Source organism: Triturus cristatus, chromosome 2_2, assembly GCF_964204655.1.
Source record: "Triturus cristatus chromosome 2_2, aTriCri1.1, whole genome shotgun sequence".
Lineage (NCBI taxonomy): Eukaryota > Metazoa > Chordata > Amphibia > Caudata > Salamandridae > Triturus > Triturus cristatus.
The window spans coordinates 214,483,301-214,627,479 of NC_140582.1; the positions used below are offsets into that span (position 1 = coordinate 214,483,301).

Genomic DNA, 144,179 nt, shown 5'->3' on the forward strand with positions numbered 1-144,179 from the left:
ACGTGCTATTTAACCATATCAGTTACACTTTGAATAATTCAATAGGGAGTCCTTGTGACTATCTCTTCACATTTATCGTTCACAGAATTTATAACCAATTTATATATCGGCTGACTTCCCCTTTAATGTAACACCAGGAATCCATGCTCCATTAAATCGCAATTTTGATCCCAGGTGAGCCACTTCGCCGCGAAGTAAAATCGCTATATTGTTTCCTCTGTTACTTGACACACACATGGCCCTGACGTAAAATCCTTTACGTTTACAGGCCGCCAGCCCTCCGTTTGTCCTGATGAAGACCCACATTTGATGCACGTAATTCGGCACTACCGTATAGGGTCGAAACGTCGACGTTGTTTGTCCAATTTTCCATGCAATTCCACAAACAGAACTAGGAAATCATACCCTGCTGTGGTCTATGCTCTCAAACGTTGGATCTGTTTGTTTATTATTGTGTATTGTTTATTGTACATACTTGTCACATGTGAATTTTGTGGTCAGTTAACCAGTACGTGAATCACCATTTGTTTCATGTTGTCTTTGGTTGGTCAATCCTGTAAATGTTTTGGTGTATACACTTTTGATACACACCGTTGAGTAAAATTAATTCAACTTTTGAATTTCAGGACCCATGTGTGTGTTTTGTTGTTTCTCATTGAATGTGTACCTGCTTATTAGTTCATTGTATTAAGTACATATTGAAATAAGTCTGTGCACTCCCCAACAGAACCATTGTTTTTTGCTTTGACTATAACGCCCAGGTTCTGAGGGTTACTGGGTTACCCCATTATTTTTAATGGACACACTGACACGAGACACTGAAGTCCCTGCACGCAGACACTACACCACGCAGTGGTCTGACATCCCTCGCGTAGTGTCCAATTCGAGACTAAGATGGGGTCTTTCGTTCTCTCACATCAGGTAATGGGGTTTGTTCTTTTCTAGGGGAATTCTTGGCTATACACCTACATACATGCTAGGTACACTTAGGTACATCTAGTTAGGGTTTGTATCGTAGGAGTACTCATTATTACTGCCATGTATCTATATGCCTGCATATATTCACTGTTTTAGCACCATGGTAGAATTCTACCTTTTATTAACCCTTTTGGTACTTGTAATCATATATATCTGTTTCTGTCTCATGGTTATTGCAGCACAAGTATTTTATACTAGAATGACACTGGTTCAATAAATACTTATTTAAAATGTCCCCACCGTTTATTCTGTATATCTCTCTGAGACAAAGTGAGCACGAGTGGCTGAGAGAAATGTATTGTACTGTTTCCACGATCCCTGAGGGGTTAGGGTTGTCATGTTCGATAGTTGCCAGAAACTATTTGCTCCTTGGTAAGGTTGTGGGGCTTGTAGTGGCACTGTGAGCTAGCAAGTCTACAGACTAAAATGTCCTTTTGGGGTGTCTGGAATCAGTCTAAACACCAATCCCTTACTTTATGTTGTCTAAACACGCAGATCCTATATAGATTTGTAGGATCTACACAACAGGTGCACATAAGGGACAGGTAACAATGCAGTAAACCAAAAGCCAGAGAGTAATTCTGTAGTGCAAGAGAATATAACCTGACAACTAACAACAGTAGACAGTACAGCTGGGGCAGTGATGGTGAAACATACACAATCTTTCAGCTAACATAGCAAAATGGTCGCATCTGATATATGTATCTATATGTTTAGTGCAATGCTGACATTGTAACGATGAAACACATAGTCTGAAATCAATTGCAATGCAGCTAATTAAAGGCACTCTAATAAGAAACTAACAAGTCAGGATAAAGCGATAGAGTTAGGCCTTTCATCTTCCCCTGGAACTTAACTTTCCACAGTGCCGGGAAGCCCACACCAAACTCTCCAACACCCTCTCTGGGAACGGCACAACTGGAGGGGCAGCAGCTTTGGGCTGACAGCAGCTCTACATGAATCCGTCTGTGTGCTTCAATCAGAGTTTCCCGCTCTTCTAATTTATACTCTGTTGCTCCCTTCTCGCAAGTTCTAGCCCTGTTATCAGTATTTACAATGTTGCTCTCTCTGGCACTCATCAATCATCCTTTCGGGGCCTCTCTGGGTCAGTACATTCTCAATGGTATGTTTCTCCCACTAGCCTCCTGGTTGCCCCCAGTGTACCATAACAGAGCATCTTCGCAGATAGCTGAGTCTATGGAATAGAGAAAATAAGCATTGCAAGCTCAACACAGCCTGGAACCATAAGCAAAGCACCCTGGCAGCACATCTAATTATGTCTAGTAGAAACAAAAAACATGTATCATGAGATTCCCTGCTAGCACTGCGTGGTACAAGGGTTTTCTGCATGCATTTTCTATCATCAACACTGTCTAAGCTAAATTAACCCCTTTGCATCACAATGTCTTCTACGCACTATCCCCTATATACTACACTCCACCCCTTTTTGATGAGTGCAAATTAGTGTGAAAACTAATTACTTAATGGTATTCACAGATAGCTTGCTATGAAGTCCAGTAAACATTGCATTATGCGTCCGCATTTTAACATACATCTGTTTAGTGCCAACATCTAGCTTGTAGCTCTTGGTGCTTTGGTAATTACTGAATCTAAGAGGTAGTGTGCATGGGTTGCTTGGCATCATTTGCCATGTGAATGGCTATGTCTTGTGTATACTTAGCAGCTGTGTCAAGTTTAGTCTAGCAATCAGTGCATACTGTCTTCTAGCTTCTAATTATGCTGGCCACATTATGACTTGCTCTCCTCTAGTTTGTATGAATGTGGCAAGGGCCATAACTTTTGAGCGGACCATAAAATACAACATTCCCTTTGCTGATTTCAATTTTTAATAGGACCTGATTAATGCTACTTGCATACCGAGCTTGTTTGCATCCTCTCCAATATATAAATACAGAATAGTTGCTTAAGTTGCTATCCACATCTCCACCACATAATAAATGGTAGAATAATCAGCTACTTTGAGCACTAATACTGTCTACAGTGAGACTTTAAAGATGGGAAAAAATTACAGTCTTTACATGTCATATTTGCGATACATTTCTGGGCCGTAACCCACACAGGCGTCCATTGTAGTCAATTAGCCCACAGGTATGTCAAGTTTGTTGCCCCAACACCTTCCAGGTTATCACTTTGCCAACCATCCATTTGCATTCACACACTGGCACATTGCAGAGTGGAACTACCCCTTCATTAGCTGTGATGTTGGGTGCTCGCAGTGCACAACAGGCATGTGGATCAGAGGTGCTGTTCTCGTATACGTTCAGCTGTGCTCATATGGCTCCTACTATTGCAATCATTAAGGCGACTTGGAACCACATCATTGGCATGGATCCCCCCATTCACAATCGAGGAGTGGGTGTCACTGCAGATATAAATACAGGCACATTGAAGTATTTTTTCAAAAGCATAACATCTGTACTTCCTACTCCCTGACTTAAGCTTCTTTTTCAGTTTCTGCTTTCTGCCCTGGATAAAATTAGGCCCTCACACCTTCTTTCCAGTGCTTCCAAATCCCCCTTCGCCTCTGTGAGTAGTATCTGTGGGCCTTGATCTCTCCTCTATTTGTGGGATTTGCGCAATCCTGTCATGTGTTTGATATGATACAGCAGTATCTCCCTGATTCAGTAGTACCACTTTGACTTCCCCTCTGTAATCTGGATGACTCTTCCCAACATCAATTTTACTTTGATGTCTAGACTGGATGGTGGGGCAATCCCATCATATGTTACCACTGACATTTTTGCTCCTGTTCCCAGGAGAATAACTTTTGTCTGTCCTGTCTGCTGCCCTACTGCCCGAATGGCCTATAGTCTAGCTCAAACAATGCTCTGATTTGGTTGTTATTCCATCCTTTCAACTTCTGACGTGCTGATGATTTCCTTAACTGTCCCTTCAGCAAATTCCTATATCTCTCAATAATTCCTGCCTCTTGTGGGTGGTAACTATTGTGTGACACCCACCAAACATCTTGTGTCCGAGCCCAATCCTGTACAGCTTTCCCTGAAAAATGTGTACTCCTGTCTGTCTGGATTTCCTCTGGTACCCCACAGCATCTAATGAGGTAACCTAGCCTTCGCAGAGTGGATTTTTGATCCCCAGACTTACAACGCAAGCCCTGCATGAGTCCAGAATAAGTGTCCACCATAGTCAGTATATAGCTTTTGCCACCTTCCTTAGGTAAGGGCCCAATATAGTCAGCTTGCCACACAGTGGCAGCTGTAGCTCCTCTTTTGATAAGTCTGCTTGATCTCTGGTGCAAGGGCATCTGTCTGATCTGGTTACAATTAGGGCACCCCTTCACTGACTAGAACTTTCCGCTTTTGGTCCCAAGCATAAGTGCCATTCTCTCCCAGATGCCCTGAAGTCTTGCGAGCCTCGTTTGCAAAGGCCTCTTCAGTCTCTTCATCAATGATCACTGATTGTGCTGTGGCCATTTGGTCTGCCTCATTGTTGAAAAGAGATGCAAGGGAGGTATCTTATGGATAGTGGGCATCCATATGACCACACAGATTTGATATTCCTGCCCTTTCTTCCACATCTCTTTCCACAACTGGTCACTAGGGGTGCTGTCGATTTTCCATCCATCTCTGTGCCAAGTCGGTGTCCATCTCACGAGTCCTTGACAAGTGGCCCAACTGCCAGTGTACACCAAGTTCTATCTTCAGCAGGGGCTTGATCAATCACTATTGCTACCCCTTGCAATTCAGCAACCTGACTCAAACCATTGTTGTGAGAAGTTGGCCTGGTATATGCTGACCACTAATTAAAGTGGGCACCTTGCACCAGTCCAAACGACCCTTATTGATGATTAGATTAAAGACAACCTTTATTGAAAGCTATCCTAGTGGTAGCTATGGAGAGCAGCCTTCAGGCTAAGTCTCGAAGGAATGTAAAGCAGCTTGTTTTACCAGATCAGAACCTCCTGAATGACCAAATAAAAGGAGAACCACACAAGAGATATGTAAAATATATGTATTTATTACTAAACACTCTCTTATCTCTTTATGCGATTAGAGCACACAGTACACAATATTAAACCAATAGAATGACAGTAAATAGCACAATACACAGCAGGCTCCAGGGGGAGACCGAACCATATACTAAGAAAGTGGTATAACAACCACATCTTCACTAGACACAGTGCCTAGAGCCCGTAGAATCGCTGAGACCCCAAAGAACCACCCAAAGTAGTGACACAGAGTACCAAAGGATGGGTGCAGTGTGTGAACACAGACGCGAGCTCCGTACAACTCTATGGGAAAGTCACGGTTGGAAAATTACTGTTTAAAGACACTTTGGAGAGGACTTCAAGCAAACCCTTTGAAACATATAAGGTTCTAAGACCAGCACCCTTGTGAGTACCAAGGTACCTGTGTTACCTATCCCAGAGGAGCCAGGTGCATAGGGGTCAAGTGGTGTCGGAAACCCTTGTCGTTTTCAATGGCGTGATATGACGAAGTGCTGCTGCCGGGAAGATGAAATGTGTCCGGAGGAATCCAAGCCTGGATCCGAGGTGAGAAGAACCTGAAAGCAGAGGGGACAGAGTCTGGGTCACTTCAGGGTGACCAGGGGCGCGATAGACGAATGCCCACCGTTAGGGTACCATGTTACTTTTGCAAGAGTCATAGAGGGTTGCTCCCCACTCAGAGCACTCTTCTCCTTCTGTCTATGCTGTAGTTCCCTCATTTGTCTCTGTCTTGGTATGCCAAGGTCTCCTATGTTCTTCAACATCTATGATAGCTGGGTACAACTGCTTCAATCACTGTTAAGCAATTTATCCAGGAAAATGCCTACCGCCTATGGGTACCTCGCAATTGCGGTCCCAACATAGCAAGAGTCATGGCTAATCCCTTTTTCAAACGTTAATCAAAAGATAAGAATATTCCATCTGCCCCTGTATCCCATATCCTAACTAGCCATTTGAACAGGGGCTCTTCAGGCGTCTCACCACACATGCGTGTTATTTTCAATAATCTGCTGTGTGGACAATGCTTCACCAGGTGGGTCTTCTGCATCTGTCCCCTAATGATCCTTTTTAACTTGCTCTGCATGAGGGGGTGAACATCTAGAGCCTCCCTCTTCACTTACAGCCTCCACTGAATCCACCACAAGCATTTCTACCTCATCATCCCAGTCCCACTCATCACAGTCAGAGGTGTTGGGATTCCGATCCTCTTGGCACACCAGTGCCCTCAACTAACCTCACCTGCTCTTCTGCTGAGCTACCTGCACAGCTAATGTGGTGCACCTTGCCTCCATCTGATCACCTCTGGCCACTGCACTCTCCACAGTCTCTCTCATAATAAGCTGTCTCTCCTGCAACGCTGCGACCTCGCCCCGCAGTTTTCTCATCTCAGCATCCTGGAATAATATCTGCATGTCTTCCACACGGAGTGCAAACAGGCAAAGCCATCCCACTTTTCCTGTTGCCTTCAGCCCTCTTAGCTTTACAATCTCCTCAGCATTTTCCACTAAGAGAGGAGTCACCTTTTCATCTAACACTTCCCCTACAACCAGCGCTGCCCACCGGTTTAGGATTCTTTTAACATCAGAAAACAGGTCCATCAACAACCACCTGGGAATGAATCTAATCTCTGCCCCGTTCTGCCCTGCTCCGATTGCTCTATCTCTTTTGCGTCTCTATAGAGGCATTATTGATTTGTACCCCACTCTTGGTAACAATTGTATTGGACTGGCTGCTGGCAAGCAACCCAAGCAATGTCAATCAAGTACAAATCAATAGGGACACTCAGTATGGAGCAACAAACACAAATAGTGGGTACAATTTATCTGTAATAAAGCATTAACGTGAAGACATGCAAAAGCAATAATAGTTGTACATTGGCAGAATGGTCATATTTATTTATAATGCAACATCGGCACAATAACAGAACAAGAAAGAAACAAGCTGAGATCGCTACAGTGAGTCAAAACACAAAAGTAATTTTGTAACTGTGAGCAGCACAGGAAAGTCCAGCCTTTCACGCCTGGTGCTCAACTTAATAGCTTAACGATGGCAAAACAATCAAAGAACTATATATGGGCATAATACATAATGCTACCACACTAATGGCGACAAACCTCAGCAAAATAGTTGCATGTGTATTTATAATGTAATGATGCACATAAGGGACAGGTAACAATGCAGTAAACCATAAGCACCAGAGTAATTCTGTAGTGCAAGAGAATATAACCTATCGACTAACAATAGTAGTACAATGCTGGCACAGTGATGGTGAAACATATACAATCTTCCAGCTAACATTAACAGAATGGTCACATCTGATATATGTATCTATGTGTACAGTGCAATGCTGACATGGTAATGATGAAACACACAATAATGCAATAGAGTTAGGCCTTTCATTTTCCCCTGGAACTTAACTTTCCACAGTGCTGGGAAGCCCGCTCCAACCTCTCCAACACCCTCTCTGGGGACGGCACAACTGAGGGGCAGCGGCTTTGGGCTGACGGCAGCTCTGCATGACTCCATCTGTGAGCTTCAATCAGAGTTTTCCGCTCCCCTGCTTTAAACACTAAAACTGGCTTGGGCAATATTCTGTTGCTCCCTTCTCGCACCATCTAGCCCTGTTATCAGTATTTACAATGTTGCTCTCTGTGATACTCATCAATCATCCTCTCTGGTCCTCTCTGGGTCAGTACATTCTCAATGGTATGTTTCTCCCACGATCCACCTGGCTGCCCCAGTGTACCATAACAGAGCTTCTTCGCAGATAGCTGCATCTATGGAATGGAGAAAATAAGCATTGCAAGCATAATGCAGCCTAGTGCTGTAAGCAAAGCACCTTGGCAGCACATCTAATTATGTCTAGTAGAAACAAAAAACAAGCATCATGAGATTCCCTGCTAGCGCTGCATGGTACATGTGTTTTCTGCATGCATTTCCACTTATCAACACTGCCTAAGCTAGGTTAACCCCTTCGCGTCACAATGTCTTCGGCACACTATTACCTATGTACTACAGGCATACAGCAAGACGCCCTCAAGTGGATCGCCTCCTGCCTTACAGGATGCACACAGAGCATCTGACTGTCTCCCTTCACCTATGCACCCAAACACATCATATGTTGTGTACCCCAAGTATCATCCATCAGCCCCACCCTAAACAACATCTACATGACCACCCTGCGCAGACTTCGTCAGATCCCATGGACTCAATATAATCTCCTACGTGGCCGACACTCAACTGATCCTCTCACACACTGAGGACACCTCCAACGCCAAAACCAACTTCTGCAACGCCATGACTAACATAGCCAAATGGATGAGAGACAACTGCTTCCAGCTCAACTCCGACAAAACTGAAGTAGTGATCTTCGGGGAGAACAATTCTGCATGGGACCACAGCAGGTGGCCCGCAGAACTTGGACCTACGCCCACATCAATTGACCATGCATGCAACCTCGCCATCATCCTCGACAGCCAACTGACCATGAATCGACAATCAACGCAATTGCCTCCTCCTTCTTCCACACTCTTTGCATAATCTTCAGATGGATCCCAACCAACACCAGAAAGACTGTCACTCAGGCCATTGTCACCAGCCGCCTCGACTATGGCAATGCCTTCTAATCGGCAGCGCCATCCAGTTCCTCGGAAGACTCCAGACCATACAGAATGCTGCAGCTAGACTCACTCTTAACCTCCCCAAATGAACCCACGTCGACCCCCACCTGAGAGACCTCCACTGGCTCTTCATCCAGAAGGGATGCCAATTCAAGATCCTCACGAAGCCCTCCATCACCTAGGACCCAGGGGCGATGCGTCCATTAGGGTGCTTGGGCGTTGCCCCACCAATTTATTTGAGGCACTCGAGAGTTGAGTAACAACTAACAAGGGTTGCCGTCACTTTCAGTCTCTCACGCACATCATTTATTTAAATCCCAGCAGCCGCCGGAGGCAGTCAGCGCAGAAGGGGGCGGGGCAGCAGGAGTTCCGTCCATCTGTCATGAGTCATCATCATGACATTGATACGATCAGCGGAGCGCACAGCAAGAGTGCGCATGTTCTGTTTAGGGCTTAAAGAATTTTGTGACCAGCCCGAACATGCGCACTAGGCTTCTCATTAGAAGAGCGAGGGCTGTTCCATGCCGCTCTTCTAATGAGCAGCCTAGTGCGCATGTTCAGGCTGGTCGCAAAATTGTTTAAGCCCTAAACAGAACATGAGCACTACCTGAGGTGCAGGCGGTACTTGCCAGCCAGCCAGCCAGGAGCGAGCGTGACTTCAGAGCCTCTTCGTCGAGGCAGACACACCTCGTGTTCAGTCTGGCTGCGGCTGCCATGCACAAAAATGCAGGAATGTTACGGTAATGAGAGCAGAGAGCTCTCAGCGCCTGGATCCGAGCACGCTTCTGCAGGTTCATTGGACTTGACTTCATGAGCCGTGTAGAGGTGCCAGGTAGGTTAAAAGTTCTTATTACAGTTTAGAATGATATATCAGGAGAGGCGAAAAGTCAACGGTTTCCAAACATTCGAAGGCGCGAGAGTTATCACCACTACATGAAAAACGCCTTGAATATAAGGCAAGCACAAAGTACACGTACCTTAAAAATCTACGTAACGAAAAATATATGAACTCCACACATATTTAATTTACTTTCTGCACAGCGGCAGAAGCAAAGGTGGGTGGTGGCGGGCGGAGTACTTCAGAGAGCTGGTGGGAAACATTCACTTAATAAATTGCACCCAACACCTTCCACCATCAATGCCCTGTATTTTGGAACTGCTTCCGTCTGCCCCTCCAACCGAAGGCTTGAAGAAGATTTCCTGATATAACTAAAATGATCAAAAATATATTTCTTCCTTAAAATGTCTGGTCCAAGCACACTCCGACGCGCTGTACCCCCATGGGTCACCCCTCGCTTCCCTCGCATGGTTACAGGTGAGGGGAGCGTGCGTACCCTGAATCTTAGTTCATCCCACCCACCCCCGTGCTCAGAGCTGCGAAGGGGTATTTGGAGCGCACCATACAAAACTGAAGAAATGCATACAATGTAAAGTATGAAAACCGTGAAAGCAGGGGGTATGTAAGTGTCGTGGAATGTGTGCTGCAAAATTGAGCACTTTAAAGGAATAAACATCGATTTTCGATCCTTTCTGTAGTTGTATAAGACAAATAAATAAAGAGACGCTGGGAGACTATTCGGCTAAATGTCTGGCATCTCCAGATATATAGCGAGAGCTGCCTCCTTGGAATATCCTCACAGTGTTCCATGCTGAGAGGCATCCTTGGAGTAGTGACGGCCATGCTGAGAGACAAGTTGCTCCTACTTAGGGAGTCATTCGTTATTGTTTGTCTTCGGTGTAACCTACTCAACCGTTTGTGATGCACCAGAGCTCACTATGTTTCACTGCAACTTTGGAGATCGTAGGGTTTCTGGAAGGTCGCAGACTGCCACCAGTTTAAGCAATCAGCCAATGAGGGCTTTACTGATGACACCACAGCTGTGGGAAATGGTGAATCCTGCCAGACCAAGGATACTGCATGTTCCAGTGACAATCTACTCCCCTTGGTGGTATTTACAGGACTCATCATGCCATCACGGATTCTCACACTACAAAGGTTTTGACTTGAGTGTGTGGTGTCTACTTAACCACTGAATGAGATTTGCAAACGTTTTGACACAACATTTCGCGCTCCTCCCAGTACAAGGGATAGCAGCCACCCTCCGTCAAGTGAAGTCCACCTCATACAGGCCGGCTCTCATGGGCACCGGCTCCACTGTCCGGCAATGCGTCTGGGCCCAACAGCAGGCGCGTGTTCGAGAGGCGCCTGAAGGTAAGCTCGATGCGCAGGGAGTCTTGTTTTCTTGGTAGAACCACTGTACCTCTTCGGGTCCCAGGTCAGTCACTATGTGGTAAAGAAGCGAGGAGTTTTCCCCTTCCGAAAGGCTGCTGCCACTGCTTTCCGCCCCTGTTAGAGGCACAGGGGGGCCTCCATGCTACACCCATTGTCACGTACACAACCCTCCCTGAAGGAAACAGCATAGGCTAAAAAACGCTGTCAACTGAGATAAATGCATATATCGCAGTGTACTGTCCGAAGCCACCTCATAGCAATACCACCTGTTTCAAAACTGTGAGACAGTTTACGATAGATTTTTTCAAACAATTCAGAGTGCTCGTTGTTATTAACACGAAAATGGTCCAAAGGCTCATGGTTGGGCTTTCTGCCCTTCTCTGAGCTAAGTTTGTTAGCACTAAGGTCACTAGCTTTTTGGCCTGGTATTGTTTCCACTGGCATTAGGTGAAATATGACATCCAAGCTACATAGGTGTATGGGTATTAAGAATTGAACGCTGTTTCTTCAAGATTAAGAGCCCGTCATTCAAAATGGGCGTGTCCCCTTGGGACATGTTGAGCACAGGGCTGATTGTCGATTCCGTATAACAGCGTTACCAAGAGGCTACCAGGCAGAGCTTAATTTGCGCCGGTGCTTGCCGGTGCTTAGCACCGGCACTTAATTATCAGGGCCGGGTCTACAGTCACGCATTTAGTGCACGTCAGTAATTGACAATTAGTGGCACTGGCACAGAGAGCGTGTGCTGCTATACATCCGTAAGTGCTGTTGTCACTTTACCGTGTACTGGTTGTGTTGTTCATGACAGGACTGATGATCATGGTGAAGAACTTAACTGAATGGTGACGTGACTCCGATTCTCATTCTCACTCGTCTCTTTCACAACTCACAAGACTAGACTTCTGCTCAATTCGCCGGCCGCGGATCAGTGTTGCCGGCCCAGTGGGCGGGACACTGAGTTGGGCAGGGCTTTGCCTGGGCTGGGCTGGTCTTCTTCTGCGGGGGTTGGGGCAGTGCGCGGCAGAGGCAGCGAAGCGTGCGCAGATTTTGCAATTGAATGCGCGCGCATTCGCTGCTTTAATTTTGCTACGGCATGCCCCAGCATACCTGCATGGCCGCATCTCACCACCGTGACCGGCACCGCATCTCCAGCACCACCGAGTATCCACACTGGTGGTTGAACTCCAACGGCACCACACTGGTGGTTGAACTCCAACTGCGCCGGCGGACCAGGTGAGGGCGAGGCATGGCCTGGGGTAGGGCGGCGGCCTAATCATGATTAATGATATAAAAAATAAAGCTGTGCAGGTGAGGCAGGGCAGGGCCTGGCAGGTGCCGTGATTACTGTTTTTTTTAATGCTGATTGGTCTGACGATGAGTGGCCATGGCCCTTAGTTTGATTAGATGTTGCCAGTAGTGGATGTTGCACAGTTGCGGACCGGCCCGGCAGTGCTGCCTGGATGGGTCAGTACTACAGTACTACTGGGATGGATTCAGTTTCGGTTCAGGGCCAGGCTCAGCAAATCTGTGGGGGCTGGGCGCGGCAAGCATTGTGCGTATACTTTTTCACATTGCAATGCGCGCGCATTAGATGCTTTGCCACACCCCAGCATACCCGCACTGCCTCAGGCTCATCACCACACCGTCCGAGTCATCGTGGCCAGCCAGCCGCCGTTCAAAGTAACGGGACCTGGACGACGTTGGCTGCATTGAGGTCAGTGGACTCGGCGGTGGAGTAGACTACTGCTCTGGACTGTGCAGTATATAGAGTTAAGCGCCACGAGTTGAGGCATGGCCTGGGGTAGTCCGGCGGCGGCGGGCGGCCTAATCATCATGAGTTTAAAATAAAGCTGCGCAGGTGAGGCAGGGCAGGGTCTGGCAGGCGCCGTGATTATAGGTTTTATATTGATTGATGCAGTGTGTGATGATGAGTGGCCGCGGGTCCGCTGCACTTAGTTTGATGATGTCATGTTGCACAGTTGCGGGCCGGCCCAGGCTGCCTGGATCATGGATTCAGTTTCGGTTCAGCAAATCTGCGGGGGTTAGGGCTGTGCACGGCAAGCAGCGTGCGCAGATTTTTTTCACATTGCAATTGCGCGCACATTGGGTGCTTTGCCACACACACCCCAGCATACCTGCACTGCCTCAGGCTCACCACCACCACCGTCCGATTCGGAATCGTGGCCATTCACGTCCAGGCCTTCAGGGGTGAAGTGGCAGACAGGACCTGGCAGCAGGGCCCAGTTCTGAGCATATTCAGGCATAAATTAAAATGTCAAGATAACTCTTGTGATTATTCGTCTTCCTGGACCTGGAGAGAGACAGGAGTTTTGTCTAGGGGAAGTTGTGACTGCTTGAAAGGTAGTAAAGGGTTATATACCTGCTGCAAAGAACGTTTACCATGCAGATCAAAAATTGCATATAATGTCAAATAGGTCAGTATGTGTTACTGCTTCCTTTTGTTACTTGCAGTTTGTAAGTTAAAATCCTATCATAGAACAGCAAGCTATTAACAAATCTGTCATCAAAGAGCTGCATGCAAACGGCAAGTTATATATTAGAGCTATGTGTTTTTTTGCCCAATCTTTCATTATCCTAATCTTGCAAAAAGGGTTAATTTGGGTAAAAATCAATTCTTATTGAAGAGAACCCCTAACAATGCTGTTATGTTTTAAATTCTGAATTTGCGCTTTTCCAGACTTCGAACTCTTAAACTATATTGCCTGCAATGACAATCATGAGTGACATGTGACTCCTATACCTTGTAGTCCTGCCTGGTGTAACATTTCCTATATACTGATTTACACACGTAGGATTGTATCTATGTAATGTGTGAATGATGCAAAGTGCTCTTACACCTTACACTGTTCACAGGGCAGGGGAACCTCCTATCAAAACCTTACTATGAGGAAGGCTCCCTTGCTGAAATTCGGATCAGGTATATATTACATCTGACTTTTAGCAGTGCCAGTTGAAGATGTGGGTGGAGCTAATATAGTAAGTGGGTGGAGCCCGTGGAGGAAGTGGGTGGAGCCAGAGAAAAGTAGGTGTGGCCTCCGACAAACATTTGAGCACCTGCACTTCATATTTTACAAATGAGCCTAAGATCATTAATCTAACTGCAGAAAAGCAACTGCTGTGCCCTTGATGTGAAATACACCAATCCCAGATATTTGCAAATCCGTAGTTTTGAGTAATAGGTGTAAGACTGCCAAGTATTACCGTACTGACTGACACTCGCAAACTGATACTCTGATGGGTTAGGCTTCCTTGCGCAACGTACTGGCCTAGAAAATATTTTCACCTCCGCCTTCTACTTTGGAACTGTCCTCCGCCGGGTTGTGTGTAATGAAGCCTGCTAATCAATTCTACTGTTTATGAATGTCAGCGAGAATCCCATGACTTGTAATCCTAGTACTCGATTATTTTCTGTGAATTCACAAACAACCTGCCCCCATACGTTGGCGAAGAGGCTGCAAAAGTACTCATTGTTCTACTGCATTTCCTCATGAGCGAACTGCCTCGCTTACCCTGCGCTACGTGATGAGAGGGCTTGCAGCACTAGACAGGTGTTGTGTCAAATTATCACTATGTGTGTTAAGCCTGTGAAAAGTTACATTTTCCCTCTACTTCTGAGAGTTTTTTAAAAGGGTTGATAAAGTGGTGTTTCAGCCAAATATACAATGCTATTATTTGGGTAATTGCATTTTAAAAACATAAAAAGAAAAGATTACAGCGTATAGGATACAGGCATGTTTATCCCCTGTAAAAGTAGCCAGTAGAAATACCTTAGATTTCCTACTATAATTGATAGAAAGCAGACTTTATCAACTTGACTGCGTACCTGAAAAATATATTCTATTTTCCAGTTTGAAAATAATCGTTTTTTTGTGTGTGGCATATCAGACACTGTGTATTTTTTCAGTTTCATTATTACGAGGTCAGTCCTTTAGTAGAAAAGACAGGTTCTATGTTTGATTGCCTCTGTCATGTCTATCATTCCATCTGAGTTTGCTTTTCCCCCCCCGAAGGATTTAAGTATACATGATGACATACCTTTTACAGATAACAGTCTGTGTTTTTTCTCTGCCAATTGTAAGATTACTGAGTCTGGATGCAGACCTTGCACTTCTGTAGAAAACAGGCTTTTGTATAGTTCTCACAGAGACACACGCTAAAGCACTTTTACGTATGACAGTTTGGATTTCCTTTAAATCTTTTAATCATTTGACAGCTCCTATTTGCTAATAATAACAAACCCCCTATAAAATGGTTTATGTCGTTCAAAAAACATATGTTGCGGAATGCTGCAGCTTTATTTTGTATTCTTCTACAGCACTTCCTACACATTGCACAGCAGTCTAAATTTCTTAGTAGTTTTGGGCCTTTAAGAATACTGATAATTGCAGCAGCTTTCTGCTCCTCGACTTCATGAGCTTTGCACTGCTGCAATGGTTTTAAAAGTGGGTACATCGGGCCTTTGAGCATCCCAATGTTGGTGGCACCTATATTATCGTTTTCTGTCCATTACATGGCGGGGGAGATTGAATGAACATGATCACTTGCGGAGTAGGAACAGGGTCTCTAGCATAGGCCACATATGTGGCTAGGGGCTCATGGGTAAGATAGGTTCTGTCATTTCCAGGTAAGAGCTTCTGGGTCAGGCCACATGGATAATGTTACTTGCGGGTTAGTACTTCGAGATTAAGATTCATGCATGGCATCACTTTGTGGGCACCCTTTCATATGTGTGCACATTAGACTTCTAATACTATAAGGGAAAGGCCCCCCCTAAGGATACTTTAAGGTCTAAGAGAAGGGGGGAAAACAAAAAGAATACAATAGAAACCTCTATCAAGACCTAAATTACTTTTGAAAAGACCTCTTCAGGTTCTATTCTGCCAACAAATAGTCTATAACTAGAAACAAATTAAAGTAAATACAGTATAATTTTTTTAACTAATTTTTTTTTTTCAAGAATTATTTGATTTGAAGGATTAATTAGAAAAATATTTTTGGATTTATCTTCAATGATAACATCTGATAATTTGTACACAAAAAACATATATTACATATAATCCATAATTACAAATATTATATTCATAAATATAAACAACCCCACAGCTCCTAACACAGATACGTTCTCATCCTACTCACTACTCCATACGTACATCAATCATCCTCATACTCATAAGATTCAATACTGTACAAGGTCCAACAAAATTGGGTGGAGAAAAAACAACAATTAAGATTGTTTCTGGTGACACTATATCTCCAGGGACCACTCCTCTAAAATGATTGTAGTTAAGGTCTTGCCCTACGCGCGTTTCGGTGGAAAACCACCTTCCTCAGGACCAAAAATAGAGGGAAAGGGATTTCAAACCCTTAAAATGATGGGGGTCGTCTGTAGGGAATTAAATAGATTGATTTAGTAATGGCAGGAAATATAAAATTTTAAATACAATTTTGACTTCATATTACTCAAGTGGATCCCAAGTTCACGAGACTATTAGTAATCTCATCATTAAGATTATACACACCCAACGTGATTTAAAGAAAAAGAATACAAGAATGTTTAAAATCTAAAAGAAACCTTCACCTTAAGTGCAAACTAGACCTTAGTCGTAATAGATCTCAAAATTGGTGAGACAGAAACTCATATTCTGTAGTTCAATGTATGTTCTACCTGAGATTTAACCAACAGGTAACCTCGAGTGTAGATTCTAATCGTCTTCACTTTGATTATGCCAGGAACACACGTATCTATCAAAGTCCCCAATTTTGCCAGTCGGTCTCTAATGATAAAGGCAGACGCGTAAATTAAGGAGACCTAATTAAAGTCATTGTATGCTTAGATTAAGTCTCTGAAGGACATGCTTACCCTATTTATATGAGTTGTAATTTTGATTCCAAGTCGACAAATGACAGATTGGGCAGCTTTTATCAATTTCCAATTAAATACCCTGAGAGACAAGATGGGCCTTATTTGTAGAATATTTCATTTGTATTCACAACTAAACAAGAGAAGGAGAAAAACAACTTGTAAATTAAGTTGCACTCTATTAATGTTTATGGTGCGAGCTCTACAAACGACTAAGTATTGAAAAAATTATTGAAGAATATAATGTGAAAAAAGAACTGTATAAGAAATATATACCCAGCATTTCCTCTATATGAGAATTTACTAAACAATATTTGATATTGTCAGGGCGAATAATGTCTACATGCATCATAGACAGAAAGCCAATATATAGCTCTCTATTTAGCCTTCTAATGCATAGTCAGTCACAACATCAATTTCAAATATAAGATATTTTGGAGAAGTCTAAACAAAAAACAGAACCAAAAACAATCCTGTTCTGCTAAAAGCCGTCACCAGCATCGTCGATGCAGACAACAGGTTCTGCGCTGGTTCCGTATAAAGTTATTTAACCTAGTTACGATGAGATAAGAGCACATTGTCGGCAAAATATCGCCTATATAAGAAGCTTCTTCTTGACGCACACAGTAGTTGTTGAAAAAGCCCAAGGGCAAGCTACTCTGCTTAAGGAAATTTACGGCTAAGACTCCTGTTCAGCAACCCGTTTACATAGATTTAGCAAGCCGAAAATGGCCGGTCAACATGTAGGGCGCTATATTGGAGTGTTTAAAAGCATCAGTGCAAACGCTTTGCTGTATTCAGACTAGAAGTAACCAACAAAAAAACAAGCATCTACCAAGAGTGTTTTGAAAATGTAACGTATGGACTGATAGTACTATGTTTGTATTATTGGAATAAAGCAACTGTAAGACTTACAATCTACAATATCGTGTGAAAAGACAGTGCTAAATTAGTATAGCAGACACTAATAAAACTAAAAGCTAGATAGATAACTATTTCTTTATACAGGTCTCTAACTTAATAAAAGTTAGGAAAAGGATTGGTACAAAGCTACTGCAAAAGATCTTACCTACGTCCGGTTAGTTGTGAATACGAATGAAATATTCTACAAATAAGACCCATCTTGTCTCTCAGGGTAATTAATTGGAAATTGATAAAAGCTGCCCAATCTGTCATTTGTCAACTTGGAATCAAAATTACAACTCATATAAATAGGGTAAGCATGTCCTTCAGAGACTTAATCTAAGCCTACAATGACTTTAATTAGGTCTCCTTAATTTAAACGTCTGCCTTTATCATTAGAGACCGACTGGCAAAATTGGGGACTGTGATAGATACGTGTGTTCCTGGCATAATCATAGTGAAGACGATTAGAATCTACACTCGAGGTTACCTGTTGGTTAAATCTCAGGTAGAACATACATTTAACTACAGAATATGAGTTTCTGTCTCACCAATTTTGAGATCTATTATGACTAAGGTCTAGTTTGCACTTAAGGTGAAGGTTTCTTTTATATTTTAAACATTCTTGTATTCTTTTTCTTTAAATCACGTTGGGTGTGTATAATCTTAATGGTGAGATTACAAATAGTCTCGTGAACTTGGGATCCACTTGAGTAATATGAAGTCAAAATTGTATTTAACATTTTCTATTTCCTGCCATTACTAAATCAATCTATTTAATTCCCTACAGACGACCCCCGTCATTTTAAGGGTTTGAAATCCCTTACCCTCTATATTTGGTCCTGAGGAAGGTGGTTTTCCACCGAAAAACGCGGAGGCCAAGACCTTAACTACAATCATTTTAGAGGAGTGGTCCCTGGAGATACAGTGTCACCAGAAACAATCTTAATTGTTGTTTTTTCTCCACCCAATTTTGTTGGACCTTGTACAGTATTGAATCTTATGTTATTTTAATGAGTATGAGAATGATTGATGTACGTATGGAGTAGTGAGTATGATGAGAACGTATCTGTGTTAGGAGCTGTGGGGTTGTTTATATTTATGAATATAATATTTGTTATTATGGGCTCGCACGCAAGACTGGTTGCACGTCCTGGCGCAGTGGTTGGGGGTTCTGTTGCGGGGCGCTCCCCTGCCTATGCTCTCAACTCTTTGCTTACCTGTTGTGTCACATGCCAAAGAATGTTTTTGTTTACTTTAAAACAATAAAAACAGATTTCAAAAAAAAAAATAATATTTGTTATTATGGATTATATGTAATATATGTTTTTTGTGTACAAATTATCAGATGTTATCATTGAAGATGAATCCAAAAATATTTTCTAATTAATCCTTCAAATCAAATAATTCTTGAAAAAAAAAAATGAGTTAAAAAAATTATTCTGTATTTACTTTAATTTGTTTCTAGTTATAGACTATTTGATTGCAGGCTAGAACCTGAAGAGGTCTTTTCAAAAGTAATTTAGGTCTTGATAGAGGTTTCTATTGTATTCATTAGACTTCTAATGCCTGCTTGTGTGCCTTAGAACGTCCTTTCTGTGTGTACAATCCTTTCATATGTGTGCACATTAGGCTTCTAATGACTGCTGGGGTGGAGAGGAGCAGACGGAAGGGAAGCTTGCACCTGATCGATGGTTTTCCACGTTCCCAATTACAGGCACATGGAGGGAATTTTTTTTTGCTTCATCTGGAGGTTGCTTAAGAAGAAACCCCTCAAAGACCCGCGTCAATTCTTGCACAAATCTGGTCAGTTTGAATAGGAAGCAGCGGCGACACCATCTCCCATAGCAGCGAGGCTGGACACAGACTAGGGGACTATGCAGGCGGAGTAAATAATTGTTGAAGGGTACTTTGATGGAATAAACATAGAGTACTGAGGTGCAGTTTTTGGGAGCAACCAGGTCCCTTCCAGTGATTACATTTTCCTATTCAACGTACAGGTAAGAAACAACACCAGACTTTGAGCATTTTATTACTGCTTGAGTTATGAGAGTAACTCCTGGGGTTTCGGAGTGTTGCAATGCACAGCCTGAGATCTCCTGGTTATGTACAGTCGTCGTGGGAGTATAAAATGTGTTTTTCAGCCTCTGCAGATCCTGTCTACTAAATGCCTTTAACAAGTCAGCACTGCCTGTGAGTGCTTAACTTCTAGTAGAGCTCGACATTCGCGCTACAACCGCTGCTAACGGCGTTTGCTCTCACTTCACCATAAAATGTAGCGCCCACTACAAAGTTATTGTGTTTTTGTGCAGACAGATGTATTGGTTACTCAACTCTAGTGCCATCCCAACCCCCCATCCGAGTTTGATAAAAGTCCCAGTACTGTGCAGCAGATGCCTTAACCTTTTGGGCTAGGTTGAACGTCATGCTCCACCCCGTGCTATGACTGACCAGAGCACATCCATGGAGACCCTTCATTTGTTTCTTGCATGCTCCTTTTGTCCTAATGTCCGTCTATGTGTGTTTTTTTTCAACTCCCTAGTTCATTTTGTTTCGTCTTTTATCACACACTCTGACTGCCTGGGGATCGCAGGATTTATTCTTAAATGATCTTAGGAAGTTAAAAAGGAAAACAGTTAGTTCAGGGCCAACTGTCCAGCATTAAATTTAGTATTTGCCTTTGATGTGTTAAAAATGGTATCGGTGTATTAGAATTGTCAAATGGAAATAAATTTTAGGAAAAAGAGTTACAGATTTGTTTGGGGTATGTTTGCAAGAGAAACACAGTTTTGCCTTCAATCTACCACTTCTACCACTTCAGTATACTCCCTCCCCCAAACATGCCAGTGCAGCTGCATTATCCAGCGTTTGTCGATGATTGTAGGCAGGAGGCAATTGTTTATATAGCGCCTAATAGTGTGGTTAGACCTGCTTCTAGGTGGCACGAGTTCGGCAAATGGTTAACTGAAGCACAGGGCAGTGGCGCAGCCAGCATCATAACTTGAGTCTGTTGGCTCCACAGTGGAACACTGTTGCACTGAGCATGTTTACACCTCTAGTTAGCTGCCTCAATAGTGATGCACTTGTCATGGCTTCCATCTTGTAATGGCAGTGTTTTACAGTGGTGTGTGTGGGACACATCTGTGTTTCACCATGCATGGTGCACTCAACCTGTGTTGAATGCCCTGTCTGCATGTATGGTCAGCGCTGTCAGGACTACCATTTAGCCCGTCCCGATCAGCTTGTCAGCAAAGAACTAACAAAATGGCGGCTGACGTAGAGCGCCTGCGCGGAGGTAGGGCGTATGTTTAAACCCGACCTCCCGTAGCGGCAAGACGCTTCATGCTCTTCCTGTTCCAGCGCTACAGCGTCTTCAACAATAACATCCGTAGACTACTTACCTGTGAACTTTGACTCCTGAAGGTCCCCATCGGCGTCGCAGTTTCGGCTCTCGGTGGCCTTTCATTTCGGCGGGTGCCTCGTGTTTTTGCCGTCTTCACTGGCGGTTTCTTCATTGTGGGGATTCCCTCGGCTACAGTTGTTTCTCCTCGCGGTGTCTCTGTTGGTGGACTTCCTGGACCGTGGAGCGACCATTGGAAGGGGACATGTTGTGACCAGCAGGGGGATCTGCCAAGAAAGACACAAAAAAGAAAGATATTACGATACCAGCGCTTTGGCGTTGTTCTTACTTACATTACTTATTTTTTATTTAATATTTACTTACCGGTGTTGTTTTGCGATTGCGGAATCCGTCCTCCTTTTCTTTTGTTTCTTACAACATTTCTGGAAGACAAGAAAAAGAAGCACAAACCTGAAGTTAAGGTTTCGCCTTTTAGTTTACATTAGAAAAACTACAGACATCAGCAAAACATTCCTTAAGGTGGGTCCCAGTATCTATATATATTTCTTTTCCTAGGTATTTTCCTTCACAGTTGACTAGAGATTTAGTTTTGCCGTTATGCTTGTGTTTCAGAGTACTATTAGAACCCTGAGACTGAACCCTAGAAGAAGGGAAAGCAAGCCTCTCTAATTTTTAGCGTGAGGTAAGAAGGTAGCCCATAAGGAAAGAGTCACATTAGGAAGATATAGGGTACTTGGTGCACTGTTATGTATCTGACCTGTTTTCTGTTTATTTTTTCCTAGCCTATGTTTTTTATCCTGACGGGTCCTGAGCTATCGAATATTCCAGGGAAGAAACATCCTCTATCCCTTGTTGTGTTTCCCTTTTTCCCCGAACCACCTTTGGCACTTTGACTGTTGTTGGGTGCGATGGATGGTTAAGGGAGGTAGTGGATATTGCTTCATGTCCTTGACGTTCCTGCAGGAAAATAAAACGAATCTTGACAGAGCGCGAAGCCATACAAAAAGTTATTCTCTTGCCTGAATGTCATGGATTTGAACCAGGTGACCCTTCAGGATTTAGCACACATGATAGGCAATTTACAGAAGGAAACGCAAGCCCTCTCAGCCAGAGTAGACACAATACAACAAGGATTAAGAGTAGAAGCATCAATGAGTAATCTGGGTGGGAACTCTTTTCACTCCGACTCAAATGTCAAGTGCAGGTCCTCCGGTAATTCAAGTCACCACCCCACAATCTATTCCATTAGCTTCACCTGAAAGGTTTTTAGGGGATGCAGAGTAGTTTGCAACTTTCATCAGCCAGTGCCAGTTACATTTTATGTGTAAGGCTTCCTGTTTTCTGTCGGATTAAGCTAAGGTGGCTTTTATTGTTTCCTATTTAGGAGGGCCTGCTGCTAACTGGGCCATGCCTTTAACTGAGAGAAATGATCCTTTGTTGTAGAATTATTCTGCCTTTATAACTGAGTTTAGAAAATTATTTGATAAACATTCATTTGTCCATTCTGTTGACACTGATCTCCTGAATTCAAAACAGGGAAATACAGACTTAGCTACCTATATTTCGAATTTTAATAGGTTAGTGGCAGAAGCGGGTTTGCCTTTGGAGAAACGTAGTACGTTGTTTTACCGTGGGTTGAAAGATGAGTTGAAGGACATGTTAGCCCAGGTGGTAGATCCACCTGGGTCCTGCTCCGCTCTCATAGATCTTGTAGTTAGATTAGATCACCGACTCTCAGAAAGAAAAAGGGAACGAAGTAGGCCTGAGGGGCGAAGTATCTCCTTTAGGGAAAAGAAAGGAGAACCTGAAAAGAGTTTAGAAGACCCAGAACCTATGCAAATAGGGAGTTTGAGAGGGCCTCTTAGTGAGGAAGTGAAAAGGCGACGAAGAGAAAAGAAGTTATGTTTGTATTGTGGGAAGCAGGGACATTTCCTCAAGGAATGTCCTACAAAACCAAAGCAGCCAAGGCAGTCGGAAAACTAAACGGCCCGGGGTCTTGCGAGACAAAGGCTTCGGGTACCTCAGGCATGATTGTCTCGTTAATACCTTGTAAACCTAGTCATTTCTTTCTTTCCTCATGTATTATCTGGGGACAACAAGCCACTGATGTGCAAATAATGATTGATTCCGGTGCTTCAGGCAACTTTATGGACTCAGGGTGGGCTCAAGAGAGGAACAATCTGAGAATTTCTAAGGAGTCCTGGGAAGACGTTACCACCATAGATAGGAGTAAGTTAAAATCCGGTCCTATTACTCATGCCACCATACAATTAACATTAGTCATTCAGGAAGAACATAGAGAATTGATTTATTTTGATATCATACGCTCCCCTCAGTTTCCAGTCATTCTAGGGCTGCCTTGGTTATGTCAACATAACCCGCATATTAATTGGAAGGCTCTAACATTGACCTTCAACCCAGACATCTGTACGGCACATCTTCTTTCTGAATGCATTGGTACCCAGTCTGCTAATGCCCTTAGTCATAGTACGGAATCAGAATTACCTTCGGTTTATCAGGATTTAAAGGAAGTATTTGATAGTGAAAAGGCTACTAGTCTTCCACCTCATAGATCCTTTGATTGCAGAATAGACCTTTTACCTGGAGCCCGCATACCCTGTAGTAGGGTGTATACTTTAACAGAAAAAGAAAACGTATATCTGCGGGATTATTTGGATGAGATGCTAAGAGTAGGTTTTATCCCTCCTTCCAGATCTCCAGCTTCATCGTCTCTTTTTTTTATACCCAAGAGAGAGGGAGGCCTGAGATGCTGTATTGACTATAGAGCTTTAAATGCTGTCACTATTAAAAACAGGTATCCTTTGCCATTAATCTCCTCCCTTCTTGATCAGATAAAAAGGGCTCAAATATTCACCAAATTGGATTTAAGAGGGGCATACCATCTTGTGAGAATTGAGGAAGGAGACGAGTGGAAAACAGCCTTTTGTACCAAATATGGATTGTACGAATATTTGGTAATGCCTTTTGGGTTGTGTAATGCCCCTTCTGCTTTTCAGTTCTTCATAAATGAAGTCCTGGAGGACATGTTGGACTTATTTGTCATTGCTTATATAGACGACTTGTTAATTTATTCCTCCTCAAAGCAAGAACATGAGGTCCACGTTCGAAGAGTTCTTGAACGTTTGCGAGACAACCACCTTTATTGTAAATTAGAGAAGTGTAGTTTCCATACCCAGGAAGTGAGTTTTCTTGGATTTGTACTAACGCCCCAGGGAATCAGAATGGATCCACAAAAAGTGAAAGCCATTATATGTTGGCAGGCACCACAAAGTGTAAAGGAGATCCAAAGCTTTCTTGGTTTTGCCAATTTTTATAGGCGTTTTATCAATAACTTTTCCGAGGTGGTAACACCAATAACCAGTTTATTGAAAAAAGGAGTGAAGTTTCATTGGACTACTGAGGCAGAAAAGGCTTTTGCGACATTGAAAGAAGCCTTTACTAAGGCACCAATTTTACGTCATCCAGACCCTTCTCGACCTTTTGTAGTAGAGGCTGATGCTTCCCAAGTAGCTGTAGGAGGAATCCATTCTCAAATAATCCTGAAATGGGACAACTGCATCCCGTTGCGTATTATTCTCGAAAACTATCACCAGCCGAACTAAATTATACCACGGGTGATAAGGAATTCCTAGCCATAAAAAGGGTGTTTGAGGAATGGAGGCAATACCTACTAGGAGCAAACCACAGAATACTTGTTCTCACAGATCACCGTAACTTACAGTTTTTTTAAATCTGCCAGAGCCTTATCCATGAGACAACTGCGTTGGACACAATTCTTTAGTGATTACGATTTCTCAATTCAGTTTCAGGCAGGAAAAAGGAATGGCAAAGCAGATGCCTTGTCCCGCCTAGGTTATGGCAATGCAGACATATTGAGTGACCCTCCTCTTATTATAGCAAAGGAGAAAATAATTGGAGCCCTAAGTTCCGAAGATGAGTTTTTAACAGCTCTCAGAGAACAACAATGTACCCCCATTATGAAACAAACAATAGAAGACTGTTAAGTCACTAGAAAACAGGGATTCTTGTATGTTCAAGGGGGTCTAGTCCTTCCCACCCAGGCGTTAAGGTCACAGGCCTTAGAGTGGATCCATGCCCATCCACTAGCGGGACATCCAGGGATAAGAAAACACTGGACTTATTAAAGAGACACTTTTGGTGGCCTGGCATGGGGAAAGACACAAAACAATATGTTCAAAGGTGTCACATCTGTGCTCAAGTAAAATTTTTGCACCAGAGCCCTGTGGGATTGTTGCAACCGCTACCTACCCCACCTAGTCCCTGGCATACTGTGTCTTTGGATTTTATAGTGGATCAACCCAAAACTACCCTGGGAAATACAACACTTCTAGTAGTAGTAGATTTGCTGTCCAAAATGGCACATTTTGTCCCTTTGAAGGCTCTTCAATCATCAAAGGTTTTAGCCTCTTTCTTTGTTCAACATATAGTCCGATTGCATGGCATTCCATCGGTGCTCGTTTCAGATAGGGGGGACCAGTTCATCTCTAGATTCTGGAAGGGGATGGGAGCTTTGTTACAGATAGATGTCAGGTTATCTTCTAGTCACCACCCTCAAACTGATGGCCAGACTGAGAGAGTAAACCAATGTTTTGAGCAATACATTAGATGTTACACCTTATACTCTCCGGTAGATTGGGATGAATTGGTATGGGTTGCGGAGTTTTCTTACAACAATAGTTGTCACTCGTCTAAATCCTATTCCCCTTTTTATTGCACTTACGGCTTTCACCCACGCACCTTACTAGCATCACAACCTGCTTCCTGTCCTGCACCTACAGCCATAGAGTTCATTAAGGGACTACAAGAAATACACCAGTTAGCTCGAAGTACACTAGGGGAAGCCAAGGCAAGGTATAAAAGAGGGGCGGATTCTCGCAGGCGCACAGAACCCAGGTATCAACAGGGTGATAAAGTTTGGCTGTCTACTAAATATCTGGCTTTGAAAGGACCTAGCAAATTCAACCCCAAGTTCATCGGTCCATATAAAATTAACAAAGTTGTAAATCCAGTTGCTATGAAGTTAGATCTTCCAGCTTCCTTGAAGATTCACCCTGTATTTCATGTATCTCTCTTGAAAACAGTAGAGCCCAACACACGTCTCCCCAAGAATTTACCTCCTATAATAGTGAATGGGGAACCAGAGTATGAAGTTGGGGCAATCATTGCCTCCCGTAGAATACGACGTCAACTCCAATATTTGATACATTGGAAAGGGTATGGTATTGAGGACCGTACATGGGAGCCAGCCAGCCAAGTACACGCGCCTCGACTAGTTTGTACGTTTCATAGGTTGCACCCCGATAAACCCAAACCGGTTGGAAGGATTGTAGGGGGGGTGTACTGTCAGGACTACCATTTACCCCGTCCCGATCGGCTTGTCAGCAAAGAACTACCAAAATGGCGGCTGACGTAGAGCACCTGCGCGGAGGTCGGGCGTATATTTAAACCCGGACTCCCGTAGCGGCAAGACGCTTCGCGCTCTTCCTGTTCCAGCGCTTCAGCGTCTTCAACAACAACATCCGTGGACTACTTACCTGTGAACTTTGACTCCTGAAGGTCCCCGTCCGCGTCGCAGTTTCGGCTCTGGGTGGCCTTTCATTTCGGCGGGTGCCTCGTGTTTTTGGCGTCTTCACTGGCGGTTTCTTCATTGTGGGGATTCCCTCTGCTCCCGTTGTTTCTCCTAGTGGTGTCTCTGTTGGTGGACTTCCTGGACCATGTTGTGACCAGCAGGGGGATCTGCCAAGAAAGACACAAAAAAGAAAGATATTATGGTACCAGCGCTTTGGCGCTGTTCTTACTTACGTTACTTATTGTTTATTTAATATTTACTTACCTGTGTTGTTCTGCGATTGCGGAATCCGCCCTCCTTTTCTTTTGTTTCTTACTACATTTCTGGAAGACAAGAAAAAGAAGCACAAACCTGAAGTTAAGGTTTCGCCTTTTAGTTTACATTAGAAAAACTACAGACATCAGCAAAACATTCCTTAAGGTGGGTCCCAGTATCTATAGATATATATATATATATATTTCTTTTCCTAGGTATTTTCCTTCACAGTTGACTAGAGATTTAGTTTTGCCGTTATTCTTGTGTTTCAGAGTACTTTTAGAACCCTGAGACTGAACCCTAGAAGAAGGGAAAGCAAGCCTCTCTAATTTTTAGCGTGAGGTAAGAAGGTAGCTCATAAGGAAAGAGTCACATTAGGAAGATATAGGGTACTTGGTGCACTGTTATGTATCTGACCTGTTTTCTGTTTATTTTTTCCTAGCCTATTTTTTATCCTGACGGGTCCTGAGCTATCAAATTTTCCAGCGAAGGAACATCCTCTATCCCTTGTTGTGTTTCCCTTCTTCCCCGAACCACCTTTGGCACTTTGACTGTCGCTGGGTGCGATGGATGGTTAAGGGAGGTAGTGGATATTGCTTCATGTCCTTGACGTTCCTGCAGGAAAATAAAACGAATCTTGACAAGCGCCTCAAAGCACTGAACAAAAACATATTGTTGATGCGTGAATAGTTTTTGCAGTTCTCTACTCATTTGGTGACTTGCATAAGACGTGTCTAAAGGAAATGCAGATATGTTTGAGAGCCTTGGAGAGAGAAATTGCTACATTCCCTGAGCGCTAGTGTCCAAGTAAATTCATCACCCTGTCAATCATGGTATTGTACATGTTCGCTTGTGGTTCTATCCAGTATAATTAAGAATAGTTGTGCTACTGCGGTACCAGTAAATTGTTGTTCATTTTAGTTCCATATTCACAGAGCATTCTCGTTACGGGTCAAACTTCTATAAGGTTTCTTAACTCCCATAACTCTAAACAGTACTATTGACTGAGCTGTTCTTCACACCTTATGGTTTGCTTGAAAATGCACCATTTGCCCACTGTTTTTTCAAAATTTTCTTGGGGGGAGAACCCCCCAAACCGCCCGAAGGTGGTTTAAGCTCACTCGCTATGCTCGCTCGCCGCCGCAGTGAAGTACGACAATTCTTTTATGCCCTACCGCTATCAAATGTCACCAGCCGCCACTGCTAGGACCTGCTTACATCAACCACCGATTGAACTTCCACCAACCTTCGAGCCACCTGCGCTCTTCTTCAATTGTCCCGCACACACCCCCTGCATCCGTCGCAGCCACATTGGTGGCCGCTCCTTCACTTTGTTTTTTTAAGTGAATATATGTATAGTTACTACTCAGCCCTGGATTGTCGAGGGGTTCTATTTCTCCTGCCTCAGTTATACTGTACGTGGCACCACTGACACGCCACTGTTTCAAAAACTTTAAAACTTCAATCTTTTCAATTTCTTTGAATTGTTACTTTGCCCTAGGCTGTAGGGTGATGTGGGTTATTGAGATGTTTATTTTTATTCTGTGAAGTATACTGAAAACCATTAACTGCAGGTCTGTCTCTCACACCTCATCAACCACCAAACTGCTAGGTACTACCGTCCATAACAACATAACTGCACCTTGGTGGTCATCACTCAGAGGCACGGCTGCCACAACATGGAAACACTTCCCAAATATAATCACAAAACACAGACATCTTTGTACCTGTCGTAGCTGGGCTGGCTGTCCAAGTACGTAAGAGCTTTGGTGCCCCACGCAGGGGTAGAAAGCACTAAATACATCTACACTACGATTCAAGACGCATTAAAAAAATTATTTTACCTGTGACTTAGTCTGAGGTAACTAAACAAATCGGTGTTACGGTCCGATGCCATGTTTGCTGCAGCAAGTTTTAGACTAAAACAAAGTCCAGGATGTTCTGTGTAACCAATTCGGGCGGCAAGTTATTCAAATTTCGGTGATCAACAGCCCACCCTTTGGCTTTAGGAACATGTCTAGCGCTTCTAAACGCAACTCTAGATACTGTTATTTTATATTTGATTTTATAGGCATTTAAGTCAAAAGGGAAACAGTATCAAAACTACAACTTTTCGAAAAGAGCAAGGAGAGGGGTTCCAGGGAGGAAGAGGCCACGAGGGGCAAGGGAGTAACGGGAGAGGGGGCTCACACAACTTCAGGAACTGTTCGACACATTTTTAAAGCTCTTTCCTCGTGGCTTAAGAGACGGGACCGGAAGAAATTACGTTTAGTACACTGCAGCCAATCAGAAGAGGAGTACAACATTTTGCCTCTCCCCGACTTCCAGCTCATCTTCTCGTGTTTCTTTGCACGTAAACTGGAAACCTTCCCTCGCCACGGCCCACCGACACTCCCTCCGCTGCTGAAGTTCTCGACCAGGATGTATTATGTGTGATTTACGGATGGGGGGTGTGGTTAAGTTTCCTTATGTCAAAGGGGGTGTGGTCTTCTACTTCAATTCACTATTGTGCGAGTCGGCGGCAGATTGTAAACCCTACTCCTCACCCGTCCCCTGACTCTCGCTTCCTACTCCGGGACAGCCATGTCGGACCAGGCTCCCTTCGACACCAATGTCATCACCCTGACCCGGTTTGTGATGGAGGAGGGCAGGAAAGCCAAGGGGACAGGAGAGCTGACCCAGCTGCTCAACTCCCTCTGCACGGCTGTGAAAGCCATCTCCTCCGCTGTCCGGAAGGCTGGGCTTGCCAACCTGTGAGTGTGACTTCTTTCAGCCCCAAAGGGGCCAGTTTGCATGGTGAGAGGTAACACAACGCCACCAGCAATTATACAAATAGCCGCCCAAGTCTTATCGAATTTGAGGGCGTGCCCTCGGTTTCTTTACACCTGGCCTGTCATTGTCTCTCTGATTTTTTTTTTTTTCGATTTTTTTTTTAATGTGGATTTTGACGTCAATGGCTCCATGAAATTAATATAAACGTGACACGCTGTAATGTTTATCTGAAATGTTTGTAATCGTCTTCGCAAATATTGTTCTCGTCAAGAAGGTAGAGTAAGAAATATATAACGTTGAAAAATGAGCGAAAACACTTCCTTGCCGTTGTCGCCATGAAGCTTGGTGTAAATTCTGGATTTTAAGGCGCCTAGAGTGATGTCGTCTACCCTTTCATAATTTGTCCCACAGTTTTTACCTGCCTGAACTCTGTAGCCTGTAAATTCTGTATGCAATAGCTTTCGCCACGCCTCAGCCTTAGGACTGCATTTAAACTCCCAGAAATAGCCATATATATTATCGATGTATGTTTGATTTCTCAAATTGGGCTCAGATTGGACCTTAAATAGGTCGAGACTCACACAAGTACGCGAATCGCGGCCTCTCGCATTGCTTGGTTGGTATCGGGGGCTAAGTTTTGGAGAAACGTGTTGCGAATTAAACGTTTTAAATCTTTCCAGCCCAATAACGTTGATCAACACATTGGTTACCTGTGCCTTCCTAGAAGCCCACCAGGCTTTAGGGGTGCTTATGCATCTAGTCCCTTGATTCTGGACTGGGGAGTAAATCGAGGCTTTAGACATCAGAGGTGCTAGTCGGTGGACGGGTCACTGAAATTCTAGTTTTTCGTTCCTAACCATGCGTTCCTCCTGGGCAAGGTGGGGATTTGCAAACTGGCTGAGGGTTTGTGGCTTGCTCTGTAGATCATTGGTCTCCTATTGGCCCTGGGGTCTGGCTGGCAAGTCTTCAGTCTCGGATGCATCCTTCAGGTCATAGGTGATGGCCGCTGCCCTGGTACTGTGCAGAGAGTTATCCAAATGGAGACCTGCCACTCTGCAGCCAGCAAATGACCTTCCTCATCTCACCTGTCCAGGCCCTGTGATGGGCCTGGGTGTGTGGCCAACGTGAGGCGGGAAAAATTCGTACTCTTTGCTGGCACCACTTTTGTCCTGTAACACTTTGTCCTAGCGCCTCAAGCCTCTTCGTCTCTGCCAGCTGGACTGCAGGCTCCAGAAACTATTCTCCTCTTGGCCCTCGCCACACTACACCCCACACATTTTTCTACCTCACTAGCAGAGATTTCTATGTTCACAAGCGACAGTAGCTCAAGTTCAACTTTTTTCTTAAATTTTACAACTTGTAGTTCTGATTTAATATTGGGATTTTAAAAAGCACTTCAAATCCCATAATGCAAAGAAAATCCCTGGACTTGAGGAGCAGATCACGCTTTGACATTGACTGGTGGACTCTTCCGTCCCCTACCTTTGTGACACGGGTTCAGTGGCATAGGAATGGTGCCATAGGTCCTAGAGTAGGCTAGGAAAATGTGTTCCTTGGCCTCTAGTTGTGTAACAACAGTCAGCAATAATCCTGGTTCAAAGGGCCCCTTGGCCACTGCACCATCAGTTGATATATTCCCGTTTGGTGAATTGATATGCGACAGACTTCTTAAATTTCCAGTGAGTCACTCCTTCATACCAAGATTTGTCTTTGCATTCTGGAACTTGTAGTCTTTTTCAGCCCATTGTAAAACCTCAAATACTTATCTCTCTGCGCAAAGAAAGAACCTGGACTGGATGAGTTACTCGAGTATGGACCTGGGAAACTTGAGAGCCCTGGTTTTGTGCCTTGCTCCTCACAACGACCCGGGCAGTGTTCCAAGGTCCATGCACGAGTAGTTTATTCAGATCAGACTCCTAATTAAGATTCAGTAATAGGCTGATAAAAATCCAAATCCTGGTAAGACCAGGAAACAAGCAAAAGGAATATTACATAATTGTATATCATAATACAATATGTATATATAATAGGATATAACAGTGTAATATGATTGTATAATAACCTTTGTACAGTGGTATGTCCTGTCACTGTATGCTATGGTATAATACAGTATGGCCCTACACTGCATCTACAATATGGTATTGTACTGCATAGCTTGTCATTGTACTGTATGATATGGTATCGTCTGGCTTGGCATGTACTCTTGTGTGATGTGTTCTATCGTATGGTATGGGATGTATGTTATGTTATTGCTTATAATGCTATGGTATGGCCTGTCATTGGTAGTATGGTATGCCCTGTCATTGCATAGTATAATATGATCTGTCATTGTATTGAAAGGTATGGCTTGTCATTGTATAGTTTGATATGACCTCTCATTGAATATTATGGTACGGTATGGACTGCCACTGTATAGAAAGGTATGACCTATCATTGTATTGTATTGTATGGTTATGGTGCGGTGTTTCGTGGCCTGTCGGTGTATGGTATGGTCTGTATTGTATAGTGTGCCATGGTCTGCCATTATATGGTGTAGTCCGTCATTGTATAGTATGCTATGGCCTGTCATTGTATACTATGATCGGGTATGGCTTGTCATTGTAGGGTATGGTATGGCCTGACATTGTATAGTTTAGTGCGGTAATCTTTTGTTACAATGTACATATTGAGCTACAAGAGAAAGCGCAATAGGAGCAAACAAAGAAGCAAAAAAGTGCTTTACAATATAAATATATTTTCACGTCAGAATGTTCTAAACCAGTTGAAAACACACTGTTTTTTGCTTAAAACATTGTAATCATCCCCAAGGCGTCCCAAAAAAGCGCTTTGTTGTAATCTAAACAAGTGATTACTTCATAGAGATGGCGCAAAGCCATTAATGTATTTTGAAGTCTTTGTTAGAAGCAACGCTAACAATTTGTGGTCTTCTGGTGTTAAAAGTAGAAGGGGAGAGGATGTAAAGTAAAAGGTAACAAATGCCAGAAACAAGTGGTGAAAGCAATAGCGCAAAGCAAAATTCATACAAAGTGTAAGCAGTGGAAAGACTCATATTATAAAAAAACAAAACACTGTAAGCAGTACTTGATCCAGGGACAGGGTACACATATAAACGGGCAGTGAAGCCAAAGCGAGGCTACCAAGTGCTAACAAAACAGGGGCCAGCAAATAAGACTGACAATAAAGGCAACGAATGGTAAGCAATGGACTGTTTCTCAGCCCCCGACATGTGGAAAAAACTGTGCGAGCAACAGCACATGCGCTATATCAGGCAAGACCTATTAATCGAGACTATATAATCTATTCAGGCATAGACCTGGACAACCTTGGAGTTAAAGCTCTCCTCTCCCATCCCGCAACCCCCATCATGTGGAAACAGTGGCATAGCAAATGTGCCTATGCCCTAGAGCAGGCAATAAGAATGGGTTGGCCACGGTGGAGGTATTTATGATAAAGTCCAAAAAACTACATTTTCAAGTGAAATCCCCATACATAATTATTGTTCAGCAGGAGCGCATAAAACATTTCTGAGGACTTTGCACAGTTGGTACTGGTGTTCTGAGAATCCCTGAAACCTGGGCCCAGTGAACATTGGGTAAGCGTAGGGCTGAAGACCAGCGCCTTTAGCTTGTGAGTGCTAGTGGTGGGCAGATTGCCCGTCGTTGGATGCTACCAAAGTCCATGCCATAGCCTGGTATTTGCAGGGGTGAGGCACAGGGTGTAGGTACACAGATATGTCTGTATTAGTGTGTTGTGAATTGTGCCATGTGATTGGAGGGTGTGGGGTGTGTCTGTGTGAGTACAGAGTGTACTGGTGTGCGGTGTGCCTGTAGGAGTGCATTGTGAGAGGGCTGCCTAGTGTTTGTGTGTGGGCATGTAAGGATGAATTATGTCTGTGGGAGTTCTGAGACAGAAATGCATCGGACTGCAGCATTTTAATGTGTATTGTGAGGGGTGAATGTGGTAATTGTTTAAGTGCATGTTGAGGGAGGTCCTTTATGAGCGTTGACTGTGTGCAGTGCCTTTGTGAGTGCAGGGGAAGTATGTGTCTGAATGAGTGTAGAAAGATATGCTTGTATGAGTGAGGCCGAGCGGCGTAAGTGCAGGTTGAGCGATGTGCATGGTTGTGATCTGTATGTGAGTTTCGGGGTGATGGGGAATGTCTGTAAAAGGAGGTTGCGGGATAGTGTGAGTGGAAGGAGCGAGGGGAGTGTCTGTAATAGTGGCGGGTAGGCAGTCTACGTGAGTGAAGGGCTTTGGAGTATACTGTGACTTGAGGTTGGTTGGAGACCTGTATGAGGGTGAGGTAAGTGCGTTTGTGATTGCAGGGGAAGTGTCTGTATGAGTGTATTGGGAGTTGTTTCTGTGTGACTTCAGGGATAGAGGGGTGCCTGTGTGAGTGAGGACCAACAGTGTTTCTACAGAGTGAGTAATGTTTCCAAGTACATTGTTGTAAAAATTGGATTATTATTTGGGTTGGGCGACACCCCACCTCAAGGAATCATCACAGCCCTTATCGGGATGAATCCTTAGTCACTAAATTAACTTGAGCTCAACCCCATGGTAGCTATGGCACACAGCAGACCGGCTTAATATAGGACAATGTGTAAAATAGGTGTTGAAAATATCTCTCACTTTCTCTTTGTTTGTCCAGCCTATGCATCCCCAAGAACGAAGTGGCTCAGGCCTGCTTGCCTGCTGCTTGGGACAAGGGACAGCTCTATTGCCCTGAGAATACTCAATTCTACAACGAATACCACTATAATTTGTGGAGTGGCAAAATTTTTAGGATGGGCATGGCTGATTAGGCAGAGGTTGACTTGTCCCAGATAATCTCTCTTTTTTTATCAAAGCTGCTAAGTTTAATTCTTTTTTAAATATTTATTGTTCACAATGTATTTTAGATCTCTTTTACGACATGTTTTAAATGTACTGTTTTCTTATGTATTTGTGTTTTTTAAAAGTACTGTGCTTTTATGACCTCACATGTCAAAATAAAGCTTGATTGATTGAAAATAGTTATGCTGTAACAAAACAGTAATAAAGTCAAAATACAAAACAATACTAATCCCAAACTGAATTAGTAAAAATGGAGTAGGATTTAATAAACAAAATGACAGAAATCAAATAAGTGGGACCTGAAATATGAATTTGTAATGTTCTTAAGTAGAAGGGGAGTACCTTCATGATTCCGGTGTGTCTATTTGTACTGTGAGTGCTAAGTGAGCAGTGTGCCATGAGAGTGCATGGGTTCTTTATGTGTGAGGGCGGTGTGAGGGATTTTCGTTATGTTTCTAGGGATCAAGGGGAGTTTGTTTGAGTGGAGGGTGTGAGGGAAGTTTGTTTGAGTGGAGGTTGTGAGGAGGAGTGTCTGAGTGGAGAATGAGGAAAGTTTGTGTGAGTGAAGGGCGAGAGGTTTTACTGCATGAGTGTAGTGAAAGTGTTGTGCCTGTGTGAAGACGGGAATATGCCTGTGCGAGTGTATAATAAGTGTGTGCCTCTGTGTGAGGGGTATGACAGTGTCGGTCCTGGGTGAGGGCTAAACCTCTCTAAGTGCAGTGTGTGCCAGGCCTTTGTGCGTGGAAGGTGAGTAGCATGAGTGTAGTGTGCCCACATGAATGTAGAGTGCAGCCAAACCTATAGGCATTGAGTGTTTTTTTTTCTTTTCTAAGTTGACTCGGATGTTTCTACCTAGTTTCACTGCTGGGTACGGGTGAAAAAGTAGGCACAGTGGCAGAGGTGAGATTTTATGGGTGAGCTACATTTTATTGGCTCCTTTTTAAGAGGCTGACAATAGCTCAAAGCTCTTCCTCCAACTCACACACGTCTGTTGAGCAATTTCACTGGGATTGGAGGCTGCAATCTGCAGATTCAGATCCCTGCAAAGTAGTTCAGGAGGTCAAATATACTAGTTGTCACCGCTGTGGGCAAGCTGCTGATTGCAGATTCCAGTGCAGCTAAAATTGCTCAGTGGGTTAATGCGCCTGCTGTTGACCTGTGAGCAGGAGGATCGAGGTCCCGAGAGCCTGCTTGAAAGCCCCATGTCAGTTGTCCCTTAACAACTCAGCCTGCCTCTCAGGCCTGCTCCCTCTATCCCCCCACCCATGGAAGAATGAGGAGGTGAAAATAGCCCACCTCACTTTTCCTCCAGTGCGGTACTCTGGCCCTCGCTGAACCCCACCTTTCCCACACCTCGCTGAATCTGTACATTTCAGTGCCAGTGGTTAACTTTATATTATATGACAATGCACCAGGCCGGCGGGGTGCGTGGGAAGCAGTATTCTGGCCCTACAGGGTGAGGGGGTGATGACAAAGGCCCACAGGTCACCTGCTTCATTCAGGAAATTCAGTACAGCTGGTGGGCATCATAATGGGCACAAAGAAAAACTGCCCCCCACGCCCCATCCAACCACCCCCCCCCCCCCCAAAAAAAATATTCCATAACTGGCACTCTGGTGCTGACACATCGCTGGGTTCCAGACTGCCCAAAATCCAACCCTGTCTCCTAAACATTTATTCGACCTAATGTGATTTAACTGGAAGATTTCACTTAGCCTAGGATTCTGTATCTACAAGGGGCAGTGGCAAGTTATGGGAGTTGAGGTGCTTTTTTGTAAAAGACAGCAAACTGGTATATATATTTTTCAGAGAGTTCTACTTCTAAGAAAGGCAAAAAATAAACTCAAATGTTCCATTTTAGATCTGGTGTTGACCAAGAATCAAATTTTTCTTCCGCCTACTACAGCATACAGTATGTGGCAATGAGTCAGCCCACTTCAGTCATTGGCTAACTTCACTGTGTATTATGGCATTCTGCCCTTTCACATGGGATTACATTCACACACAAAGCAGTTCCCATCTTTACCAAGGACTTTTGCTTTCTAAGGCCAAAATATAGTTTGCTTTTATCCAGTGTTTATTTTTCTTTCTAGAATGACGATGGCCCGCAGCTTCCCAGACAATAACGTTTTGTAAAACCAATAACAAAACCAGCATTGACAAAGCCTAAAGGCTGGCAGCAAACACCAGACCTATTGGCTTTGCCAAAGCTTGATAAATTAATGTTGGTGGGTCAAACGTACCTGGTGCTATGTCCACTAGACAACCTTCTCCTTACGTACTCCTTTTTCTTCTGACCACGTAAGTTTTTAGGTCTCGCCTGACCCAGCGCATGCGCTGGTCTGGCGAGACTTATTGAGAGGGTTCCAAAAAGTGCTACCAGGCCAGCATAGAGCTACAGTGCATGTGCGCGGGCGCGCGCGCTGCTTTTACCGCGATTACTTTCACTTTCATGGCTGCTTTGATGTTTGATCGCATTGCGATCACTTTCGCGGCCGCACGGCTGCTTGGCATAGCCAATAGGTCTCGCTTTTGCGATCTTATAAGTGTTTAGTTATGCAACTGTTGCATGGCTAAACACTTATAAGGTCCCAAAGGCGAGACCTATTGGCTATGCCAATGCTTGTTTTGTTTGTGCAAGAGCCCTGTGTCATGAGTAATCTACCTGATGTAGTACTTTGCTCACCAACAGACTGCCAGATTATATTGCACAATGTTGTTGCACCCCTGGTACTCCATTTATCTAGGGGCTGCACTAGCCCCTGACCAGGGTAAGATGGCTCTAACTGTTGGTGACAGCTGATTGTAGTAGCAGGGTTAAGATCTGTTTAACTGCACCTTTGTGGGGAGGCCGACTACCATCTGCACTTGGCAGACTTCAGCAGTATATCGTATCTGGGCACCTACATTTCCATGACTGTATGCCCATACATGAGACAGAATTCCAGTTTGCGTCACCTGTATGTATTGAACACCTAAGTTGTACAGTGGCCCACCCGGTTTAGTGTTAGCCACTGTTGCTCTGTACAATGCCTGTCCCCTGCTCTGCTCTCCTTAATGATCTCTCAATAGAATTAATCGTAAAATCAAGTGCATGTGTCTGAATTCAGATCCTTTGAATGGCACAAGTAGGTTCATTTGTAGTGATCCAGTGTTTACCGGACTCTCAAAACAATATAATAATACTTCTCCGTAATCAGTGTTTGTTTCTCATGTAGTGTTGGTCTTCCGATGAAACTTGCTCATCGCATTGGGGGTTGATGGAAATTAATTAGGGCGGTCGAAAATGTGGCTACCCAAGGAGGACCATGAATTGGTAACCAATTTATAAATCCGTGATTAGATTGAGGTATTTACCCCTTAGGACCATACTGTAAGTGTATAAGATGGTTACAGGAAATTTTAACGGGTAAGAATCGCACAGACTAGCAATTCTGCTGTCTCAATACAGAACAGCAGCACCAGAACCTGGTATTCGTTGAACAATTTGATTATCTCTGCTGTACATTCTTAGTATTCCAAGCACAGTCCCTGTGGGAAGAACATTCATTGAATTTAACAGACTCAGACAGGAAAGAGTCTCAATTTAAGTTTATAATAAGTAGGAATAAGTTAAACCAGGCACAATCAACATTTAGAAAGCTTGGTCAAGAATCTCCAGTAAGTCAATTACAGGTGTAGTGTAAAACTACACATTAAACAGAGTCTAAAGGAGTAAAATTCCTCTAAGTCCATAGGACAACTCATGGAAGGAGTCTAGAAAGAACCAGTTCAAAGTGAAGCTTGGCAAGGCATTGCAAAGCTGTGGTTCAGCCAAGGAAAGTCCGCTAGGCAAGGAGTTACTGCTGTTCAAAATGGTGAGGGAAAGGTCTGCAAAGTTCTCTCCGTGTAAGCATGGGTTCTGGCCAAAGTCCGCAAGCATCTCCATGCGTCTCCCAAGGCCATATCACTGTGTATCATCCAATAGTCTTTTAATAAGACTAAGACCAAGGCTCTGCGCTCCAGGGAAATGTTGGTATTCTCATTCATTAGTCTGGAGGAGACACCCACTATGTCGCATCATTATCATCCGACATCCATAAGGTGATCTTCCACTCACAAGGTGCAAATGGCAACCGCAAGAATTCCCACAGCAAGCATGGAAATGATTGTCGATCACAGGCACACGGGTTAATTCACAAAAAGCCATTCATTTACTGGAGCTTCCCGTGTGCTAGGCGCTAGAATCCATTTGTCAGGAAAGTATCAATATTCTGATATATGTATCAACTCCTCTAGCTTCTCATTGAAAAGTACAAGAATGCTCCAGGAGCAAAAAACTGTAATGAAATACTTTCTTGCGGACCTCATGAGGAAACCGCAGGCCTCCAGAATAATGTAAAGTTAACACATTTAAAAGCGATGTATAGCATGATTAATATGCAGGTACATATTTAATATTTAATCATAAGCATGTGTAATTTCATTTATATACTTGTCGAGGCATTCAATGTCCTAGATGCCTCATAAAAATGTTCAATAGCAAGTATAGTCTATTATTGCATTGGAAAAGATATACATGTACCATTTATGTATTCATTGTATGATGTTTGTCGTTTTAGAACATTTGAGACACTACTCGTATACAAATCACACCAAGAAATGTTTATACTTCTAGCTAAAAATATGACCGATTTGCACAGTTTTCATTATTCAATAGTGCATTACAAAGAGAATGTTTTTTTTTTTTAGACAATAACACATTTATGATGGCTGACAACACGCTTTAGGGGCCGGCTCCTGAGCCCCCAGTGGAAATCCTGCACCATAGAGAGGGCTAGGGTGCTATGATCGCGCACTGTAGCTCTGGAAATGCAGACAGTCGGTGACCGAGGCCCCTATGGCTCCCTGGTAGCCACGAAAGCAACTTTGACCGTTCCCGACCCTGTAATCCTGAAAACAAACAAGCATTTGCAATGCAACAGGCCTCGTATTGCTGAAAGGTTGAGCTACTGGCGTTGCAAATAATAATGCAACAAAAGAAACTCTTAGGATAAAAAACCATAAAAACTAGTCCCCAAAAAATGTACAACGGTGTCCATCACCCGCACAAATTAAGCACTGCCATGACCCTATTAACATTTCACGATAAACAAAAAAGAAATTGTAAAACTGTGCATAAAGCAATTTGTCGAAAAGCACATGAAAGGCAACTGATTCTAATGACCGCCCCATACATCTATCTTAATTTTTTGTGCAGTTTTACATGCAACAAACTTAGCCCAAAGGCACCAGAGCACTTTACATGAGGACCACATTACACAAGATCAGATTACTTACTTGGGCACGGGACGTTTCATTGATGCACCCAGAATGACCGGGTTTCGAGCTGACGCCTAAATTCCAACCTGGTTCCCAAGATGGCAACTCAGGCCTATAGGCCACACTCCATTACAATCAAGCGAGTAGTGCGAATTCTTAAAAAGTGGTACGCCACATCGTAGGTAGAATTCGAAGGACATTCTGTGTGGTTTTTATTTTACATGTGTGCTCTGCTCGCACTCTGTTTCACGTTCTTCGAATGACACTAAATACAAGCCTTGGAAATGCAATAGGTCTCGTGTTTACTTGACTTAGAGATATTAGGATTGTAAATGGCAATGTCTTTCATCACGTGACTGGACTCCCACTGATTTATGAGCCTTTGCAACACCTGTGTCTAATTGCGTCTCATTGGCAAGTGGTGCAGCATACTACAGGTGTGCATTTTGTGTAGAAGCGTTATAATAGAGAAACCGCGGAGCCTTAAAGCAAACACAAGAGGCGCGTAAAAGCTCTCCTGGGTGAAGCTAGACAACATGTCTGGGTAAAAGAAAGCTAGTATTGAAAAAGTATTCTTTGTTTCTATTGGCCCTGCACTTGGCTGTTTTGACGCTTTGGCGAATTTAGTGTCCAGCCTACACTAAGACAGTTTGAAGAAATCCTCTCACCAGAGCGTTTGCAAGTAAAAAATGGCTGGACCATGGATACCTTTTTAAGTTTGAAGAACAGAAAATAAGCTTGCCAAAATCACTTAGCTCCCATAAACTAGTGTTCCCCGTCATGGTGCGGACTAACAACTTCAAGTTGTTTATTAGCCAGGACTCCAGCGACCCCCGAGAAATTGATCATTATGTCTGACACAATTAATTGCCTCTCTGCCTTCATTCTGTCTAAACAAAGCTGACGTGATCCCAACAGAAACCTACAACTGAGCCCCGTATGTTTTAGTTTGTGTCATCTTATTGAAACCTATATATTTGGTGAAAATTGAAAGTGAGGCATATGGTTGCTTTTTTTTTTTTTTTCTTCTCCGAAAGAGTGATGTCCCACTTTACATACCTATCTGTGTGTGTTGCACGGAAAGCATTTTCCTCTGGTGCAGAGTTTGCGTTCCTCTTCCAAAATAATTTTTCGCTCATTCTTCTCATATTTCCTTTGTTCAATACACTAAACGAGGCAGAAAAAAGCGACTAGTGATATTTTTATATACGGAAGTTAAAGGAAGAAACATCCATAATGCTTAAAAGGTGTGTTGTATGTATTGCGTATGCTAGCCACCAATAGTAGAGAAGGGCTAACAAACTAGTCCAAACTGAGTTAACTCATGCTTGAATCTGCGCCATCTGTAAGTTGAGATTACTGATTAACCCATATTGAAATAATTGCGGCGTTTCTCCCTTGTTAGAGATGTCTGTTGCCTTAACGCGCGAGGTGGCCGTATCTGACAGCATGGAACAGCGGTTGCATCGGTAATGCTTAAAAGACGTGTTGTCTAGTAAGCTGTGTATACTAGCCGTTGACAGTACAGAAGGGCTAGCAAACTACTCTAAACTGAGTTAACCCATACGTTAATTCACACCATCTGTAAATGGAGATTAATGATGTAACCCTAATGTAAAGAAACAGGAAAAAAATGCAGAGGGCCAGGGCAACATTGATACACTGAAAAACAAGCGCGTGTCTGCCTTGTATAGTTGCAGCGTGCAGTGAAAGCTGAATCAAGCGCGCGGTGGGAGCGTGTGAGGCAGAGAGGAGACGCCATGTGCGTGCACATCACCTGTCCGTGCGCGCACATGGTTTGTCTCCATTCGCGCACCAAACCGACAACAATGGTTGTGCCAAGGCAAAGCAGCGCATGCGCTGCGTTTGCTAGGCGAGACCTAAAAATGGCAGTCCTAGAGCTGCAAAGGGCCTGAGAGATGGGGCAGGTGTGGCTGGCGCTACTGGGTGGCTCGCTTTCTGTGGGGGAGATGAGGAGTCATGGCTTCTCGCCCCAAAGGTGCAGGAAGGCTGAAGTTGGGACCCCTGGGGATTACCTGCTGACCTCAAGAGTGACTTTGGCCACCCACAGCTGAGCGACATGGTGACCCCGGGGCTACAAAGGGCCTAGAAGCGGAGCTGACGTGGCTGACTCCCCTTGATGGACCGCTCCCTGAGGGAGAGACTAGGGGTTGCGGAAGGCGGCTGCTCAGGCCCACGGATCTAAGATATGCCGAGCTGGCTTCAAGATTGCTGCGGGCACCAAGGAAGCAGCAGTGGCACTTCCTACTTCCCAGTGAGGGTGAGGGCCACTGAGACAGTGCTGGAGGACCAAGCCCTGCGGGCAGAGGCAGGGAGAACCTGGGAGTTGCAGAAATTTCCGCATTCCTGGTCCCACTGGGGATTCTCTTCCCTACCTCCTGTTACTGATGAAGGTGGGCCTCCCACATAGTGCGGGCACGACAATGCTAGCTAGCCAGCCTTGCTGAAAGAGGAGGTACTGGGTGATCGGTTTTAGTGGACCCCGGTGAGCGGGGGTGAGGGGGAAAAAACTATTGTATGCTGTCTAGGTGAGTGGAAATCCTGGGGGAAGAACTCTGGGCCCACAGGCTTGCTGGTGACTATTGGGAAGGATAGGCAGCTCGGAAACACCCAACCGACTAGGATGGACCAATACACTGCATTCGGCCCAGACAGCGGAGGCCCCCTGGCCGCGACAACCAGTGGAGAGTCTGGGTCAGCAGTCCCAGACCCCCAAATCCTTGCAGCAATCAAACACCACAGATCCATGCTTGAATCAAATATTGATACCATTGCTCTAGATGTTAACCTCCTGCGAGTGAACTTAAGCAAAGTGAATGAGAGATTGGAAGAAACAGAGCAGACAACAACGCTCTTGCAGAAGAAATGCAAAATCTAAGGGCCACGGTCTCCACACTCTAAGTGGCCACTAGACACTTGGAAGAACGTGAGGAGGATGCAGAGGGAAGTTCAAGGTGCCAGAACCTGAGATTTGTTTGGTTTCCTGAGGCGGTCAAGACCACTGCACTGGAGTTGTTTCTTGAGAAGTAGATCCTGTCTACTTACTATTGGCCCAAGTGGCCTGTCGCCGATGTTCATTATAGAGAGGGCCCACAGGATACTGCCACCCCGGGGGGCACCCCGAGAGCAATAAAAGCTAAAATCCTAAAATACTGTGGCAGAGATGTGACCCTTCAGGCGGTCTGCAGGGCGAGCGGTCCCAGATATGACAGCCGTATAATTTGCATCTTTCTTGATTATACTCAGAAGGTGCTGCACCTATGGCAGTCCTTTGCTGTAGTTAAACAAAAAACGAGGATTATGGGACTAGGTTACATGATGCTGTCCTGGCCCACCTGAAAGTAATCAACAGGGTTCGGACTCACTTCTTTATTATGCCTGAGGAGTCAAGCTTGTGGTCCGAGCCCTCAGCCGCAGTGAGGGGGGGGGGGGGGGGGGGCTCACTGATAGCCTGGACAGCTGAGGCACCGGGCCAGATCCTGGGGGCAGCGGACCTAGGAGAGCTGTGGAGAAAGACACACTCCGCACATTAAGGGGGTAGGAGTTAGCAGGGGTGTAGAATTCCTATTGCCCTATGCCCAGGACATCTTTTTTCGGGTCAAGTACAAAAAATGTTCATGTGTATTTTGTTCTTGGGACAAGTAGGCCAAACTCCCTGCAGCACAGACCCTTTGGCTGCCAGTTTATAGTACCATATTAAGGATCAGGGAAGGGCGTTGTCTGCAGTTACGGTCATTTTTGTGTTCATATTGTAACGCTGTTCAAACTTATATTTATGGTTCATTAATGCAAAGCCTTTATTATTAGAGTGAGCGTTCTAAAGAATTCTTTTAAGCTCGGACTGCACTACTGACAGCGGTTCCTGTATAAAAATGTCTACACATGTATAGACATGTATTCAAAGTTTAGCAGTATGAGGCTATGTACAATGCTCACAAAATTGTCTCGGATTAGATGCAAACCTTTACAGAAGCTTGAAAGCAGGATGGATGATTCCTTTTTAAAAAATAAAAAAAAGTTTGTTTTTATTAAGCATTTTCAAATATACAAGAAAGGAAAGATAAATCAGTCACACTATTTTACAGGGCAGTCAGTACTAACTTACATCGTGTCATTAAATTTCGCATGAGTGGTTGACACTACGGATGAATCATGGCATGGTTGATCGTACTTAGGTTTGTTACACACATTACAAACATGCTTCATCCTAGCAATTTTTTATGAGCTATTCCCTTCCTCTATTCTGCGACCTCACATTTGCTACCATTTGGCTCTGTACAAAGCATATTTATTCTATTGACATTAAATAGGTTGGTATATCTGTCTCTACTTCTGTTTTTCTCATTACCCCGTAACATCCTGTCCCTCTGGAGTGGCTTGTATTGTATCTGGAGTAGTCAGGAGGTAAGTCTTCAAGGGGTCCCATATATCTTTTGGCCTTGATGTGGGTGGGAGTTATCCTGCATGGGTAAATGCTTGCTCTTGCCATGTTATCATATTTTGGAGCCACTCTTTGAATTTAGGGGGCCTGCCTCTCCCCATTAACAAACTACTTTGCGTTTTTGCTATCAGAAATCCTAATGCTGTGAATTTCTTGTGTGCGTTTTCGACTTTTTCAGTATATCGCAGTAAGGCTATATTAGGGGTTATCTGGAGTGCTGGGGGCCCACCATTTGTGCCATTGGTGCAAAAACCTGTTGGCAATATTCATTGGTAGTGGGACACTCCCATGCTTGGTGTAGGAATCCTACCCCCTCCCATCCACACCGCACACATCTGTCGTTATCGCGTAGGTGAAGCTTGTATAATCTGGACGGTGTGTAATACAGGCGATTCAGGAACTTCTAGTGTATCATTCTCAGCGTACTATTGGCTGAGATGCCCCCTACCTGTTTGCAACAATACTCCCATTGTTTGTCCGATATTGGCGTACCCAGTTCCTCCTCCCATGCTAGTTGCGATGATAGCTGGGGCAGAGTGACTGCTTTTTGTGTACTGTGATATACACGCGAGGTCACATGTCGAGGTGGTTCTGATTGCAGTATATCCTGCAGTGGTAGGGGGGTCTGTTGTTCTTTTGGGAACTCTGGGGTTATAGCCCGAATACTTTGTCTAAGTCTAACAAACATAAACAATTCCATCGTGGTAGGGTCCTTGTCCTCGAAGAGCTGTTCTGTTGTTAAAAACACCCCATCTACATAGAGATCTCCACATGTCTGTATCTGGACTTTGTCTAAAACTTGTCTGCAATGCCCTTCGTAAGTAACCTGTAGGTCTGGGTGGTATTTTATAGACAGACGGGGAGAGTGTAGCATCTGCACATCTATCCCGGCAGCAATTTTCCTCCATGATGTGTGGGTGCATGATACAGTAGAGGAATCTGCATCTCGCGTTTTTTGCTGTGTGGAGATAAATCCTGAAAAGGGGGGTGGGTTCCATATATCCCATTTCGACTACTAAATGTGGCATGAACTGGGGTGGATGAAACCAATATATTGCATAATGTGCTTGTGCACAGTAGTAATATAATTCGAGGTCTGGTACCTCGAATCCCCCTTGCGAGTCAATACTTCCCACTTGAGTCTTGGTTGTTTGCCCCGCCCCAAATCAGACCGATCTATTGCGTCCGTAGGGCTTTGAAATATGCTTTGCCTGGATTGTTGGGAATGGTTGTGAATAAATGCAGCATTTTAGGCAAAATAACCATTTTTATTAATGATATCCTCCCTGCCATGGACAGTGGCATTGCTATCCAGCGAGTTATAGAATCTGTTAAGGTGTCTAAGGGCTTACCTTAGTTTGTGCGCATCAGTTCGCCTCTAGCTCTTGTAATCCAGCTCCCGAAATATTTGATATCCGTCTCAATCTATTCCAGGAGTCCAGGACATAGGGTGTAAGCTCATCAGTGAGGGTAATATGCTTGATTTTTTCCAGTTAATATTTATGCCCGAATAGTCTCCAAACTTGGTAATTTCTCTTAATAATGGGTTTAAACTGTCTTGTGGATCCTTAACATGGAGGGTAATGTCATCTGCATATAATATGGGGATGTGCCTGGTGGGATATGCTATGTCCCGTTCTTTGTGGTGTTGTCTCAGTTTTGCTGCCAGCGGTTCGTTTGCTAGAGCAAATAATATTGGAGATACCTGGCAACCCTGCCTCAATCCCCTTGTGATTGCAAACGGGGGGGGGGCGGAGCGGGATCCATAAATTATGACGGTAGCCAAGGGCATCCAGTATAGAAGCTCTATCCATTTAAGGAAGCCAGGGGGTATTCCCATATGCCGGAGGATTCCAGTTAGGTAATTCCATTCCACGTAGTCGAATGCCTTGGTGGCATCAAGAAATGCTGCCACCGCTGCAATGTCTGGGTCTATGTCTTGAATAACAACGAACGGCGTACGGAGGTTATGCAATGTGTCTCTCCCTGGTATAAACCCAGCCTGATCGGGTAATACCAATCTATCCATTAACAAGTTTAGCCTATTTGAGAGGGCCGTGGCGAGGATTTTAGTGTCCTAGTTTATCAGCGAAAGTGGTCTCTAAGACTCCCAATATTCCTTTGGTTTACCTGGTTTGAGCAACAAGATTATCATGGTCTCTATCCATTGTCAATGGAAGTATGGTATCCTCGCTTGCCTCAACGAACACCTTTTTTTAGAATGGGAGCTAGTTGTGTGGCATAGGTTTTGTAAAACTCTACAGGCAGCCCATCTGATCCCCCCGAGCCCGCCCCGATTTCATTTGCATGATGGCTGCTGTGATTTCATCAACTTCAAGTTCTGCTGCTAAAAAGTCTCTCTGAGAATTTCCAAGCCCAGCTAGTGCAACGTCCTCAAGGTATTGTGGGAGGTTTAGTGGCTGGGTCCTTTGTGAGGTATACAGGGTAGAGTAATATGTCGTGAATGTATGCATTATTTCAGTGGCATTCTTATGAATAGTTCCCTCGGGATCTTGCAGCTCAGTTACATAGTTAGAGAGCCTAGGTTGTCTGATGTAATCTGCAATAGCCTTCCATGGATGGTCTCCCTCACCATAAATTCTCGCTCTGTGATATTTACTTCTGAATAGGAATTCCCTTTCTGCTGTGTCTGTATAATCTGTTATTTTATCCTGTAGGGTGGCTTTTACGCTTCCTTCTGTGGTTGGTTTATTAAGTTCCCTCTAGTCTTTTTATCTCTGTGTCTAGCTTACTTACCTGCGCTCCGATGTCCTTTAATATACCTCCCCTTTTGTGATGCAGAGTCCCCTCATGGTGACTTAAATGCTAACAACGAGGTTTGGAGAGGGGGAGGTCACTGCGTTTAACAAACTTTGGACACAGTTAGGAGGGTTTTAAGGGTCAGTGATTGAGTTCAGTGAATAAAAAGCGAATTTCATTTAGAGTGAGATTACAGTGTGGGGGTTTGAGGTTAGACCTTGGAGTATAAAGGAGGAGAAGTAATCACAGGTTTAATTTTTATTTAAACAGTTTCCCCTGACGAAGGGCAAAAAAAAGGGATGCCCGATATGCATTGGGAGTATGATGTGTGCTGCATTCCATTAACTAAATGTCTCGACATAAAGTAGTAAGAGGCCCGGATTGGCACAACTATTTTACGTGAAGCAGAAGGATATTTGGCCAGTTTTATCGTGCATTAATCATGTCAAGTTGGACAACAAGTGAATACTTTTTGAATAAAGTTTATGAAAAGCTAATAAGTTTACGACGCAATTCTTCCCAGCAGTGCGAATGGGTATACAGCATAGTTATGCTGCATCTTCTTGTTGACTTTAAATGCTTCCCATACCATGTTGACTTTTGGGACCGTATCAATGTTGCATTCAAAGAATTCTTGTATTTCTTGTCCTATCTCGTCTTTGAAGACTACATCCAGCAGTGCGATTTGGTTTATTCGCCACTTATTGTATGGCGGCTCACATCCTAGGATAGAGTGTCATTCTCACTGGGATCAGAATTAGTCCTTGCTAGGTGTTCAACCTGATCTACCCAATGCCCCATACCCCTTGAGATTATCTAGTAGTCTAACCTAGACCAAGTTGAGTGCACCACGGAGCGCCCTCTTTGACTGTGGGGTGTGAGTGCCTCCATACATCTAATAGGTATTTGTCTGTAATGATCCTTGCAAGCTGTCCTTGAGCTTCAGTATAGTACTGTGGTGACGGGGGAGATCTATCTAGTGTGGGCAAGACTACTGTGCTAAAATCCCCCCCTCAAAAAGGATGTATGTCATTCCTACATCTGGTATCTTGCCCCATAGCGTAGTAAAGAAGTCGGGGTCATCCGTGTTGGGACCATAACCATTCATGATTGTGACTACATGCGACCACAAGCAGCCCCATACTATGCAATATTGTACTTGCGGGTCAATCAAGGTTCCTCCTGGCACAAATGGTGTGTTCTTTTTGATGAGGATCGCTACCCCCCTTGCATATGTGGAGTAAGACTAGAAATAACGATGTGATGCCCAACTGGCAGCAAAGTTTGTTGCAAGGCAATTTGTGTTTGGTATCTATACAAATAACCTAAGCTGTGCCGTCTTTTACTTGGGTTATTTAACCCTCCGACATTCCAGGACATACAGTGTAGCTTAACTAATGACTTCGGGATTGTCATGGTCTATTGAGTTTGATGAAGATAGGCCTAACACGTTTTGTGGCAATATCCAGATTTGCTGACATGCGCTGATCTAAAAGGCTGTCATGGTAGGACCTGATAATGTGACTGATAACCCGTTCCCTCCCCCTCCCACACAGACTTCCCCAACTTGTCGGATATGCATTTCTTTCCCTTCCCAAATCGGAACTAAAAGAACAACAAACAGTATGTCTTGTCTACAGACATCCTAACTATCATACTACGTAGAAAAAATTTAAGTAGGGAGTCTCCCGTGGAGGTGTTGTTAGGAGGCTTGCGACTTCCCTCCTTCTCATTGTGTCCCACTGACGGGGGGCACTTCCAACCAATGGAAGTGTGTGGGGGGGCCGGACCTGTACATGTTCTTCACTATCACACATAGGAAAGCATGTTTCAATAACAAAGGAAACAAGCATTGGCATAGCCAATAGGTCTCGCCTTTGGGACCTTATAAGTGTTTAGCCATGCAACAGTTGATGTTGCTGCACCAAAGATATTGTGCTGCATAACTAAATACTTCTAAGGTCCCAAAAGCGATACCTATTGATCCCTGGTAAGAAGGTAGGACGGAAACAATAGGGAACAAGGCAGGGCTGAGAAGGAAGACGAGCGAAGGAGGGGCGTGACGTGGGAAGCTTGTGATAAGAGAACCGGCGTCCGATTCAGCCCGGTGACTAACAAGGAGGGAGGGGGTAGTGAGAGGCAGTTAGCAACAATATTGACTGCACAAGATGATCAATGCAAGAATACACAGGGACTTATAGGTTTACTATTCTAACTTAACAGCATTGCTGTCAATACAGAGATGCCGCTAATAGGGATACCTGAAAAAAACCTTACCAATCACATCTGCACTGTGAAATGAGTAAACTCCATTAATACAGAAAACAATACTTGAGTTTACATAAAATAAGTCAAACATGTCTAAAGTCCAGGAACATCTGAAAATCAAATGAAATAAAAGGTATCCCTTAAAGAAAAACCCATTAAAACAAAAAATATATCTTTTACTCGCAGATTCACACAAAAGTCAGTATTCTTGTTAAAAGATGGGGAAGCACGGGAACCCTTCCTCTAACGATCTCAAACTTGCCGAGACGTGATGAAGACGGAAGCCAGACAGGAGTTCAAATGAAAGACAGTATGCCGAAAAAGGAACCTATGTTCTCAGCCTGGTACCGGAGCGATAAGTCCAAATCCAGATCAAAGATACCTGTATTTAGGGCGGGGGAGAGAGAAAGTCCCCTGTGGAATAAACAGAGGGAACTCATTAATGTCCAAATAGATCAGTAATGGGGTAGAGGGTCCTGGATCACCCGGTCCCAAAGCGTGATGGGAAAAGGGGGGGAGGGGGTAGGCTGTACGAAATGGAAACCAGGCAGGGATTAGAGAAAAATTCCTTGGGATATTAGTGCCCCCGAGTGACTGTGGGGTTCCTACTCCAAAAATTGTAATGCCAGAATGTGTGTCTGGATGTGGTGGGCCAATGGCTGCAAGCAGTCCTGACTCTTTGCATCCCGCCTGCCCGTGGGTCAACTGAAGACGGAAAAACATGAGGGCCCACGTACAAGAAATAGTTACGGTCCTAAATGGCAAGAGGTGACGTCACAGCCAGGGCCAGATGGGCGCTGCTGTACCGGCCGGTAATTAAATATAACGAGAGACTGGTAACCGAACCGCACTGAAACAACCCAGGGGCCTTACGGGTAGAAAACTGACACGTCCCATACCAAAGATACCCCCAGGGTGTCTTCCCGGGAGCTGAATAAGGGCAAAAAAAGAGCTTAAAAAGGACACAGCCAGACTCCTTACCACCGTAGCAGATGATTCCAACAAGTCCAGCAGTTCCCGAGTGGATTCCCGGAAGTTATCCAGCGAGGGAGCGTGAGGGCTCCCCCTTGTCCGAGCAGAGCCCTAAATAGCGCCATGCAAGAAACATCCTACGTAGTTTCCCCACTATCTGCAGCGCCAACTTGAAATGGTGAAGGAAGACAGTGGATGATTCGAGGGGAAGAAGGCTCTCCATCTAATGCCGGTCCTACCCGCATACTAGATCGGGCTGGCGAGTGGTGTGCGATGTGAGGGGGAGAAGGGACGGGGTAGTAAAAGTGGCAAAAGTGAAAGTGATCGCATCCAGATGGCGCTTCGGTCGCTGAAAGCTGGCGGCTGCGAGCGTGCACGCGCTCGTGAACGCAAGCTTGAGGCCAGGAAAAGCCTCTGGTAGCACTTTGAAAATCCACTAACTAAATGTCTCGCAGAGCAGCTCATGAGCTGGCTCAGGCGAGACCTAAAAGGGCACCTCATATAGCTTCGAGAGTTCTGGGCCCAGGGATATCTTCTAGGCCATGTTTGTGGGGTCGTCCCGCTTCATCATGTTCCCCATTCTAGTTGGGAGGTCAGTTTGGCCTAGGGGCTATGTTGCTGAGCCTTCTCAGCGTGTCCCGTTTCACACAGTTATTCATCATTTATTGCGCCATCAGTAAATTTTTGATGAGGGAGAATGGGATCTGGTCCTGTTGGTGTTGCCGTTGAACGATGCACGTTGGTTCTTTTTCAGAAAGTCCTCTGCTTGTTCTGGGTTCTGAAAGCAGTATTGTTTCCCTTTGTGGGCGATGCAGAGTCGCACTGGGTACAACATGGCATATTCTATTTGGGTTTGTTGTAGTTTCCGCTTAACTGCAATGAACTTTCTTCTTGCACTGTCGGCGTAAAGTCCGGATAGAACATGAGGACTGTGTTTTCGTATTCTACTTTCTTCTTTTCCCGTGCAAGACGTAGCACTGCATCCCTGTCACGGTAATTAAGGAATCTAAACTATGATAGGTCGCGGTGGCACTCTGGGGGGAGGGTGCGCTCCCAATGATCTGTGTGCCTTCTCGGTCACCAAGTGCTTTGAGGAAAACTTCTGCCCCAAACACCTCACAGAGCAACCGTTCTATTTAGTCTTCCATGCAACCAGTGTTCGTAGTTTCAGGTAAACCTAGTACGCGCACATTATTCTGGTGCGAGTGCGCCTCTAAATCCTCGTTTTTAGCTGCAATTATCTTCAGCAGACGATCCATTTGGGAGAGTGGTTCTTTGTTCTCATTGCGCTGTCCTCCAGATCCGAGATTCTGGTTTCCGCCTCTGTGAGTATGTGGTTGTTTTTTATGGACAATTATGTCCATGTGTGTGGACATGGTGTCCATTTGGACGCAATGGATGTTAGGCTGTTTTTCATGGTGAGGAGTAGGGATCTCCAGCCTCAGCATCCGCTTGCTCTTCGTTCCGTGAGCGGGGGGTTTTCTGTGCCTCAAATGGCAGTTTCGACATGCTTTCTGTCTGTTTGCCCTATTTTGTTCTTCACTGTTGGTCCTTCCTGGTCAGCACCGCCCCACACTTTGATCCCAGCCTTTGTAGTACTGTAGGGTGGTTGTCTGATTCGGCATACACGATTCACAGTCTCTCAATATATACTGCTGGAGAATGTCCCGGGCCCCTATTAGCGGTGGTCCACTCGTGCCGGTCTGTTAGGGTTGCGGAGTTTCAAAGGGCACTGCGCCGGCTACTAATACTTGGCTAGTTTGATGTCGCGAGGGCCCGTGTCTGCTCTTCCTGTCCGCTTCTTGTTTTTTAAAATGCCGTAAAAAACAGAAAAAGGAACCCTAGGGTCTCAGTAAGTTGACCTAGCAATGAACATGTGCCCTGAAATTAGCAGCTGTGGTTCGGGGTACCAGTAGCATGTGCTCACGAGCGTGGTGATGTCCTTTCATGCTTATAGGCCTAAATGCCTGACTGCGAGTCCTTCCGTTCAGTCCCTGCCTGGTCAGAGTTCCTGTGCCCAAGTCTGGTACGGTGCGCCGATGCTTCACCTGGCAGGGTTGCCCTGCTCCCCCGAGACCTCATGAGGTCCGCCGTAGCCCGCAGAATGTAGAATCGGCACCCAGGACACGTCGTCCATCCCCTCTGCAGCCCTCAGGAACTGCGGTTGTCTGTCTTTGTTTATCGCGCTGGGGGCTTCCGCTGTGCAGGCAGTTATGTTGGTATCAAGGGGCATATGGGAGCCGCCTGTGTCTGCTTCTAGCACTCGCAGCAGGAGCTGCGCCTCGTCTGGCCTGCATGTATCCTACGGTTCTGCCCCCAGCGCTTTAGCTTTACTCCCCCACCTTCTTTTTGTTGCCATCGCGGAGGTTCTAGTGAGTGTTGTTGGGTCGTGTCAAGCCCCCGACTTGTTCTCCAGGCCTGGGCTCACAAGCGCACAGCGGTTGTGGCCCGCGCCTGGTGCACAGCACCATCCTCAATTAGTGACTGTGCCCGTGGCTCTGTACCATTCCTTGCTCCGTCGCGACCGCATCGGTACAAATCTGGCCGCCGCGTTGTCCCAAAGGTCTGCGGGACCTAGACGAACCACCGTCCGTCCTCTGAAGAATTCTGCTGCTGATTACACGTGTTTTGCTGCCCATTGAGAAGCGATTAATCCGGATTATTGGTGGTGCGGCCATCTTGGTCGCGCACCCCCTAGTCAGGATAAATGATTCTACTCAAGAAACCCAAGGCGGACCCCAAGGACCTCAAGAACTTGTGACCCATCTCCCTGCTCCCGTTCCCGGCGAAGGTCATCGAGAAGGCCGTCAACAAACAACTGACGAGTTTCCTGGTGGAGAACAGCATCCTAGACCCTTCCCAATCTGGGTTCCGCAGTAACCACAGCACCGAAACTGCCCTTGTTGCCGCCACCGATGACATCAGGACCAACGGAGAAACCGCGGCCCTCATCCTCCTGGACCTGTCAGCCGCCTTCGACACGACCTGCCACCGCACACTACGAACACGCCTCTACGATGCCGGAATCCAAGAGAAGGCCCTGGACTGGTCCACCTCCTTCCTCTCCAGCAGAACACAGAGCGTCCGCCTCCCCCCCCCCCCCCCTTCTGCTCCGAAGCCACCGAGATGATCTGCGGCATACCCCAGGGCTCAGCCCAACGCTGTTTAACATCTACATGGCACTGCTCACCCACGTCACCTGACTGCACAACCTCAACATCATCTCCTATGCTGATGACACCCAACTGATCCTCTCCCTCACCAAGGACCCCCACACCGCCAAAACCAACCTCCACGAAGGAATGAAGGCCGTCGCCGACTGGATGAAGAACAGCCGACTGAAGCTGAACTCGGACTAGACGAAGGTCCTCCTCCTCGGATCCAACCCCTCGGCCTGGGATGACTCCTGGTGGCCGACTAGAAACAGCCCCAACACCCACCGACCACGCATGCAACCTAGGGGTCATCCTCGACTCCACCCTCTCCATGACGAAGCAGGTCAACGCTGTCTCTTCCTCCTGCTTCAACACCCTCTGCATGCTCCTCAGGATCTACAAGTGGATTGATCCCCACTGGACTATGGAAATGCCCTCTACGCAGGAGCCTCGGCCAAACTCCTGAAACGGCTCCAACGCATCCAGAACGCCTCCGCACGCCTGATCCTCAACATCCCTCGCCGCAGCCACATCACACCCCACCTGAGAGACCTGCACTGGCTCCCTGTCAACAAGAAGATAACCTTCAAGCTCCTCACCACGCACACACGTCACTCCACAACACCGGACCAGTGTACCTCAACAGACGGCTCAGCTTCTACACCCCCACCCGCCCGCTCAGCAGACCGCGCCCTCGCCACTGTCCCCGCATCTGAAGAGTGACCGCCGGCAGCAAATCATTTTCCCACCTCGCCACCAAGAGGTGGAACACCCTCCCCATCCGCCTACGTCAGACACAAGACCTACTGACCTTCAGAAGACTCCTCAAGACCTGGCTCTTCGGACAGTAGCAGCATTCCCCCCCCCCCCTTAGCTTCGAGACCCTCGCGGGTATGCAGTGCGCTTTACAAATACTATGAGTGATTGATTTGCTTTCAAAATAAAATATTCACGAAAAAATGCTAGCAAAAAAAATTTACTTAACGAATGTAAAATGTTAGGTACCATTTTTTTGCAGCATCATTTATAAAATGTGTTGATGCATGCTAGTATTTCCCAAAAATATTCCTAACGGAAAATTGGTTCAACCAGTTTCAACAAGATTATGGGAAACAAAAATAAACCAGCATTGGCAAAGTCAGTGGGTCTGAAATTGATGGTCAGCCTTTTGGTTTTGTCAATGTGTTTCTTGTTTTGGCGTGATTTTTGTAAAACCTTATTGGCGTGGGAGCGTGGGAGCTGCCGGGCTCTCGCCATTATGCCAAGCATTGGCAAAAGGCAAAAAAAAAAAATGTTTGGCCTCAAAAAGCACACATTGCCACATTAGTTCCTGGAACTGAACAAAACTACTATTTTGTGTGCCAATATGCTCCTTGTGAAAGAGCAGAATACTGTTATTCGTTGTGAAGCCAGCCAATCGATGGAGATATAGAGAATTTTAATAAACTCAAAAGGTCTTGGTATACGCCAGACCTAATTAGGGGCCCACTTATTAAAGAAATCTCGAAAGTGCACCCATGGTATATATCCTTGCACTGTGCAGATTTACATCTTTCATACATTCACAAGAATTTACAGTAGTAGGTCAATAAATCATAGTCTTAGAAAATATTTGTGAACTGTATTTTAGCACAAGCAAACATGTATGTGTAGATTTGCTTATGCGTTTCTACGTTCACTTTCCTTCTATCCACTCTTTTCCCAACCCTCGGGGATGTGTTGTAGTCGCGTTGTAGGCACACAGAGCAGTAAGAGCAGAGAAATGACCTCTTTCTAAAAGTGGCATTTCTATAATAGTAATGTTCAATCCAACTTTACCAGTAAAGACGATTTATCATTACCATTCCAAAGATATAAAACCATGACCAGGCTACTCTTTTCTAATCAGGAATTACAACTCGAGTGTATTAAGGAATTCCCAATGTTAACCTATAAAAGGAGTATTCCTCACAGTAGTGAAAAATGACTTTGGGTGTTTGTCACTACCAGGACATGCAAAACTTAAAAGTAAATGTCCTACCTTTTTACTTATACAGCACCCTGTCCTATTGGCTAACTAGGGCCTACCTTATGGGTGACTCGTCTAATAAAAGGGGAGTTTAAGGCTTGACAAAGTGTTTTAAATGACAAGTTGAAGTGGCAGTAAACTGCACTCACAGTTCCTGCAGTGGGAGGCCTGAAACTGGGTTGAAAGGCAGCACAATCGGAGCTGTAGGCCCACTAGTAGCTTTTAATTTACAGACCCTAGGTATATGTTGTACCACTTTACAAGGGACTTGCATGTAAATTAAATATGCCAATTGTGTATACATCAATTTTACCATGTTTAGGGGAGAAGCGCTTTGAGTTTAGCACTGGTCAGCAGTGGTAAAGTGCTCAGAGTCCTAAGGCCAACAAAAAAAATCCGCAAAAAGAGGAAGTAAGCAGGTAAAATGTTTGGGGAAACCATCCTAAGGATGACTGGTTTAGCAAACGCTGAGGACTTTACTGATTGGATGTGTAGGACTCCAGTGTCAGAACTATAGGGCTTTGTGGGACAACTCTGATGTTTTTTCTGATTACATTTTTTTATGTTGAGTTTTTGTGGGAAAGCGTAGGCATTCGCTTATTAGTTATGCGAGGCAGAGTGGGTAGTTTATTGAGCTTGTGTAGGGAATCTGCAAGAATGTGTACAATTGTTGATTATTCAATATATTTACCATTCCAAAACCCTGTCTTTATTCATTAATAGACCTTGTTTGCCTTTTAGGTATGGAATTGCTGGCTCTACAAATGTGACGGGAGACCAGGTAAAGAAGCTGGACGTTCTCTCCAATGACATGGTCATTAACACACTGAAGGCGTCCTATAGCGCCTGCGTTCTTGTGTCAGAAGAGGACACACACGCCATCATAGTGGAAGCTGAGAGGAGGGTTAGTAATCTACATGTTTTTTGTTGTTGTTTTTTTTGTTGTCTATCAATTCTCTTCGTATTTTTAGGTTTTCTTAATTGTCTAAAGTTGAAGCTCCGTTGTGTACTGTACCGACACTTTCAGTGGGCTTTGTTCAGCCCTTTGCTCAACATTGGTTGGCCATCTTGGCAGTCTCATTTGCTTGCTTATTGATGTTCTTCCTTCCTCTTCTTCTCTTTGGGTTTCCTTTCGATTGCATAGCTTGAATCCTTTCACTGATATTATTAAGGGAACTATTCTTTTGTCTTTCTTGCAGCACTCCATGGGATGCACATGTGTTATTGCTTTCTCCCGCCTATGTTGCTTGCCCACTCAAATTATTGTTCCACGTAGTCTGTGTTCTTCTCTCCTACCCAAACAGTCCCCCCCCCCTTTGCTTCCCTCACACCTTCCTATCCAGCTTTTTAAAATGTATTCTATTAATGGCTCTCCATTGCTCCCCACCCTGCTGCTCCCCTGCTGTTTCCGGTCTTGCTCTCAGGCCCACCATCTCCTGCATTTCTGTCCCCCCCCTCCCCCCTCCCAACCTGGTCTTTCCTTGCCCTTTCCCCATTGGGATTTTTTTTTGTGGAGGGCCTAGCAGCTGTAGTTTGCTACCGGGCTGCAGCTTTATCTTTGAACTTTCGTGTATACTTTTTAAAAAATTACCTCTCGCACCAAAATTACCCAAGACTGGCGTCACCCATCTTAGAATGGGAAGTTAAAAATTAAAAAAAAATTAAAAACATCTTTGGCGCATCATAAGGTGGCTTTGCCCAAGGATGGTGGTTCATGCGTTTTGTATTTTTAATCCGGGTTTGGCTATGTATTTATTTATTTGTCTATGCTGTTCTGCATTGCCAAACAATTGTCTTTCTTTTTGCCATTGCTGAACAGCCTGGGCAAAAGCCACATGTTCAGGTATCGCCATTAAAACGCAAGACCGATTGGCTTTGCCAATTTGTGTTGGCTGTGCGCTCGGTGCACTGCTTTGTCATTGTTAGTTCTAGCTTCATATTTTTTTTTTTAAGCCTAGTAAAGGACGAGGAGGTTTGGTGCTGATAGCGAAAGGTTCGAAACTGTTGCCTTCGTTTGTTAGCATTATGCAAGACAAGTACTGTGCTTTGCTGAAGGTTTCTATGCCTTTCATAATCATCCTGAACTGAATGGGCTTGCTCAGGAATGTAATTATTTAAAGTTTTATTATCACGCTTTCCTGAAGTTGGTGTCCATTCCTTTATTCTTGGGGTCCATGAGATGTCAAAGGTACTGTTTTCTGGACAATAACTAAATAATAATGGCAGCTTGAACCCTCGAAAAATGTAAGTTGTCTTTTTATTTAAAAAAATGTTTAAGCCACCTCTGTTTGTGACTTATTTTAGGGGGAAAAGATGAGTCGCTCTGTTTTTAATCTTCTATTTATTGGTCCTTCTGCCTTTTTGTTGTACATCCATGATTGCAAGTTCTCGTTCCATCTGACATGCTTCTTGGCCACCCAGTCCCTTGGATTCTACAGTGTTTGTAACATTTATACTGAGCTTAACTCTTCTCTTTCTTCCCAGTCAATTTTTGAAAAATGGGTTTTGAGCTTTGGGCCTCTAGTGGATGCAACTGTTTTGGCATTCTACTTCTAAGAAAAAGCATAAAAGCAAAAACGTAATTAAGCACCAACAAGAATGGAGATCGTGACAAGAATTAAAATAAAATACCCGCTTCTAGAGATAACAGTCGGAACACATAGAAACAAGGTGCTGCAAGAAGGCAGTGAATGGAAGTCAACAATGAAACGGAGCCCCTTGTAGTTTATGGGAGGTTTCACTGTGGTCTTCCATTTTGTAGAGGTCTCTTAAGTAGACTTATCTGGCCTTTCCTATAACGGGTCCCAAGAATTGCCACGTCCCAGCAGATAATACTGTACCAGCTCATGTGGCCCTGGAAGCTACTGTCCTTTTTGCGTGGCTGTCACAATAGAGTCAGGCCGGCATAGTTTGTGATAGGAATGTTCTTTAATCTGCTCAGTTGGGTTTGAGTTTCGGTCAGTGAAAGATGTGTGCCTTCTTCAGGTATTTACTGGTCAGAGACGTGCATTTCCGAAAATCTTTCTACAAAAGTAAAGAGAAATGATGGGTAGATCCTGGTCCCTATGCTTTCCTTCCAAGCCATCTAGGATGAGCTATGGGGAGGAGTGGTTACCCTCCGCACCTACAGTCGCTCAAAGGGGCTGAACTGAACGGAGAAGCTCCATATTGGCAAAGAAGACTTGACACCGGAAGCCGTTCCTGGATGAGTCCCCTGCAGCACTTTACTTTTGAGACCTCGTTTACGCATTACAAGCTTGTGTCCAACAGCTTTGCACGGGAAGCAGTGTTGGCTGAAACATCTGGATTGGCCGGGTGTATCACGCATGACATTGATCCACTTGGCAGCTATGCTTTGCGTGCTACTCTGGAGGCGTGTGACACATGCCCCAGGAGGTTCTTTCCATGTGGTCGAGGTCCTGCTGGCCCTTAGTGGTCATTTCATTAACACGTTGCAAATATTGCTGATTATTCCCTGAGCCACACCGAACCCTGCAGTGCAGATTTACCTAAGGAGGCTTTTATGGGAACCAAGAGACCTCTTGTCGGTCTGAAAAATGTGTTCTGGTAAATGTCAAGAAAAACAGACCAGCAGCATCTATTCTTCATGATTCCAAAATATCATGTATTTACTTCTCTGTGCTAATTCGTATGCACATGTTTAACTGTATTGTAGCAGCTATTCCAACTTTCAGATAGTTAGAATCTTTATAAAGAGGGTATCCTACAGTATGTGATCTATCTAAAGTACAGATAAATCCACCTGTCTCATGTTGAGTGTAAGTAGATGACCCGTTGGTTTTCCCTGGCATTTGTAGTTCTGTATTTGTAATCTGGAAAAGCAAATCTGCAAGCATAATAATTCCACATTTGTAACGCGCAAATTTATCACCCGTTAAGGGCCATTGGGGAGATTGCAAGCTATTGCCCAGAGGCACATGATGCGGAGCTGAGCTGCCGCCGGTGCCGGGGATCGAGCCGTGAGCGCCGCGCCCTGGAGCAGTGGCGTAGCTAGGCCTTATGCTGCCCATGGTGGCCTCTGCATTTGTTGCCCGTGGTGGCTGAATGTAAGAGCGGGGTGGAGGTGCTGGCGATTCCTGCGGGCGCCGCCCCACGTTGGCTGCAGGTAAGAGTGGGGGAAGAGTGTGGGGGAGGCTGCCCCCCTAAAACTCATGCCGCCGGGGGCGAACTGCCCCCCATGCTACGCCAATGCTCTGGAGTCCGTCGCTCTGGCCACCTCGCTACACCTTTCCCTCCCCAAGTATGAGGATAGACAGAAAAAAGAGGAAAAGTCGACACTGACATGGGGCAATCCAAGATGGCATTTTATGTGAATGAATGGCTTGTGTGTGAAACACGGTTTAGACATTGGTGTAGATGATGGTGCCTTTTAAAGTCATTGTTTGGACCTGGACATTAACAGCATACCTTAAATTCAGAAAATGAACCTGCTTCTATGAAGTTAATGGTGAAATTGATATAAATGGCGCGCTGATACTGTATCTACTATGCAATAAAGAGACCGCATGAACTTTTGGAATAAGTTTGCCGAGGCCGGTACTAACAACTTTGTGAGACGCATGCATTCGAAGATCGCTGCCGTGGATTTTGTGCACATCCATAGCAGCCATGTTTTTAATGCATTTTCTAATATCTTTCAAAATACTGTACACGTCTGCAATGGCCATCTCCGATACCAAAAATCTTTGGCAAAGCCAATATGTTTCACCGCTTTAACAGTGCTTGTTATATGGTGGGCTGCACCATGTAAAGAAATTGTGATTTGTTGATGCTGTTCCCTATCTCAAACACTTATTTTACGTACAGTTCAACTTTTCATCCTTAACTATATTATTGGTGGTTCACATGAGGTACAAAAATGTTTTTTACTTTCTACAACTTTTTTGTATGGTCTAATAATCATATCTAGTCCTAGCCAGATTGCTGTCTCAAATGGCAGCATCTTTGAATCCCTTAATAATCCAGGCATGCATTCTGAATGGCGATCTGTTGTTGCTCTCTGGGAGAAATTGTTTTATCTTTGAGATGATCCTCATTATTTGTTTCACAAATAGACAACAAATTGATTCATTTTTGCTTAATAATTAATTCCTTTTAAGGACTGACGATAATGACGAATAACCAATTCTAATATTACTTTAGGATAAATAAACTTGTTGCAATAAACAGTCTTGCTGTTTTTCACCTGTCATACACACTGCATATTTCATAAATCTTCTAATATCCTCTTTTAGTCTAGAGTCAGCACAGGTTTGTGCCCGACCAAAAATTTTATCACAATGATTTAGGCTTCAAAAAGGCATCTTAAAATAGGGCAGATTTTTGTTGTAAACACAAATTCAATTGCTTTGAAATAACTTTCCTTTCATAATTGATTCTTTAAATCGGGGAAGGGTCAGGCTTGAAAAGTCATCTAAGTGTTTGACAATGTGCACTTACTATCTCCATGCTTTTGATTCTCCAGGGTAAATATGTGGTGTGCTTTGATCCTCTCGACGGCTCGTCAAACATCGACTGCCTCGCATCCATTGGATCTATTTTTGCCATTTATAAAAAGGTAAACGTATCCATGACACTACAAGAACATGTGTGGTTGGGTAGAAAAATAAAATTAATAAAAACATGGGTATAGAAATGCTGAAACTTAACAACCTAAGAGGATTCTGAAAACTAGAGACTTGGTGGAATACAGGGTGGTTTGGCTAGCATAGATCCCACTACTTTTTCTTACCCAGAATGTTGCGCAAATGTCAAACTGTGGGTGAAATCGTAAAACTTCCCCACAGGAAAGTTCTGGAATATGTTAACCAGTGGCCTAGTATTCCCACGGTTCTACAGGTAAAATGGTAACCCACTTGTGTAGTCGGGGTGATTGCCCGCAACAGAAAGTATAAAAAATGGACTAGTAAACTTACAAGATTTTTCCTTACATCGATCAATGGAATGGAGGTAGTTGCAGTATTTGCAGACATTTCGAAAAATTGGACACTGAGAAATCCACAGGTGTGTGTTTTGTGTGGATACAATTATGTTTTCTTACTCTGAATGCTCTGCAAACATTAAATCCATACCTAAAACTAAATTTCCTTACTATGAGGGGTAGCTGTAATATTACAACCTGAGTGGGCTGGTATCAAGGTAGCTCTACCATGTCTGAGCATTTCTGAAACCTAGGGACCCAGAGGAATCCAGGGTGGTGGTAAGGCTTGAGTAGATCCCAGCACGAATCCTTACCAAGAATGCCCTGCAATCATCATAACTATGCCTAGAAACCCACATTTCCTTGGATTTGCCAACGGGCTGGCTGCAGTGTATGGGTCTTGGGTTGACAGACACCCCGTGAAACCTACCAACCCATGCATTTCTGTAAACTAGGGACCCAGGCAAATCTAGGGTCATATGGTTTGTAAGGATCCCACCACTATTTCTGACACTGAATGCTCTGCGAACGTCAAAGCATGGGTGAAAAATCTCAATTGTCTCACGTTTATACGACTGAAATCGCCAGAACTTGCAGCCAACAGCAGAATTCCCCCATCTTCCATTCCCAAACTTCTAGCAATGAAAACAGAATCCCTAGATTGGGGGTTTAAATAACAAAGGGACTGGTCAAAGCAGTGACCATGTTAAGCCACTGTAATGCTGTAATCTTCAGGTAAGTGCCCGCTCTGATCTGTTACTGTGATGTGTGACAGGCTTGATCTCGCAGGGATACTTTCAGGGTTGGGTTGGCAGCCCCTACAGCCATTAAAAAAGTGTTCTCATAATCCAGAGCAACACAAAAGTGATCTCTCAGTGCCCTGGTTCAGTATCAGCTGGATGGTGTTTCATAGACTGCCAGTGTAGTAAACAACAGTATATTGAATTTAATTTGTCCCCCAAACTGGAGACCTTGTAACTACTGCAGGGCCACTGAAATTATATGGCAGGGGAGGACCAAATTGTGCAGCAGTGCTGACTACATTATGCAGCATAATGTGGCACTTTTTTTCTTTAGTATTTCATTTTTTATATTTTTTTACACATCGTAATTCTGTCTGGGCAAATATTTCACCTCGTTTTTTGTTTAAATTTCTTTATTGGGAGTTTTACATTTCATGGTACATAGTTACACATCATTATTAACACATGTTGACAGGAGAGTGCAGGCAGTTGAATGATATCATTGTATCACGGAACAACCATCCCATCTTCTATTTTACATCACATGTAAGGAACAGCAACATGAAATGTATTTACCCTTCAGGTGGACTATTACGTGCAATGGTAGGTTGCCTGGTACCTGCATACATGGGTTTCCCCGAGGAGTGGGTTGGTGTTCAGTCCCCAGCTCTATCCCCGCAAACCTTCTTATATAGTGTCCATGATTGTGTTCCCAATACTGATATGCTGACTACATGGGTGTCGGGGGTGGGGGGGGGAATAGTTGACCTCGTTAGTATGTGGTTAACAACATAATACAGAAATAAACAGCTGAAAGAGTACCAACTAACCTTTGCAAAGGGCCTTCCACTGCACACAAACACATTTTGCAGCATTTTTAGTCAGTTTTGATCCGTTTGACCTAGAAACAAAGTATATTTTGTTAAAATCTGCAGATTATGCAGCAGACGAATTATGTGACAAATGTGGCAAATTCATAACTATGCACACAAAAAAAGAAAAGCAGCGGATGCAGAATCCCATAATTCCAGTGGCCCTAGGCCATATATACATTCTTGGAGAAAGGTGACTGCTCAGGAAGTCGAAAGGTAATTGAGGTGCAGCTAGATTACAAGATGTCACAGCTAAGGTCACCAATCATGAGGTCTGTGGCCAGCCACCCTTAAATAATGGGATTTGCCTAGTCTTGTTTTTTTTCTCAGACTCGTGGGGTAAGTGTGGGAAGCCATTAGAAAATGTGTATATTGACCCATCCTTATGGTTTGAAGTCCTTTGACCTCATATGGCCCATCAAATACCCAGTACATGATGGACTTGACCTGCATTCACTTGCCACCATCCTCTGTGTCCAGTGGCCATAGCTTTTGGCTGCACCAAGTGCCCACGATTAATGTTGTAAACCCAGACCTTGACTTTTCCAAATGGGTTCTAGGTTCAGGATGTGGTCTGCACCCAGTCAAATGGACCCCCCCCTCAATTTCATGCAACTGGCCATGATGCGTGCGTATTCTCCCACTCCAATACCCTTTGGACATAATCCTTGGAAAACATTTTACTGCGTTCTTGTTTATCAACCATATTTTACTAAAATTTCATTGAAAATACCTACATCCTTTTTTAGCCATATGCACACAAGTCCAAAGAATAAACTTACATGCTCACAGTTTGCTTCTAACGTTGTCCCTTTATGAAAATATGCAGAAGACACTTTCCAAAAACAATCTAAAAAAATATTTTTGCCATCTGCATAGTACTTGCTGGTATAGTGCCGAGTTAGGATTTTAGGACAGGACCACACTAATGGCGTTACCCCTTCTGTTTCTATGGGTGGTTGCGAACCCTCGTATCTGAACCGAATATAACCAATTATTCTGTTGCAAAGAAAGGGATATTATCCCACCTCTGAAAATCCCCCAGCTCTCTGGGGTTAGATGTAGCCTTCACAGCCCTAGAAACGTTGTGTCCACATTGATGTTAGCAGATTCCCCCTTAGTGTGAGAACATCGTGGAGCATTGTAAAATTGCAGTTCAAGCAAAATCATTTATTCCGAAAATCGACTTTATGCAGATAAATACATTTTTAATTTGTGAATTACAGAAAAACCACTGAAATAAGGTCAGAAAAGAAACTTAGATCTGTGTGTGTGCTAGATTTGACCCAGTCTTATAAAATCAGATACACAGTCTTGGTCTGCACCACTGTGTACGCTTACTGGGTGTGTCCGGCGCAGACTGAAACCATGCCCCGAAATACAAAAAACAATGGCCCTTGCACCTTTACAGGAAAGAGCAAAGCATTGGTAAAGAGCCACAGCTCAGTCTGCCGCTCTGTTTTGCATTGCCAGTGTACCTGGCCTGCCTTTAAGGGGGGCTGTCTGAGTGTTTCCTAGCTCTCTCACAGAAGGCGTCCTAGAGGGATGCGCTGGATGTCTACCATTCTAGGTGCAGCATAGTTAGTTTCCTCCTGAGATCCTCTTTGCCCATGAGGTTGTGTCAGTAATATGGCAAGCACTCAATCATTCACTCTTTTTCATGGGGCCAGACTCCTGTGCTATGCAGATGAGGGAACGCTCCCAATAGGCTGTGTGCGAACAAAAGGTGCGAACTGGGTATTACAATAGTCGTGCAAGCCTCCCTGGGTGGGATTACTTAAAATAATGTGGTTTGAAGAAGGAGGTTACTTTTTATGTGCGCCTTTGGTGAACTGCTTTACATTCATCCAGCAATTTCCACCCCCCAAAAATTAACTAGTTAATTTATAAATATGACCGTTGGTTTGAGACTTCTTTTCATATTGAAATTCACCATTTCGATTGGTCACCACCGTTGGCGAATTGCTATGGTTATGGATTGTAATTATAGTACACTTATAAATGAAGTATCATAGAGGAATATTCCACTTGTGTGTCTCCAGGTGATAGTGTGTTTTTTCTTATTTTTTTTTCAGGTTTCTGATGATGAGCCTAGTGAGAAGGATGCTTTGCAGCCTGGACGTAATATTGTGGCAGCCGGCTATGCCCTTTACGGAAGCGCCACAATGGTGGTATTGGCCACAGAATTTGGAGTCAATGGGTTCATGCTAGATCCGGTAGGAGGCTTTCGAGAACTATTTAATATTAGTAAGTCCTGCTAAGGGTATCTGCTTTGTAGGGGAGTACACTCGTATAGTATCACACAGATGACCGGAGCACCCACAATAATGGGATGTTGAGCAGGAACGAGTCCTTATACCACTCATAGTCCTTAAAAGGCTCCCCATTTTAGTGGTAGCTATCTGTCACTCTTGACAAACCTAAACGTATCCTTGAGTGTTCTTGCATTTATCCGTACTCTGGCATGTACACATTATTCAAAATAATACCATGAACAATACACTGCCCTCCTACACAGGTTTGGTTGAGAAGTCATTTAAGCGGGGGGAGGGGGGGTGTCCCCAAAATAAATGATGATTAAGCTGTTGAAATGATCTACACGCTCACTCACTCAGAAAAAGTTAATTGTTGGAAATTCTGAATTCCTCTAGTTGAGAAGGAATGTCAGATGACCGACTGTAAGGTGTAGAATTCAATATCTTGAGTGAGATGTCATTGGCGAGTAAGTACTAATGTCAGTATTTTTCAATTAACTCAGTGTTGTAGATGTGATTACTCAGTGATAAGTTCTTACCTAGGAGAAGGTCTAAGGGGTTTCATATCGGGCCCAAATCTTACCCTAAAAATACAAGGTTGCTTTATTTACAGAAAATCTTCTAAATCTCACCAACTTTATTTACAGGAAATCACGGTGTCACCTTTATTAAATACTGTTATTTTCTTTATATTTCTTTTAGGCAATAGGAGAATTTATTCTAGTAGACAAGAACATGAAAATAAAAAAGAAAGGCAACATCTACAGTCTTAATGAAGGTTATGCCAAGTTCTTTGATCCTGCCGTCACAGAATATGTAAACAAAAAGAAATTCCCAGAGGTATGTGTTCTTGTTCAATTTAGCTCGATCATGTGTTTGCTGTCTACAATATACCTGGAATGAATTTCTGATTTCACTAACTGGTTTGTAAGCAGTGTAGGTGTATACGTTAAGATGGTTATCCAACAAATCGGTGGCGGCTCCTCTGCTATGGCGAAGGAGTGTCACCCCCACCCGCCAGCAGCAAAAAGAAAAAACAATAAACTCTTGTTTATAATCGTTTTATTTTGGCTGTTTGAGCCCAGGCTTGGGGGCGGGACCAGAGATGACAGGCTGGTGGAGGAGTGTTTTGCACCGTCATCAGTGCGTATGACGGTCTGGTGGCTGTCTCAAGACGGCCAAACCATCATGCGCACTAAAGCTTTCTACAACCCCAGCTGTGTTGCTGGGTTGGAGAGAGCAGGCACAGGGTCCCAGTCTACCTGGGAGTGCAAATCCACGGCGCTCAGGCCAATCCTGATGCTGCTTTCATGCAGCGTCGGAATTGGTCGCAGGGGATTCTGGGAGCCTGTGGCTGCAGTGCACGGAGCCAGATCGGGGCGTGGATGCAGGGAAGTTTTATTTATTTATTTATTTATTTATTTATTATTTTGTTGTCCGTCCCCGGTGCTCCCCTCCCCCGGCCACTTTGCCTAAATACCGGCCACTTCTGCAACAAAGGTCTATTATGGCTGGAGAAATTCCACTGTGAAGTTGAGTCTCTTTTAGATTAATGTTATGCATTTTTATTTTAAATAGAAATGGAATATAAAATATTACTGTGCCCCCTGTGAATCAATTTTGCCCATCTCTGTGATGATCTTAAAAGTACAAAGTGTTTCTAATGTTGCTTCATTTCACTATAATAGTTAGTTGGACTTTTTATGTGGCTTTATGCATGAGAAATTAGGATTCCTTGAAAGTGTTTTTAGGTCTCGCCTGACCCAGCGCTTGCGCTGGTCTGGCCAGACCTTAAGTAAGAAGGGCTTCAAAAAATGCTACCGCCGGCTACAGCATGTGCGAGGGCACGCGCTTGAGCAGAGGCACCATATGGCGTGATTACTGCTGCGCGTGCACCATTCGCGCACATGCACTGCAAGCTGTGGCCGGCGGTAGCATTCAGCAATGGCTACGGCTTGTTTTCTTTCACTTTCGCTTTCGCTCGCGCAAACTCCCTCCCCCTCCCTCACCACACAGCTCGTCCTCCCCTCTGCCCCTGTAGACGTATGCCCACTAGTTGTCAGTACCTCTACTCTGCCCACGTTGGTGACAGTACCCCCACACCCTGCCCCTGTAGACGTCTGCCCACCTTGGTGTCAGTACCTCCAGCCTGTCCCTGTAAAACTCTGTCCACGTTGCTGTTTGCTCGTGAATGCTTTCCCCTACCCCCAGCTGGCTTCTTTGATTAAGCACGTGTGAATGCTTTCCCCTACCCCCTTCCTTTTCCGACTCCATTCTCGTTCAATCTTCTACCTTGGAAAGTGTCATGTTTGTGTAAATTAAACGTATTTTGCTTTCATCTCTCCACAAAAATGCTTAACCAAAAAGTAATTTAGCCGATTTACAGTGCATGTATATTTAAATAGCGTGCGCATTATGATGTCAATCAACACCCCCAAATCGCTTGCTTTTATTTCTATTTAAAGCAAATAGCTCATTTCACTTTGAAATGCTTCAGTGACAGATGAATGCAGAATTTGTCTCTTCAATTTTACCTTTTGTAACATACATTGTTGCAAGTATCGCAATTTTCACCGAAATCTGGGGAAAACATTCACGCAGGTAACTTTGAGGTTGCAGAACGTTCAAGTGAAATTCATAAAGGTTGCTAGGAAAAACAATGCTCCCGTAGAGGCACCAGGAGGATATTGTGGTACTGATGCTGTGGTCCTGTTAGAAGCCTTAGCCATGCAGAACTACCAGTGCCTTAATGGATAATCTCAGGTTCTTGCTCGGATGATAAAACGATAATCTTAACCAGGAGACCAGGCCAGCTCCATACAAAGCTCTATGCGCATAGCAGAGAACTTTAAACGGACCACTGTTTCTAATAGGAGGCGCATGTAAAGCTCTTTGTTGGTTCAGAGGCGGGCCAGAAGAGTTTGCATTCCAAACAGGCTGCCGTATTCTGCACCAGCTGTCATCTTGACAGACGCGCCTCATTTGCAGCCACCAGTAGCACATTGCTGTAGTCTAAACGACTAGTTATAAGAGCTTGGGTTATAGTTTTCCTTGAGGTGAGTTGGGTAAGAGGGTTATCCTCTTTTAGAACACAACATGGATGTTACTGTTCATCTGCTTCCTGTCAACAGTGTTCAGTGTTTGCCTACAAATCTCAGTTTTTCCGTATGATGAATTGCAGCTTAAGATTTTGCGCTTCAAGGTGAGTCTTCTTGCTTCCACAGTGAGCCACTTTGTCCGTCTGCTGTACTCTTGATGGTCAGAACCACACAACCACACACACCCACCCAAACACACACACAACTACATCGAGCATTGGCATAGCCAATAGGTCTCGCCTTTGGGACCTTATAAGTGTTTAGCCAGTTGATGTGGTTGCACCAAGGATAGTGTGCTGCATAACTAAATACTTAGAAGGTCCCAAAAGCGAGACCTATTGGCTATGCCAATGCTTGTTAAGACATTTTGCCAATTTGGTGTACTTCTCAAACTGTGATGCAATGCTACTGTCCAAGGTCTCCCCTTGTGTCCTTGTTGCCCATACCATACTAACAGCCTTTTAGTATGCTTTTCTGGATTTATGCCCATTTTGATATGAAGTATGTAAATGTACTCGCGCTCTGGGTATTTTTATATTTGTTTTTCACGGGTCCACCACGCTTGGCTTGTGAAAAGCATGATATTGCAATGGTAATTCGCATGGGGAGATCAGGATGACTACCTTGGCTCCATGGGGTACATCGGCTGCAGCTGCCTGCGTGTGTAAGGACATCATGTCATACTTGGGGTTTCCTGAGTTGAAGACAGAACCTTCTCAGAGTTTTGGTGACAGTTACAAATCACTCCTCCTTGGCCTTGTGGATTATTGTCAGACCACCTTCACATCTTTATAGGGCCATATTTTACTGCTAGGTCATCGATCATTTAATTCTTAAGGATTGATTGCTAATTAAAGAAGGATATTGTGGCCCTGGACGGAAGGGGGGGGGGGCTGAGTGCTCCAGACCTTGAAGCATATTATCTGGCGGCACAGCTTCAATGGCTGGCTAGATGGAAGAGGGTTAGAGACGGTGGCGCTATTAGCTCACTCTGTCTGAGGAACACTGCTAGCCAGGATGCTCAACCCCCGTCTGAAGATTAAAAACATGAGTGTCTTACTCGCAGTGGCAATGGCATGTTGAGATAGATGTAGGAAAAGTGCACCAGCTATGGGCTTTATGCACCAGACGTACCACTCACAGGAATACCTCAGATGGGAGTACTCCCTCCCCTTACACAGCAGCAATTGCAGGGCTGGGAGGAGGCAGGTATTCAAACTGTTTGGAGATTATTACCGAGATGGGGAAATGCACCCTGTGGAGGATTTTTTGGAATATCATGATCTGCCACCAGGGCAGTTCTTGAACTATCATAAGATGAGGAGAGCGTTAGTAACCTTCTGGGGAAATGACACGGACGAACCGGCCAGGCCAGCGGCTCTCCAATCGATAGTGACGTTAGTAGCGGCCGGACATCCGGTGAAGTGGCTCTATCTGGCAATAATAGAAATGTCTCGCTGACCTCTACCCTGAATTCAGGAGAGGTGGGAGGGCACCCTAGATAGGCACCTGACTGAGAAGGAATATGACCTTCAAACTAATGCAGTTTAATATACTACATAGGACTTATCTTACACCGCACTAATTGAATATAGTATATGGGAGAAACTACCAGTTGTGTGCTAGATGTAACAGGATAGACGCAAACTTTTCATATGTTGTGGTTCTTTCCAGAACTCCGACAGTACTGGGCCACAGTATTGGAAACCCTCAATAAGGTCTTGGCCCGTAATATGGAGTGCTCCCCGGAGGTGTGCCTATTGGGACTGTTCCCGAGTCCCAAAGCCAAACGGGTGAGACACCGGTTTGTGGATTTGGCCTCGCTTCTGGTCAAACGGAGATTAGCTCTCAGATGGCGGGCGGTACAGAGTCCGCTTATAGCTGACTGGGAAAGTGATGTTTCCTGCTGGGCCAGGGCGGAGGAAAGGGCCTTGTTACAGGAAGATAAGTTCACGAAGAGGCGAAAACCGCTGGCTGAACCATGGGCAGAAATATTAAGGGCATGGGCTACACGTAAATTGACAGACTAGGAATCACAGACAGACACCTCAGGACCAGAATAGGGATTGGAGTCCCATATGGGTCCAAAACGAGAATGCCTGTTGCCAGGCCTAGACAGGATGAGGGGATAATGATACACGTCATGGGAGTACACAGCACATAAAGATGTTGGGATACAGTTGAGGATTTTTTTTCTTCTTTTTTCTCTGACTTTGTACCAACTGGACACAATAGGGTCACATATAGGGTATTCATACATGAGGAAATCAATGCACAAGGTGAACATGACTACTCCCCATAATTTACTTGGACACAGCAGAAGCATCGCGGTAACACTTGGCGGTGGAATGAGCCATAATAGCCCAAGAGTATTTACTAAACTGGGGAAGATACACGAGGGTTGCTTCACAGGTACATTAATACTGATATATATGTTGTACCACGGTGTTGGATGTTTTACTAACAAAATGATGTAACTGCTGTACCAAAAGGAAATGTTTAAACGGTACCGATGATATTACAAATGCCAATAAAAACAATTTACAAAAAAGAAGGCAATTGTGACATTCATACTTTTTTTAACAAAGCTTGGGTCATGTAGCTAACTCCTGGTCAGCCCAAATGTTGCTGCTCCATAGTTGCCTACATCTAGACGAGGAGGGTCCCACAACAATGCATATATCAAACGAGGTTTATAGTCGTACATTGGCAGCAAAAGCATTAAGGTGGGGGTTGTGCTCATCAGACAAAGGCCAAGACATACACACAGCTAAAGGCCATGGATTCTTTCTTTGGTCGGAACCAAAGTAGATCCTTAAACAACCCAAAAATATACAGAAAGCAGCAAGGAAAATTAATCTTATAGCTTTTTATGCAAAAGACAAAAAAAGATTTTTTTAAAAACCTTCTATTTTATGTTGACTATTGGTGGAATGTATGGCTTGTACCCAGAGCTCACCGGACACTGTAGACTAACGTGACAAGTTGGACTCTTACTTGTAGAGTTCTACTTGTAGAGCAGAGCCAAAGGCCAGCCCAAGCACCCAGGGATCATTAGATTTAGTTGAAGTTGTTAATAGATGAGGTGCCGAGTTAAGGCCATGCATCCATAACACACTTTTGCCTGTTGAAGGCGTTGCACACTGTACTCTTATGGTAGAGGTTTTGCCCTCAGTGTCTGGCCTCCTGCCAGGCCCCATCAGAGTGGAAGTAATACTTTTGTAGAATACCTTTTATAAGTTGCCATGATTGTAACATCCATTATTGCTGGGAAAAATCACCATTTGGGTGGAATGTTTGTTTGTGTAGGTATCCTGATGATTCAAAGTGATGAGCATGTCAAGCTTCTCTGTATATAGACTATAAAATGAAGAGAGTGCCTTGGGCTCATTATGCCGTGTTGACACAGGATGGCTATTGAGTTTCCTCAAGAAGCATTTGAGGTGGAATTTCTGGAAAGCATCAAAGGGAACCGAGAACATTTGTTTGAAGAGGTGTCCATGCTATGTCAGTGGACCGTGATGACTGAAGCTAGTCCCCAGTTGAACTCTTTCAGAGCCCCATTTTACTTACGTAATATGCAGATAAATGCCATAGGAAACTAATGGAGCACTGAATGCAGACCACCTAGATGACACAGAGAGCCATGTGGACAAAAATAAGATACAAGGCAAGACAACCAAAGGACTGAACTTTATTGGACGACTAACCTTGAAAAGAGGATCAGCCTTGTGTTGACTGGCATTTGTGTAGCCCACAAGCGTGGAGAGTTTACAGGTGGACCTATATGCTTGGTTAGAGAGGTGTGTGTTTCTAGTGGGACCCATGTGAGTAGTGCTGAGTGCAGTGAACTGCGGGTCACTCATACTTTGACCATTTACCTTCACCCAACATGAGGTCCCTATGAAAGCAAGTCTGGGCTAAGCTTTGACTATCGCTTCATGTCTCTGTCTCGCTCGGTGTCCAGACTAATCCTGTGCCAGATGCCAGGTAGACCTTTACTAACGCTTTCACATGGCAGGGTTCTTCTTAGACTCAGGAAGACTTCTCTTTATTTTTTATTTTTTTTTAAATACTCGCTGCACTAAATCCTTTAACTGTATGGTAGTTAATTGGAGGGTGTCCAAGTATGTCCTGTGGCCCATTACTTGGACAGTGTGAGCATACCTACATTTAAAAAGATAGGGTGAAAATCCTGGGGCAGACTCTCCTAAATAACATTTCCAGAAACACTGAGAACCTTTGGGTTTGGCAGACCGGGCACTGCATTAAAAACGTAGCAAATGTCTATTTAACTGTTATGTGCAGTGCATTGACAGCAATGCACTTGTAATGCAGCGGATGAAAAATTCTCCATATTTTGATGGAGGATGAAGGTTGCAAGCCGGCCATAAGTATGACCAACGCATACCTATTTATATGACTCCGTGAAGACACAGTATATCAAATCTAATTTAGGCATAAAAACTGGTGTATAACGGTAATGCTTTGAGTGAGAAATGTCTGGAAGATTTTGCAACTTTGCTGTAACCGTTTGAGTCCAGTAATGGGGTATGGAAGGTATATAGCCATGCACAGCCATTTAAAGTTACAGGCTAACTCATAATCTGACTACTCCACGTCACTCAGTTTCCCAGAACCCCACTTTTGTGTGGTATACTTTGAAGCAAATTGGAGTGCCCAGGCTTGGCTGAGGTGATAGTAATGTTTCTTTACGTTTCTTGCTGAGTAAAATCCCTGCGTCTGCAATATAGTTGGACTCTTTCATCTGTTGCAAGACTGCAGTCGACAGAATGCCAGTTGGGCAGCCTTGCACCATCTTCCCAAACAGAGGAAATCGATGCTACTGCTTTTACAGCGGTAAGACTATCAGTAACGGCCAACTCAGTTAAGGAAGGACATTAATCTTCCTGTGGTAGTTTGATGATAGTCAACATATGCATTGAACATTGCCAATCTCTTACAACCAAGCTCTTGAGGCAATTCTTGGCTGTGACTTTACATTGTACTGCAAATCCCGGTGCCAAGATTGTACAACTCACTGAACAGCTGTAGTCTTGGACAAAACTTGTCCACATAAATGTTATAACCTTTATGAAGAAGGGATTGAACAAGAATCCACACAATCTTTTCACTAATTCCTAATGTGGAAGGACCACCTGCAGGATTTATACTGGTGTCCTTCCCAGTACACACACTCGGGTGGAGCTCTCGCACAACATGTACAGCTTGATGCCGTACCTAGCTCACCTGCTTGGTATGTTATGTATATCCTGCTTGAACATCAGCCACCAGGATTAGAGTTACGGCTGCCATTTTCTTTCCTGCAGGAGAGATCTCCGGAAACTTGGCGAAGAAATGTTACATGGCTGGCCGATTTTTTATTTTAAAACCGGTCATGGCCTGGATGGTCCTGCAACAGTACTGTAGACTGATCAATAACATGCAGCAAACACTGCAGATTCATAAAACGATCTCCACTCATGACAGATGAGAAGGTGGGTGCTACCCTAACCATACACAAAGACCCGTAAGACATACAGACAGTTGCATAGTATTCCTATGAAGAGTGTAAGGCTCCCAAAAAATGTCAACACCTCAAGTAATGGGGGAGACCACAGCTGTGGACAGAGAGCCTCCATGCTCCCTCAAAACATGTTTGGCATGCATTTTTGTTTGCTGCACAGTTTTCACCAGGAGCACGTTTTCCACAAAAAAGTCTCAAGTTATCAATGGGCACTAAATTAGCAGTATTGAGTTACCATCCAGCCTCTCCAGTGAAAGGAGTAATTTGTGGCTGGAATCTATTACAGCACTACCAAAGGCCCATTACTCCTGTGCTCCGCGTAGGTACATGCATGCACTCCGGATGGAGCTTTGTTGCCGCTGTGTCTCGGAGGCACAGCTTCCACCTACAAAAGGGACATCCCAACTACCATGCTTTGCTGCATACTCCAGTGCTTCAGAATCACTGTTAGAGGATTAGTCATCGGATGGAACTCCACAAACTGAAAAATCATTGCCATATTCTGACTCATAATGCGCTTCCTCAGATGCAATTTCAGATTCAGAACTGGCCTCAGAGCTGTCCTTCGTTATTTGAGTTAGGGCCTGTGCAGCAGGCATTCGAGGCATCATGTGTGACTCCTCTCTAAATCTTTATTGCTCAAAGGATGTGTGCTTGGTAGAATGCTTAAGTACTTGAATAAATATTAATGCAGTGAGAAAGTGGTGTGTGATTTGAGGAGAAAGTGAGAATATAACACAATGCAGTGCAAGCGAAAGTGGAATACAAAAGTAATAGCAACAGCAGAAATCACTGGAAGAAAGATTTATGGTCTTTCCTTAACGTCATCCAATAAAACTGCCCCTGAGAACTCCAAAAGTAATTCAAGATGAAACTCACACATCAAATCAAACTGAAATGCAATTATAATAATCCATTTTACCCAGCAGTGGTGGCCAGTGGAGGAGGACGGGCCCTGATTGGCCACCCATGAGAAAGAAAAATTGTAAATTTATAATGTCCCATGCGGTAAGGAGACTGACCATATTCCGGAAGCCGACCTGCTCAAACAACAAATCTCTGGTGGATTCCTTTCAAAGGGGAGCGGGCCCAGCTGCGATTCCCCAAGCAAGAGTACATATGGGGCACTATTAGAAAGGGGAGCCTTCCCTTTCCAATAGTGTCCCTTTTGTGAAAATATGTGCCCGAGAGGTATTAGAGCCCCCGACCGCAAACCCAAAGAAACAAAATGGTTGCCATACATTTTTCCTTCCCTGGAGGAGGGAAGGGAAGTTGTTAAGTGTATTGTTGCTCCAATGGGAAGTTTGGTCCCTATTCCAGGGGGAATTACCCAAAAAAATAACACATGTGTGGTGGATCCTTGCGAGCCCAGCCATGATCCCCAGGCTGGAATCGATAAGAGAGGAGCACCAATACGAAGGGGGCACTCATACAGAAAAATGTACTGGGTCAGCACAAAGCCCCTAGGTGCCAACAATGAAAAAATAAAATGGCAAACGGTCACCATACATTTTTGCAGCATGAATCTCTTCTAGATTCTCAGGCTGGGTCATTTGAGAGGATGGGGTGTCTTTCCCCCATGCCAAGGGAAGACGTCCACCTAATACACAAAAAAGGCCTCTTCTTGTGTCTAGGGTTGAGTACTGGTCAAGGATCATCGTCACCTTCCCAGAGAGGCACTATGGGAAAGGGGAGATTCTTCTTTTCCCAATAATGCCCCTTGTATAAAATAAAGTGCCCAGGGGGCTGCACAAAGCCCCCAGGTGCCAACAAAAACAAAATGGTTGCCATACTTCGCAGGTAGGGGGTAAATCAAGATGATAGGAGAAAGACTACCCCTCCCTTTTGGAGGGTAAACAAATACATCAGTTAAAATGGGGAAACATCCCTTTCCACGCAACCATTACAACGCGTTAATGGTTACATCGTGGTTTTAACAACGCAAGTCATTACTTCAACTTGCACTGGAGGGCACTCTAGACTAAGGAATAGTGTGAATTACTATTCCAACACCTTCCCTACTGTACGTAGACTGGAGTGGGAATACCCAGATGCCTAGAGGCAGATCCCCCCCCTCTATACACTCACCGAGCAGGGATTCATTTGAGAGAGTCCGCTTTCCATGTGTGGGGTGAGCAATGGATCAGACAGACTAGACTACAACACTTACCTGTGTCCTTTTCTGCCACGTCCTCTGCTTAAATGATTATCGGCGTGCCCATGGTACGCTGACCTCATTAATTTGCATAGAAGGGGGTCAGGGGCTCCTGCTTAAGTGGCAGATCCTGATGGGGGTATAAATGGGGGAAACCTCCATTGCAAGCACTACCTCCACGGAGGACTTGATATTCACATTCTCTGCACTGCGAAGGTAACGTGTAGGACGGGAGTCTCTCGCCCTTCGCATTTCAGCGGTTACCTTGCTTGTTTTACTTTCCCAACATCTCCTCTGTCTCCACTTTTAAGATTGCTCTAAAAACATTTCTTCTCAAACAAGAAGGTAATATTGACTAACCATTATCTCACTTTTCTCCTCCCTTCGTGCCCAAAGACCTGATTCTGTGTCCACCACATCCCTTTGTATGTACAGATATTTTAACGCTCGCTGTGCCTTGTGTTAGTGCTCACTTGCCAGTACCAGGAATACTATTAAGTTTTATCCACCAAATATTACTTTTTTAGCTGTTGCTATATACATCGTTGTTGGCTGAAATGCTCTTGTATTGCTTTTGTTCAAATATACTATTTAAATAGTTCAGATCTAGTGAGCAGCAGGGCTCTTAACAGAAGGGCGAGAGCTCATGTAAAGTAGGTAGGTCAATAGATTAAAGCCGATGTGGTCGTTTTCGAGTAACTTTTTCCTGTTTGACAAAATGTGCCATGCAAACTGAACCAAAGTAAATGTGATACAGAAAACACATATAGGGCCACAATTATGGTCCAAGAAATTGATTTCTCGATGCGGTCTAGTGGCTTATTTTAGTTTCATTAGAAACTAACTTTACCCATATTGGGCCGAAATAAAGATTAAGACTCCTAAATGAGTACATGTAGCTTCACTATTCATTTATGTTGGTTACCTTTTACAGGACGGCAGCTCACCTTACGGCAGCAGATATGTAGGCTCGATGGTGGCAGATGTCCATCGCACACTGGTCTACGGAGGGATCTTTTTGTATCCTGCCAACTCAAAGAGTCCCAAAGGAAAGGTGAGCAGGCTGTCATCAATTCGTAACTTGTTTCTGTGACTTATTCTGTGTCGGAGTTTTGCCTGAAACCAGACTGCAATACATTTACTACGTTTTTGCAGGATCTCATGACTTTACCTCATTTACCATGCTTACTTCTGGGCACTTAGAATGGTAGTCCACCATTACTATAGCAAACTTCCTCCCACTGCATTCGTTTTCAAACGATCCACTGATGTCCAATAGCAACATTTTGCCTAGGTTTGCAAGGAAATGGAACACTGACTACTGGTGTCTCCATTACCACGTGCGTTTTGTCGTTGCATGCACAACTCCTGCAGTTTCTAAAAGACCTTTCAATATCACCATCAACTCCGGGCCACCAGAAATCTTCCCATATTTTTCTTTTCATTTCTGGCATGCCCACATGCCCTTCATGCAGTGCACCCAATACTCTGTCTTATATCCTTAGGCATTACGAATCTGTTTCTCCTCCTGATGACTCCCCTCCTGATGTACAACTCTGACCACACATCTTTATAGTTTGTCAGCTCCTTAACACCACCCTCTAACTTGGTCCACACCTCGGGTATACCTCTCAAGTGTCTGCATCTCTGTATCCCTTGCAATAGCGTCTTTCAACTCCTTCTCAGTCACTGCTTTGACTTTAGTATCCATTATGTTAGCCACCATCCATTCCTCCTCATTTTCCTGGTGTAACTGTGACAGACAATCAGCATTTATGTTCCTCACTCCTGGCGCATACTTCACTTCAAACGTGGTGATGCTGGCTGGGCCTCACCATGCAATACTCACAATACACCAACGCTGGTCCTTGGATTCACAATACTAAATCCTTAGCTCAATCCTTGTAAACTGGCAAAGAGAATTCAGGCTTTACTAGAGGACCATGTGTTAAACATTTCAGAGTACCAACATGGACGATAATTAATTGACATGACTGGAAAGAAATCCAACACCAATTTATAAAAAATAAAGCAGATTTTATCTTTAAATGAAGACACCAAAATTAATGAGATCAGATACATGTACCGGACTTATGGATTTTAGAAGAAAACATAAAGCGCAGCAATTGACTACTGCAGAACTTTTGCATTGTGGTCAATGGGAAAAAGTGGTTGTGGCAATAGGTCACTTGAAGGTCGAGTTGCGTGGCAATCAAGGAGTGTAAAGGTAATGCGGGTTTCAGGATCAAGGCACGAAAGTCAGTTAAATTTTACCTGGCTCGGGAAGCCCAGGTGCAGAGTTGTGATGGCTGTCTTTGGTGCTGAAGCTGTGGGAGAGCTAGTTTTACCGCTTACACGGTGCTGGTGGGGAACAGGGTGCAAAAAATCAACAAGAAAGTCCCTGCTGACATCGCATGAAGGTTTTGCAGAGTTCCCTAGAGCTGCAGCAGTAAGCACAGTAGAAAGTTAATTTGATGTCCGGAGGTCCTGAGGAACACAGTAGCTATCTGGATCTTCGTAGAGGTCGGACTATATTTCCCACAATGCACACAACCATCTTCTTCTGTGCAGTCCCTCAAAGGGCCTGATGGACAGCAATTCTTCAGTTCTGATATGTTTACCTGCAGTTGCAGGGGACTAGTCCAGGGGAGTCTGGTGATGCCTTTGTCCCTCAAAGGGATCCCTCTCTGGGGGAAACGAGCTTTGGTCCAGGATGAGCTGTGTTCGTGCAGTTCCAGGAAGGTTGTCGCAGGTGCAGCGCATCATGCTTTTGGTTTGTGTAGCTCCTGTTGTCACAGACACAAGTCTCTTTTGTCCTTGTTGCAAGTCCGACCAGAACTGAGGTTCTGGTGTCGGGGGTAGACCTTAAATCCTAGATGTACGAGTATTAGGGGTGTGGGTGCAAGTGGCAATGGACTACTAGCCCCAGCGACTAATTCGCCCCTGAGGTGACCAGAATCCAGGGGTGTATGTCACTGTTTATATCCATACCCAGTATTCTGCAACTTTTAAAAATGGCAGAAGTCTTCCTTAACTGTACAGACTAGGTAGCCCACCCTAGAGATGTGGCTAGCCTTCTGGGGTTACACACCTCCGGAGTATCTAATATTTCCGCCTGTCTTAGTGCAAATGTGCCAGGGGGCAGGGGAGGACTGTTGCCACCTTGTGAAGGCAGGCTAGTTACATACCACAGGCGATGTAGCCTTTGAAGCTCACTGCCTTGGTGTGTCACTTCACTAGCCAACCTGGCCTGTAGGGAGGTGTGATCTGCTTCCTGTCCATAACATTGTTTCTGACTGCTGCGAGAGTTTACACCTCCTGGCAGGGGCTCAGATTCCTGTCTTGGCTGCAGCAAGCGTGGGCCGGCAGCCAGAGCCCAGGAAAGGCTAATGCAACTAAGTGGCCAATCTCTAAGGTAGCCAACTAGGTGCATGCCACATCGTCCTAGACACAAGATTCGTGTTAGGGGTGACGAGACAGCTGTTTGATACCAAACGCATATTTAGGAGGTACAACAATTGATTTGCCAACCTCTGGTTTGCCTGGGTACCAGCCCTTGTTATCCTATGGACCATCTATCACTTATAGTTTCCTTTAATGGTAAAGGCCACTATAGGGACATGACATATAAGCTTGCACTTACATGTCTACACGTTTAATATTATGCACCCTGCCTCCTGTGCTCTAGAAACCTTCCTTAGGGGTGGCTGGCATATATTAAAAATAGTACCTTGACTTTGCCACACATGGTGTGGGCAAAGTAGAGTCCAAGCAGTTTGCTCTACTTCTGCAGTCTGCACTGGCAGGCCTGCTGTCATTAGTTTACTTGGGTCACTCAGGGTGGCACAAACAGTGCTTCAGGCTCTGGTCACCCCTTTAACACCCATGCCCTATGTACCACTAGTACCATATACTAGGGGCTTGTCAGGGGTTTAAAGTCCTTTTCCAGTTGGGCTTACCGATTCACACATATCAGTTTTAGGGAGAAAGCACTGGCACTGTGGCCTGGTTAGCAGGCTCCGGTGCACTGTCAGTCGAGAAACAGAATCTAGTAGTCCAAATGGGGGCAAAAAGTGGGTGGCATCTGCAAAAGGGCCTGGTTTCTTATGCTCTCCCATTTTCTCTTGAAAGGTTGCCTGTCACATCAGGAGATACTTTGAAGCTGATAGTACCACAACACAGGTCATGGGTGACTAGAGTTCACACCTGGATGTCAGCCACAGTGATATGTGCATGAAAAGGTGAATCTCAGACCCAGCCCTACTCAGTAGGATTTCCTTATCAGCCCATCTCCTTCCTGAGATGTGTCCGGGCCTCTTCCATGTGATCTCTCACTGAATCAAAGAGCACCCTTTGAAGTGTAGAGACGGAGCCTCACTCGCCATCCTCCAGTGTGCCCCGCCAAGCTCATAGGAATGCAGCAATACACAAATCTGTATTGGGGGAAGCGTGGGGTGTTCCTTTACCTCCTAATGTCTTCACCAGGCAGTCCTGGGCTTCCCAAAATGGAACCCAGTGTCTTCCATGTAATGCATCATTCCAGGCACACTTTCGCTCAAAGTATATACACTGCACCCACACTATCAAGTACTGTTACCGCCATGTACTGTGCTACCTTAGGCACATATACATTCAGAACACACATTCACTCTGCACACTGCTCAGTACTGTAGCCTTTCTGCATTGTTTCACTTTCAGGCATACAGCCAGCACACACATTCACCTTGTGCGCGCTGCATAACACTACCCCCTTCATGTAGTGTAGTCCTCTCAGGTACACATACTAAGTACATGCATTGACTATGCATGCACTGCACAGCACTACTCTATCCCTGTACTGTACCCATCCCAGGCACTCATACAACCAGTGCATAGTCAACACTCCTGCACTGTGCAGATTTCACATCTAACTGATGTAGGCCAACGGTGAGTTAAGCACTCTGCCGCGGATCTTTAAAAAGTTGAGTGGGCCTGTTGGCATCACTCCAGTGGCACAGGTTAAAAAGGACCTGTTCACTCCTATTGACCACTATACGGTATGTTGCCACCACTACTCTCATGCTTAACTCCTGTTGAATGATGAAGCCTTCTACTACTATGAGGGTAGCGCTTTAGGCTCCCCTCTTGGCCCTACATGACCACAATCCATGAGGCAGGCTTATGTCATGGCGCACACGCATGATCCGTGTTTGCCTATGACATAAAAAATGAGAATTAGGGAATTAGACATCAGTACAGTTGAATGCTCAGGGCAGGGGGTACATGTCCATTACCATGCAGATTACTTTTCCGTCCCAAAGGTGACAGTTGTGGAAATCTAACCTTAAAGTAAATAGAAAAGTTTGTCTTTTGTCTATGCTGCACTTCTTTGGGTGAAAAACATTCTGAACTATTTATAAGGTAATCTTCAGAAAAATGAATATTGTTTCCCAAGCGATGGGGGAAGGCAGTTTCCCAAGGAGTCTAAATCATGTCTTGCTTTTGTAGTTGCGGCTTCTGTACGAGTGTAATCCGATGGCTTACATCATGGAGAGAGCAGGCGGAATTGCCACCACGGGTACGGAGGCCATTTTGGATATAGTACCACAAGAAATCCACCAGAGGGTTCCCTTTGTGTTGGGGTCCCCAGAGGATGTGCAGGAGTACATCACTATTGTCAAGAAACATCTGCCCAAGTAAATGAACTAGAACTCTGTATCTGCATCAACACTGTGAATTCGCGCACATCATACCTTTTTAAATGGAACACATTTCTGTTTGGTGAAGGAACTATCTTTTAGAATGTTGTATTTAAGCACTTTACTTCATCCAATTACTGGCTCCTTCGGACACCCAAGTGCCTGGTTGTTTCGTGTTTTGAAATACATTATTTGATATCCTGATTATGTGTATTTCCTGATTAAACTGTAATTGAATCTTGGCTGCATTTTTGCCTTTGTATTGACTATTTTGTTTCTAGAAACCTGCAGTGAACACTAGAATTTAGCAGATTTCTTGCATTCAAAAGAGAATAATTTTGCATACAATATTTTCTCTTGGGTTGCACGGAGATTTGAGCCCTAACCCCCAAATGTATTTAGCAGCACACCTGTATGGAGTTGGGGCATTCTTCTCTGATGTATGCTTTAATATCTATAGATTTGCTAATGTCTAAAGCTTTTAAGAACTAGGTTCTAAGGAACAACTTGACAGAACACATGTAGAAAAGAGCAAAGAGCTGCTTGTAGCCTTTCTTTAATGGGTGTAGTTCAGAATCAATTCAAAGCAGGGTTGCAAACCAGATGCTGTGTCAACACACAGTGAAACCAGCTTTAAGGCAAATGTAGAGAAAATAAGCCGATGGGAAACCCAGTGACTCCCTTTTGCATATCTCTCTTATTTACTACCCCCAACCTTGGAGCTTTACACTCCAACCACTTGAATGTCCTTACGCCTGCCCATCACTAGGTTTCCCCTTCTTTTCCGGCATCGCTCTGTGCTTCTCTGACCTAGTGTCCTTTCCCTCCTTATTGCGATGTCCCTCACCAGCCTCAGTCCTTTCTACTCCAAGTTGGTGACTTTGCACCTCAGTCTCTCCCAGAAGCCTCACTCATGGTGCCCGATAAAACATCCTACAACCTAGTTGTCCCTCCCGTTTCTCTAATATAGTCTCCCTCTCTTTTCCCACTGTGGCACCGTAGCATTACAACGTGTGCCTCTAAATCCTCCCCTACATTGGATACACCGCTACGCCAAGTTTTAGAGAGAACGTTCCCTTTGGTGGATTGTTTTCCATTGGTGGAATGTTTCCTGATAACTTTGGGACGAGGCAGACCTTGCATCTGGTTACAAGGGGAGATCTTGAGTAACCATCCAATAGTCCGCTAAAGTTAAAGATACTTGGGTGAGCATCACTGTTTTGATGTACCGGTGTTTCAAATTGAATGAAGGATTGTTGGATCTACTGAGCTACCTTTATCTTTCAAAAACTGTTGTGAAGAGCCCGAAACCTACTAACTTTTAATCATGAAATTACCTCGAAATGGAGGGTTATTCCATTTAAGTTCTCAAATCAACGTTACAACCACCGCGAGAACAACATGAACCCCAGAGTGTGATGTTCCTCGATAGTGCATCCAAATATTTCTTAATGGTAGGACAGGAAAAAGGTGAGCTCTTTTGACATTTTCTGCCATGCTATGAAGAGCCCTAAAATGTATCGAAGGGTGAATTTGAATATCAGTTTCTACTAACCGAGTAGACCTCTCTCTCGCTCTCAAACTGGACAATAAATAGGTATTGAATTTCCAAAGTTATAAGGGGAGTTAATTAGTGACCCTCTTTCTGAGACAGGCTGGTCCCCTGAAAGAGCAAAAATCGGAAGAAGACCCTAAAGGTTTGTGGATAACTTTATGACAGTGATGTATTTAATGACACTAAATGGTATCCACTACATATACTCACCACTACATTGTAAGGCAAGCATAATAATGACTTTGATGTATTCATACCACCGAGGTAAGTATGGGTGGAGTAAAGAATAGTAAATGTATACTTACCTTACAATACGGCGGTAGATCAATGTAGCAAATATAATCTCTGTATTCACAAATTCGATACGGTGTCATACAACCCTTTAAGATGCTCAAGCAAACTGATTGTCATCCTTCCACCTTTCCTGACTTAGAATTTCACATTCTTTGTCTCCATCATGCCTTCCTTAAGGCTGGTTTGTACCCATACAGACAACAAACTGAAGGCACTTCAAGTATTCACTGATGAGAGCGCCCTCGATTTTATTTATTTATTTATTTATTTATTTATTTTTAACCATAGTTTAATGGTTTCTAAACATCCGGAAGCCCGGCTCTAGTGCCCGGCGTACATGACATGCCATTTACAGTCTCTGGCTTATTGTCTTCAACATTCCCTTTGGAACAAAACAAACCCCCCTCCAGGGCCGGACTGGCCATAGCAGGCACCGGGGGTCTCCCCGGTAGGCCGCTAGGGTGGTGGCCGGTTTCGGGCCCCTGGGGGGCCATTTTTGTTACCGGGGGTCGGCAATATCGGCCCCCTGTAACAAAATCGACCGAAACCGGCCCTCCCAAATTGCTCGGCAGCACAGCACTCCCCCCTCACCCCAATGGTGGGGGGGGGGGGGAGTCAGCTGAGCAGTTTGCCAGGGCCGTATTCTGTTCTGTTCCCAGTCCGGCCCTGCCCCCCTCGCCCCTTGAGTTGCGTTTAGGTAAATGGGTGAGTATTTCTACGTGCTACTAGGTTCTCGTGCTTCATTCTATCAGGTTTCATGCGTTATAGTGCTAAACCTTCTGATGCTTCTGCTGAATGTCCCTCCTGTCTATCCTCTCGCTCTGCCACTCTTCTTTACCAACTCACACAGTGAGACCTCGATAACCACTTTTGCTTCTAGCCTTGTCTTCCTCTTTCTTTTCTGTGAGAGAAATGGAGCAACCTAGAACGTACTCGCTGATCGTCATACCTAGATGGATGAAAAAAGTGGTTGCAGTGTAAAACTTGATGCTTAGCTGGGGTTGCTTGTTCTAGAGGGGGTTTCACCAATGGCCCTGTGGGCAAAAGACAATTGGTTAGAATGCTCACTAGAGTGATTGCGATTATTCATTACTATCAAGAGTATAGAATTTTACTATGGGAAATGCCACCAGTGGTAAGTTGTGCCAGCTGGTTAAACCAGCATTGGCAAAGTCAATAGGTCTTGCCTATGCAAGAGTTATTGGCTCCTTCAAAGTCTTTAAGCCATGTTGTACAGCAGCACAGCTGTAGATTAAACAAAAATGCTATTACGCAGCCAGTGTTGACCCCGAAGGACAATGATCCATTTTCTGAATATGGGATTATCCTCGGACTTCAGAACAAATGATAATAAGACCTTGTCAGCAAACCTAATCTAACAAGAAATTAAAATACGCATTTATGTATCAATCTTTATTTTTTTTAAAGGGGGTGCAAAATGTGAGCCAAAGGCTCAGGGTGCTGGGCAAAACATAAATTAAGTAATAATGACAAAAAATAAATGATAATTTCCATCCATAAATGGCTAGAAGGGTTGCAATCTACTTACGGGGGTTGGAAGTTGTCAAATGCGAGAAGGCTCATTGCATAGCTATGATGTTTGAAAGCTCACAAATACATAAAATGCATTCAAGTCAAAAACCTGACTTGTTTAGTTACCTTACTTCCAAGCTTTGTTGGCCCTGCATGAAGCCAGATAAAAAAGGCTATGCAAAGCAGGGGTGCAGAGCCATCTGTCTGCATCTTGTATGTAGCATCTAGAAGCCCACTGGCGTGAATTGTGAGTGCTTTTTTTTATAGTGGAACGGGAGTGGGCTAATAACGAACTGGGTAGGGAAGGAGGCATACTGGTCAAGCAACAACGGTAGAAGGGGACCTATGAAAGTAGTGAGCAGTGAAAGGACACTGGACAAGGGAAGCAGTATTTGAACCATGCTCCAGGGTACAGACAAACACATTACGAGAAAGTGAAGCAGGCACACTCTAAACTCCCGCTAAATAAGCAAAATGTCTCGCAAGAGACAGCACTTGTGCTCTCAGGCAAGACCTAAAGTACAAGAATGGGGAGGGGAGGGAAGGAAAGGAAAGGGGCGGGTCAAACTGTCAGTGGCAAAGGTGCTGCCACACATACCGCAGGTCATAAAACAACTGCACAGTGCCTCCAAAACATTAGGGCTCCTAGGGTGAAGGCAAGAGAGTGATGTGTCCTGCTTGAAGGAAACTGCCTGTACCAAACAGGTCCTTAACCACGCAGTCTTTATACCGCAAATAAGTATTTGTTTTTTATAACATACTTTTATTTTTTAAAAAGTGATTTTAGGGGGGCGTGGCTTGCCGCCGGCTGAAGATGGCCGCGGAATAAACTAGCTCCGGGGACGAGGTAGACTCCCCTCACCATCCGTGCATGATCCGCGATATAATCCACCCTTGAAGGTGACCAGCGCTGACCGGAATCGCCGCTGACATGATCGGTCGACTTCCTGAGTGCCTGCGCCGCATGAGACGCCAGAGAGACCGGGTGCGACGGAGCGGCCTAACCGGGAAACCTAAGCCGGGGACTGTCCTGACTCCTGAGCCCGGCATGAGGCGTGCGGCCCTCGGCTGTGGAGGTGCTCTCGGCGGTGGCGGAGTCGTCGGTGGGGAAAGGTGCGGCGCGGGCGGGGCTCACCCTCGCGGGTGCTGGCTCGCCCCCCCCTCCCCCCTTGGGAGGCAGTATATTCAGGAGCGGCTGGGAGAGAAACGCCCGCGACACTGGATCCTGCAGGTTCGGTGGGGAGGCAAGTCCAGAGAAACTCCGATTACAGGGTGGTCGTGTGCCCTGCTGCTGCGGTGCCCCATGGAGTGAGAGGAAAGATCAGTGAGTGAGGGCAGATCGGGGGTTGAATCGGACCCCTGCCCCGGGTGGACGTACAAACTGACACTAGCAGGGTGCTGGAGAAGCATGTAAGGAGGAGCAGAGTTCGATGGACATAGCGGGAAGCCCCTTCCCCCCCCCCCGGACCCCGTCAATAAGGGCCCTCTTCTACCTGAGCAACGTGGACCCGGCTGAGGGACACAGGGGGCGTCCCTGAGGGCCAGAAAAATACTACCATCGCCACAACTGGGGGGGTCTCGGTATTGGCCTCGGTGTGTGGTAGCTGCACTGGCGCGCGGAGAGTGCTGTGGTTCGGGCCGGAGAGCCCGGGCTCATCTGCACCTAACAACTGGTCTTGGCTGTCGGGGCGCCCGGAGCGGCTGTCGGGGGTCGCCGGATCGGGTGGAGGGACCCCCCCCCACGTGGACAGTAAATTTCAAAAGAAAACAACCCTTTTGGCCGCCAGACCCCAGCCCCATACAGAACTCTGCGCGGTGGGAAAACCGACAGGCCGCGTGTGGAGGTAAGCTCCAACGGCTGGCGGCAGCGACTACCAACCGGCGCAGAATAACTCTGGCGTAGATGGGGGGGGCAGGGGCCAGCGCGCGGCCTCCCAAGGCAAACTGGACAAGTATGCTTACGCGAAAGACTCGGCGGACCGCAGGGAGGTGTCAGATAAAACCCGGAGGCAGAGAAAACTCCAAAGGTGACGTTGGCAGACATAATGGCCGCTCTGGCCGATGTAAAATCAACGGTGGGCACCATCTCCACAGATGTCTCCTTTCTGCGGGCCGACTTCCAGAAAATGTCTGCGAGAGTCACGGAGGTGGAACAGGTAACGAAAACCCTGGTAGGTGACACAGCAGCGTTAATTAAAAAAGTTAGCCTCCTGGAGACTGAAAACAAGCTAATGGCGGAGAAGTTGGATGACCAGGAGGGGCGTTCCCGTCGCAACAATGTCCGCCTTACGGGTGTACCCGAAAGCGAAGGGGGCCCGGCCATGGACCTTTATGTCGGGACCTGATAAAAACAAGACTCCAACCCAGGGGGCTTTCGGCCTATTTCTCAGTAGAAAGGGCGCACAGGATGCCGGGCGGCAGGCCTAAACCTGGGGCACCTCCTCGACCAATCCTGGCCCGGTTATTCAATTTCCGCGACCGGGATGCTATACTGCAAGCAGCAAGAGTGGCCCCAACACTTCGCATCCAGAACTCTGTAGGCTCATTCTTTCCGGACTATACGGCGGCTGTCGCCAATCGCCGTAGGAGCTTCCTGGAGGTTAAAAAAGAGCTTCGACGCAGAGAAGTTCCCTACTCCATGTTATATCCAGCAAAACTGCGTGTGGTGGCGGAGGGAAAGACCTGGTTTTTTGACACTCCGGACGAGGCTCATGAATGGCTCGAGGGATGGCGGCGAAGGGACGGATCCGGACGATCTGGAAGAGATCAGCAACGGCGAAGGACGGAGAGGCAACCCGTGGAGAGCAGTCAGGAACAGGACGCTGAGAGCGCACCTGGATTGGAGGCTAAAGACTGATCATAAGGGACATTACACGGAGTGGCACACCTGGCCTCCCAGGGGGCCCCCAGGGGCTAACACGGGGGGATGCAGCGGGGCCCGGCCGAGGGCCTGGCTGGGAGGCAGCGACGAACCTCGGATGAACAATATACTTCAAGGAGGGGGGAGACTGCGCTGTTCCCCGGACTTCTCACCCCCGAACCGCAAGTACTGTTATAGGGATTGGGGATTAAGCACTCTGCAATGTTGGGGTGGCGGGTAGTGTTAAGTCTGCTAAGCAGGGAGGGGGGTGGAGGGAAGGGGTTTGCTGTTTTGGTTCCGAGTTTTGTTGGTAGTATGCACCACGCAGGCACAAATAGGTAACATTTTCCAGGGCACAGGGTGGCAACGGCCCGCGTGGGCTGGATAACCTCCATACACATGATATTAGAAATGGCGGCACCAGATACACGGACCCCTGAGCGAGAGCGCGCTCCCGGCACGCAGATGGCCACTTTGGCGCTGGTGACGTGGAACGTGCATGGACTAGGGGACAAAATTAAAAGAGGGTTAGTCCTGCAGTATCTTAAGCGCAGCTCCCCGGCGGTGGTCATGTTGCAGGAGACACACCTCACTGGCACCGCCTGTCGGGCAATGGACCGGTGGGGGTTCAGGATGGCAGTCCACTCAGAATTTACAACTGGCTCCAGAGCACTGGGTATTTTAGTGCGAAAGCAGTCACCACTCATAATACACAGAACGGTAACGGACAGGTGTGGTCGCTTTGCAGCTATTGTGGGACAGTGGGAAGGGCACCCAATCAATATAGTGTCAGTTTACATTACCCCGGCGCTACATGCAGTTACACTCCCGGTACTCAGCAAGTTCCTTCTTGACCTACCGACAGGAGAATTATTAATAGGGGGGGACTTCAATGCCACGATAGATGGGACAATAGACCGAAACCCCGCAAGGGAGCAACCTCGAGGGGGGTCGCAGCTGGGGAGTTTTTTGGATGCATTGGGATTGGCGGACGTGTGGCGGTACCGCCACCCTACGGCGCGTCAATTCACCTTTCACTCTAGCGTGCATGATAGTTTATCCAGAATAGACTATTTTCTTGCATCCCCAGATAGTCTGAAGAAGGTGGACAGGATTGAAATTAGACCTCGGGGCATATCGGACCACTCCCCAGTCCTTTTAACTTACACCTATTGTCAAAGGGAACGGCAGCGTGTTTTCCCCATCCTCCCAGGTTACCTGGAGGTCCCCAAGATCCTAAAAACCATGGTCACTACAACGCGCCATTTCTTCCAAGAAAATGTTGCGTCGGTCCAATCTCCGACCCAGACCGTGCTGAGGGGGCAGGCTATTGCCGCTATTACTGGGCATAGGCGTGAGCGGGAGCAAGAGCTCACTGCCATTGAATTAGACTTTCAGAAAGCTGACGCCAGGCACTCACGCAACCCAACTCAGGCCACTGCCCGGCACTTACAGCTACAACAAACGCGGCATAAGGAGTATCTCGCAGAGAGGACTCGCCTCCGACTTATGGCCACGAGACGCAAGGTATATGAGACCGGCGACAAAGCCGGAAAGCTCCTGGCATGGCTCGATAAACTGGAGCGAGACCGAAAGTGGATAGCGCAGCTTCACACAAGGGATAACCTACCAGTGACTGATCCGCGTGCTATAGTACAAATGTTAGCGCAGCACTTTCGACAGGTTTACATGTCGCTCTCCGAGATGTCCGTGGAAGAGGCGTTGACCTATATAAAAGATATAGCGATGCAGCGATGCCCAGGCTAACACCAGAAGCGGCCCTTACACTGGAGGCGGACCTTACCACTGATGAGTTGCAGGTGGCAATTGGCAGCCTTCAATCTGGAAAAGCGTTAGGGCCAAATGGTATACCCGTGGAGATTTATAAAAGGCTGGCGGGGAAGGTGGCCCCGCATCTGCTCAATATGTACCACGATTGCTTGCAGAGGGGTGAGCTCCCGCCGGATCAGCGTTTGGCCACGGTGGTGGTAATTCCGTAGCCCGGTAAGCCCCCGGAGGAATGCTCCTCCTACCGCCCCATTTCCCTGTTAAACGCTGAGGCCAAAATTCATGCAAAGCTCCTCGCGATTAGGCTAACCCCGCAGCTTGCCACCCTAATTCACCCGGACCAGTCCGGCATTATGCCCAATAGAAATACGGCACTGAACCCAAGGCGCCTGCACGGAGTGATGGCCCGTATACCATATCCTGAAGAGCCAGCCGTTCTTTTATCGCTGGACGCCCGTATGGCGTTTGATATGGTGGAGTGGCCTTTTTTGTTCGCGGTGCTGACGCACTTGGGCTTTGGCCCAAAGTTCTGCGCATGGGTGCGTCTTTTGTACACAAATCTACTGGCGCACGTGACTGCGAATGGTCACATATCCCAAGACTTCCCGCTGTCCCGGGGCACGCGTCCGGGCTGCCCCCTGTCACCGCTACTATTTGCCCTTGTCTTGGAGCCGTTGGCGGCATGGGTCAGATGGGAGCCAATGATCCGGGGTCTTAGGTGGACGGACAGCTGGGAAGACCGCATCTCATTGTATGCGGACGACGTCCTATTATATTTGACTTCACCCAGGCGATCCATTCTAGTGCTACGGAATATATGTGACCAGTTCGGCCGTGCGTCTGGATATACAATAAACTGGTCCAAGTCGGTGCTCTTTGTGCTTCGGGGCCCACCACCGCAGCTCCCGGGGGACTGTCCTCTGCAGATCACGGGTGACGCCTTTAAGTATCTGGGTGTGTATGTCACGGCTGATCCAGATGACTTTATAAAAATAAATCTACTGCCCCCGCTGGAGCGCTTGAGGAGGGATGCAGCTCACTGGGGGACATTGCCCTTGACACTGCTAGGGAAGGCGGCGCTATTTAAAATGATGGCGCTGCCTCGGTTCCTGTACGCCCTAGTAAATACACCTTACCCCGTGCCGGCTGACTACTTTAAAAAGATAGAGGCCCAGGTCTCCGGACTGTTGTGGGGGAACAGGCCGGCGCGAATAGCGCAGCGTAAATTGACCAAAGGGTGGTACGATGGTGGCATTGCACTCCCCGACATAAAGCTATATTATTGGGCGGCCCAATTGAAAGTAATCAACCAATGGATAAACGCCCCACAGGCAGATCCCGCTTTCAAGGCAGACAGGCATGGGCTAGGAAATGAGGGCATGATGTCTGCACTATATAAAAGAAGACGATCACCGGCGGTGATTGGACCCACCAAACAGACGGTCAATTTGTGGTATGAGGCACATGCCAAATTGGGCTGGAAAGGGAAGATAACCCAATTATCCCCCTTATGGGAAACACAACGTCGGGGCGGCCTAAAACAGTGCAAAGGATTCGACAAATGGGATGCCATTGGCATTTCCACGGTGGGGGACCTATGGCACAAGGGGGAAGTGATGCCCTTTGAGCGCCTTCGGATGCAGTATGACTTAGTACCATCAGAGCTTTTTCGATACCTGCAAATCAAACATGCATTGCAGGCGGTCCTGAGGTTCCGGAGGCTACCCCCCTGGAGGACAGGCTGCTGACGGACTACATGCCGAAGCGGGCGACCTCTTTGACCTATCATAAATTAATAAATAATTTACCCAATCCACATGTAGCGCTCAGGGAGCGGTGGTCCTGGGAGGTAGGAGACTTTGACGAATTCGAATGGAGGGAGGCGCTGGCGTCACCGCGAGAGGTGGGAATAGCCTCCACACTTAAGCTGGTGCAACTTAAAATCCTACACAGAATCTTCTACACGAGACAAACTCTTCACACGATAGGGTCGGCGTCGCACCCATACTGCTTGAGACGTTGTGGGGAGGTGGGTACATTCATTCATACGGTGTGGGAGTGTGCTAAGATCAGGGACTATTGGGTAAAAGTAATGAGGACCATATCACAGGCGGTGGAGGTGTCTTTGACGCCGGAACCCAGAAGATGCTTGCTAAATGTTTGGGAACCAAACGACCTCACGCGCCCTTTGCAGGAATGGGCCACGCTGGGGATGCTAGTAGCAAAGCGCAACGTCGCATAGAAATGGGGGGCGATGGAGTCGCCAACGCTGGCTGCATGGTGTAGAGATCTGGACACTGCTATGATGGCCGAGAGGGCAGTTTTCATTCATCGAGGATGTCGGAAAAAATGGAGCAGAGTGTGGGGGGCGTGGAATAAATTCAGGGGATTTATCTGTGAGCCTCCGGGAATGCGGGTGGGGGAGGACTCTGAGGACGGGAGCGAGGGAGAGGCTGAAGTTTGAGGGAGGGGATGTTGTTCATAATTGGGATGCCTGTAAAATCCCTGTGCGGTTGCCTGGAAAAACAAAGATGTCTGGAGATATTGTCATTCTGTACTGTTTTTTAAGCTTGTGCCAAACTTCATATACAATAAAAAGTGTTTAAAAAAAAAAAAAAAAGTGATTTTAGAGTTAGGCATGGGTAGAGGGGAAGGGAAGGGAGATGAGGGCGATTTTTGGGTTCTAGAGTTACTTGAGGTAAAGGGAGCTGTAGGAACCTGGCTCTGTATATGTCTTTATCACTATGTGGTAATACCATGCACAGAGTTCTTGGGTTCCACAAAAGTGTACATGGCTCAATGTAAAACTGAAAGTGCTCTATTAGTGGTAGTGGGGACGAGCTACCATAGGCCTAACACAGAGGAGAGTAAGACATTTACTGTACTAAAGGTCAATAATGGACACCCAACTCAAGAAGGAGCTCAAGACCATTTTTATAAAATTATACTTTGTGCTTTATTTTGAAGACCAAGGTCTTCGTAATAAGGGAAGTACGTTTTTAATTAAAAATACTTTTCACTTCAAAAAATCGACACTTTTTCAAACAGTCCAATGTTTACATATAGGGAAAACAATATGGCGGTTAAACAGGTACGTACTAAACTTATATGTTCAGTCTTTGGAGCCAAAAGTCAGCAAGGAACATGGGTTGGGTATTTACCAAAACTGCCCACCAGCGGCACAGGAGTGGCCAGGTGCAGAGGCCAAAATCGGAGTTTGACCCAAAGCTTTCCAATGGAGTCAGGGGATGCCTGGAGTCACACTACTTGCAGGTTAGTAGATCAGTTGCAGGGTATAAGCTTTGGGGATTCGGTTAAGCACAGGGGGCACAAACCGCACCAAACGTACATCACCACCAGTGGCACAGGGGCGGCTGGGTGCATGGTGCTATTTTGACGTCAGGTGCCCAATGCTTTTTTAGTGAGGTTCTTCTTGGCGGTAAAGAAGCTACAGGTGTGGCCCTGGGGTTGCAGGAAGAAGAACAGCAGAGGTAAGTTGGTATGTAGGGGGTCATAGGGGCACAATTGTTTCAGCTCACTAAGGCCCATGGTCTTCGGGTGCAGGGTTGCCCTTGGACGATGGAGTCTTCTTACCGGTCACGGGGAGCCTCTGGAGCCACAGTGCAGGTGCCGTCGTGGAGGGCAGAAGAGGTCAGCCAATGCTGGACACGAGTTCCGGATCACCGGGGAGACCTCACTGCACAGGTGAGCCACTCGCCCCGTTGGGCGTCTGGTGCTGAGTGGGCTGGGGAAGCGGATCCACCTGGATCCGACTCTTTTAGAGTTGGTTTCTTTTGGACAGGTCCGCTGTCCCCAGGAGACTGGAGTCATTATTGAAGGCAACACTCCCCCCCCCCCCCCCCCCCCCTCTCCCTCCCAGGGGTTTTGGAGGTCATTGTTGCAAGACCGGTCGCAGGGTCCTTGAAGCTGGAGACAGGCCGGCAGGGGCCAAGGCAGTTGTCTTCTGGCTTCTGCTGTAGTGAGTCTTCTTTTTTTTTTAGGTCATCGCAGATCTGAGGGTCCGTTCTGGGGGAGCCACCTAAATACTACATTTAGGAGGCTTTTGAGGGAAGTAGCAAGTAGGGCCAATGGACACCTTACCCTGGGTGACTACACCACCTAGTATGCCACTCTGCTTTGGTAGAGGGCATAGACCTAGCTCAGATTGGAGGGGTCCCCCCATCTTCAAGGTGGCAGGAACTGAAAGTTGTGCTTCACCTCGCTTCCACACCTTAGGGGTGGGGTTGGCAATGTGGGCAGACCTCATATCCTTTTGAATTTTCCCACCGCTTTTCTGGTCCATAGTGCGGGTGTAAACCAGGGGCTGCCATCTGCTGCTAGCAGCAGAGGCTGGGGGTCACCTAATAAAGGTGGCAGGTCTTTGAAGCTTCACCTCTTCGAGCACTGGCACCTCTGAGGTGGCCTCTGGGTACATGGTACAATAAAGCCCGCACTCCCATCAGTGTGGATTTATTAAAAGGAGTAGTTTGGCACAAAACACTCCAATATTCAGTAAAGCCATCATGGATACACGGCTCATTATACACTCGCACAGGCATATTCCTGTCTTCACACAGGCACAACACTTTCACTGCACTCGTGCAGTAAAACCCCTCACCCTTCACTCACACAAACTTTCCTCATTCTCCACTCACACTCCCCCCTCACACCCTCCACTCAAACAAACTCCCCTAGAAACATACCGACAGTCCCTCACACCACACTCCCACATTAAGAACCCGTGCACTCTCATGGCACACTGCTCACTTAGCACTCACAAAGGCAAAACTCACAGTACAAATAGACAGATTCCTCCCACCGGACTCACAAAGGCACTCCCCTCTACTTAAAAACATTACAAATTCATATCTCAGGTTCCCCTAATTGGATTTCTGTCATTTTGTTTATTAAATCATTCCCTATTTTTACTAATTCAGTTCGGGATTTGTATTGTTTTGTATTTTTACTTTATTACTGTTTTGGTACAGCATAAATATTTTACACGTTGTCCTAAATTAAGCCGGTCTGCCCTGTACCATAGCTTTCAAGGGGTTGAGCTCAGGTTAATTTAGTGACTAAGGATTCTTCCCGATAAGGGTTGTGATAATTCCTTGAGGTTGGGTGTCGCCCAACCCAAATAATAATCCAATTTTTACAACAATGGACTCGGAAACATTACTCACCCCGTATTCACACAGCAACACTGTTGGTCCTCACTCACACAGGAACAACTCAAGATACACTCATACAGACACTACCCCCGCTCTCACAGAAGGACTTACCTCACCCTCCTACATGTCTCCAATCATCATTTTTTTTTTTTTTTTTTTAAACCTTTATTGAGCATGCAAAGTCCATACACAGCATAATGCCCACAACCATCCGTGGCCGGCAGCGTGCTACAATATGAAAAGGAATAAAAACATCATTGTACACAGCATGGTGCCAACAACCCAAGAGGGCCGGCCGCGTCAAGAACCAAATACAGGGCCCGCTGGCTAGAGGAGTAAGGGAGCGCAGTCCCCCACAATCGGAAAGAAACAAATTGAATACACTAGCATCTAACACCAGAGAGAGAGCGGCATGGAGAATTTTAGACGGGGCGGTGGCCCAGAGAGCTCCAACACAATCAGAACAGCGCCCCAAGTGCGTGGGCACCGCAGGGGACACCCCCTCGCACGGTCGTTCACCCCCGCCTCAACCACAAGCACACCACGGCATCCAGCGAGTTATGCTACCCTCTCCGGACATCACCATTCCCAACAGGCTCCCACCGGCATCAGTCCCCCACAGGGGAACAGATTTAGCCGCCGGCCCACCTGCCCACAGCCCGTGCCCCAGGGGGTCCCCAGACCCTTACACTCCCAGTCTGGTGTGTCCCAGTCGTCTAACTGGGTGGGGAGGGAGGGGGAGCCGCGTCGGACACCAAAGGGGTGCGCAGCAAGTAACTCTTCAGTGGGCCCCATATGTCTCGAGGTCGGGAAGCCGTCGGAAGGAGGTCAGAATACAGGGCTAGCTGATCCTGCCAAAAAATCTGTGTTTCTAGCCAGTCCTTGAACTTAGGTGCCCTCCCCCTACCCCATCTACAAGCAACCTTCCATTTAGCCAGGAGAAAACAGATTGAAGCCACCGGGAGCAGTTCCGTATAACCTAATATGCCCATCAGCGGAGTCGGCTGCAGCGAAGTGTCTAGCATTTTCCCGACCGCTTCAAATATGTGTCCCCAATAGTCCTGAAGGGCCGGACAGCCCCAGGCCAAATGTAGCACATCAGCCCCATCGGCCCGGCATCTATCGCATCTGGCATCCCCTCTCAGGCCATACCGATGCAGGCGGGCAGGAGTATAGTAGTAGCGCTGTAAATACTTGTAGTGCGTTATGCGCAGTCTGCTACTAGCAGACACTTTCTCTGTCTGCGTGCAGCAATAGAGCCACTCCCGATCTGAGATCTCCTGCCCCAGTTCACACGACCATTTAACTCGGGCGTCGCTCTGCGATGAGCTTATTTCCCCATAGAGGGACCTATAAAGGACGGACATCAAATGGGACGCAGTCCCTGCCCTCAGCAGCGTGTGCATCTGGGGAAGCTCCTGCGGGTATTCCGGGGTGCAAGCCCGTATTCCCGCTCGCAGACGGGCATAGAGGAATGTTTCCATACCAGTTGGCGGTGGGTCGTGGCATAGCTGCTGCAGCATACCAAATTTCCTGTGTTGATATAGATCCCCCCACGTTTGTATTCTCTGCTGTCGTTTGAATTTTTGGAAAACGCCCTCCTGCAAGAGGGTCAGTTGGGGATGATACACAAGCGGCAAGCAGGGGGAGTAGATCATTGGAGCCTGCCTTTGTCTTGCAATCCATCGCCATGCGCGCACCGTGCAGTCCACCGTTGTGGGAGCCTTGTCGCGCTGCGGTGCCTGCTGCAAAACTGCACCCTCTATCGGAATGGGGTCCACCAGCCAATGCTCCGTGGCCAGATGAGCAGTGTATTTCGGGGCACTAAACCAATAGTGCGCCTGCGCGCACATGTAGTATAGTTCAAAGTTGGGCAGCTCAAGCCCTCCCATCGCGTACGGCATGGCCAGCGTCTCCCATTTTATTCTCGGCTGCTTGCCACCCCAAACAAGTCGCAGAAGCTCTGTCCGCAAGGCAGCGAAGAAGCATCCCCCTGGATGGTAGGGGATGTTTAAAAAGAAATACAAAAACTTAGGTAGTACTACCATCTTGACTAGGGAAATCCTGTCAGCAATGGACAGTGGCATTGCTATCCATCTCGTTATTGTAGCGTGTCGATGGCGTTTCCATAATTGTCACGAATCAATTCCTCCCTGTCAAGGGGAACGGTCACGCCCAAGTATCGGAACGAAGTGTCGCACCATTCCAACGGGTAGTCAACCACAAAGGGGGCAGCAGCCGATGTGAGGGGGAGTATTTGAGATTTCGACCAATTGATCTGTATTCCAGAGAGTCCCACAAACCTCACAAACTCCCGTAAGAGCGGGTTGAGGTTGTGCTTCAGGTCCTTGACACACAAGGTGACATTGTCCGCGTACAGCGAGATCAGGATGGGGCGCTGCAGACATCTCAAGGCCTTCTCCTGATGGTACTGGCGCACCTTAGCCGCCAGCGGCTCCATCGCCAGCGCGAATAGCAGTGGTGATAGCAGGCACCCCTGTCTGGTGCCCCGAGACAGTGGAATAGCCTTAGACGTTTGACCATTAATTTGCACACAGGCCACTGGAGCAGTGTAGATCAGTTGAATCCAGGCAGAAAAACCCACCGGGAACCCGATACAGCGGAGCACCGCGTGCAAATATTCCCACTCCACCGAGTCGAACGCCTTGGTGGCATCCAAAAATATAGCCGCTAATGGTATCTGCGGATCCACCTGCTGGATAATCGAAAAGAGGGTGCGGAGGTTGTGCGACGTGGACCTTCCGGGGATGAAGCCCGCCTGGTCTGGCAAGATTAACTTGTCCATAAGAAGATTCAGTCGATTAGCCAACAGCTTAGTGAGGATTTTACTATCCACATTGATAAGGGACAAGGGCCGGTATGAGTCACATCTGTCAGCCGGCTTTCCCGGCTTCTGAATGGAAATGATGAGGGCTTCTCTCATTGTGGGAGGCAAAGACTGCACCTCCAGTCTTCTGCGTATACCTCCTGCAAAACGGGGGCGAGCTGATCTATGTATAATTTATAAAAGTTGCCCCGGCGCCTTTCCAGACTGCAGCTGAAAGACCGCCTCCCTGAGTTCGTCATTTGAGAGAGGCTCACATAGGAACTCCCTCTGCCTGTCTCCCAGGTACCCAAGTGTAATGTCCCCAAAAAAACATGGAAGGTCCTCTGCATTGATCCCCTTGGACCTGTACAGCTCAGCGTAAAATTCGGTAAAGGTCTGTAGTATCCGGGCACTATCTTTTTGGCATTGGCCTCCCGCATCCTCAACTTCAAGGATATAATTAGAGTACCGGGGCATTCTGATGTCCTGAGCCAATGCTTTCCCAGGCCTGCCCCCTTCTCCGTAGCGTCGCGCCTGGGCGTATTTCCCTCTGAATTTCGCCTCCCTGTCCGCCGTTTCTGTGTACTCGGTCAGCACTTCTCTCAATTTGGCTCTCCTCAAGCCGTCGAAGGCGCCGACGGATGTCCCTCAACACCCCGAAACTTTTGGAGATGCACACTCCTCGCATGGTCACCTTGAACGCCTCCCACATCGTCCCCACCCGCTCAACCGAACCTCTATTTCGCTCAAAAAATTCTGTTATGGCCTCCCCAAGCTCAGTCTTAAATACTTCATCCAGCAGCGCCTCAGGGGCCAGCCTCCATCCCCTGGAGTCAGCGCGCAAGCTGGGGACAGCCATGGAGAGGCACACCGGGGTATGGTCAGACAGCGTGCGAGCCAGGTGTTCCACGTCTCTCACCCACGGGCAGATCCCCCGGGACCCAAGCCAGTAATCTAGTCTCGACCAGGACTCATGTATCGAGGAGTGGAAGGTGCCCTCCTGCCTCTCTGAATGCCAGTGTCTCCAGATGTCTACCAGCCCGCCGTCCTCTAACAATCCCCTCAATGTCCCCTGGCTGCGTGTATAGTGATGGGGCAGGTGAGAAGACCTGTCTTTAGCAGGATCACAGACCGTATTGAAGTCCCCGGCCCAGAGCACGTGAGTGGCCCCTATGTCCAGGATCTGTCCCCAAAGTGCAGTCAGTGTGTCAGGGTTATCAATGTAGTAGCTAACGATGACAATCGAGTGCGTTCCAAGAGTTCCCCACATCATGCAAAATCTGCCCTCTCCATCACTCCGCGTTCCTCCACCGGAAGGGGGTACCCCTTTTGATCAGGATGGCCGTGACCCGAGCATATGTGGAGTATGCTGAAAACACCCTGCTGGAAGCCCATCAGCTGCCGAAGGTCGGGTCACATCTAGGGTCAGTGTGTGTCTCCTGCAGCGCCACTATGCTGATATCGTGTCTGTCGAGGTAAGAGAGAATCTGTCTTTTCTTCCTAGGGTCCCGCAACCCCCGCACATTCCAGGATAGAAGCTTCACCGTGTGTGGTCGTGTCCCCTTCATGTGTGCGATACAGTGATAGACGTGTTCGTGCGTGCGTGTCTGGTATCCCCCACATTTTCCTCTCGTGGCGTGTCGTGTAGTGCGTTGTCCCCTATCACCCAAGATTGTTGCAATGTCCTCAAAGCGCATCGCGATCTGTTCAGATAGGGACCTGCTCTCTCTAGTTCATAAGGCTCTCCCACAACTGTTCCCCCCCCACCCCTCCCACCCACATCAGCGCCCTAAATGCGCCGGCATCGCGTCGCCCTCCCGCCGTGCCCCCCAACAATAGTACAGGTCCATGTCTAAACAGTAGCATCAGGCTATAAAAAACAAAGGGAAAAAAACAAACAAACAGGTTTGTTAAGGCTGTCTGTCCTTAAACAGTGGGAACCACCCGTTGTGGGGCGCTGGCGTGCCTCTGAAACCCTCGCTTCCCGCCAAGCAGCGGGACTCCCTGTTCCCTCCTCAGCGGATCTGAGGTGGAGGAGGGTCAGGGTGGAGGGCGCCCAACACCGTGTCGATTGTCCCTTTCATACCCGTTCTATTCAAGCACTTCTATAAGGCCCATGTAAGGCGGATCATAACAGGTTCCCCAGCACAGGATATTCCCATGCCATTAATTTATCAAAGCAGTACTTCCCACGCCCAGGTACTCATCTGTCCGCAACTGCGTGGAGTCTCGGCAGCAACATCCCCAGTTCCTCCTGCACGACCTCCTGCACTTGGCCGCAGCAGCCAAGTCGATCGGGACTCGCCCCCACTGCCGGGCATAACCTAGTCGTCTCCGCAGTCCACGTTGCAATGATGTGTTACCGTGTCACAGAAAGTCTTGGTTCGGACTCTCCATTCCACACCGTTCCACGCTCATTCTGTGTCTCTCGGCGACTAGGAACCAGATCTCCTGCCAACGCCATCGTGTGCTTGGGGTTCCGTCGCAGCGATTTGAGGAACTCCTCCGCCTGTTGCGGGTTGACGCAGATGATCGTGCGGTCTCGATGGCGAATCCTCAGCTTGGCTTGATAGAGGAGGGCATACTCGACGTTAGCCTTGCGTAATTTCTGCTTCACCTGGACGTATTTCTTCCTTGCTTCCTGGACGGCCAATGTAAAGTCCGGGTATATGGAGAACGAGTTCCCCTCATACTGCAAGTTCGGTATGTCCCGCGCTCTCCGCAAGGCGATGTCGCGATCTTGGTAATTGAGCAGTCGTGCCACTATGGGTCACGGTGGCGCTCCAGCCGGAGGTCGCGGGCCCAGTGATCTGTGCGCTCGCTCGACTGTCAAGTGTGCTGAGAAGGAATCCGCCCCAAGCGAGGAGGTTAGCAGGCGCTCCACATAGTCCTCCATTCGCCCCGTGGCTGTGGTCTCCGGAATCCCTATCAGGCGGATGTTATTTCTCCGGCTGCGCGCCTCCAAATCCTCATTTTCGGCCGCTATCACCTTGAGCAGCTTGTCCATTTGTGACATTTGCTTGGCCATGGTCGAGGTGGTGTCTTCTGTGTCTGCGATCCTCTTCTTGGCTTCCTTAAGCTGCTCCTCATGTTTATCAACTTTCAGCACCAGGAAGTCCAGGCGAGTATTCATGGTGTCCATTTTCCCTGAGAGGGCGTTTAAGCTCTGCTGCATTGCCATGAGCATGACCTTCAGTTCCTCATTAGGGGAAGCATCCAAAGGGGTCTGCGGCGCCACAACAGGTGCACTCGAATCCTCGGTGGCGGAGCCGACTTTTTACCCTCAAACGGCAGCTTGGATTGGCGCGCCTCTGCCTTCCCCATGGTGCTCTCCCCACGGCCGTCCACACCACAAGGCTCCTCAGCTGGCCACACCGCGGTGCCGTGCCTCTTCAGGCCCGCAATGTTCAGGCCGCAGCGCACTCAGCCCACTCCTCCGTGCAAATCGCCAGCACCGCTTCCTCAGTCCACTGTGCTTTTTGTGGTTTGGTTTATAGAGCCCCACCTGGGTCAGCTGCGTTCCCCACTCTCAGGGGGGGGAGGGGTGTGGGGGGGTGGCCGGTCGGGGCGGGACCTCTCTCCGCCTTCAATCCTCCATGGTTCTGGTCGGGCGGACTCAGCCCAGTAGGAGGCACTCTCGCGTCCGCCCTGTAGGATTCTCACCGGCCACCAAGATCGAGCCCGGCCACCACGCGGCGATCTTCAGCCCACACCGCATGGTAGCAGGGCCGTCCTCCGCACCGCAGCCCTCCAGCAGCGCCGCTCCCACCGCCGCGTCAGGGCAAGCAGCGAGCGGAGCGGCTCCACATCCTGCAGTGTCCGGGTGCTGGTCCGGGCCTCTTCAGCATCAGCCGCCCGCTTCACTTCTCCGTGCTCCGCACCGGAGGGCCGCAGCCGCCCTCACGTCAGGGAGGGGCCCCAGCAACCCAGCGCAGGCCACGTTCGGCACCTGCCGGCCCTCACCCACGCACAGCGCCGTCCAGGGGGTCGCGCCGCCCCCACCGCGATCTCGGGCCCTGCGCCGCGTGGCCACACCGGTCTCAGCGTAGGTACTGCAGCCTCCGCTCACCTCCAGCAGTAGCGGGCGCGTCTCCCCCGGCCTCACAGCAAGCCAGATATCTTCGGGCCGTTGTTCGGAATGGCTCCAAACTTTCAGCGAGTCCGCCGCTCCGTTTTGGGCGCATATCCCCGTTGTTCTGGTTACGGGCGAGGGGTACTTCAGCACATAACTGTTGAATCGGCGGGTCGGGCGGCCAGAGCCTCACGTAAGTGCGGCCATCTTGGTCCGGCGCCACCTCGCGCCCCGGGTCTCCAATCATCCTTAAGTCACAGTATACTCCAAAGCCCTTCACTCATGTAGACTACCTACCTGCCACTAATGCAGATGCTCCCCTCACACCTTCCACTCACACTACCCCGCAACCTCTTTTATGGACATTCCACATCACCCTGCACTCATATGCATCGCTCAACCTGCACTTAACGCTGCTCGTCCTCACTCATACAAGCTTAACTTTCTACACTCATTCAGGCACATCACTTAGAAAATCTGAAGGCTGTTTGGGAGCCAGTATCAGCTCTGATGGATAGCAACATCCGAGGCTTCACTGTGACAACGTTGGGACTTACAGTATTGAGAAATAGTGCCCTATATTGTAGGGGCACATCTGCTCATGCAGATATGCCCTCGCTTGGAGTATAGTGCGCCCTGCCTTTGGTCTGTGATGTCCGCTAGATGGGTGACTTACCTATACTGTCAGTCAGTGCTAGCTGGCATGGCACCCAGGCAGGGTGCCATATCTATTTTGTCGTTTCCCCCCCGACACAGGGGCATGCAGGCTGCAAGGGCAGTGGCATTGTCCCAATGAGGGAGGGTCCCAATGGACCCTCTTCAGCTTCCAGACAATTGGTACACAGGGTACCATTTACTAGGGACTTAAAGAAGGCAGCAGTACCAATTGGCGGGTTTGTTTTTAGGGAAAAACCACTGGTACTGGGAACCTGGACAGCAGGGGCCCAGTACTCTGCAGTCAAAGTTGCATCAAAAGCCAGGCAAAAGGTGGGGGGGTGGGTACTGTAACAGGACCCCATTTTCACACAGGAGTTAAGTGCTTAGGGTTCTGGGATGGGTAGAGGTAAAAGGGGATAAGGATGAGTTTAGGTTTCGGGGTGGGTAAAGGATGGTACGGGTTAGTTTAGCGTTCAGGGATGGGTAAGAGTAAATGGAGGTATGGGTGGTTTTAGGGTTCAGTGGCGGGTAGAGGTAAAGGGATGTAAGCGTGATGCTCCCAAATTATCTGTATTCAAGTTGTCTTGTAAGCAAAAACAAAAAAGTTACAAAATCGGAAAGCAAGCAGCATGGAAGAACACTTATGAAGAAATCAATCACTACATGGTCCATGATCCAGGGAAGAAACAAACACAGAGACGGACTAAAAGCCGACACAAGAAAGAAAATAAGAGCGATAATAAAGCCAAGCAAATGGTAAGTAATGGGCTGGTTGAAAGCCCTTTTGATGCTTTTTTTTAAAGTAACAAAAGAGGTTTGCAAGTGACAGTGTGTGCCCTGTTTGAGACCACCCCTAAAAAATGAAAGCCAACTGATTCAGTACCAGTAGCTTTGCATTTATGAGCTTAACAAATTATTGTGTTAATCACTGGTTTGTACATTAAACTGATGACAAATGAATTAAAAAACAATGACCGGGGATACAATTTACTGTCATTGGCTAACATACAGCCAATCGCAAAATCACATGATTCTAATTTCAGCGCTAAGGATAAAATGCCTAAAATGCAAAACAATTCTGAGTGTTCAGTGACCATACATAACCAGCATTTCACTTCGCAAGAGCCAGACCCAGGTTTTTCTCATTTAAGACCAACTCGCAGCTTTATTTAATTTTGTAATGGGATTGCCAGCACTGGTGCAATTACTGCCAACAATGTTACTCCAAGGTAGAGTAAATTTTGCTTCCAATAATTCTTTTCTCCTCCTATAATGGTTGGTCATTACCCATTGCAGTGGCAATATGTCTGCCGCTCATTCCACAATATCTGAAATCCATAAAGAAATGTAAGTAGTCACATTTATTAATGCCAGTGCTTAACTGACCAGCAGCATTCTGTATATCACAAAATTGAAGAGACAAGGGATTAAACTTTCTCTGACTCCCTTACCGATATTTAGTCTCACACGACAGAGAAACAATAAATAACACAAATAACTTTACTAGACGCTGAACGTGGGAAAATCAACAGATGTCTTAATACTGCCCTCACACACTTGATAGTGTCATGCTTCATCATTGGGCCGCATCATACATCCAGGTGCAGACCAACACCTTGGATGGAGCGCAATTTTTTAGAAGATGAAGAGTAGTGGTGAGGGTAGATTATAATAAAGAAAGACAAAACGAAACACAAAAGTGTAACTCAAATCAAAAAGGAAAACAAATCTTCTCCTGGAAGAAGGGACCAAGAGAGGTGCAGATATAGATGTAAAATTGTCTCGAGGTTAACCCACAAATTTTATTATTGTCAACCTCTGGCAGGATTAAAACCAACGGTATGGGGTATTCAGGGAAGGTAACGACCCTTCAATCCCCACTGCAAAAACCAACATGTTTCTGCCAGCTTTTTGTGTGCCCAACCGGGTCACTCTGGCATTCATCAGGGTGTTGGTTCCTATTTGCTAGTCTGTACCCCTAATCGGGTATTCTTTACCTTTTTACTTTGTAAACTAGGGTGTTGCCCCAACGTCCCTCTGTCTTGAGATTTCCAAGAGGATACACAATTCTACAACAAGAAAAAACAAAAAGAGGGAAAACACATCGTGATCTCCAGACTCATAGTTCTTCTCATTAGCCTTCACTCTTATTGAATTTCCCATGCGTCTATTTACGTGATTAATATCCTTCATTGCAGCCTATTCATTCAGCAAAACCCTCAGACCCGTGCAAGCGGACATCGCCCCACACGTGAACCCCTCAACCAGTGGCGTAAGTGCGAAAAACTTCTTGATCAAAGACCTGCAAGTGTACTCACAGTGCTTATACGTTTAAAACAAAGATTTGCCCAACCATTAGTTTCTCTAGAGCCCCAGAGAGTAAAGATCAGGTTCTCCTCGCAAATCTATGGTTCAGCTGTGCCAATCTTTTAACAAATTTAATGTACTTACAAGAGTCTACGAGTTTTATTCTGAACCCGGGACTGCGGGGGAAGGTGCTCTTGTCGTCACACTCTGGATGTTTTTGCACCATCGGGTAAGAGAGGAGCAAGGTAGACAAAAGACGGGATAGCAGCATCAGTGCAGCCATACTGTCGCAAAAATTCTCCCAGTCATCTGTCATCACCTCGCACTAATGCGCCTTTATTTAACTACAAATATCGTAGAGCAGACGTCACCCCACTGATATCGTCTGCTCCTCTTAACAAAACACAGCTCAGAGTTCCCACAAGTTTAACGCTAGGGAAAAGGTTTTGAACAATGGAGCCTCCAAGATATTTTTACCGCCACACCTAGCAATAGGTACTCACTACTCCAAAGAGACACTGTCTCCGGTCTCCCCTCGTACGTCCTTCGACGATACGGGTCTTTCTGGTGTAGCCTCTATATAAGGAGCCAGTATACGCGAGAAACCACATTGCTGCCCGCCACGCTCGCATCCTTCCCAGACTGCTCTCTGTTCCATAGTCATAGAAACAGGCCCTAGCTGTGACCTGTGTATGCGGGGCAGCTAGCATGGCAGCTATTACTAAGTTCGCCTGCATATACGAACAAGACCTCAATTAATTGGAAAAGCGGTTTGATTGTGCTCAAACTCATATGTTTAATCAACTGAGAGAAAAAAACTATATATGCGCAGGACAGATTATCTTGCATACTTCATGTATCGGAAGTTTTTTTTTTAGAATCAACTCCCTCTCGCGTCTCCCACAGAACTTAGAACCATCTTAGTATGTCGAGTATCTGTCTCTCTCAACTTCATTGTTTCATGGTTCCATATAATTGGAACCAGGGGATCCCATAATTTAATCCCTTCGTATTGCTTTTCAGTCGTTCCACCCATCTCTGTTCTCTCAATAAGAGGAAACTCGAGATATCGCTCCTATTTGGTGGAATAAAGGGTTTATCCACTACTACCCACCTAAGATCCTTCTCATTATGTTTATATTCAAGAAGGTGAGCAGTGAGTTTTGTATTGGTCTTGCCGCAGCGTATAGTGCTCATATGCTCCAAAATGCGAGTTTTTACTTTCCGAGTTGTCATGCCCACATATAGCATCTCACAGGGGCATTTCAGTAAATAGATCACATTTTCTGTGTTACATGTGGAGTGTTGTCTCAATTCCCAGGGACTGTTTAAACCAATGTCAATGCTTTTTCCATTGATTGAGGCAGGGCAAGCTCTACAATAGCCACATGCATAATGACCTACCACTGGTGGTAAACATTGGTGGTGGTATCGCAAAATATCAACATCCCTCTGTTGCCTAGGACCCGTGTTCACGATCATGTCCTTGATACTCGCACTCTTCTTAAAAGAAAACAAGGGGACGGGTTGGTTCAATCCATTCGAATTCAAAATTTGCCATTTCTTCTGTATGATTTTCTTTAGATGGTTAGATGTTGTTATATGTAGTCACACATATACTCCTTTCCATTGTCTCTTTCCTATTGGTTTCCAATAGGACATCCCTGTTGCAGTTCCTAGCTCTTTTTTGAGCTTTTTTGATTATAACCTCAGGGTAATCTCTATTTCTGAGTTTCACACTGAGATTCTCTGCTTCCTTTTTATAATCCGCCACATGGGAGCAGTTTCCACGAAGACGCAGAAACTGCCCGTAGGGTAGATTTTCCCTCAGAGACCGAGGGTGGAAGCGAAGAAACGATAATAGATTGTTTCTATCCCTTTCTTTATGGAAAACACTGCTGGTCAAAGTCCCTCCCTCTGCTTTGATATTCAAATCGAGAAAAGGAAGAGTATCATCCGTAATCATTCCGGTAAAAAAGAGAAACGGACTCCTTTGGTTGAGCCAGGTGAGAAAAGTTTCAGCCAAAACTCTATTTCCCCTCCAAATGATAAGGACATCATCTATATATCTATGCCACTCCCTTATATGGTTCAGAAAGGGATTGGTAGATGGAAAAATTATTTCTTCCTCAAACTTAGAGACGTAGAGGCAAGCCAGACTGGGGGCGCAAGAACTCCCCATGGATGTACCATGGGTTTGTAAATAAAATTGATCTCCGAATTTAAAGGAGTTCTTAGTAAGCGCCAATTCCAAGAGGCAAAGTATGAATGCCCTTGGCGTCTGGAACTCCCAGTCTTCTGCAAAAAGAATGTTTTCGATCACCCTCAGGGTCTCTCGTTGGGGAATGTTTGTATATAGAGATTCTATGTCCAAACCAATTAGAAGATCTCTGTCTCTATCGAATTCCAAATTCTTAATGAGATTTAGTACCTCCCGGGTATCCTTCAAATACGCAGGCATCTTTTGTACAATTGGACGTAAATAGAAATTGCAAAATTTTGATAGAGGTTCCAAGATTGAGTTCACACCAGAAACGATAGGACGCCCTGGTGGAGGTCGTACAGGTTTATGCACCTTAGGTAGGGTATAGAAATAAGGTACAGTAGGATACTGATTACACAGAAATAGTGCCTCCTTTTGACTAATCCAATCATTAGCCAGTGCTTCCTCTATAAGCGAGGAGATTTGAATCCTTAGCTCTTCTGTAGGATCCCTATCTAAGATTGTATAATTCCTTCTGTCATTCAGCAGAAGCAGACATTGAGCATTGTAAGAGTCTAGATCTTGGATCACTATTGCACCACCCTTATCAGCGGGTTTTAAAACCACTGACCCATCGTCCCTAAGTTCATTCAGGGCCTTGTTCTCCAACGAGGATAAATTAAAAAAGGGTTTATTGGCTCTTGTTGTAGTTAAGAGGTCTACCTCTCTTAAAACTGCCTGTTCAAAAACTCCCACTTCTGAAGGTAACTGATTGAGGGTAGGAACAAATGTCGACTTATTCCTAAATCCTGTGTCGTCCCCCTGTTCAATATCTTCCTTTCCTTCAAAAAATATTCATAGGCGTATGCTACGAAAAAACCCGGCTAGTTCACACTTGAGTTTAAACTTGTCGGGTTGATTGGTAGGGACAAATCCTAGACCTCTTGATAACACCCTCTCTTGTATAGGTGTCTAAATCTTGTTGCTTAAATTCATAACTAAACTTGGTCCCTGCTGGTACTCGGTTCCCCTTCTCGGGCCATTCTTCGAGTTATCCTCTGGTTCATGTCTTCTCATTGCACTCTCTGTGATTTCTGTCTCCCCCTGCCTCTCTAAAAAAGCATTCTGTACCAGAGACATCCTTGTCACTATGCACTGGAAGCCCAGAGAGGATGGAATGTATATTACTCGGCCTACACATTTACCAGAGTACACCTGAACAAACCTGGTCTGTGACTGAGGTATGTGAAGTTGGCTATGCGTGGCCGATTATAGGACTAGGGAAGTCTAAGAAACAACAACCGGTACTCTGAGTGCAAGGAATCTGGAATAGACAGAGTGGGAGACCTACAAGCCTCTTGTAGAACAAGGTGAGTGTTGAGTGTCCCTATATAGGACAAAAGCCCTCACCCACCAACCTGTTGGCATGCTTCCTCATAGGGTTCCTCCTCACACCTGTGGGCTACAACCGTGAGAAGGCAGGGGGCTTTTGGAGTGTTCAGAAGGAGGCCCTGTGACTGGGGCAGTCATGTGGGTGAATTTTAAAGGCCAAATTAACCCTGTCTTGAGAAAGAACAGAGATGCAATGGTAAAGAAATTGACTGTTAAATAAAAAAAAATAAAAAACTCTCCCGTACGCCACAGCAATTTTATTCCTGTCTCCTTATAGGTGTGGTTAAAATGGCAAGTGGAGCATTTCACTCTGACTGGTCGACCTGTTTCAGTCCTAACTAGCCCCTTCACGAGGGTGCAAACGGGCTCTCTTCGGGACCATGAAATGTCAGAATGTTGCTTTATTCTACGTGCGCCTCAGTGAGCTATGTAAAGTAAAAGAGTACTTGAACCTTGCATGTCTTTAAAGATGCTCTTAAAAGATGTTTTTAAAGATGTCTCATTAGATCCCCTTGGTTGGTCGAGGAAATGAGACCGGAGATAATGTCAAAACACGAATCCACTCCAAAATCTATTTACAAAGTATTGTCCTAAATCCTGTCCCTAGAAACTTTACCTCTGTACAGTCCACCGTTGACCCCTTGCTCAGGGACAGTGGTTCGGGGGTCAACTGTACATAAAAACTAGGCAACTCGATTATAAGTACTCTCTTCTGGATTGCATCAGCATTGCCCCAATTCAAGAGAACACATGCTGCCCTTTGAGACCTACTTTATTTACAGTTGAAAAATGCTATGCATCGGTAATCGGCTAATTCAGAGAAAATAGTTTTGTTGGGAATTAATAACCATGCCCCTATGAATATTGCCTGACATGCATACAGATTATAATATTGAGCTGGAAATCAATAATGCTCCACCTAAAAAAAAAAAGACCCCGTTCTCCATCATCTATTCTTTACAGGAGTGGCTTACCTCCCATATAGTCACTCCTCTCCTACCACTGACCCTGGCAGAAACTGCCACCATGCTGGCGGGTATAATTTTGTAGGATGCAGTGTACCTGAACATGAGGCTCACAAAAAGAGGGATATCAGGACATGTAGTCCACACAGGATGAAAATGCTTGTTTATTCGTGAGTTGAGTGAGTAGAGTGTCAAAGTAATTTGTCATCTAATATGACAAATGGGTAAAGAATGGCTCTGCATTGGCCATTTTCCTGAAGATGGCTCTGTCTTGATGTCTTATGGTAAAAAAAAATGTGTGGCATCCTAGTTATCTGTTTCTTTCATCTGATGTTTCTCTGATGTCTCTGTATCCCTATTTCGATCTTCCCGATGGTCAATATACCAGAGACCACATGGACAAGTGATCATATATATGATATCAGTACTGTTCCAGTTGTTGAAATTTCTAAGCTCCCAGGTGTCATGAGTCCTAGATCTGTTTCTTGTTGTTTGGACCGGTGGCAATAATTGCAATTGCCACATGAGCGGTGGTCGATGATCCTAGGCAGTGAGCTCATGGGATCTGGATTGTTCCTCATCTTGGAGCGATTGCATACCAGCTGGTCCCTGAGGCTTCTATTCCTTTTGTGTCTAAAACTGAGTTTCTCTCACTGATTGTTCAGTATGTGCCAATATCTATTGATTGCTTGATTTTATTTGATAGGTCATTATAAGTGGTGACACATGCTAGTCAATTTGAGGAACGTTTGTTAAAGGTGTCCAGGAAGGCATTACGATTATTATTCTTGGCCCTTTTGTAGGCGCAATCAATGATACGTAGAGGGCATGACTCCAGTTGTCTAGAAAATATGTCTGTGTCTAGCTTGTATGTGGTCAGATACGAGCAGGCTGTCTGATCCTGAGGAACTGCCCTATTCGTAAGGTCTGTCTCAGAAATTGAGGCTGGACAATAGTCTAATGCAGCAATGAGTTCTTATCTGTGGATTTCCAGTAATTCTATGTTTTGAGATACCCATTCTCAGCTGTTCAAAAGGTCCAGAAATAGAAGTTGTTTTTTGGTGTGTGTGAACTTGAGGTTGATTTCCAGGTATCACTTCCATGTTGTAATCAGCCTGTAGTATGGACTAATCTGTGTACATATATGATTTTTCAAAATGGTGCATGTAGAGATTTGCCTTGCTCGGGGCAAATGTACTCCCCATTGAAGCCCCAATCACTTGGTGGAACAGTTGGACTTCGTATTTTAAAAAGTTTTCCTACGTTGCTAAGGTGGCACAGGTCTTAATAAATTCAGTAGAGGTTATGCAAACTTGTTTAGTCTCTTCAAGTACATGGGGCATTACGGCTAGTGTTTCTTTCCAGAGAATGCTTTTATATAAAGTCTCAACAAGTCCTATCAATAGGTAGGAATTACTCTAAAATGTATCTTTCAACAGTTTGAGGATATCCTTGGTATCTTAGAGGTATGAAAAATTCTTTTGACAAAAGATCTTGGAAAACTATCCAAGAAAATAGACAGTAACTCAAGCTTATCCCTGCCACAATCAGCCTCCCAGGCGGAGGAATTCTCTCTTTATAGAGTTTCAGGAAAATGTAGTAGTAGGTAGTGATGGTATTTTCCAATGTCAAAAAAATCACTCCCTTGTTTGGTAATCCATTGGTTCTCCGGGCCTCATGTGACTCATTCCTGAATGTGACTTTTCAGATTCAGGGTTAGGTCCTGTTGTATTGGGACTGTAGGTCTTTCCGTCCCCCGGCAATCAAAGGCATTCTTTGTCAGTCTTATTTTATCATCAACACTAATTCTCCACCCTCATTTGCTGATTTTATTTCTATAGCACGATTGTCAGTCAGTTCTTTTAGGTGTCTCTTCTCTGGTAGAGAGATCCTTTAGTATGGGGATCTCTGGTAGGGTCGTGCAGAGGTTAGTTCCCTGTGTGTCGTCGGTGACATATAGAAGTGGAATTTTATTTGTATTTTATAAAAGAAGGAAGCTGGTTCAATACGTGTATCAAAACCATCATGTTCCTTAGTCTGAACAAATACCAATCCTTTGTTTAATGCTGCCTTCTGGTTCCGGGGTTAAGCTCTTCTCATTAAGGTTAACAATCAGCATGTCTGAGGTGATGAGTTTGACCTGTCTCACTGGAAATGTTGTCCTTTTGTTCCTCGTCTCCCCCTTAAAAAGGGCTCTGTGGCCCTTTTAAAAAAGTGTCTGGAGTTGCCATGGGATCTGGTGCCCCATAGGTGCTGGTGGAATAAATCTCTGGTGTGTTCCTCCTCCCTACTTTTCTCACCCTTATTTACCATATCTCCGGGACTTTTCTCCTTTCTGTGTCATGGATTCTGTCCGATTGTAGTAGTGACTATCATTGATATCTTGTTTAACTCTTTCATGTGAGTATTTCTTAATATCTCTTTAATTTATTGATCTTCATTTGTGTCAGATATTATTTGTTCTCTGTAATTGTTTTGTTGCAATCCTCTAGTTTTTTTCTTAAACTGTATTGCTCATTGTTACTTTGATATTGTTTCCAAGTGCTTTGTAGGGTTGGACCCCAAAGGCGTATGGCGGAGCCCTATGATGAAGCATGTCACCAGGCTGGTGGGTGAGGGCTTTCATCCTTTAAAGGAACTCTCCCCTTGTTCTACAAGAAACCAGCAGATCTCCCACTCTGTCTAGTCCCAATTCCTTACTTTCAACAAGGTACCTGCTGGTAGTTTCTACTGATAAGTGATGGTACCCTAGAGGGTTTCCGTATACCCCTATTTTGTTGAAAGTAAGTCTACGCAACAGCCTTGGTCACCACTAATTCTAGAAGCAACAAGTGATGCCCCTGCGATAGGGTATGGAACTGGGGTAGAAAGCAGACCACAGACTTGATGCAAAAAAGCAGCATGAACTACAAAAGGATTGCTTGACATGTCAATTGTGATGTTGCTACAAATGGGTGTTAGACATCTAATGTAAACCTTTCATTGTACAAGCCAAAGGTAATGTAACCTGCTAAAATGACAACTTAGAGCGTTGAATGCTGCCAGCATAAAGCTTTAGAAGTTAAGCTATGTTTGGGAAAGAATTCAAAGATAACTAAATATATGGTTGTCAGTGTTGCAGGTCTCTGCCCTCCAAACAATAAATGTAAATTGGGTCCAACAGTGTATAATATACAGCACAGCAGCAGCAAGCGTAAGCTTCCCAAGCATGTCCACTGACCGGAGACTGCACATCCATAAGCCATGCAGTCTTAAATCATGAACTGGTATGGTGCAGGCAGGGTATGCTATCCTCAAACAAAGAACAGGCACAGCATACGCAGCAGCGATCCAAGCTTACCTCCCTCACACAGCCAGTATAGCATAGACCGCAGACTGTCAAGCCTGAGGCCTCATCTATACATTCCTGTGGACTCTAACGGTGTATGTAGTCCGGTAGAGTTGGCAGTGGCGTACTAGTGTATTCCTGACAGTGTGCACCTACCACAGGGTTACTGTTCTCCTATATGTTATGTGGGAGCGATGGTGAGTCAAGTGTCTGGGAGTTTTTGGGGCAGGAACGTTCAGCTGGTCCTCTCCATCAGCAAAACTCCTTACATTGGTCAGAGCACCTCTGCACGTCAGCCGGCCACCTGGACTTGGCCGTGACAGTTCATCAGTCTTCAATGACTCTCTGCTCGCTGTTAAAAGGTCTCTTAACTTGGCATCAGAGATTGCCAGCTAACTCTCATTTACCCTTAGTTGACCTTCAAATTACCTCAGCCAGGAGTCGGACACATGCCCAAGATAGACCTCTGCTATATATAAATTAGTCCTTGTTCACCATCCAAGAAGCTCTCCTTGTCCCGAGAAACTCTCAGGTGGACTGCAGAAACAGGATTATCAACCATCAGTGGCGCCCTTTAGACAGTATGGTACTCTCCGAGGACCCTTTACTGTCCCTCGCACTGTTTAGCTCCCTGTCATCCTGTGCACTGCACCCCAGCTCACTTAGTCCCCAAAACATCTGTATGGACTGTGCAGACAAGAATGCAGCTTATCAATAGTTCTAATGGTATATTTTGCCTCAAGTGATATCCAGAGCCGATTTGCTCCTTGGCTTGTTACCAGTCTTCTGGTTTAATGGTAATATATTTTAAGTTCAAAAGTAAGTTTATTGAAGAAATTTAAGATAAAGGTACATAATATAACCAGACAATGGGTAATCACAAAAATTAAGTTAGAACATAGGAAGAAAATTGTAAGGTGTAGATATTAGGTTAACATGGCTTGAAGGATAATATAAAAAGAAAAAAAAATGAAGGGTTAAATTGGTGTATACCATGCGATATGTCATACAGATAATTCATTAATAATATTAATATGAACAGGTTGATGTATAATTAACAAGTGGAAAGTCAAGGAGGTTGAGAAACTTCTTGTTGAATAGGGGTTAGGGGAAAAAGTGCGCTTGGCGCTAGCCTCTGTGAACGATGTGACAGGTGAACATAAATTTAAGTTTAATGGCAATATTAATGTGCCTTCTGTGCGGCACCCTATGCTAGTTTTGAATACTATTAACATAACATTATTTAGTGTGTTTAGGGGTTTTGTAACGCGGCTTAGTTGGTTAATGGTTCAGGGTTACTCCCTGTAGTGTCATAAGAAAATGGGATCTGCCCTTTGAACTATGGTAATAAGTGTTCACATCGTGATAATGTATTACACTTGTTCCAAAAAAAAGTTTCATTGGACCACACTTTTTAGGTCTCGGCTAGCGAAGGCTGCGCTTGCGCAGTCTCGCTCGCGAGATTTAATGACTTCAGTATGGGGCTTGAACCCGCCCCTCTTCTCCATTGGCTGCCTTCCTAAACGGAAGCCAGCCATTGGAGGAGAGGGACATCTGTCCGTTTAAGCCCTGTCTTTTTCGGATTCGGGGGCGTGTTTTTTACTTTCTTTCTCTCCTCTGGAATGTAAACATTCCAGCCAATGGCAAGAGGAAAGAAAGAAAAACACGCCCCCGAATCCGAAAACGCCGATGCGTTTCTCCGAGGCATTTCTGCTTGACCTCGGAGAAAGGCGGTGGTTTTCATGGCGTCATCTTCCCCCTGCTCTCGGCTCCCTCGGTGCTCCCGTGTCCGGCTGCTGCTCTGGTCGCGATGTACTTCTTTGGTAGGTACCTCTTCTCTTCTCTCAGTGGTGAACCTTCCTCCCCCCTCCGCCTCTTCCCGCTTTGGAACAAAACACAGCTCTCCGGATCCCGAGACTCAACTCGGCCGAATAAGCGAGCAAGAGATTTCCTCTTCCAGGCAGCAAGGAGCGATTTGGCAGGCACCCAGCGCAGTTGAGGCCGGTCCACTAAGTTGACGGGGAATTTTCGATACGTGTAAACGTAGCACTTTTCAAGAAACCAGGGCCCACTAATCGCCAGGGGAACTGGACACAAACAGTACAGACCTCGAAAATCAAAGATGCGCTAGCCCCGGGACCACCCAACGCTTTAGCGGTGAGTTATTTCATAATCTTTTATTCAGGGGCGGGGGTGCTGCAGGCGCCATGACGTCCAGCAGGTCCAACAGTTAGCGCTGAAGTGCTTGAAAGTAGAGTTGTGTCAGCAAGAAAGAGCAACGTGCCCACCTGCATAGCCCACTGCCTGCGTTCTCAGCTATTCCACGGGAACACGTACCAGTCATATAGTGTCTGCAGCCGCAAGCGTAGAGCGTGATGTCTACCTGGCGTATTGTATATGACGACTAGGCGATGTTGACAAGCGGATGCAATATTTAAGCGTCAAACCATTTAAAATCACGTCTTTCGCATTAGAGTGCACTGTGTGATTCAGAACTGCTCTGTAAAATAATCACGGAAGACATTGTGTGTGTTGTCTGCCTTGGAACAGGTACAGCAAAGCCAGCAGCGGTGCAAGCTTCCCACCCACGGAAAAGGTTCGGCAGAAGGAAGTGGAGGAAGCTTGATTTACGCGCAGATAGGCACAGCCAAGGTACACGTAGTGCAAACATCAGATACAACCACAACAGACTAGTTGTGGCACGGACAGCGCACTACAAACTTACCTCATCCACAAAGCAAGCTTCCCTCAGGCGCACTGAACAGGTGCAGCTGTCCACGATGCAAGCTTCTCTCACGTACACATAAAAGTGGACAATACAGGAAGTTCACAGAGAGAGCAGTTGCAGAGCCAGCCAGGGGTCTGGCTTGACTCTAACAGTCAAAACACGAGCAGAGTCATAAAATGTTATGCATGTAACATATACTGCAAAAGTCTTGTTAAAAACGCGATAAAGACTTTCAGATTTGAATTTTTATTCTAGGAGCGAACCAAGAGATGTCAGTGTATCATGTGCACTGTATACATGTCCGCCGATGTTATACGTCGAACAACATTATCTATTAAACCCCGCTTCGCCTTGGAGTTTCCTTTTGATTCCTGTAGAAACATTGTTACCTGCTGTGTTACAGCCGAGCTCTTCTGGCCGCATTGAAGCTCCCGCTGTTGGTCTCTGCTTGGGCCGTGTGGACGAAGGAAGGAGGGAAGTGAACTACCTTTCCCAGGCACCCTCTGCATACTTCACCTGTGCTTAGGGCCGCCCACCGGTCCTCCCGCCCACAGGTGTTATAAAAGACCTCGCGGAACCCGCTGGCGCGGGTCCCGCTTCGCCTTGGAGTTTCCTTTTGATTCCTGTAGAAACATTGTTACCTGCTGTGTTACAGCCGAGCTCTTCTGGCCGCATTGAAGCTCCCGCTGTTGGTCTCTGCTTGGGCCGTGTGGACGAAGGAAGGAGGGAAGTGAACTACCTTTCCCAGGCACCCTCTGCATACTTCACCTGTGCTTAGGGCTGCCCACCGGACCTCCCGCCCATTGGCTTATATAATCTATCCTCAGCTACCGCAGCGCGGAACGAGCCCGGGCGAAGCCCGGGACAAGGGCGGGACCGTCTGTGGCCGTCAGGGGCCTAGGGAGGCCGGGCTGGGCCACCCCTCTTGGTCTTTTTGTATGATTGTTCTGTCTCTGGTTAAACGGCCTGTTAACCATTCATTTAGTCATTACTTGTATTTCTGATTTAATATCGTCCCCCTCACTTGTGTATATGGCTATGTCTACACGTTCAGGAAAGGGTGGTGGGCATGGCGGAAGCACCGTTAGCGGCACTTTAGATCACTTTATTATACGTGCTTGCTCAGTGCTAGAAAAAGAAATAGCTATTACGGAACGCCGTTTATCTCTTGACCAGCTAAACACCAAGCGTTCGTCGCTGGGTAACATAGCAATTGCAGTCTCCCCTGTGCTAGGTTCTGCCCAGGTTATCGCGCCTAGTTCAGGAATAAATCATTGCACGGAGCATAGTGGGGTCACCTTTACCAATAGCTCCCCCAGCCACGGACCTCTTCCACACTTAGACTCTTCCCGCTCTACATCACAGGCAATTCATCTAGAGCCCCCTGAGCCGTCCTCTAACTTAGTTTTAGCCCGTGCCACTGCTCCTTCTCCTGATGCTTCTAATATCGCAGGGCCAATAGTTGTCCCTAGCAAAAGGAAAAGAGTAGGTAGTGGTCATAAGGGGGATTGCCAAAAAGTATCCAAGAAACACAAATCCAAGTTATGTAACAATACCAATTCCAAATCTAGCCAACCAGTGTTACCTTCTCCTTGCTCCCAAAGAAACCACTTATCCCCTTTGCTCCCTACTAATTTAGCCCCTGATTCACTATCTCCTGAGCAGCCATCTCTTAACTTGGGTGCTCACGGCCCTGAGTCTCAAGCTACTCTAGTTGACCAAATTGAACTTCTCTTTAAATCCTTTACACTTCCTTTAATGCAAAGAGTGAAGACCCTGTCCGAGAGGCTTGAGAGGTTCGAACAGGCCTCTCTTGATAATTTCTTCTCTCTTAAATCATTGATCAAGTTGCATGCGAAGATTGGACAAGGCAATCTTGTTACTGCAGAACCTATTTTAAATACACCAAGTGAGCCCACCTCCCAGCCAATCTTGTCAAACTCGAATACCATCCCAAGTACCAGGCCCAAGAACGTAGCATTCACATCATGTCACAATCTTGCACCATCTTCAGGCTCCCGGAACAACAACTCTACGAATAAAGACACTTTAGCTCATGGTCAAACCACATGCCGTGATAGTGTAGGAGCGTTGACTCATGAGTCAGAATCTACCAAGAGCCAACCTAATTCATCTAGTGTGGACTCTGTATCAGGTCACTCGACTACTATTACTGCCCACACTCAGCAAGCATTACCACACATTAACCTACCTCCAGAGTGTCTACCTTATGTGGCTGTTTTAGTGGGAGTTCCTCATCTCAAAGCTGGCAAAACTGAATCTTTTTCTGAGCTAAAAAATAAAACAACCTATTGGCTGAATAAAAACAGGCCGCTTCCGGGACACCTGGATGGCCATGTTCTTCACGTCAGAAGGGTCTCCTGGGTGGGCAACAGACGTAAAAACATATCTGGGGACTGCATCCTTGTAAATTTCAGGGATCCTCGGGTCCCTAGGTTTATCTGCAATCATCATCCTGGTTCTGCTTTGAATGGCATAGGCTGTTTCGACCTTAGCCAATTCTATTCCGATTTCTCTTATTTCCAGCACTCACAGTCTTCTTTCCATGCAGCTTATGATGGGTCTCAAGATGGGACCCAGTTGACCAATCACACTGACCCTGCCATTCCCTCCCTTATTAGACATTATGCATCTCACTTCCAGTATGACTCCTACTGACATGGAAACCCTCCGTTGGTTGATTTCTGTATCCCTGTAGGCGAGGCTTTTAGTGATGCAGCAGAGTCTATCCCTGAATTGACTGGGGATTCTCCCCCCAACTCCTTTCTACCTCGTGACCTCAACCAGGGGCCACAGCCCGGCTCGCATCTTCAGTACAAAAACCATCTCCCTTTGGTCCCCTTACCCAATTGTCCCCACGGCGTTTCTAATCTCACAACTTCACTACCCCCTTGTGATTCGCCTACAACTGATCCTCCTCTATTGATCCTAAGCTGGAATGTTGCTGGTATTTCTAGCAAACTAGATCTTCCAACTTGGAATTCCTTGATCGCGCCTTATTGCATCTGCATATTTCAGGAGACTTGGAGTACAGTGCCCCACCATATGATGGGTTACATTACCTTCTTTGAGCCGGCCATTCTATCCTCGTCTGGGAGAGGCCGCCCGTCTGGCGGTCTCCTTATCTGGGTTAGCATCTCCTTGGGATGCACTGTCAGGCAGGTTTGTCATATTTCTCCTGACATACTTAGGATCACCATCAAGGGAGCTCAGGGAAGCAAGTCTCTTGTTCTATTTAATGTCTATGCTAGAGGCTCAAGGAGGGGAGCCCTGCCATCAACTCTTATATCCCTTGAATGTGAATTGCGTAAGTGTAATCATGCATCTCACATTCTGGTAAATCACGAGCAAATTTATCGATCTGGGGCTGATAATGGCGAAGAGGGAGCTTACCATGCACTGGAAGGCAAGAACGGGGCCGAGTGTTCGGAGGTGGAGGGTGAGCTTCCTGGCCTGGGCGGGGACTGAAGGGACGCTTCGCCTACAGTTGGCTAGATGTACTTCCAATGACAAAGCGCAAGAGGCTGCCGGGGCGTGGGGGGCGCTGGTGGAGGAGCTTCGCCGCTTGGGGGACCGAGAGGAGGGGGGTGAGGGCCAGGCGGGCGCGGCCCGGCCTGGGAGGAGTGTGGAGGGACCTGCTGGGACTCCCGGGGAGACTGCCCAGGAGGGGACTGCCTGAATATTCCACGGGGGCTATCGCTATTTGTGCAAATTTGTCATGTTGTGCATGGTGGTCCGGTTTCGGGGTGGTATGCATGTGAGGGGTAGAGTACAGCCTTTGGCACTTTTTGAAACATGGGTGGGGTTCGCCCTCTGATTCCGAGTTTAGCTCCCTAGTTGCGTGGGGCACCTTACACCCCATTGGATGGAGAACCCGTGGCGGGCACACTGGCAAGGGGGGGTGGGGGTAGAGAGGGAGTGGGGTGGGGGGTTTGGACTGGTTCTGTTGCGAGCTTACTGTCTTTGATATTGTTCCCACTGGCCTGGTTATCCTTCACAGGAATACTGAATGTAATGTGGACTTCATGCTGTTATACGTTGGGAAAAACTAATAAAAATTGTTTAAAAAAAAAAAAAATAAACTCACATTCTGGTAGCAGGAGATTTCAATTGTTCCTTTGAGCCCCTCTCAGTTTTAGATTCCCCCGAGTTTTTGGAGGACGATGCTAATAGAGGCATTCCCTTACTATCATTGCCTCCCATTAAGAGATGGTCAAAGCCAGTTATGCTTATGAACTCCATGACCCTAGAGTTTGGTCTAAGGGCGGCTAATGGCAGAACTCGATCGGACTCACATGGTGCTCATACCTATAACAGGATAGACCATTCTTCGAGGATAGATTACATTCTCATAGATCTCAAATTGTGGCCATACGTCCAAGACATGGAAGTAATCTCGGCTGTTGATAGCGATCACAACCAGCTATCTTTAAGTATTTATCCGTTTTGGGAGGGACTGACTGGTCCCACGATCCCGCCAGCCGGTTCTTTTATGTCAACTCTTGAAGTATGTCCCTCAAATTGTGAGAGACGCCTTAAATGGCGCAAAGTGATGCTTGACGCTAAGAAAGTCCAGTTGATTGGATCCATCTTATGTACAGCACAAGAAGAGTTAGCTTCCCTTCATTCCTATGAGACTGATTATGCCAAGGTTCCCACTCTTTTCCAAGGCCTCATTAAAGAATTGGGGACTCTATTCTTAGCAAATGGTACAGGCAGACAAGTAACTGGGGGAGCCAAGCAGAATCTATCAGGTGGTTGGTATACACAAGATTGCAGGCGGATGAAATCTGCCCTAATCGGGGCCATCAAAAGAAGAGCTACGTCCGAGATCCAGCTGGCTAGGAGAGAGTATAGGCTCTGTGTGTCTGACGCCAAAAAGGCCTGGGAAGACTCGTACTAGCAGACACTTAGGGAGGCCTCCCTTAAGCGGGATTCTGGTCTCTTCTGGAGCACAATTAGGACCAAGAATAGACCCGTCCAAGATCTTATTACTTGTAACATTCCCTGTGCGGCTTGGTTTGAACACTTCTCCAAGCTCTATTCTTTTCGACCTGAGAATGAGGGGGAGCTTCCCTGCTTGGAGGTTCTCCCGTTCCAGGGTCAAGCGTTTATTAATCCCTTTTGCGAAGGGGAAGTGGTTAACGCCATCAAATCCATTGTCCCCCAGAAGGCAGCAGGACCTGACGGTATCCCTGGGGATATACTTAGACTAGATCCAGTTAGATGGGGGAAGCTTCTCTCAACTTTACTCAATGCCATTGCCATTGGCGCCTCGGTCCCGGAATCCTGGAAGGGGGCCGAGGTAGTCCCGATTTTTAAAAAGGGTGGCAGGGACGACCCTGCTAATTACCGCCCCATTAGCCTGATAGATTCAACCCAGAAGGTTGTTGGGAAGGTGATCTTGGAAAGGATATTATCCTGGATAAATGATAACAATATCCTCTCAGATTACCAGGCGGGCTTCAGAATCGGGACAGGTACTATAGAGCAGGTTTTTAGACTGCTCCTTATCTACTGGAAGGTTGTTTTTCTTGGAAAGGGTAGCCTTTACCTCGCCTTTATAGATCTTAAAATAGCCTTTGACCTAGTCCCCCGTTCTACTCTTTGGAACGTCCTTGCCAGTATGAAGATTCCATCCTACTTACTGGCCCTTCTAGTCAAACTGCATGAGGGAAACTTCGTTCAAGTACGCTGGGGTCCCCAGGGTCAAAAAACGGAGAGAATTCCAGTGAACAGGGGTGTCCGCCAGGGATGTGTTCTTGCCCCTACTCTTTTTTCACTCTATGTGAATGGCGTAGTGGATCATTTGCTGCAAGTTCCTTCCGATGCACCATCCCTGGCGGGCGAACGTATTCCAACTCTCCTGTTTGTTGATGATACTCTCCTACTATCTAAATCACCCATGGGTCTCCAAGCTCTACTAGACAGCTTTCAAACCTTCTGCAACAATAGAGGGCTCATAATTAATTCTACCAAAACTAAATATCTAATTTTGAACCCTCCAAAAAAGTTAGGTCGCCCCCCCCGTACTAAACACAGTTCATTTGGACAGGGTAAAAGAATTTGACTACATGAGCATTCGCCTTTCCGATACTATGCAATGGTCAACACACATACACAAGATGCTCCTAAATCATAAGCGAGTTACTGGTGCCCTCCTTAGAGAGCATCGAACTTCCTCTTCGAGACCAATAGCACCCGCCCTAGAGATATACAAAGCTAGAGGTGTAAGTTCAGCACTTTATGGAGCTGAATTATGGGGCATGTATAATATTGACGAGCTTGCCAAATCCGACTCGAGCTTTTTTAAGGAACTAATGGCCTTACCCCAGAGCACACCTGTAGTACCCTTACTAATGGATTTAGAGTGCCAGGCTTTGATATATGGCAAGAGTTCGCCCCCTTCGCCTATGGGCGCGGCTATGGCGTAGTCCGGAGTTAGCGAAGTATGCCGAGGGTCTGTCCGAAATTCTTTCCATGCCTGGTTGGCACAAAATTAAATGGTTAAAGGACGTCAAGACTTTACTGCTCGCTCTTGGCCTAAAAGATGCTTGGGTGAATAGAACTTCTCCACCTAAATCTGAACTCAAGCGAATATATTGGAGATGGGTCACTGCGAAGAGGATCTCAAGCTCTCATGGTGCTAGATGCACCATCGAGTTCTTAAGACTCAAGGATGAAGTGCGTTATGAGCCTTACCTTGATATTATTCAAAAACCTTTTGATCGCGCACTTGCTTCCAGTGCGCGCATTAACCGCACGCTGGAAACCTCCCTTACAAACATCACCTTTTTGCGAGAATAGGCCTGAATCAATTGCACACATTTTATTTGCATGTCCAGAGTATAAAATCCCAAGGACATACTGGCTTAAACCTTTGTGCAGAGAAATTGGGACAAGAGATCACACTATAGTTTTGCCTATCTTCAAATCTGATACCAGATCTTTGTATGTTTGCGCACTCTTTAAGTTCCTAAGGTGGGCCTGGCTTTTAAGATCTAAAGCCCTCGCAGCCCAAACGTAATGCGGATTAATTCTCTTGCCATTTTGTCCTTTGTTATCTTTTATAATGCAATTGTCCTATTTATTATGTTATATGTATTGTTTTTAAATTTTCTCTGCCTAGGAATTCTAGTGATGTTACTTTTTTTATTCCTAAATTTTTGTGATTTTATGATTGTTACTTCCTATAATTGTATGTGCTTTTAAGATATACTCCTATCGAAATAAAGCTTATTCATTCATTAAACCACGCGCGTGTGTTTTTTTGTATATAGCTTGCATTCAAGTTTAAGTTTGTTTAGTTATTTAAAACCTTAACAATTTTGGCAAATAAAAGCGATCGCAACTACATTTATCAGATAGAACAGATTACTTTGAATTCACATGATCCTGATCGGTCTGAACTAAATAGTTAGTTGCTAATCCTTAGCAACACCTAATACTTCACAATCAATTGTAAAACATATTAAACCTTATTTAAACCTGAAAACAATCTGAAGCTTTCTTCTGCGAAGGAGACAAAAGAATTTGCAATACGAGACATTTCCACCGCCTGAATATTGCATGGTGCATGGGAGTAAGGTTGGAGATACATTGTGCTAAAGTGCCTATGTGCATTAAATAACTCATCCTGCTGCTTCAATGTTCTTGGTTGAGTACTTTCTTGCCCTTACAAAACGTTTTAAAATACAGTCAGTCAAAGCCTTATTTACGGGAGAAGGTGTGGCTGAACGGCTAGAGCGGTGGACCACGAAGCTGAGGAACTCTGTTCGAGACTCAGCAGGGAGGATCAACACCTTAATCTCCCCGTGCCACACAAAAAAATGAATGAGTGCTTGTGTAATGTAAGTGGTGCTTATGTAAAGCGCTCTGATACCTTCGGATCTAGTCGCGCTATATAAAACTTATAACAGTTAAACCCTTTTGAGACACTTGGGCTAACCAGGTACGAACGAATGAACAGTAATAGACCCTGGGTCCACCTAGTTCTTACATTTGGGACAGGCAAAAGATGTAATTGAGGTCTGTCTAGGAGAGCTGTGGCTTTTCTTGATAAAGCTGGTACTTCAATGCACTCACGTATTTGGCACATCTCCCCAGAACCCTAGGTGTCCTGCTATTATTAAAGCAAATAAAGGAAGCCTGTGTGTAAATCCGTGCTCCCTCGGGCAAAAACACGGTTTTAGTAAAAGTCTCTGTTGCAGATCTAGAACGAAGCAACAACACAACTAATGAGCCATGATTCTTGGCTTTTGTGGCATAACCTGCAGGCGCTGACGGTGCCCAGAGCAGACGATTGTCACGCCATCATAAACACCTTTTAATAACTCTGTGTGTGTGTAGGTGGCTCTATTTGTGTGTGGGTTTCTCTACGTGAGTGACTCTCTGTGGGTGGCTCTGTGTGTGTGGGTGGCTCTATTCGTGTGTGTGTGGCTCTGTGTGTGGGTGCAAATGCATTAGGTCTCGCATTTGAGAGTGATTAAGCTATTGACATTGTAAATAACAATGCCGTTTTTTTATAAAAACATAAACAAAAATAATGTCATGAGCAATGCCAATAGCTCTAACTTTAACAATGCCGAGACCATTGCATTGTAAATGCTTGTTTAATCACTGACATGGTGTAAATATATTTAAGTGTACTTATAAGCACAGATTCATACTGATGCTTTTTCTTAATCTGGAAAGCAATACATGGTAAAGCTCTAGTGTACCCTCTTCCCTCACAGCTAACCGGTTAGGTTCCTAAGCTCTAATGTCCAGTAACGAGCGACTGACTCAGGAGCCCCAGAATAGGCTTCATTCTGGCACCATATAAACTTGAGGCAGCTGGTGTTACCAAAATGAGCGTTGCAAGAGGCATTATTTGATGCTCCAGTTCACCTCTGACGAAGGAACTGAGAGGTCTGAAATACAGACCTAGCAACTTGTGAACATTTATTGTGTGAGGAGGAGAGAAGGGCCTTGGAGAGGACAGGGCTTAGAGCTGAGCACAGACCCAGGCACTTTAAATTCACTGCCTCCCCCTCCAATAAACAAAACAAAAACAAAAAAAATGCTGTTGCCCACATTCTGTGGAGGTTTCACACACGCTATTGGACATCATCTGCTCAGAGCCTCCAAACAATGTGCTGGAAACCAGCTGTCTGTAAGAGGTTCCAGCTAATTGTGTGCACACTGGCTCCTCACCGGGTGAGGATTTGAAGGGAGACGCTATTGTGTGACACATGGTGGTACCATGCGAGATCGAAGGCCTGTTTATTGATTGCAGAAGAGGCCACTGACACAGGAATGCAAAAAAGACAGGGTGAAAGGACTAAATTATATCTTTGTGTCCAAAGAAGTGTTGATGTTGTTCACCAATTGAGCTTGTACCTGAATTGGGGGCAAGAAATGGGCTGTTACTCGTTTTGCTTCATGGGCTTGAGACTGATCTTACGCCTCACAGTTTTGAACTCATGACTCAAGGAGTTCAAGATGATGATTTAAGTGCAGGTTCTGCTGAGCTTGCACCATGAGGCTTGTCCCTGGACCTGCACTTTCATGTTTCAATCCTGCAGTCCCGTAGAGGTATCTCTGCTCTGTGGTGGGATCACACCACTTCTAGTTCACCACCCTGCCTTTTATTAGCCCTCCGGTCTTTGCATCAGTAATGACACTGGCTGCGGCCTGTCTTCATAGTTCGGAGATGCATGTTTTCCCATACCTCATTGACTGGCTAATGAAGGCGGGCTCACCTCAGCTAATCTCGGACTGCCTGCACATACCTTTGTCGTCCACCATAAGGTTTCAATCAATTAGTAACACAGCTAGAAGTGGTGGTGGATTCAGGCACAAAGCCCTCACACACACACACACACTCATCGCAAGAAGAGATTTAACCCTTTCGATGCGCATGACGGAGCGGTTCCGTCATGCGCATCGGTCGCGCTGTGCGGATGACGGAACCGCTCCGTCGCGGCCCCGCCCGCGCAACGAACCTTCAGCACGGCGCGGTAATCCGCGCCGCGCTGAAGGGGTTAATGCAAGGCAGAGTATGGCCTTGCAGGTGTCACACAATCAACATTGTGACTTGTGCACAGCAATGCAAGGTGCAGGCACTCGTTCCGCATATGATCATCAGCACTGCACTGAAGGTCTCATGGAGCATTAACAGCAGGATGCAAAGGGGCTTTGGTGGCATCTCACAAAAGGATACAGGTCCAGGGGAGCAGAAGTTGCATGCTATGTTTAAGTGCAATGGATTAAAATGAAGCCATTCTAATATGACAGCCCACATAAGGGGCAATAAACAAGTGAAAGAAAAAAAAATCTTTATTGAGATAAGACATGATAGTGAAAAAGTAGTAATTTGGTCAAGAAAAAGGACAACTAAAATGTCTTGATTTTTTTTTGCATTTAAAGTACAAAACCAGTGAAAATGCCATAAGAACCACATATTCTATTACACTTACGTTCCCATAGCCCTCAGGAAACAGTAGATAAAAGAAATATTACCATATCATCAAACCTAAATAAACAATCTCACTTAACAAGTAAATATGTAAAACATGATGGTAAACAATACAATAATTTATCACCTATTATGCTGAGCTACTGCTGTATGCAGGACTTCTAAAGAAGTAATAAAAAACTGATTTCAGGCTGTTCAGCGAGAATGTGTTAGAAATGGTCCTTTTTGAATCTAACTACATCTCCTGAATGAATGCTCTCTTATCATTGGTCCTTACTTTCACAACATAAAAAAGGCACAGACTTCAAAATAGTTTGTCAAAAATTACAAAATAGGGAATGTTCAGAATCTATTAGTACAAAATGTCATAGGATTTACAATTTATTAGCAGTAAAGGGTTGCTTCATGTGGAGGTCACAGCTAGTTGGTTCATTTGATACATTTACCATTATCTGCCAAACACGGTCATACAGCTCAGTGGGGTCTAGGTTAATGTGGGATAAGCGAGTGGTTCACTGCATCTTTGGAATTTTGAAAAGCATTATTACCGAGAGTTGGTGTTAATATGGTTTTCAATGCATGAGGTCATCAACATGATACTTGTCCAGTTTTTGTTATTAAGTCATGCAAATAAATACCATTAAGAAAAACTGGAAGAAAAAAAACACTCAGAGGTAATGTGTCCACACAAGATACCTGGCTGTCAATCCTGACCACATTGTGTGATCATGGGCCATTCACTTTGTAGCCCTATGCTTCAACTTCCGAAACTGAGTGCGCTTATGAATCACTATTTTGGAAAACTGAACACCTGCATTCCAAGTTCTCAAATGACAGAGGCAAGAAAAACTTGCAATTCAAAGTCTTTTTTGGAATTAAATTATTTGCAAAAGACAGGCAAACTCAACAGTGATGACAAGACGACTAAGCCCTCTCACTGAATTCTTAGTCCCATTGTTCCACCCAATTTTTCCAGGAATGGGCAGATTTTCGTTCAGTTCTCAGTTTTGAGGGTTGAAATCTTCACATGTCCGGGTTAGGTCAAGGACAATAAGTAAGAAATGTAGGACAGCTTTCAGATGGAAAAAATTGATGCATCTGTCATTTTGGATTGGAATGAACACCTCTGTGGGACGCCGATTTAGCGGTGCTCAACTGGAATGCATACTTCGGCAGAATTGACGTAGCCGTGCAAACTGAAATGCTTGCTCACTTCTACAATGAGTAAAAGAAGCAAGCAGTGGCAGCCACATAACTTGGAATGGACCACCCATACTGAAGGTAAATACAGGTGTGCACTTTGGATTGAAAAACAAGACATTTGTTGAGCCAACAACAGTTTTGAACTTTAGTAAAACGGGCAGGGTGCCGGCACGGGGGTAAGCTGAATGGACAAGGAATGGAAGCAGCACACTTGGGAATGGACTAACCTTACATTACAGTTCTCCAGAGCCATGACCCTTCCTGGATTGTCCTCCCTTTTGGGAAAAGCAAACCGATTCTCCTCGCCACAACTTGTCAAGAGATAGCTCAAAGTTAGGTGCTCTTTACACAGATCTGTGTAACCTGCAAGTGACCAATCCAAAGCCGTATTGGCAGACTCTGACTTGCATCCTAAACCAATGACATTGTGGCACCTAACATACCATAACGTGCATTGTAAAGCTCATTAACACCCCTTGGGGTACATTGGCACAGAACAGGTGTTTATTGTTACCTAACTCAATGGTACTCATGTTATCAACTGTAGAAGGATGAAAGGTTGAGCGAACCTGCTGGGATTCATATCTGCGGCCTTGAAGTCACACACGGGTTTCTGGAGTGGATGCATTAGACCACTGAGCCAATAGATCAAACATAAAATGGCAGCTAATATTTATGTATTAAGAAAATGTTTAATTGGTGGTTTGACCTTTAGAAATGATCGTTATAACCCAACACAATATCCTACTCTCTTCTGCCTTAAAAGGACAGCCTCTGCCACTCATTCACATAATCAAAGTCTGTGTTTTGTCAGCCAATAAACATCTCATAATCGGCTGTTTCAAGAATCGATGAGTGGTCTAATATCTCTGCTTCCCTTTGCCAGAAAAGATCCTCAATCATTAAAGCCATCTGAAACATAAGTGTGGAGGCAAAAGACCACAGTTGTAAACTGGACTTGCTGTGTTGACTAAACTGCATGACCATGATCAAATTAGTAAATCTCCATGCCTCGGTTCCCTGAAATACAGAAATCAGGAGCACTCAAGTACAGTGATAGACCACTGTTAAGTGTGGACAGTCCTCTTCAAATTAACACGTTTCTAATACTTTTTGGGAGAGGAGAAGATGGTGGCTCCAGATTGAGTACACTGTTGCACAAGTGTCATGAGAAGAATAAACCACATTCAAAGTTGCTGGCCAGGGACCTGCTGCTGCTTAACCTCAAATTCACAGTGTGTTGCTTCCACTCATGGAGCATTTAGGACTTTGTCGGCAAACATCCGGTGTGTGTTTTGTGAAGCGGAATGTGGTTTCGATTACATAAATCGCCAGAACCTCCTTAACTGATCTGGAAGGAAAACAACACTCCAGAAGATTCACACTGGGCTTTCGCCAACCCTTAAAGCTTGAATAACTTACAAACCGGGCGAGCGAAAGGCTTCTTATCACAGTGATTACAGTTTTTTTCCAGGCCATTGCTCTTTACAAACTATTGTAATAGAGGACTCCACTAGGTAGGCTTTGTTGTGACCAAGGAATCTCTCACAATACACTGGTTTGTAAACAGACCAGTTATGACAGCAAACATGGCATCCCAGGGACCTGAAAACCCAAGCAGATCTGAAACCAAGCATGAACAGATATCATTTTAAAACCGGTTCCAAAACTCTTAAACCATATTTTCTCTAGCTAACCCGATAAAAATATATTGCAAAGAGAATTTGGATGGCTTGTCGATTGCCATCCATCTTGCACTAAGCACACAGTAAACTGTGACGGCATCTTTGATGTGGGGTCCAAGAGAAAATGTTACACGTTCTTCAGGTGCCAAGCATCTCTGTGCTGATAACTAGTTTAAATAACAAATCTAAAAATATTCAGTCATCCCTTTATGTGGAAGGAAACTGTTCATTGGTCAATCATGTACATAAGCATGTTTTTAAAAATATTTGCTTCAATTACCCTGTTATAAAGTAATGAGTCTATTCCCTGGTTATTTTCAAAAAGTTCATGTTCCATTAAAAATACAGCAACATGATCCTTTTCTCTTTTCTTTGGAATGGTTGATTAATTGTTTGAAGTCGGTGACTCCATCAAGAGGAGAGAGGGAATTATTCTAATTTGAAAAAGACAAAAGGGGGATGAGGTGCGAAGTATGCATATTTGCTTCTGCTTCTCAAAGCATCTATTGAGCCATCACCTTTAATCCTGTCTGGGCAAGGTCTGTACTCTGCCTCAGCTATCCACTCTCAGGGTGACTTTGTAGATATTGATATCCTCCTCGTCCTTCCTATAGACAAGTTTCACATTGAAATGTAGAGGGAGGAGCCTCTGGTAGAAGTCCACCGTGCCATGACCCTGGCGCATCTTGGAGGACAGGTAGATGGTGGCACGTGAGCTGCACAGGTGTTGTAGGGTCCTGAGCAGGGCGGGATACGTGTCTTGGAGGTATACAATATCAGCTCCCAAGATGAGGTCATAATCCCTGGGGAAATCTTCTTGGTCTTCTCCCCAACACAGAGCACACACCTGGGTCTTGGCAGAACATGCTGGCGGCACATTGGCAGCAACATTTTGACGTATCTGCTTCAACGTCTTGGGAAGGTCTGTTATCGTCACATTGGCACCTAATGGGATTATGAAAGAGAGAAAGGGTAAAGAAATTAGGAAACTTTAGTTATGTGTAAACTTTTTTTTTTTTAATGAAGTTTCATGTGTTCATTTGAAAGTGAGTTATATAGTATTGTATTAGAAAATTAAAACAATGCAATATAAAAGAGGCTTAGCAATGAAAAACATGTTTTCTATTATGCTTCCTACCAAAGGCGCTGCCCTTTCTAAGTGCTGTATGGTGGGGTAAGGAACGACCAACGAGTCGGTTGAAGAGCAAATAATCACTTTACTTGCAGATTAGTAAATCCAATGAAGCAAGACCACCAACCAGCGTTCCAACAGCTCAGACACTAGTTCGCCAACTGTCAAGGAACTCTTTATTCAAATGTCGCAGGGATGCTGGAAGGTCATCACGTTCCTATTACTCCTAAACGGGTAATTACAACTCATCCAAAGAACCTCAGATACAGCACCTTCCCTCCTTAAACAGACAAAGCAAAAACAACATAGAAGAGAGAAAACCAATATAAAATAACATTATGGCGATAAAATAAATAGACCATACATGGAACTCCAGTTAGTACATGCAATACACCTGTAGATAACTTGATTTCTTGGAGACCCAACCACTACTTGTAACAGTGTGTTCCCCATTATCAACATTTTCATACAAACAGCAGCATTGGATGCAGGGTTCTGCATCACACTTTGAGATTGTCCATGCAATAGCCCAGGAATCTCATACAATGTGTTATACAGGCCAGGAAACATCAAGGAATCATCATGTTTCAACATCCTCTTAGTCATGACTGACCTTTGAAAAAGCATCAAGAGCAACCAGTTCCTAATTGGCCACCACTGGCTAATTTGACAGAAGACAGTGCCACCTCTACAACTTGAAAAGGAACATTGAATTAAAACTCAGCTTTGGGCTTCTTAGGCCCCATGCTCTTAAGCAGAAGCCAACACCCTACATACACTTTGCTTCTCCCTTTACAATGTTTTCCATCAAAATAATGTTTAATCTTATCTTGAGCAACTTTAACATTAGCTTCAACTTTCTCAAGATCACAATCATCCTGCTCCTTCTTGCCTGCTGTACAGAAGAGGACCTGTCCATCAACCACCTTGGACTTCCTAACCCTTAATAAGGTAAAGGGAGCAACACCTGCAACACTATGAGGAGCATTATGAGATGCCCAGATTTAACTTTTTATAAAATCCTGCACAGCTTAACCACAATTGAGAGCAGTTTGTAACCCTCTTTGAACAATGTTTTCACCATTTCCACAGAACCATTAGATTGAGGACGGTACAAACCCACTGTGTAACATGCAAGGCTTTTATACTTCAAAAATGTCTCCATTTCGTTTGACACCAGTTGCAACCCATTGTCAGTAATGAGCTTGTGAGGGTGCCCTTTGAGACCAAAACCTTTTTTTAAATTTAATTTATAAACACCTCTGTGCTAATTTCTCGTACAAAATCATAACAAACCAATTTAGAGAAGAAATCAACTCATCACAATCAAATACCTAGACTCTTCAGGTAATGGCATTATAGGTCCCACAACAACAAGTGCAACTTTGTACCAAGGAATGTCCGTACAAGGAGTCGGTATTAAAGGTGTCTTCCACAACTTTCAATGTTTATAAGATAAAACAAACTCATCACATTCATCAATGAAATTCTCAATATCTGTATCGATATATGGCCACCAAAAGGATAGTATCAAACTTTTTTGGGTGGCTACCGATCATAAATGACCTTGATGAGCAAGACAGATAATTTTTTTTACTTAACTACGTAGGTGCAACGAACTTTCCAACCCTCAACAAAATACCCCACTCATCTGACAGTTGAGAAGAAACATGACAAAAGCAAAGCCGCTCCCCGCTAAGATGTTTATGTAAAGGCCATTCATTCTTCATAGAATACACAACCTTCAGAAAACAAGAATCCTTGTCCACAGCAGAATTCAATTCTGATGGTTCCCTGGCAAACCTGAACTACATTTCCACCAGCTACAACACAATCATATCCAAAAATGTCTTTATCTTGCATGACATCATTTTCAATTAAAGGGAGCCTAGAAAGGCAGTTTCCTTGAACATTGGTACTCCCAGGAATCTGACGTTAAACTTGAAGATACAGCAGACAACCCTTGCTTGCTCAGCAGATGAAATAATGGTTTATGAGCTATGCAAAGGGTAAAATAAGTTCCCCACACTTAAGTTTTGAGCTTTTCAATTGACTATGCGTATGCCATGGCCTCCATTTCGATAGAACTATATTTCATTTCCACCTCAGATAGTACTCTGGAGGCCAAGGCAATAGTGTGCTCAGTACCAATTTTCTGGCACAAAACAGCATCCAATGCCACAGCACCGGCATCAGCTATAATAATATATTCATGACCACTGATGTAAGTTTTCAAAGCCGGTACTTCAGTAAGAATTTTCTTCATCTTTAAGAACACATTTTGTTCCTTAGTTTCCCCAAAAAACTTTTCATTTTTTCTTAATCAATAAAAAGTAGTTACACAATCCTATGAATGAGCAGAATTCATCCTTGTTTTTTGGGCAGGGCACCTGCCTCAATACCTTGATAAGATCCTCTTTAGGTTCAATATCATCGGAAGTAATGATGTATCCTAAATACTTTACAGAATCAGTCAGGCATGTTCATTTATCTTTTGAAACTGTCTTGTGGGTCATTCCTAACCCCAGGGCTCAAGCTGCAGGCCATCACTGCCATGAAGGCTGGCTCACGATCAATGGGCTTGTCGTGCGTGGAGAGACGCTCGTTGTTGCCAATATGTCGTGGAGTAAGTAAATTAAGACCTTTTTTGCAAATGAATAAATCCAATGGAGCGAGCCCACCAACCAGCATCTCAACAGCTTAGTCACTCATTCGCCAAATGTCACTCTCAACAAACACCTATTCGAATACTGTGGGGATGCTGGAAGGTTATCATGTTCCTAACATTCCTACAAAACATCCAAAAAAACCCAGATACAATATGCTGTAAATAACAGATTGTTATAATGTTACATGTACCGGAAAAGATACACTTGAATGCTATGTTTGATCATGAGCGAACAACACAGAATTTAGAAAACTAAACCTGAGAGGATCCAATTTGAGCTCAGTTGGACCCTCTCCTCAGTGCTGTGTCGGATGCCGATAACGTTATTCTGGTATGCTGCCATACCTGCTATTTATTTCTTGCAAGTCTTCATCCTTTCATAGGTGTTACAACTCAATCAATTGCCCTTAGTTTGCCTCGCCACCTCAGGCTATCCACGTTGCTGACCAAATGCAGGAAGGATCTCGAGATCTGGCTTTTCGACTGAACCTGAGCACCCACCAGGACCTGCAACCCCCTCCCCGATCCACAAACGCCTCCACTCCCAGTGCCTTGAGACCCTCACGGGTAAGTAGTCGCACTTAACACTGATTAATTTGGTTGACCGCGCATGGCTTTATTGGCCATAACAGAAGCAGACACTAGAAGCGAATGCTAAACTCTGTCAGCCAACTTGCTGTCTAGGTGAATTAAACATAGTAAAGGAAAGTGCAAAATACTGGATTCATAAATTTGGATGGAGGATGGACGCTCTTCTGACAAACTCTTCTGAGATGGCGGTCTTGTTTCTCTAAAGTTTCTGGCTGGCTAGAACGTATGTAGTAAGGAACACATACTTTGTCACGCTGATGATGGTTTGCCATGCAGCTCTCTCCAATAATACCCCAAATTGTGTTTTCCTGTCTGCACATAATATATATATTTTTTATATCCTGTAACCACAGTTCTTCTACCTTTAAGACTTTAAATAACACATTACTATTTCCCACTTTAATGATGCTCAATCTACCTTACATAATTAGAATTTGTGACCTACAGATTACATTAGGTGTAAGTGTAGATTGTTTAACTCACTGAACCACCTTTGGCACTATCCAGATATGAAACATTTTCCCTCCTCTCATAACCAATGAGCTCTGTAGCAAGTCAAATTCCTAAACAATAGAAATGCCAGGCCAATCCAATCTCTAAATTTAGGGGCATGTTTACAATAGAAGCGGCGGAGCGGGGTTTTAGCCTCTTTGGCTTAACGCCACACTCCGCCACTGATGAAACGCAGATTTACAATAATATGGTGCAGCCCTGCGTTTCCCGCTGCGCTTGTCCTAAATTTAGGAGCCTAGCGCCACCGCAGGCACCCTTGCACCATAGTGCAAGGGTGTCTGCGTTGCACTAAGTCATGAAAAGAGGCGTTGTGGTGGCGATAGGGGCTTGTAAATATGCCCCTTAGTGTTTTCATTTGGCCTAATATCCTTGCATTGAGTTGTTACTCAGTCAGTATTTTTTTTCTGCCAATTACCACAGTGTAGGTCCTTTTGCTTTATTTTCTGTTTTAATCTCCAATTTCTGCCACTGAAAGTTGTTCCAGGCACCAAATGGTCCTTCTGTGAAACCAAGACCACCCCGTCACCCTGTTGGTCCCCACCCCTGCCCCAAATCAAAAAAATACCTAGAAAAAAAGCTGGACACTCAGGTCGAAAAGTTGAACAAAAGTAACACACTAACACATTTAGAGTCACAATTTTTAATTTGGTAAATAAAACATTAAATATTCATGCCCGGGAAATGTGTGGCACAGCGGCCGACTAAGGAGCACGGAGTTCACAGTTCGATCCCTGGCACCAGCTCAGCATCATGTGATTCTGGGCAATAGCTCACTTAATTGCCCTCGACTGCCCCAAGCACCTAGAAACCCTTAAGGGGGTGATATGTTTGCGCTTTACAAATAGGAATCATTATGGCCACCACATGTCTATGTGTGGAAAACATATGATGCAAAAAAGACAAAATTATAAAGAAATTTAGGGAGGTTGAAATGTATAATGTCTCAAAATAATATACTACACAGTAAAACAAGCATTTGCAATGGAATAGGTCTCCCATTTACGCTAGACCTATTGCATTGCAAATGGTAGGCATCACGGACAACAGGAGGGAGGGCGGGGGGAGAAGGCACGGACAACGGGAAGGAGGGGGGAGAAGGCACAGACAACGGGGAAGGAGGTTGGGGGGGGGGGGGTAGAAGCCATGGACACGAGAGACAGGGCAGGGGGTTGAAGGCACGGACAACTGGAGGGCAGGTGGAGGAGAAGGCACTGACAACAGGTGGAAAACACCAAAGCATGTTGTGCCTACAGTACGAGAACCTCATTAAAGAAAATAGTGCTCACAGTCTAAATAAGACGTACTGTGTAACAACTGAAGTAAAGGGGCCAGTCACCATGGGAGATGACAAATTAAGAGGTGGCGGTATTAAGGAGGGACTAACAAGCCTATCGATGAATCAAAAGCCAGCATTTTAGACGGACAATGACACAAGCAAATGGCAAATATGGGCGGAGAGTGGGTGGGGCTTCTATTCCCTACTCCTCTACAATAAGTCTCGCAGACCAGCGCATGCGCGCTGGCTCTAGGCTCATCCTAAAAAAAATTCTTGTAAAAATTGGTTCGTAAAAGTCAGTTTTGAAAAATATATTTTGGGAAAAGATTTTATCACATGGAACCACCTAAATGGCCCTCTTTCACTGTGTCATTAATTTTAAATATGGAAGTCCTAGGTGGCATCATGTTTTCACCCCAGATCAAGCAACTAACCGCCAAAGAAAATGTATCTGCTACCTTCCAGTACAATTACACCTTAATCAATCTAAAACACAGAGCACTGTGTAATAAAAAAAAGGCTTCCGGGTGCTGGTTAAAAAAAACTGTAAATGTAAAAAAGGGAATGAACTACTTATTGCCAAGCCAGATTTTGAGAAATTTCCTAAAAGCAAGATGAATGATCATAGCCCTAAGGATGAGGAGCAGACTATTCCGGAGCTGAGCCACTTGAAGAGAAAAAGCTTGCCCACCAGTCGGGGCTTTGTTAAACAGGGTTATCTTAAGCAAGTTACCATTAGAGGGCCAGAGGAGTCTATGAGGAACATAGTGTTGCAATTTGTTTGGCTAAGAGCCATGCATAAAGCCTTAATCAAGATAAGCCTGTGAACAAGAGCTACTAGAGAGCAGCCAATGCTGCTGCAGTGGGGCTCCACGTGGTACGGACAAGGCTAACTTAGCTGCAGTGGACTGAATCCTGGATAGTTGGTTAATAACGTAAAGATGGGCTCCCAAGAAGAGGAATTTCCATAGTCTGGTCTACTCAGTATGCCACCATGCACTATTATCAGGTGCCAGTGAGTGGAAAGCAGAGACCGAATGTTATGCAAGAGTGTCATCAGAGAAAAGCAGGAGGTGGACAATTTGTTAGCATGAAACACAAGTGAGAGATCATAATCCATTTGCATCCCCAGGCTCTGAACAGAGGGTGCTACAACTGGGACAGAATTGACCACCAAGGGCCAAAAGCCACTGGGAAAAAATGGTGTAGGTTTTCCTATATGGAAGAGCATGTTTTCAGATTTTGTGCTATTAATTTATTTAATATAAACAATTGTATTGCGTTCATGCAATTGTGATACTAAATTTAGGTAAATTGACCCCCTAACAATTATGAAATATTATGAAAGGGAATTTGGACTCTTGGGTGGTGTGATCAAAAATAAGGGTTAATAGGATGCCTCCTGCATTGGTAGGTGAGCTTAAGGCATGTGATCTTATCAGAAGGGCCAGTGTTCTTATAAGCACTGAACAACGTGGGGCTCAGGGCAGAACCTCGAGGTACTACGATGGACTGGCTTAAAAACAGAACGATACGGTGGAAGGTGTATTGCCTGTAATCTGCCCTATAGATATGATTTGCACCATGTTAAGGCCAGCCTTTTAACTCCCACCTGCGCCAACCTGGACATAAGGACTGACTGTCAAAAGCTGCGGACAGGTCCGGCAGCGCCAGTGCTACCCGAAGACCCATGTCCACTGCCATCCTCCACGGTGGTCATGGCCACCTCAGTCCCATGTAAAGTCCAGAAGCAGCATTGCGCCTTGTTCAATAGCGAATGATCATCCAGTTGTGCTGATATTCTTGTTAACATTTTTTCCCAGAATTTTGCCTGGAAACAGCAGGAGTGATACAAGTCGGTAAATACTAAGGTAAGTGGGATAGGCTGTGGCTTTCCTTAGCCGAGGTAGAACTAGGGCTTATTCCACGCTACTGGAACTAGCGGTTTGCAATGAATAATTGATAACGGTCAAAAGAGGGACGGTTAACTGGTCAACCAATACCTTCCAGTATTTAGGAACAAGCGGGTCCAGCAGAGAACCGGACAAGACAGATTCCACAATTTGAGCGAAGTCTGTAGTTGTGGGCAAACTTAGATCATCAGTCTAAACACTGAAAACAATTACCTGCGTCTTATGGAATCCCAAGAGGTAAAAGAACAAGGAATTGGGGGTATGATGGTGCAAATTAAGTGCAGAAGAGTGGAATTTTGAGTGTGTACATGAGATGTTGCCGAGAGGCTGTTTTTTTACAGAAAATAGAGGTTTGGTATTTAAAGATCTTCGTGTGGTTTGTGCCGAGTCTTCAATATTGTAAAAAAAAAAACAAAAACAAAAAAAAACATTTTAAATGACGAAAAGGACAGGCTGATCTCTTAAAAACAGCGTCCTTCTGTTGTTCCACACTAGGAAAGAAGAGGATTAAATTACCTAATAAAATCGCCAAGATTCCCACAATGCCGGTTCCAGCTCCCAGTTCAATAACCTTTTTCCCACGGAAATCAAACTTCTGCTCCTCAAAGTAGTCACAGAGGGCGATAGCCTGCAACAAAAACCAGACAAGAATTAGTGATGAAGAAGCCTTTTAAGGACTGTGCGGCCTGTGCACTTACTGGCACATTTTTTTCTAGAATTCTTGCACCAGATGGAAGCGGTGTTACCCCGCTGAATTTCAAACACTGACCATCACTTTACATGAAGAAAACAACCCACTAAGTTTTATTAATGCCTTCTAAGTTTAGATCTTTCGGGGAGTGCCTCGCTCTTGGTGCCCATCGGTGTTTTTGTATTAATTAAAATGCATTTATTCACATTTTCCAATTACATACAGGATATGTTATAGCACACATTATAAATACTGCATACATTAATAGACACGGCCAAGCATCCATCTAACATTTGTTGGAACAAAAAGGGGCACTGTGTTCAGGATAGAAAGGTCCCAATACTGAAAAAGTCTGTCAGTCCTACGTACCTACCGACAGTGGTACTGCACAATGCAACATCCCAGTAGGAACGTAGGAAGAGCAGAAACGACATGTTTTTATCCATTCAACAATGCCAGTTACCAGACAACCCTTCTGGCGTTAATAATATAACTCCCAACCAAACCCTCCCACGGTGGCTCCCATGCATTGGATTGAGCACATCTCGTGTGATGTCCAGACTGCTGTTCCTCGTCTAGATCTCATAAACGCTCATCTGTGATTAATATTAATACTTCTACACCTGGAGGGCCCAGACGAGTATGGGGTAGCCTCCGACCAGTCGACTACACGTGTATGATGTACTCTACAGAAAAAAGGTAGAGTATTTGAAGATAGGTCAACACATGCTGCCCCGCCCATGTCTGGCAGTAGTACACAAACTACAATGAAACTAAACGGCACAGTTACTGCACTGATACAATGTCGCCATCCGTCGGCGAGCTGCTTGTACTGCAAGCATTGTACAAAGATCGTTTCCGGTGCGTAGTGGGGCTAATGTTAACGTGTCACACACGAGACTCGAATGTAGTGTTTAAAGCATACTTTTATTTAAATAAAAAAAAATAAAAAACACAATCAGTAGACATGGATCTGTAAAATTTGCAACTCTTTCGGAGCATTTGCAACATACACGTTAAAAGAAAATTAAAGTGCACCACTCCCCAAACACGCCTTTTACTTACAATTATAAGTTAATAAATGCTAGCAACTTGGTAAAAGGCGATCTACTGTCTTCTCAAATACCTCTACACCTGCTATACCGAGAAGTTGCATCGCATCTTCACTATTGTGCAACAGATCACGATCGAGCAAAATGCTGCACGCAGTTCAACAGCTAAACGCAACGAATAACACTGGCCTTAATGTTTCTCTTCTGGTTTTCATGGTTGCTACGACCCACTTTCAGCGCCTGAGCTAACGAAACGTAAGCACACTTCAAATTCCGATTCACGTACGCAGGGAACTGTACTTCCCTATAATGCACTGGATTGCAGAAGTAGCACCAATCCCCTGTGTGCACTTTTCACCGAACTCTGCACGTCCGCTGCAGATGCACCCCCTTGCACTGGCGCCACGCTCACTTTGCACCAGCGCCCGTCCACACCTCCATTCCCTCTCAGTCCTCACCGCCTCCCAGACCGGAGCCGCCACCCCCAGGCGGGCCCCGTAGTTCTGGGTAATCCTCAGCTCCCGTCCGCAGTACTGAAACCGGCTCTCTTCGCTGTACGAATCGGAGAAGAGACCGACCTCTTCCCGAGGAAACACCTCCTCCATGCCTGGCGCTGTTTACGTTTATCAAGTATCCCATTGAATACGTGTCCCGCTGCCGTCTAAAAATAGGCCCCGCCCCTACACAAACAGGCAGAAGCAGCAGATCTCAGAGTGTAGTGTCTGCACAATGTTCTGAATGTGCTCTTCTCATTAAACGTAGAGCAGTTCCTCCAGTGTTTGCACTATCAGAGGTGGTTTCTCAACTTTGTCCCCACAATCCTACTTTCAATTACAAGTGTTTTATTTCAGGTTTATTCATGGAGAATAACTATTTTTATATAAAAAACGAAAAAAGAGAGACTCTGGTAGTTGTTTTTTCTGGAAAATACTGAGGGGAGCAGACGAGGCTCGCAGACGAGGCTCGCAATACCACTTATGTTATCTATTTACAAACTTTAGGCACAGTGTATGATTAGAAAAGGCTGACGATAAAGAAGTGTCAGTTGTGTAGTATCCTGCTGGACACGTTCTAGTGTTCAGAGTGTGATGTGAATACAGTTTACACCACCCATCACAGGCGTCTCCATTCAGGTGAGCCTGCTAATAAAAGGGGTCAGGGTAACGTGTCCTGGGCCAGTTACCAGTACCCTACTACTGTGTGTGCGTGCTTTATTTCACAAGCATATGGGCCTGGAGCCCACTACTTTACAATGGCGATGAGGGGGTCAGCCCAGGGTTGGATTGGGATAAAATATCGTCCCGGGCATGCTAAAAAAAAGTGGCCCACATTTGCATATTACCTTTCCGCAAAACACTTCTTCTGCGAAATTTTATTAAAACAAAAAAGGGGGGGGGCGGGGGGAGGTTTAAAAAAAAAAGCAGTTTACACTGGTGAAACACACCTGAAGACAAGTTAGGCTACTTTTGTGCAGGCCTCCTGCTCCCGCTCAATATGCATTTATTCACCTCACAAGCACTGTAGCACACCAGATCAAAGTCACTATAGAAGTTACTCAAACGATTCAATCCTTATCAATGTAAAGATATTCATTGTTGTTCTGTCCATTTAAAGAGTGTGCTAAATGACACAGAAAACTCTACAAAGTGTTCCAAATCCACGTCGAGATTTCAGTGATCAATCTTTATTCAAAATTCACACAGCAGCCGATGCGCTTTTCGCACGGCAGGGCTTTCTCGAGACTAGAACGAAAGTTCTTTCTTTGAAATAGTCAGTCGGTCTATTATATAACATCAGTCTTCGATGAGATCCCTCTGAGGCATGGTGAATGAGGCCAGCAAGTAGATGGCCCGCAGTGCTAGGAAGGCTGCCGTGGCCTGCATGTGAAGAGGTAGCCTGGTGAGCAGCTCCGGGTGACTTGGCCATGGCAGCCCCGACCAGGTAAGCGTCAGGGTAGATAAGGTGTTTTGCCGCAGTCTACAAGTTGAAACCCCCCGCACCTGCTGCCAGCACAACTAAGGGAGGTAGGGGCAGTAAGAAGACAACCCAGCAAGAACCTCGGCATCCAGTGGTAAGGTCTCGGCAGCCGACCGCATGTTCATACCCTGCTGCCACCCACTGTACTGACCTTCCCAAGCACTGGCATAATGAAACTTGAGGGGGCCCCCCTGCAAGGGACGTGGAGGGCCCCCCTCCGGACTCAATCAGGATCTCTCCAGCCAGAGTACTGTGCCGAGGGGGCCTCCAGGAGCTTTGGGGCTCCCACACTGCAGGGGCCTGTGTTACGCCACTTAGCCCAAGGTGCACTGCATGCCTCAGATCGTACTCATATCTCAGCTGCCACCTACCAGATGAGCACCGCGTGGTGCACGTGAAGACTCCTGCCATCAGCCGGCTGAATCACACCCGCATTTCTAGGCCCCACGACTGCGTCCTCAGCAATCGCAGAGCTGGGGATATCAATGATAACTTCCACAGCTGCAGCGTCATCTAACGGTCGCATGCCTGCCCCACACTTGGCAACATTGTTACACGTGAAAAGCCCTGTAAATAACCCATTATTTGCAGCAGTGGAATCCATCCCTTACCGTCGATGTGACCGCAAGTTAAATGAGAGGCCGCAGTTAGGGAAGAGGGCCACCAAGTGACTGTTTGCCTCCCCCTGCCCCACTTCTAGAGAAGGATAGGCAATGTGGGGGGGGCAGGGATAGGAAAAGCCCACATTGACAATGAGCTACGTGGCTGGATCTGGAAGAAAGTTGTTGCGGCCTCCCAACGTGGCCACAGCACCACCTAGCTGTGGTTTGCTGCACTGCGCCAGGGCCATGTAAAGGCTGCAAAATAAAGTGGTTACAGAAAAATCAACCACTTCTGTAAAGCATATCTTATTGCCATTCCAGCAAGGGACTCCTGCCAAAAGAGCTGCCTGGAGTACAGCAAATGCCAAGGCTGTAAAGCCACATGCAGCCATGGGACGTCCAGTTTGAAAGACTCAGCACAGCCCCAAGAGACTGCAAGCCTCAAGCAGCCACAGCCAAGAGACTGGTAGAAGAGCCACCTGTGGGCTGAAAGGGAGAGACTGTGAATCCCTGTTGAAAGAGAGTGCCACGAAGTCCAAATCTGCCCCAGCCCAGAGAAGCATCAAGTAACCAAGAGAAGTCCAGCTAATGAAAGAGGACAAAAGCAGTCAAGCCCCAAGCAGGCCCCACAAAAAGCACAAGAAAGACGTGCGCAGAGCGTGCAATCCCCAGTGGCTGTCTGATGCCACTGCAAGCGAAGAAATTGTGCCACATGCCTCAAGTGGTCTACGGGCACCACTGTAAGCTAGAAAAACGAGCACGCCATGGACCAGAAGAGGGTGCCTATGAAGGACTAAGAGCATGAAGTCAGTGGTGCACCGAAGCTTGTACCTCGAAACTTGACAGCACGGGCAGGAGCCCAGGAAAGAGAGACCTCTCCAAAAAGAAGAAGCAATGCTGAATGGAAGAGGCTGCACTATCCAGCTGCCCCAGTACCAAATGGCCACTGTTGGCAAAGCATTTGCGGTATGTCACACAAAGTGAGCAATCCTGCCAAGTATGCTTGAACAGAGGCAGGAGCAAGCGCTGCAACAGCGCAGGCTCGAGGTGCAAGCACTACACCCTCAACGGAAGAAGATGGAAGAAAGGTGACCCTCCATCCAGGTAGTGGAGCACCAGGAAAATCCCTGACAGGGCAAGTTTGCAACCAAACCATTACAGGCCCCATAAAGCATAAAATCCTGGCAAATGAAAGATCCACTAAAAAAATTCTCGCAGTCTGTACCGCTGAGAAACACTTCAGTGTCCCCGTTACTGCATCTACAGCTATACGGTAATTCCCAAGATTCATGGATGAAGTCCCTACTCATTACTTCGTATCTGCCTCCCTGGTGGTATTCTAGGCAATATTGAGACTGTAAAGTTGTCACTGGCAATGTTATTTGGCCATGAATTAACCATTCTGTGGACGGTGACAATTAATTGGTCTAATTTTTCAATGCTCAGCATTGTATATTTCGCATCCTTTGTGCCATTGCTATCTGCTATTCAGTTAAATTATATGCAGAGAACAGAGATGTACTGTTGATATACCTCCAGGGCACATAACAAGAGAGTAAAGATTGTAGCGTCCAGCTTAGTGACATATTAGAATGTAACTGTGATTATCCGTGTTGTAGGATGGACAGATCCTGTTCCCTTATATCTATAGCAGAAGATACAATGTTGTCCATTGAATACATTCTGGATGTTAGTGTGGTCATGCCATTGTCAACCACAGCAAAAGCCTTTTCTAAGTTATTTCTGTCAATTTCACACAATCTCTCTGCAGCTTCCTGTTGAGAGATTTTTCAAATTTTGTTGTAAGTGGCATATAAGAAGCGTTTCAGACGTGGCTTTCGGGGACCTAGTAAGAAATCCCTGAGATCCGTGTCATCTGACAGTAGTTACAAGTATTGTTTCACCTGGGACAGTGTCGAGATTCTCAGCCAATCTAGGCATAACGTCCCAACACTGTATGATGTCACCACCCCCGGATGGTCTCGTTGTACATAGTGGAAGTCAGGCCTATGGATACTAAACCCTTCGGCGGTACCCCTGAAACTTGACTGCCACCCATTTGTGTCGATAGGCCAGACTAACCATCCCTTCCAATTGGGGTCTGTTGAATTGTATGAAATGCCCTGGATAATGTCATCTATTGTACCCTCACCAGTTTCTGTGTAATTTTATCAATCCTTAAACACACCTCACATTCCATCGCGTTCACACTTCAAGTCCTTAATCTTGGCTAACCCAAGACAGGAAGTCTGTTGCACAGAGTTGTTCAGGAAAATCATTTGTTGTGATAGGAGGCATGCTCTAAATAGTGCCTCAATTCCCTGAACCTGCCACTCTTTAGTCTCCCAGACCGATTTAATGTCTATAGTGTCTTTCCATAAGCCGAAACCCTGTTCAGACAGTTGGGAAATAAAGGATGCAGAGTATATCTGTTTTGTGTTAGTGAGCATACTTTTCTTTGAAGACGAAGGTGCAAGCATATAATAATATGAGCGTGGATCTGAGGTGTTGAATCCAGAAAAATAAGCAAAATTTTGTGAACTACCTTTCGGTGGTGTTGGGCAATATTCCCATTGGTGGTATGCGGAAAACATTATGCGGTGGACTGTTTTATGCAAGAAGTGATGACCATAATGTTGATAACAGTACACTTCATTAAAATCAGTAGACTCATCAAACATTTCATTTGTTGAAAATGCTGCAGACAGTTCTAATTCAAACAACATATTATTAACAGATTAAAAATCCCAATCGTCAGAATATGTACTTGAGGTGATATCATTTAAAGACAGTTTGAACACATGTGGTATCTTTAAAAGCTCAGTGGGACCAAATACATCATGTAAAATCATATCCCAAACTATTCCGTCAGGAACTGGAATTGCTGTAATGTTCACATTGGACAGGTCTGTATACGATGAGATGACGTATGAGGTTTCAGTACCGAGTTCACATGTGATGCTGCAGAGCGTTCTGGGAGATAGTGTCCATTCACGAGCAAGAAAAAGACAGTCACTAAACCTATTCAGAATAGGAGGAATAGTATTCCAGTTATTATCCAGAGCTGTAGCCATGGTGACACT

General features: G+C 45.5%; 3 protein-coding genes across 3 annotated transcripts; 1 reads left to right on the forward strand and 2 right to left on the reverse strand.

Annotated features, from left to right (window-relative positions):
* Positions 1-5,063: 5,063 nt before the first annotated feature.
* On the reverse strand, positions 5,064-29,202 carry LOC146862052 (uncharacterized). The gene is made up of 6 exons (XM_085641246.1): positions 28,675-29,202; positions 26,840-26,898; positions 26,541-26,742; positions 21,328-21,386; positions 21,005-21,230; positions 5,064-5,523 (listed from the first exon to the last, which is right to left on the reverse strand). Exons 3-6 carry the CDS (start codon positions 26,652-26,654, stop codon positions 5,437-5,439), a joined length of 486 nt encoding a protein of 161 aa, XP_085497372.1. The 5' UTR covers positions 26,655-26,742; positions 26,840-26,898; positions 28,675-29,202; the 3' UTR covers positions 5,064-5,436.
* A 211-nt stretch (positions 29,203-29,413) lies between these two features.
* On the forward strand, positions 29,414-81,881 carry LOC146862053 (fructose-1,6-bisphosphatase 1-like). The gene is made up of 7 exons (XM_085641245.1): positions 29,414-29,583; positions 56,106-56,268; positions 60,850-60,942; positions 64,996-65,136; positions 65,878-66,015; positions 76,890-77,009; positions 81,443-81,881. The coding sequence occupies exons 1-7, from the start codon at positions 29,414-29,416 to the stop codon at positions 81,632-81,634; spliced, it is 1,017 nt and encodes a 338-aa protein (XP_085497371.1). The 3' UTR covers positions 81,635-81,881.
* Positions 81,882-125,636: 43,755 nt separating this feature from the next.
* Positions 125,637-139,208, reverse strand: EEF1AKMT3 (EEF1A lysine methyltransferase 3). The gene is made up of 3 exons (XM_085641247.1): positions 138,976-139,208; positions 137,291-137,402; positions 125,637-129,626 (listed from the first exon to the last, which is right to left on the reverse strand). The coding sequence occupies exons 1-3, from the start codon at positions 139,120-139,122 to the stop codon at positions 129,235-129,237; spliced, it is 651 nt and encodes a 216-aa protein (XP_085497373.1). The 5' UTR covers positions 139,123-139,208; the 3' UTR covers positions 125,637-129,234.
* Between the last annotated feature and the right edge of the window lie 4,971 nt (positions 139,209-144,179).

Coding starts and splice junctions, on each gene's coding strand:
- LOC146862053 (XM_085641245.1), top strand. CDS start 29,414: ATGTCGGACCAGGCTCCCTTCGACACCAATGTCATCACCCTGACCCGG. Junction 56,269..60,849: donor TAGTGGAAGCTGAGAGGAGG/GTTAGTAATCTA, acceptor TTGATTCTCCAG/GGTAAATATGTGGTGTGCTT. Junction 65,137..65,877: donor ATGGGTTCATGCTAGATCCG/GTAGGAGGCTTT, acceptor TATTTCTTTTAG/GCAATAGGAGAATTTATTCT.
- LOC146862052 (XM_085641246.1), bottom strand. CDS start 26,654: ATGAAGAAACCGCCAGTGAAGACGCCAAAAACACGAGGCACCCGCCGA. Junction 21,387..26,540: donor TCAGGAGTCAAAGTTCACAG/GTAAGTAGTCCA, acceptor CTTGTCTTCCAG/AAATGTTGTAAGAAACAAAA. Junction 21,231..21,327: donor GCAATCGCAAAACAACACCG/GTAAGTAAATAT, acceptor CTTTCTTGGCAG/ATCCCCCTGCTGGTCACAAC.
- EEF1AKMT3 (XM_085641247.1), bottom strand. CDS start 139,122: ATGGAGGAGGTGTTTCCTCGGGAAGAGGTCGGTCTCTTCTCCGATTCG. Junction 137,403..138,975: donor CGGCTCCGGTCTGGGAGGCG/GTGAGGACTGAG, acceptor TTTTTGTTGCAG/GCTATCGCCCTCTGTGACTA. Junction 129,627..137,290: donor AATCTTGGCGATTTTATTAG/GTAATTTAATCC, acceptor TAATCCCATTAG/GTGCCAATGTGACGATAACA.